Source organism: Pteropus medius, unplaced genomic scaffold (assembly GCF_902729225.1).
Source record: "Pteropus medius unplaced genomic scaffold, Ma_sr-lr_union100, whole genome shotgun sequence".
Classification (NCBI taxonomy): Eukaryota; Metazoa; Chordata; class Mammalia; order Chiroptera; family Pteropodidae; genus Pteropus; species Pteropus medius.
Genome location: NW_024351543.1, coordinates 13,282,156 through 13,426,334, shown reverse-complemented (window position 1 = coordinate 13,426,334; position 144,179 = coordinate 13,282,156). Strand labels below are relative to the sequence as shown.

The 144,179-nt window shown below is 39.5% G+C and overlaps 1 long non-coding RNA gene across 1 annotated transcript; it reads left to right on the top strand.

Annotated features, from left to right (window-relative positions):
* Positions 1-55,098: 55,098 nt before the first annotated feature.
* LOC120586777 (uncharacterized) lies at positions 55,099-134,218 on the top strand. The gene is made up of 5 exons (XR_005648797.1): positions 55,099-55,245; positions 58,651-58,754; positions 78,453-78,568; positions 132,649-132,871; positions 134,084-134,218. It is a non-coding gene; the product is annotated as an uncharacterized LOC120586777 (long non-coding RNA).
* Positions 134,219-144,179: the final 9,961 nt, after the last annotated feature.

Below are 144,179 nucleotides of genomic sequence, written 5' to 3'. Positions count from 1 at the left end.
TTATGAGAATGAAATCTGCTTTTTTTTTTTTCTTTTTAAGAGTGACCCCTTCTCTATTTAGCAGGTTGATAAGAAGAGGTCTTTCTTTCGTTTTTCAGTAGGTGGCACTGAAGCACAAGTTTTTAATTTTCTCTTGCACTGCTCTGGCTTCTTGAGTCCCTGCAGGGTGGTAGAAAATTCACTACCACCCTGCATTCTTTGGGTAGGTGGGCATCTCTTCTCCTCTATGACCAGGTCACTTCTGGTCTCAGGGCATGAATCCTATGAGGAAAAGTGGTAGGCGATAAGGTCTTGAGCCCATGAAATTCCAATGCTGCTCCCCGCAACCAGCTGCTGCTGGCAGTGCTATGCTGCCCAAGGTGTTCTAGGTTCTTTGGTTTCAGCCGTGATGGGCTAGGCTGGTAGAGGCTGGCTCTTGCATTTGTAACTTTGTTCTTCCAGTAATGGCAACTGCCAGACCTCAGCTGCCTCACCTCTATATCTCCATCCCTGTCAGGGATTAATTGCAGTGTGCATCTGCCCCTCAGGGAGGAATGCTTCTGTCTCTCCAGTTCTCAGAGTTGCAGACAGTGTGCTCTGTAACCCAGCACTCACTGCTATAGCTTCTTCTGGGGCCCATGGCTAGCTGTGGGAGGATGAGGGGAGGCAGCTGGGCTCCATAGCTATGTTTTCTGCTTGGCAATGGTGGCTGCTAGGCCATAGCTACCATACCTCTGTGTTCTGTCTCTGCCTCAGTCACCGGGTTCAGTTGTAGTATGTGCTGACCGCTCAGGTAGGAATGCTTATTCTATCTCTCTGCTCCTCTGGGATGCACAGAGTGTACACTACGACCTGATTCCTCTCCTCTTCTAAGACCTGCAGCGAGCTCCAGGCTGTGTCAGCGGCAGCCATCTCAGTTCTTTTCCTTCCCCTCCTCCCCCATTTGCTTCAATTCAGCCACCTTCAGATGTTTCAATGTGCAGTATTGAGAAGGGAATCATTTGTTGAATTATAGCTGTTCAACTTGCTGTTACTGCAAGGGGAGAGACCAGGGAGACCACTTACGCCACCATGCTTCTATTGGAATGTTTCAAATTATGTGTTTTCCTTTTGGACTCTTGTCCTTCCCTTGCATGACCCAACCATTTTCCAGGTTTCCACCTTTACTACTTGCATGAGTCCCCATGCTTGAGTAGCTTTGCACTACTTCTGGGTCTCAGTATTCCCCAAGCTTGTTTTTATTTTAGTTTTTTGCCTTCATGCTGTTGCTCACGATAAACTTTCTGCTTTGGATGCACTTCTCTCACTTCAATATTTGGCATCACCTCCTCTAGGAAGCCTTTCTTGATTAACTCCTTCCTTAGTCTAATTTAGATGTCCTTTATGCAGTATCTTTTACAGGTATGCTTCCCTCACTAGACCATGGGATCTGTGGCACATGCATCCCAACTGGTTCCTCTTTGAGTTCCTAGGGATGAATGGGCATATGGCCTGGTGCGGAGTAGGCACTTACTGAACATGTGATGGACTGAACTGTGCATCTGTGGTTCATTACTTAGTACATTGTTAAGACTCTATATTTGTGTCCTGCATTGACTTAGTTTTTGCCCCAACTTCCTTTCATTGGCAGAGGCAGCAAGGGAATAAAATGGAGTCCTCCCCTGCCCCAGAGGACAGAAGCACTTTGCCCTTCTACCCAAAAAGATTAGAGCTGAAAGTGGTGACCAAGGGGAGACATAGAAGCCATAAGAGACAAAAAGCTTCAGGGGAATGCACACACATGTGCACATACATACAAACATGCAGAGAAATGGACAGATCCACACACAGAGAAAAGAGAGAGGGAGCTCAACAGACAGAGTGAGAGGGACTGGACTCAGAAGAAAGAGGAAAATGAACTGACAAGCAGAGGAGTAAGTGGAGGAGAAGGGGAACAAAAGATAGAAAAAGGGAAGAATAGAAGGTGGGAGGAGGGAAAGGAGAAGTTAAGGTCAAATAATGTGCGAACTGGGAAAGTAGTGAATAAATTCTCCTGGAGAAGATTTGTCATCTCTCTGGACGGTAGAGATGGAGATTGGAGCTGCATTTATGAGCTGTTTTGTCTCTTTTTCCAATGCTGCCCAAAGGCAGAGGTGCACGTAGGGGTGTTGCTAGGTGAGGAGCAAGAGGGGCTGATGCTGGCTGTCCCGAGCCTCGTGAACAGGCATACTTTCATTACCACTGTAGTGAATTCACTACACATTGCACCTCCTTTGGGGGAGAGTGGTGTGTGGAATTTTCTGGGCCGTCCGTAAGCCCTCTTTTAGAGGCTCAACTCTGCAAGGAATGGAGCGGAGTGCTGCCGTAGCTCCTTTGTGCATGCCTTTGGCCTTGTGCTGTTAGATTTGTGGTGACTCATGAAAGAATTATGACCTACATCAAATGTTAAAGCTGTCTAATGCTCCTCTCAGCCCAGCTGTCTAAAAGTTTGCAAAGCAGATAACATGGCTCCCTGGGAGAAGGCCACAGGCCATGGCTGAGTGTCAGGTCTGCTGCTGCAACTGCTAGTGCCCTAGACTGTTCCTTGGTGGGTGTCATAATGCTAGGAGAGGGAAGAGAAATGGTTGGGCTATCATTTGGGTCAGAGGGCAAGAGCCGAGAGAACAGCACTTTGCAGGAACTCCCTTCTTCCTGAGTTCTTAAGTAGACTGGACTCAGGAACTTGGGAAGAATTTCAAAAAAGGCAAGTCCTTTGATTAAATCTTTTACGACAGGTATTGTCTTCCCTACTTATGTTTTGAAAGCCACTGTGCCAGTTATTAAGCTATTGTCTCCCAGCTCCAAACCTAGCTTTCTGCCCTTTGCTCAGTGATGCTGGGCTGGGACTCTGCAAACCATGTTTCTGCTTTGCCAGCTGGGTCCCCTTAAGTTTTGCAAGTAGGGGGCACAAGAGGGAGGAGGGATTTGCTCCTTCCTGTTTCTTGCTGTTCTTGTGAGCGGCACCCCAGCAATGCTTCCTCACCCCACCAGTGCCAACTCATTCCTAAACCAGCACCTGGATGCATTTGGCAGTTTTTCCAGCTCTCAGAGCCAGATTCACTGGACCGCCTTGGGGATACCAACACCAGTCAGGTGGCACCCCTCCTCAGAGGTCTGGGTCCCATCTCCGAGGGGCTCCTCCAAACTCCTAAGTTTTAACAATTTCAGTATCTTCCCAGTGTTCTCCCAACCTTCTCGTCCTGGTTTTGCTGGGTTTTGGGGTACTGAAAGTCCCATATCCCAGCAACCCACTCAGTCCTTGGCCACTCAGGAAGGTTGGTCACCTTAGGATGGTAGCTTCTTCCTGCACTTACTACCTTAGTTACCTCATTGACAATTTTATATCAAGATGACAATTTTTAATAATAAAATTTCTCCATTAAAATACTGGTGTGATTTCTGTCCTCTGACTGAAACATGATGCATCCTCATATCAAATTCTTAGGAAGCGATGTTAAATCAGAGAGCATCCATTACTTGTGGGGGAAATCCACAGTGTTCCACTAGGAGTATTACCTTGTTTTATTGCTGCTATTTTGATCACTACAGCTATAGCAGCAGCTGCCGCTCCCGGTGATAACGATACCTCACATATGTAGAGCATCTCACAGTTCACAAAACACGCCGGCCACCTTTTCTCACTTATTTGTCAGAAGAGCTCTGTGGAGTAAGTAGTCTTATTGCCACTGAATTCAGACAGGGAGAGTGACTTTCCCAGTCATAGCTAGTCACAGATTGCTGAATTTCAAACTAATTTAAAAAAATCTGGCTCTTTCTCTTTACCTTGCAGTCTTTCTTGAATCAAATTCAGTTGCAGGCAAGCAGTAGTTACCTTCCATTTTCTCTTTTGCTTCCCACTCTGCTTCCCCTGCTCTGCGTCCCTAAGCTGTTGCACTTTAGCGCTGCCTAGGAGAATTATGCTCTGGATCCTACGCATTCTGCTGGCCATCTCCTTAATGATGGCATGTCTCACACTTCCAGTGGGTTTGCATTTAAACTAAAAGCTTTCTAGAACCTCGGGCTCAGACCTGGTTCGCTTAAAAGGCATTTCCCAGAACACTCAATCTTATTAATACCATAAAACAATCTATGTTAAATAGCTGGATCATTTCATATTCAGAAAACATCCCCAATCTGAACTGCTTTATTTGGATAGTGACAGAAGTATTCCTGTAGACAATGTTGCTAGGTGGCATTGCAGACGTTTGCCTAGACGATGGAGATTGTGGGAGTAGTAGTAGGAAGACAGCTGCGGGCATCTGCCTCAGCACCGTGCTGGACCACCTGTGTGGTGTCGTGGAGAACAGAAGCATGTCTGATGTAGTCCCTCCTCTCAGACTGCTTACAGGGCAGATTCAAGGTCAGGGAGAATAGATTCCGCCTCTTGATTGGAGCGGCGTGTGTATATTGGGATGGGCAGATTGCCATCATGGCAGAGAATCTACCACAGCTGCATACTTACCCTTGTGCTTGATGTAAAAAGCAAGATTCAGTTTAACCATGCAGCAGCTAAAGTCATTCAAGCAAATGGAGGGGGTCCCCTAGAACTTTTGAAGGCTCTGCCAGCTCTCAGGGGCCTATATTCCCACTGAAATCTATGACCTTTTTTTGCCAGAGAATCTGCCAGTCTCAGCTCAAAGAAGAGGAAATCAAAGCTGCTTGCTTGGTTTTGGATAGAATATTTTATGTCTGAGAAATAAGCCAGAAATGAAATTTGGATTTGAAGACATTTCTTTAAATTTGATGCACTTAAAACCAAATGCAGGTAATATACTTTGCTTCATCCATAAAGCCTCAATCTCCTTGATGAGCATACGCAACAAAAATTGAAAACAAAAGGCATAAAATTACCATGGTGATGGCTAATTGTGGTGAATCTGCATATATTAGTTCACAGTAACACAAATAACACTTGGGTAGGCTAAAGTGCTAAGGTACAGAAAGTATTGTTCTGCTTAAAATGTGAAAATCACAGTCTGTTCTGATTAAACTAACGTTACGAATATTAGTAAATTAAATATTGTTTAATGATGATGGAAAAAAATTAATTTCCCCCAAAGCTCTTTGAGAGTCTGGTTTAGTCTTACGGTGCAAAGGCCCAGGATGTGGTTGGTCTGCTCTGCACTTGAGAAATTTGAAATAGAGAATCGATCTTTTGGGTCCTCCTGTCTCCCTCTCAGCAGCTTTTTTTACATTGATGTCCTCTCTCCCAGATGCCCAAATGTCTCCTGAGTAACTGGTCTTGTGGGAGAAACTACAGGGAAGACAAACAGACAGGGCTTGTTTTTAAGTAGAAATAATAGGCCCTGTTTTTAAGGAGAAATCATACCCAGGAGGCCTCAACACCTGCCAACTTTGGGCAGTTTCCCTTTATGTGACTTAAGTTTTTCAATGTAAAATGGGGGTAGTATGTACCTTGGATAAAATAATGGGTATAAAGCATCCAGAACATAACAGTTGTCACTGATATTAGTTGGTGAGAAAAGGCCAGTGCACATGAATAGTGGCACAGTCAAGGAGAACCATGGAGTTGTGTTAAACTGTGTTTTGGATTCTAAGTCCTGGAGAAATTCGGCAAAGGAGGTCAGGCTTCCTGAATAAGGGAAGGCTTGAGCTGGGCGTAGCCGGGGCAAGCAGAAGGTACCGCGAAGCTGCTCTTGGAAGGCATTTCATGAGGGAAGGTGTGGAGGCAGAAATAGGCATGTTGGTGGGCGATGGGAGACTTAAATGATTTACATGGCAACCAGTGTTGGGGTCACATCATGGAGGGCTATGTAGCCCAGGCACAGGAGTGTACATATCAAGGAGGCTTAAGCTCCGAACGCCCTTAGGAAAGTAAATACATTCACGATTATTTTAAGTTTGTGTCATGTACCTCTCCGCTTCTCCCCACTGAATCCATTTCCTTTTTTTTCTCTCTTTTTTCTAAATTACACTCTCATCTTCACTATAGTGTGCTGTTTACTTCCAAATGCAATTAAAGGACTGGGCCAAAAAGCAAATGGAGCACATCTTGCCAAGTCTACCTGCAAATGCATTACATTTGCTTAACTGTGACTCAGATTTGGAACGACCTGAAAAAGAAAGGGCAATAGTGTTTGGGTGGTGACAGCATCATCCATTACCTTGCTGAGCGCCAAGAAAGGGAGCCAGTGGAACTATCTGAGAAAGGATGAACCACGAAGCAGACAGTGACTCAAGATTAACAATAATTCCTCAAGCCCGTGTTGTGATTTATAAGTGTTTAAAACATTCTCACAGCCAGTAACTCATGTAATTTTCAGAACAACCCTTTGAGGCTGTTAAAGAAAATGTTGTTGTCCTTATTTCACAAGTGAGAGAGCCAAAACTGAAAGAGAAAGGACTTGCCCAAAGTTACAAAGCAAATGGTGAAGGTAAATGGAGACTTAGGTTGTCTGTTATGTCACTCATCAAACATCTGTTCTGTGTTTACTGCTCTTGGCTCTCTTGTTCCCCTCATCCCTGTCCTGGTGGTGGACTGGAAGATGCTGGATTAGGAATGAAGTAGTTGGAAAGACAGTTGGAGGCTGTTTTTTTTTTTTTTTTTTTTTTTTTGTGAACTAGGCATGAGATGAGGAGGGACTACAAGATTCACTTTCTCTCATGACCCCTCTGGGCTTTGGTTTTCAGTCTCCCATGTGGCTCCCTTTCTTGTGTCCACTCCTTAAGAATTGCCATTTCTCTGTGTTTGGCCATGGTCTCTATTCTTACTTTTCATGCTCACATGAGTGATGCCTGCCATTCTCCACCCTGGCTTTTATCATTCTGAATTCACATCTCCAGCCAGACTCATCTCCTCAGATCAAGATCCATTTAAGGACACTCTCTTAACTCACAAATCTCATCCTTTCTAGCATCTTTTGATGTTTTCTGTGCTTACCATATGAGCATTTTCAGCAGGAATTAATACAGGGAACCACTCCACTGTCTCGGAGCACTTTTACTTTGGCTTCTGCAACATAACACTCTTGATTTTCCTTCCACTTTTTTTGGAAGCTTTTTCTCTTTCCCTTTGCTCATTCCCCAAGGAAATATGAGTCAGTGGTTTCCCTTCATGCCTTCTCTCCTCACCCTATACATCATCACCTACATCCGAGTCTTTAGTGACCACCTATACAAAGGCAACTCTCACATTTACAAATCTAGCTTAACACGTTTCTTCTGATCCTCAGGTCCACACAGTTCATGTAATAACAAACTTTTCTCTTTGTATAGCTTCAAAGTTTCAAAGCATAACATGTCCAAAAGAGAACTCATAATTTTCTGTTTCAAATATGGCGCTCCTTTAATGTTCCTTATTCCAATGAATGACCTTCTATAAATTTAAATCAGAACCTCTACATGTCTTCCTTGACAGCTCTTGTCTCATGCACCGTAACCCATCTCAGTCACCACCATTACCTTCCAAGTAGCTCTTGAATCCACCCACTTTGTCTGATTTTTGCTGCAACCACCAAATCATAGTTGTGTCTTGCATGATTATGAAGAATCTCCTAATTAATTTTTTCTGCTTCACTTTTGTCTTCCTTTGCTCATTTTTACACCGAACTGAAGTGACCTTTTATCATCTCATTCTCTGCTAAAAACTCCCTTCAATATTTCCGTGTACTCTTCAAACAAGTCAAAGTCCTTCATGAGGCTCTACTCCATCATTCACCTCTTGCCTACCTCTTCAGCCTCATTTTGCTCTGTTCTCTTCCTTCTTTCTTCTCTAGCTCCCTCCCACCTCAAAGTTTTTTTGTAAAGAATTCTCACCCATTCCTCATTTATTCAACTATTCTGTATCTTTGCACACCCAGCTCAAAGGTTGCTTTCACAGAGGTGCTTCCCTAATCTACCCTATGTGGTCCCCTATTCTTGTCTTCACAGTTCTGGCTTTGTGCCTTACGTAGCCTTTTTTTAGTTTGCAATTCTATATTTATGTGATTGTTTGATTAATAATGGTCCTCCATATTTAACTGTATGCTCCATGAAAGTAAGGACTGGTGATAATTTTTACTTACATTCGATCCAAGGACCTAGCCGAGTGCCTGATGCATAATGGGCATTTGGTAAATATTTGTTGAGTATTAAATATGTACAACTGGATATTGGCCATCTTCACATAAATGAATATTTTGAAGGCGTGCCTCAAATTAAACCCATCCTCTCTCCCCTAACCTGTGCCCTTCCCCTCCTTATCCTAAAATTTTCCATTTAAGTAAATGGCCTAACCAGTCACTCCCCTGTATCATTCTTGATTCTTCCATTTCTGACCATATATAGCCACTAAGTCCTATAGATTCTATTTCTTAATATCTTTTGTATGTGTTTCCTTCACTTGAACCCCATCTTGCCCGTCTTAATGTAGTGAAAGAGATCCTTTTGCTTGAAACAATTACAACAGCTTCTAATTTGTGTTCTTGACTCCAACCTTGTCTCCTAATTTCCTTTCACTGTTGGAGTCATCTTTCTAAAATACTAATATGCATAATTGTTTCCTTCTCAAAGTTATAACGGTCTCCAATTTGGGTGAAAGATAAAATCTAAAATCTGTAGCATTCCTTTCATGCTGATTGTTGCTAACAAATCCAGAAGTCTCCCCTTCTTCTTTATCCCTCTTGTCTTTCCTTTCTGTATTCCTGACACATTGATGCCATTTCTGTCATCCTCAAATGTTGCCAGGCTTACTCGTGCCAATGTGTTTTTGTTCGTGCTCCTCATCCTTCTTGGGATGACTTCCCTGCCCATCTAGCCGATGTTTCCCTGTTTCTCTAGCTCAGCTGCCCAACATCACCTCTTTCTTCTGGGAAACCTTTCTTGCCCACCTTAGGCACATTACACACTGATTCTCTTAGGTTCTCAAGACACCTTTTATAACCTGTTCTAAAGTAAGTACTGATTTCTGAGTTTGGATTCCCAGTAGAAGAGTATTTGCAATGCTTAGCCCAGTCATGTCTGGCTGGCGGCACTCAATAAATGGTTTTTAAATATATGGATATATTTAAATCAAATGAACGAATTGGTTGTCAGGCATGGGACCCACCCACTTAGGCTAATTTATGTAACAGGATTTATGGTAAAGCTCCCGGGAAGTCTCACGAAACTTAGTTGTAGGCAGTACGGCTAAGGCTTTCAGGATATTAGAAAGTTGTCAGGGAGCTGCTCGCTATGTCTCTTTCTCTGGAGTGTCATTCTGTCTTGTCCGCTCCTATCTGTACTTCATCTCCATTTTCCTCTTGCCTACCAGCTTTCCCTGCAAGGCTGTTATCTCCGAATCACCATAATTTTGGCTTGCACCAGGCTTTGGGTCATATGCCATTTACATAGACTGCAGTGCCAACATCTGACTTTCAGCAGTCCCTATGTCTCAGTTCAAATTATCTAGGAAATTTATTGGTTTCTGGCCAGTCAGTGGAATGACTAGCTTTGAATTGGTCGTATTCCCTGTTCTTGGTTCCATTCTCTGTTGTTAGGGGGAAAAGTCACTTGGCCTGAAGCTATTGGTTAGAGTGGAGTCTCTGAGAACGGATGTGAGATGGGCAGGAAAATTGACTACTAAAGAAGAAACAGAATCATAGTTTGGTAATTTGCTTATCAGGACCACTGCAGCTGGGAGTGATGTGAATACCTAAAGCCATAAACAGTCAGTTCTCCAAGATTTCAGTGCCCCAGGGAGTCTGATGTCCAGCTTGGCCCTAAGCCAACTCCAGGCCTTTCATCACATCTCTAGCCTTAGTGTCATTTGGCTCAACAAAACAGCCTCACACATAAGACATCAAATAGAAACCAACTGGTAACTCAGCTTTTAGGTAGGGCTCAGCTTTTGAACCAGGCTTACCTGTAGAAGAGCGATTCTGGGCCAATAGTGTGCTTGGAACTGAAAAGGAATTTCTAGAGGGAGTAGCTCTAACTGCAGGTATACTCCGGCAAGGCCTTCTACTCTCCAGCTCTCCTCCAGGGAATTACTGTCATAGATTTGAAAGTATCAGGAAGTGGTATGCAGTATAAAGACCACAGTGTGGACTTGGACAGCTTTCTGTTTCATTTTTATCTACAATCTTTTCATACTTCTGTTTTTCCTTCTCTGATTATGCAAAGTAGTTTCCTAGGGAACACATTTATACAGGCTGAGCTTTCTAGGCCCTTTCTGGGCTTACGATGCAAACAAGTTCTGGGCTGCCCCATTCATTGCCTCCAACTGATAAACTAGGGTGTCTTTTAATTCAAGGCATCCTGTGTCTATGGGCCATCAGATAAGGGAAAATATGGCTTTCTGTTTGAGGTCCAGATGTGGTGGGACTGACATTGTCAAGTCCCATTTGGACATCTGGTTGTAGGGCTTTAAGTCCAGTTCAAGGAACGGCATTTAAAAAATATTGTTTTGGGCATCTAGGGACAGGAGAATCAGGCTCAGAAGAAGACTTCAAGGAAAATTATTAAACTTCCCAGACTCTTGATTTCTTTCTTTATGAACTCCGGACCACAAGGAATATAATGTAGGGGGTAGGGCTTGTCAAAGTCTTGAACATGGCAGTTTTAATTATCAGTTGAAGAAGATGAAGGCTGCTTTGGTTCCTCCCAGTGCCCTGGGCTGGCCAAGGGAGGCTCAGCGAAACAATCAGGAGATCATCAACCAGCCCCCAGTGTTCTAAATGCCAAATCCCATGAAAAAAAACAAGACTTCTGATTCCAGGTTTGCGGTAGGAATGCACAAAATGAACCTGGGACATTTCATGTCAAAAATCAAGTATACTATCAGATACCTCGATGGTCATGTTGAAAGGTGTGTAGAGCCAATATGAAGAGGCTCCCAGAGGCCAATGGTGGATGATGCAAGCATCAAAAAGAATAATGCCCATAACAGATTTAAGTATATTAAATGTACATAAATCCACAAGTTCATTATGATACAAAAGCATAATAAAAAGAAGACGCTACACCCACTGTCAGCTTTGGAGAATGCTAAGAAACCAACTTACTATTTTGAAAACTAGAGAGTAAAGGAAAAGAGTATTCTTTCTTATCTATTTAACTGTACCTCAGGTTTGTCATATTGTTGATGAAGGGGAAGATTCCCTTTGATGAAGGGAAGTTTTCTTTTATAAAGGTATTCCAAATAATAAATGAAGAAGAGATGATAGATTAAAACATTGCCCTAATGAAATAATAGATCTAGGCAGTGATTATCAATGACTACTATGAAGTGTCTTTGTGGAAAACATTTAACCTGAATCCAGTTAAGCCTTCAGATTTAACTACAGCTCATGAAATACAGAGTGGAGAGAGGAACATGTAAAATGACACCATGGAGATGTAATTAGAAAAATTCACACTATAGAAAACTTTATAGGACAAATGACCCAATTTTTTCAACAACAAAATACAAAAAAAGGAGGAATTTGTTGGTTACAAGAGTCTTAGTAAACACCAACAATCACAACGTATGAACCTCATTTGAATCCTTATTTAAACAAACAAAAAAAATTGTTAAAAAAAGACAGATGGGGAGCACGGCACAGGGAATGCGGTTAGCATTAATATGATGGCTAAGTAGAGGGCCAGGGAAGGGAGGGAGCAATTGGGGGAATCGTTTTATGAACAATATAGATGTCTAACCAATGTACTGTATACTTGAAACTAATTTAAATAAATTAAATTTGTCTTATTTAATTAAATAAATTAAATTAGTCTTATTAAAAAAAAAAGACAACCCCCCCCCAAAAAACTAAACAAACTCAATCAAAAAAAAAAAACCAACTCATAACACATTGGGGAAATGTGAACACTGATTGGATATTTGATGATATAAGAAATTATTATTTTGTTTAGGTGTTATAATGGTTTCATGGTTATGAATTTTTAAAAATTCCTAATTTTCAAAGATGAATATTGATGAATGATATATCTGGAATTGGTTTCAAAATAATTCACAGAAGGAAAGTAGAAGGGAATTTAGTGAAAACAAGATTAGCTATGACTTGATTATTATTAAAGATGGGTGATGGGTTCATGGGGGTTCATTATATTATACTTTATATTTCTATATTTGTATAAATTTTTCCATAATAAAAAATAAAAAGGAAAGAAAGAATTAAGACTTGGCTAGGACACTATCAGGTTCCCTGTGGCAGTGTTTCCAGTTTCTACGAAGTGATTTTCTTGATTTGGGGGAAGAAATCTCAGAAACTTTTCAGCTAAAAAGTGTTTTTCTGACCGCATTTATTCTGGAGTTATTTATCTCTTTTGCTAGTTCTCCTAACCAGGGACTGTGAGAGAGGTGGCCTAACGGGCTGATCAGATCTCTTACTCTGCCCTTCACTCACTCCTTCTGAGAAAAGCAGCCTTTGTCATGCAAGAAGTACGTTCTTACTACCCTGACCATGCCGGATTATGTCAGAGAGTAGTGGTCAGCAGGATTGTTCTAAAGTTATGTGACTAAACTATCCTATAACTTTGCCTATGACCTCATCCTAGCTATTCCTCTAGCATTTGTTTAGACCATATTTTTTTTTATGTCTAATTTACTTTTGTATTTTGTCTTCAGGAATATCTCCTGTTATCCATTGGAAATAGAAACTGCTTCACACTTTTTTTCTCATGTCGCTTCCATTTTTCCTTAGTATTTTGTAGCTACTTGTTTTTAGATGCCATTCTCTTTGCTTCTTTCATTCCTTTCCTTTTAACTCCATCCTCACCCTGCTTGGTGGATGCTGCGGTGTCTTGCCCAGATCCCATTTACTAGACTGGTCAAACCATCCCCCAGTTGCTGTGAGTATTGGCTGCTAATGCCTTACAACTTCCAGAGAATTGCCTTGGGGCAAGGGTAGCTGCCCTACCAGGAAAAGTACACAGCCAATGGCTGATTTACATGGAGGGACAAAAAGCCAGCACCTTGCCTCAAAGTGGGCAATTCTATGGTACAACTCATGCTCTAGCGCGCCCCATGGGATCCGGCTAAAGTAGGCTCCAGCTCAGACAACGTCTTGCTTCACTTAATACCCTGCCCCATCCTGTTTTCCTTTTCTTCTGAGAGGACTTCTTCAATAAATTATGTGAACTTGAACCCCTGTCTCAGGCTCTGCTTCAAGGGAACTTGACCTAAGACAGCCCATATGCTTTCTGAATTCAGCTTTCCACTGAAAGCATCTTTCATTTCTGCTCAGCCTTTGAGAATCATACATTTTCCTCTTTGTCCATTCCATTATTCACCTTGGTTTATTTCACTGCCACCTTTGCTTTCTATCTTTTTAGAGCTTCTTGCATGTCATAGCTTCTTGCATGTCAATGCTTCTTGCTACCCTGGAGTTACTTACATATGTGATGCATCATTGCTTTATAGCTGATTGGAAAAAACAGAAGAGGTTTTTGGTGCTCCTTTCTTAGCACCAAAACCCTTCAAAGATGCTTTATGGAGCTAGAATCTCATTCCAATGAACATCCCTATTAGAAAGTCTTGGGATTTTAAGCAGATTGAGACTCTGCCTTCCTTCTCTACTGTCTGTCTTGCTGTTGGAGACGGGAAGCCTGCAGGATTGAATGAGGAGATAGAGTGATCTTTCTCAAAAACTTGTTTTCAGTATAGCATCTTAGAGTGTCCCTTTCCCAGAGCTCACTAAATACTACCTCTGGTAGTAAATCTTGTGCAAGCTGTGCTAATTCTCCCAGGACACCAGAGGGCTAGTAAACAAGCTGATGAAGTCTATAATTTGGTGGTCTCCAAACTGTAAGCTAAACTAAGCCTATTTGGATGTTACATACTCACCTGTACTCATGATGTTCTGTAGCCAAATAGGCAGATTAAACTTTTCCTAAAAGAAAGTTAAATAGCCATTATTTGTAATTAAAAAACATCATGCTACCCTGAACAAGCCTGATCCTGTCTGATCTCGGAAGCTAAGCAGGGTCGAGCCTGGTTAGTACTTGGATAAGAGACCACCTAGGAAGACCAGGTGCTGTAGGAGTTAAAAAATAATTTAAAAAAATTAAGGCCCAATTTTAGCAGTTTAAGTAAAAAATGCAGTCTTTTGAATCATGTGACTTGGAAGACCAAGGTGTGTGCTGGTTTTAGGTGTAGCATGGTCAAGGGGTTCAAATGACATTATTGGATTTCTTTATTTCGTATCTCTTCTTGGTATCATCACGAGACAAGCTTTATTCCTGTGCCAACTGTCTTAGATTGAGTTCCCAGGAAGCAGACTTTGGAATGGAGAGTTGCGTGGAGATTTAATGGGGAGAGCTCTTAGAAATTATACCTGTGAGGAAATGAGAAAGACATGATTGGGCAGAGGAAGAAGCTGACCCCTGAAGCTTCTGCTAATCCTACAGGGAGCTTTGGAAGCTTTCAGTGTTGTCTCCAAGTTGAAGCAAAGAGTGTATGCCTTTGATGTCTCTATCAGCAGGTCACTGGCTACGGGTCACTCTCTGGGTCATCATAACTTTGATGAAGTGTTTCTTTGTGGCAGAGAGCAGTTTCTGGTGAAAGATACAGCTCTTGAGCCATCAGCAGCCGTCAGCAGACTTCTGTCCATGGAGAAAATTAGTGTGTCAGCCCTCAATAGGGTAGTTAGAGCACCACAATGTCCAGCAGTCAACCAGTGTGGTCCTGCCAGCTCAAGCCTGGATCTTCTTACTCACTATTTCAGAAAGAGAGAGACTTTCTGTTCAGGTGATGTTCATGAAAAGGGAATTTCATTATCTAGACTGGGTCCCTACTAACTCTGTGATGGAGGAGGTGGAGATCATATGGATAAGAGTTCTATAGTAGTTGGGAAGAGCAGTCCTCAAAAGGAGTACACACTGCACAGGCCAAAAAAGAAACCAATGTCAACTATAGCCTTCTGCATGTTATTGCACCAGAGGATGAGAAAGCACATCCATAAATGATGAGTAATGATACAAAAGAATTTATGGGAAATACTCCTATAAAATATGACCTGGGGCCATTTAGTCTTCTTATTTTACAGGTTTGAGACAGGAACCTTATTTCTAATTTACATTTGCACTTACTACTGAATCTATATTCTACAGCATTTTAATTCTGAAGCTAACTCTACATATACCATAGTGAGGGCTAGTCTGTTTTGATTAAGAAAAGAAGATAAAGAAATTATATAAGTTGAAATAATTTTTAATCTAATGGATATAGAAGTATTCTTCTGTGAATATTGTTCTGTAACTTTATTTATTGTTCATCTAAAGATTTATTTTGCTTAGTATTGTAGTCCTTCCTTATCTCAAAGGAATATGTTCCGAGATCCCCAGTGGATGCCTGGAACCGCTGAGAGTACCAAACCTTATATATACTGTTTTTTTCTTACACATACATACTTATGATAAAGTTTAATTTATAAATTAGGCCTAGTAAGAGATTAACAACAATAACAATAAAATAGAGCAATTCTGACAATATACTGTAATAAAAGTTATGTGAATGGCTTTGGGGCCATTATTAAGTAATATAAGGATTATTTGGACATAAGCACTGCAATACCATGACAGGCAATCTGATAACCCAGACTAACTGGCACAGACCATATACAGAGAGAATATGATGGGCAAAGGGATGACTGCTGTTCTGGGCTGAATGGAGCAGGATGAGGTGAGGTTTCATCACGATATTCAGAATGGCATGACATTTAAAACATGAATTATTTCTGGAATTTTCCATGTAATATTTTTGGACCACAGTAGACCCTGGGTAACACTGAAACTGAGCAAAGCAAAACCTTGGATAAGGGGAGACTCCTGTAATGATATACTTGCTCATAATTGTTAAATACTTATGATTTACCAGACACTAAAGTAAGCAGTTGGTAGTCATCATTTAATCTTTGTGACAACCCATACATAAATACCATTAGCGTTCCCACTTAACAGATAAGAGAACTGAGATTAAATGATAAAGTAATTTTTCCAATATTTTATATGTAATAAATGAGATTTGACTCTTTAAAACGTGGTGCTCTCCCTCCCTGCTATGTTGCCTTATTCCTAAAGTTGACATTTTTTGATTAGATCTTTTCAAAACAAATTCTTACTCAGTTGAAAACTTAATTCTTTCATGGTGAATCAAAGAATTTGAAATAGGAAGATTTAATGAGATTATATCCTTTAACTTTTTTCATGAAGTATCTTTATCTGTATAACAATCATATCTTTAATGTTTTAACATTAAAATTGATTTTATAAATAATATTATTATAGTGTAAAGAAAAACAGAATCTAAAAAGTTAATCCTTAATACTACTAACCCTTCAAGTGTTTTTCTCTTTGTGTTTCCTTGTAGGTCTGGTTCTTAGAAGATATATATTTTTTTACTTACTTGTATCCATGACAGAACTGTTAGGTTGAACCATATGGAATTTTCAATATTTTACATATTTTCTATGAAAAAGGTAACTGATATGGTTTAACCTAATACTATTCAGCTTTAATTTATTACTTTGTATTAACATTTTCCACGTTGCTATGTAGCCTTCATACTTGTCATTTCAATGAATGTCTACCAAGTAAAACCTCCCTTAACCATTTGTCTGTTGTCCTTAGGTTTTTACTATTGTAAATGAGCTTCTTCCTATGTAGACATTTCTCTCTCCTTTAGGTTAATTCCTTAGGACAAACCCTTAGTGATGAAATTGCTGGATCCAAGAAAATTAATATTTTATGCCTTTGATATATTTAGTTAAATTACTTTACAAACAGAATTTATTTAAATTGCAATCAGCAGTGTATAAATGTACTAACTTCATCAGAACCTGGTTAGCCTTGAGTATTATCATTATTTTTCATAATATAATAGGTGTAAAATGGTACTTAATGAATATTTTAATTTGTTTTTCTTTAATCACAGCAAGGTGGAGCATTTTTGCATGTTTGTTTACTAATTTCAATTCTTCCTACGTAGATGATCAGATCATATTCTCTGCTCATTCATCTATTGGGCATCTTATTTGTATATGATAAACGTGCATCTAATATAACATAGCTGTTAACTCTTTATTTTTTTTAAAAGCATTTTAATCCCTTGTTTTTCTCTTAATTTTCATTGTATTATTTTCAAAGTTATAAAATAAATTTTTATAGCATTAAATCTGAAATTTCCCCACCAATTAAAGTTTAGAAAATTTAAATTCATGCGCCTTATTTAAACACATTTTATTCTTTGCTACATTTTATAAGATTTAACAATATTTACTTTTTCAATGATGTAAACGTCATTTGATTTATGTTATAAACTGAGGATATAAACTCATTTTGTTTTAAATTTGCTAATCAGATATTCCAAAATTAATTTTTAAATAAGTTTTTCTTTCCCTGATGTTCAGAGATGTTTCCTCTAATGGTGTCAGTACATTTGATGTGATGGAGTCTATTTCTAGAGCATTTATTTGGTTCCACATTTTTTTATGGTGCCAGATGTATTATAATACCAAACAAGACGGCGTCCTCAAATTATTTTCAAATTGAAAACATTTTAAATATTTACCCTCTATTTTTGCCCCTGATTTTTCTTCATAGGTTAATTTATTAATATTTCACAATTTTATAATTTGGTCGGTTTTAAAAATAATGTATTCATTTCTTTTTGCTGCTGTAAAATAATACCACAAACTTAATGGCTTATGACAACACAGATTTATTACCTTCTAGACCTCTAGTCCCCACAGGATAGAGTCTGACACTGGTCTCACCTGGTTAAAATCAAGGTGTCAGCAGGCTACGTTCCTTTGTGGAGGTTCTTGGTGAAGAATTCATTTTCTTGTCTTTTACAGCTTTTAGTGGCTGCCCATATTCCTTGGCTCATGGTTCCCCTTTTCCATCTTCAAAGGCAATAGTGCTTCATCTCTCTGTTTTTCTCTTTGAGCGGAGCCAGAAAATATTTTCTAGTTTTAGGGACTTATGCGATTAGATCAAGCTCTAGATAATCCAGGATAATTTTCCCCAGTTACAAGGTTTTCACCCTTAATCATATCTGTGAAGTCTCTTTTGCCATGTAGGGTAACATATTCATAGGCACTGGGGTTTAGAGTGTGGACATATTTGGGTGGCTGTGGCATTAATTTGCCTACAACAAAAAGCATCAGAGTTTTGTTTGGGGTTCTGTTAAATCTGTGTAAAATAATTTTGGCAGAATTCGAATTTGTGTGATATTTCACTTTCCCATTCATCAGTAAGGTGTAATTCAGTCTTCATGGTTATCACCTGGTGGTGACATTTTGAGAACTGAGTAGTTTTAAAGACCCTATCTCCTTAATTGCACTCCTTAAACTTATATTTTGTATGTTGCTGTTGCGAGCAAGACTTTTCTTTGCCCATATTCCTCCCTAGTATATTTCTGTAAAAAATTACTACTCGATGTTCTTAATTCTTCATGAAAATTTATTCCCTAATGTAATCTTAATTTGGCAACCACTCTACAAGGCGAAACATATGCTGGCAATACGTGGTATGGTGCGAATGTAGCTCCCAGGAAATCAGTCCAGCTATGCCATATTGAGAAATCTCCATTTTCATTACTTATTTGAAAAGATGCAAAAATGCTGAGCATCACGATGACCTTCAGTGCTTAAGAAAGGTTGCTGAATACTATGTTTGACCTAGTTTGCTCAAAGTCTTGAGCAGAAGGACACCCAGCAGTCCAGGAACTGCCCTGGCAAAGGAAAGTGGCATATGGGCCTGGGGTGGAGAGGCAAAGCTTTGCCTGGGGACACTGCATGGCCCCTCTCTCCAAATGATTGATTAATTTCTACTTCAGCAGGTTGCAGTTTGCAATCTACTCCATTCTATGTTTGATATTCATGTTGAAAGCAGGGTCATGTTGCAAAGGAAAGATCTTGGGATTGGGAAACAGGAGGCCTGGTTCTAGTCTCAGCTGAGATCTTGGTTGACTCATGGTAATGAGGTGGTAATCTGATTCCTCTGGGGATCTTTTCTCTTATTTGTAGTAGGGGGAGTTGGACTAGATCTGTCAGTCTATAAACTGATGGAGATTTTTAAAGAAAACAAAATCCAGTCGAAGAAGGAATGAAGAACCAATTATTTCAGTTCCTACTTTTTTTCTCTTTATAATGATTCTGGGTTAACACGTAGGAAGTAGAAATTCTTTTTGACTGCTTTACCCTAGAAATATCTCTGACCTTGTAGACTAATTCTCATCTCAGCCTATCAGCCCTTGTGAAGTCTTAGAATTCTTTAAGTACTGACAGTGGACTAGCCATCCCTTATAAATTAGAAGCATATAGAGTTAAAAACACATTGGTCTCCTGACTCTGGAACCTATAGCCTGTGTTTCACAGGAAGCCTTTGCTACATCTGCCAAGAAGAGACAGCTTATTGGCTTGTCTTCAGGATCCAAATGAAGTCTGAATGGATTTGTTTTGCCTAGGAAATCATTCCTTATGGATCTTGTTGTGATTCTCCCCTCTCACTCCGTTTGTACATTGATAAGATAATTTGTCTCTTCATCAGTTACTGTTTCCTTCACCTGTAGATCAGAGGCTCTGATGTCTGAAGAGCAGGGAGTGGCCAGTGGGATCCAGAGAATGCCTTGGAGGAACCATGATCTCAGTCTCAAATTTATCAGATTACAGTGCTTTTCATTGAACTTAGCTTGTGTCTCATCTTCTGCTTAGTATCAGTGCTCCCTCACAGATCCTGGTGGGTGAGTCTGGTCCCACAAAGAGGGATAGCAAAGCACTGGCATGGGGTAGATTTTCTTCAAATGCAAGTTTTCCTTTCTCCCTCATACCTGAGATTATCTTTGTCTCCTATCATAGAAAGCATCCAGACTGCCGTTGGAGGTGAAAGCTGACTTTTCTGATCAAGGTTACAACTTGCTGTTGTCAGAGGCATCCAGGTTGTCCTTGACCCTTTCCTAGGTTCAGCAAGGAAATGGGCCATGAGCCTTCTAAGTCCCAGGAATCATGTCATAGCATTGCATTGCATAATTTGCAGTTATGGCAACAACATACCTGTGTTGAGAGCCTTTATAAACCAGTCCTGTGGATACAATTTTTCTTGAATAATGCAGAATCTTGTTCGGAATTCAGGCACAGAGACAGTTAATTCTAGTGTGGTGTGCCATAAATGGTAACAAAAGGTCACATATCTTACTGTAGACTTGTCAGGTTAAGATATTAATTTCTGGGAGACCAGTTAGCCTAGTGTTGAAGAGAGGCCTCAAGGATTAGAAAAACAAAACTCGTGTGATGTTCTTGTATTCTCTTTTGGGGGTTTAGTGGAGTGCAAGGAAAGTTTTTTTTTTTTTTTTTAACAGTGTAACTACATAACCTGTATTAAAAAATTTGGAGTCAGATGCATTTGATTTAGGATTTCAGCTCTCTCCCTGGCTTTGCAGTCTTGGAAAAGCTTCTTAATCTCTCAGCCTCATTTTCTCTGTGAAGGTTCACTGAGATAATGCACATGATGATCCTTGCTACTTGTCTGGCACTTAAATGTCAGCTCTCATTATAGCTATTATTAATGTTGTTATTGCCGTTTGGAAGATAGAGCCATGTAACGAAGGGAACTGATAATTTGGACCTCATTCTAATCAGTCACATTAGATTATTCAGTGGAGTAAAAATGGTGGGAACCATGGTGAAAAGCTATCCTAGTGTTTAAAGAAGTCAAAAAACCATAAGCTGATATGGTCACAGAGGAACCCTCAGCTTCAGAAGGAGAACTCAGAAACTCGGGCCACAGCTGTCAGGGCGTCCCAGCCTACAGCCTGAGTGCGGGCAAGGGAGAGGAACACCCTCAGAATGGCACTTCAAGGGAGGAAATCCCCTGAATGTCTCATGAAGAAAAAGGAAAAATTGATGCTGTTGTCCAACCTTGGCTTTTGAAAGGAGACTACATTATAACATGTTAGAGCAGCAAAGAGACCTTAGTCTGAGGACCAAAGGGTCAGTGAGAATGTCCCAGGCTGGGCTGAACCAGGTCCTCAGCTGCCAGGCCAGATGGGAATTCAGAGGTACCAGCTGTAGCAGATGGCTGTGCCAGCAGGCTGCTAGCCTTCCTCCCAAGCTATGAAGGTGGGTGGGATCAAGCTCTATGTGTCCTTATGCAGCTGCATGAAACTGATTGTAGGAATATGGGCATTAGTAAGGATTCCCTTAAAAAGCAGTTTTTAAAAAGAAGATGTTGGTGGTGGAAATGAGGATTGAAAGATCTGTGTGCAAAAACACAACTTATCTTAGGGACAGTTAGAGGAAGAGAATTACTCTGAGGATGGGAGTTGGGAGCAGGTATCTTTCATCATAAATTCATTTTAGAATTTTTTTTCAATTTCCTAACATTTTACAGATGACTTTATCTTTTCTTGGGAATTGTCTTTCTTGTTCTTCCTCTGTTTTGGGATAACTCTCTCAAGTGAGGAGGAGAATACCCACCTTTGTCCCAGAGTTTGTTTATAACCTGTCCTAAACCTTGCCTGTGACCAGGAATACAGCTTGTACTCTGTTCTGGAATCGTGGAGGGTCTTCAGGCAGACTTTTAAGTAGATTGCTGTTTTAGTCAGCTTGGGCTGCTGTGGCGAAATATACACTGGGTGGTTTAAACAACAGACATTTATTTCTCATGGTTCTGGAGGCTGGAAATCTGAGATCAGGGTGCCAGCATAGTTTGGTTTTGGTGAGAACTTGCTTCCTGGCTTGTAGATAGTTGCTTTCTCGCTGTATCCTCATGTGACCAAGAGAGTTTGAGCTCTAGTTTCTTTCTCTTCTTATGACACTAATCCCATCATGGGGACTCCATCCTCATGACTTCTGAACCTAATCACCTCCATAAGGCCCCATCTCTTAATACCATCCCATTGCAGCTCAGGGTTGAACATGAATTTTGGAGGGCTTCATACATGAAGTCCATAATAGCATCTAAGCCTTCGTTTGGAGGATAGGGACAGACTCAGACCAATAATTACTATATTCACAGCCTAGAATTGAGGAATTGGACTTGGTAGTCAACAGAATGCATGCACTGCCACCCACTGCCTGAGTATTAACTGGGCATATTATTTACCCTCTTGGAGTCTCAATTTCCTCATCTGTATTGGCTGGGATGAAATTTTCTATACTCTATAGGGTTAGTGGGAGGAATCGTTCAGATAAATTATGTAAAACATTTCATTTATATAGTAAAGATCAATAAATGTTAATTATTCTTATTATACATGTCCCAAATACATCATTATTCCTCCATATATTTATTCCTTTGCAAATAGACCAAGAAACTGTCAGAGAAGATGATTGACCTTCACAGATAGAAAGCATTTGAATAACCTCTCTTCCGTTGGGTAAAATTTTCTGCTCATGTTTATTTGCAAGGCTATCATCCAAGTTGCATGACTAGCCATGAGAGAGACATCCTGAAATAAAGGTTTTCAAGGGCAGATGGAGATAATGACACTTTGTAGAGCCGGGCTGATAAAAGCAGAATAGATAGAGGTGGAAGATTTGATAATAAGAGACCCCCAAGAGAGAACCACCTGTATTTTCTGTTCTTTCAAAGATGAATCCACATAGTCATGAGAGCCCCTGACCCGCTGTCCACATACATTAAATGAGCAAAGATAGGCCTCAGGGATCCTGAAAAGCAACCTAGGTGTGTCCAAGGTGAGTATGTGTGTGTGCGTGTGTAGCCTCTGTTATAAGCATATGTCGTCTGGGCTGTGAAATAAACCGTGAAGGAGCGGAGCTGACTTGCCATTCTCTTACTTCTCATCCTTTTCTGATGCATAGCTGGCATTGTTATGATCTGAGAGGAACTGAGGTTCATTTCTTCATTAAGCAGGACAGGCTCTGAGGATAATGGCGATGACAAGCAGCCACCATTTACTGACCAGGTGCTACTTGTCAGGGCTATACTAGATACTTTCTAACTCCAACCCTGACAACAGCCCTCTAAGTACCCCATCTGATGACATTTCTCTTTGTCTGGAAACTTATGATAAAACTGAGGCCCAGAGCTTGACTTATTCAAGTGCATAAAGCTTATAAGTGGCAGAGTTGCAGCTCAAACACTTGTAGTCTGAATCCAGTAGCCGTTTTCTGTTCCTCGTAACTGCTGCCCCTTGTAGCTGCTGCCCCACCCCCCAAAACCCCAAATAAGAAATAGACTGTAGATCCCTGCCTCTAGCATCCATGTGACTATAACCTGAATCCATTCTGACACTGGAGTGTAGTTGTCAGTAGCTGGATGAACCCTTCTGGGAAGGGCTGTGGTGTCTCCCTAGATTTGGACAGTGCCCAGAATTGGCCTGGGTGCCAGGTGAACTGGAGGCGTCCATGGGCTTAAGAGAGGCTACTACTGCCAGATAAAATAGCAGTAGGGTAAAGGGTAGATGGCACATGCCCCTGCCCATGATTTTTTAACACTATTTCTCTTTGCCTAGAGACTCAGAAGTGGGATTCAGAAGTCTGTATCCAGCTGTCTTCCAGATGTAACTCCTTAGTCCATTCTAAGTCTGCAAGGATTCATTCTCAAAGCTTTTGGTTTGAACCAACCAAACTCCTGTAAAAATTGTATTTTTATTTTTTATCTTTTTTAGTGTTTAGTATTATAATTAGCCCTATGTGATTAATTTGTATAGTTTTTTAAATATCCCCCCACATATATAGATATTTTTTAAATTTAAGTCATGGGTTGAAAGAAGTATATTAAAGTCTCCTATTAATGTGCTCTGTTTATTTTTCCTTGTTTTTGATGCTTCATCCTATGGCCTAAATAGCGCTTTTTTGCTCTGAATTCAGTCTGAATGTGACATTCAGAGCCTCTACTTTCTTTTTGGTTGTATTTGCCTGCATACCTTTGAGAAGCTTTTCATTTTCAACTTTTATGAGTTAAAATGTCTTAGGTAGGTCTCTTGTATATACATAATTGGTTTTTGCTTCATGGCCCAATATAAGAATATGATGTTTTAATAGATGTTTAGATACTTTATATTTATTGTTAAAGAAGATGGATTTTAGTTCTGTCATCATATTTGATGTTATATATTTTATTAGTTTGCTTTTTATAATTTTTATCATATGATCAGTTTCCTTTGCTTATGTGTGTTTGTGGTAGTGGGGTAGGTAGTATGCCTGTGCACTTTCTGGTGATTTGAAAAGTTTGTGGTCTGTTTTAATTTCTTCTAGTGTTTATGTTGATAATTTTGCTTTTCTCTTTCATTTAGACTCTACTAACTTTGCTATGATCACTTTTGCTTCCATCTCCTCTCTTTTTTCATCTTTCCCCCTCCTATACCCAGTTGGATCTCTGTTGTATCAAAGTTCTAGGGTTCACTTTTCTACCTTTTAATATATTTCTTACTCTTAGTTGTTTTATGAAATTTAAATGATATATTTTGATCTCAGCCTAGAAAAGATCAGCCTCCTTTTATCACCTTCTTCCTTTGTCTTCCCCATCTCTTCCAATTTTTGTTAGTCATATTATTTCTATATTATCATTGGTATGACACATGCATTCTATTCTCTAAATGTAATCATCATAGTTTTCAGTCTTACTCCTTCAATGAAATGGGTCAATGCCCATTCTTAGTCCTTTTACGATAGTTTCTCTTGTCATTTCTTGGATGGTTGAAGTTTGATCTCTAGTAATTTCTCTAAGAAAGGCTCATGGGAATTTATTCCTTGAGTTCTTGTACATTTGAAAAATATTTTCCTGTTGCCTCTATCCTTAAACAACAGTAAAACTAGATATAAAATTCTTGGGTCACACTTTCTCTGAGGACTTTATTAGCACTTTCCCATGGTCCTCTTTGATTTAGTGTTGTTAAGGTGATTTGAAGCATCATAATTTTTCTTCACTTTAAGGTGACTGGAATTTCAGCCTTACTGCTCAAAGTACAAAACTAAAAGTACTTTTTAGTTTTGAAGAGTAATGTCTTGGTGTTCACCATTTGGTATCAATTTTCTCTGTGGCTATACTAGGCATACTAGGCATTTTCAATCTATAGATTCATTTGTTTATTTTTTTTTTTATTGAGGAACATTTTTCTAAAATTAGATCTTTAATATTTTAGTTTCCAGTTACTTGGTTCTCTCCTTCAGAGTAGATATTGCAATTATGCATGTGTCGGTATACCATTATCTGTCTTCCACAACATTTTTCTTGAATCCTTTAATATTGTGTTCGTTTTGATCATTTTTGCCATCTTGTCTTGCCCCTTTCTGTGTTTCACTATCTTCTCTCCTTTGTGCCCCTTTCAATATGGACTTATATTTGTGATATTATATTATATTAATTATATTATATTACATTATATCATATTTATTATATATATTATATTATATTATATTATATTATATTATATTATATTATATTATATTATATTATATTATATTATATTAATTTTCCACATATTTTCTGAGCTCTGTCCCTGCATGTTTTGTCCCCTATTACCATCTTTTATATATCTTGGTGGAAACCTTATAACTCTGCTTCGAGCTATTTTACTTCTCTTTAAGATTCAAAAAAATTTAAAAATTAAATTATTTTTATTTGTGGTAAAATACATATAATACAAAATTTATCATTATGATCATTTTCAAGTATTAAGTGTATTAACATTGTTTTGCAACCAGTCTCATGAACTCTTTTTACCTTGCAAAACTGAATCTCTACAGTCGTTTAAACAATTTCCCATTTCTCCTCCCCCACTTCCAGCTTCTGGCAAACACCATTCTACTTTCTGTGTCTGAATTCGATTATTTGATTAGGTAACTTATATAAGTGGGATCATACAGAATTTGTCCTTTTGTGTGTGGTTTATTTACTTAGCATAATGTCCTCAAGGGTCATCCATGTTGTAGTGTGGGTCAGAGTTTCCTTCCTTTTTAAGGATGAATAATATTCCAGTACATGTATATACCACATTTTGTTTATCCATTCAGTCACTGATAGATACTTGGTTTGCTTCCACCTTTTGCCTAGTGTGAAAATGCTGCTACAAACGTGGGTATAGAAATATCTCTTTGAGACCCTGCTTTCATTTCTTTGGGTATGGAATGGAATTGTTGGATCATATGGTAATTCTATTTTTAATTTTTTGAGGAACCACCCTATTGTTTCCCATAGCTACTGCACCATTTTACATCTGTACCAACAGTATACAGGGTTCCATTTTTTGCACATCCTGCCAACATTTGTTATTTTCTGTTATTATTATTTTTAGTTGCAGTTGTCCTATGGGTACAAAATACTATCTCATTGTAGTTTTGAATTGCTTTTCCCTTATAATTAATAATGCTGAACATCTTTTATATGTTTCTTGGCCATTTGTATGTCTTCTTTGATGAAATGTCTCTTCAAGTTCTTTAACCATTCTTTTTACTTTTTTTTTGTTGTTGTTGAGTTGTAGGAGTTCTTTATGTATCCTGGATATTACCATATAATCAGGGATATGATTTGCAAATATTTTCTCCCATTCTATGGGTTGCCTTTTGACTGTTGATTGTGCTCTTTGATGCATAGAAGTTTTAAATTTTGAGGTAGCTTAGTTTATCTACTTTTCCTCTGTTGTTTATGCTTTTGATTTCATATTCAAGAAATCTTTGCCAATTCCAATGTACTGCCTCCAGTTCCCAACTCAGTACCCAAGTGTGCCCACATGCTGGCCTGGCTTCCCCGTGTTGAGTCCATACGTTGCCAGCTACTTAAGTCTTTTTAGTTGTCTGATATGGACTGTTTTTGCCTTGCAGTTAGTTCTTGTTGCTGGATTCTGTGCCCTCTTTAAAACAGGTTTGCCTAGCATGTTGACTTTGTCCTATCTCTGCCAGTTGATTTCTCCCATGGGTGCCTTGCCATAGCAGCAGGGCACCCTGTATCAGACTCTAACCCAAGTCACTCAAAAATCCTGTTCCAGAAGCAGAGCTGGGGGCAGTAGTCTTTTCTGCCATTGCCATCCACCTCTCTCCAAATCATCTCGATCTATTTTAATGAGAAAACTAAACAAGGTCGGGGGGACATTTCATCCCTAAAAAGTTCTCCAAGGAAAGTTTAAAGATAGGCTGTTGTTTAGAGATCAATGAAAAAAAACTAGATGGAATTTAAATATTAAGAAGAAAGCTCTTGCCTTCAGGTAAAGCTGACATTTGCATAATAATGAGAATGACTAGCCAGATGGAATTGAGAATCTGACTGGAATCTCAAATCCTGGTGAGGAAGATTCATTTACCTGAAATGGCAAGGAGAAATATGCTAATCAGAGATTCGCTGCTGTCCATCACATTTAACAGATTCTGAGACAAAGAAATAGAGAGTTCACAAATAAGAGGTGATATAACTTGACATTAAACTTAATTTGGTTTGTTTTCCCATCAGACCTTGACAGATGTGCAATTGTGGAAATCTACAAAGGGGAGAACGATTCCCTTCTGTCAGAACTGACTGACATTGTCATCACCAGGGCTGTCATTGTCATTATTGTTATTATGTTAGAAACAACAAGAGAGAGGGAAAAGAAATTTGATGTATGACCCAAATCATTATTGAGAAAGAATGGGACCATCTAAGAGAAAAAGTAAGAGAAGAAAATAAAGACTCCAAATATAGTTTTGTGTCTTGATGGTTAAGATAGGGAACAATTAGCATCTGGATGATAGAATCAATAATTTAGAAAAAACTTTAACCTGGAAATTAAATTCCCTAAGGGCGATAAGTTTCTTAGCCTGTCCCAGACTTGAGCCTGAATTCTTTTATTTTGAGGCAACAGAGCTATTCCAGGGGAGGATGGAGGGAAATTGTGACACACAAAATTCTAAGATGGCTCTTATGAACTTCTCCCCCTAGTGTATGTCCTATATAAGTTCTTTTTCAGTGTAAGCAGAACTTTTGGCTTGCTTCTAATAGAATCGCTCCCATGATTATGTTATATGGCAAAGGTGAAGGGATTTTGCAGAGGTAATTAAGGTCCCTCATCAATTGACTGAACTGACCAGAGGGGAGATTATAGTGGGTAGGTCTGACCTGATTGAGTGAATTTTTCTAAAGAGAACTTAGACTTTCTCTGAGGTCACGCATTCTAAGCCTCAGAGACTCTCTTTGTCCATTGTTGACTTTGAAGAAGCAGCTGCCATGAAAACCACAAGGAAATGACTTCTGAAAACAGCTCAAGGAGTGCGTAAGTAGGTTCTTCCTTTGTTGAGCTCCTAGATGAAGCCACAGCCCTGGCCAACGACTTGTTTTCAGCCTTGTGAGACCTCAATCAGAGAACCCAGATAAGCCATGCGTGGACTCTTGCTTGACCCACAGAAACTATAAGATAATAAAATGGCTGTTATTTAAAGCTACTGAATTTGTAGTAATTTGATACATAGCAATAGAAAACTAATACAGAAGTTTATTCTTAATTAAGTCAATTGGAACAATACTATGTGCATTAACCTTTGTGGTGGGAAGGCAGGGCAATGGGGATTAATAACAGTTGGGTCATATGTATATTTTACAGCCAGTTAAATGCCAGTCTAGGTTCTTCTTATCTGTTTGAGTATGTTTCCATAGGACTGATGATATGGCCTGGTCTCTGATCCCCAGATTACCATTTGTTCAGCCAATCTTCTTTATCTTTTCAATGGAACAACTAAAAGAAACAATGTGATCCACCCAAGGCCATACTTTCAAGGCAATGACTAAGCTTATGTTAGAGTTGTATCCATTTTTTTTTTTTTTATCCTTAAGCATCCTGCCTCTTGTTACTCAGCTAGTTCAGTTCAAACAAAAACATTTGTTGAGCATTTACTACATTACAGGCTTCCTTTGGAGTGGGGACAGGAAGAGGGGGATGTTGTTAATGATTAATAGAATGGAGGGCAGAATCAAAGTCAAGGACATACAATCGTACAGAATTTCAGTAGCCATCTACTCTAGTAGCTATTTCACATGGCAGATTATCAACTGTTATAACAACTAGCAAAAGGTTGTGGCTCCACTATTTTCTGATTTTATGACCTTAGGAAAATAACCTACCTGATCTTCATCTGAAAAATAAGGTTAATAATAATGACAACAACAATAATAAATAAGGATAATGATAATAATATCGATGATGTGGTTTTGAGAATTAAATAAGCAAAAATACATGTAATATTGGTAGTGCAGTAAACTCTCAATTTATGTTACTATTAGAATAGTATTGTTTTTGAGGGAAATAAAAAAGGGAAGACTTCCTCTGGGAAACAACCTTGTAATCTTTTAATTAAGCCTGAAGCTACTGTTAGGTAATTGAGGAGGGAAGACATGGGAAGATTCAAAGCAGAAAGACCATCAATGAAGAGAGACGCAGAGGTGGAAAGTAAACAATGAACTGGGTGGACAGTGGCTCCCTGTGGTCTTTTTATCATGTCTACCTTCTTTTCCTCTGAAGAACTTGATAGTTTATTTCTTTCAGACAACAGTTTAAATTTTTGATGCTGGCCTACAAGTCCCCATTAAGTTTATTTTTCTCTCTTGACTGTTACTGAGGTTTGAACTGTGCAACGTGTCCATACTTTCTAGAGAGGCACAGCCTTAGCTTAGAGCAGGGCCTGTTCTGATAGCAAACTAAAGTATGTGGACTCCAGCTACCCTAGCCTCTGGAGAATGGAGAGATGCACACTCTCAGGTGTGAAAAGGCCTATTAGCAATTAATTTCAGTTAGAAAAAAGTCTTCAGAAGCTCTGCAAAACAGTGTGGCAGGTTTCTTTTCCTGTCCTCCCCTTCTTTTATTTTTCTCCTCACTCTCAACAGAGACACATATTTATACATCTAAGTTATCCTAACGAAGGGTCGATGTTATCCTGAGAAAGAGCTTGCAGATGCTCTACTTTACTCCTCCTCTTACAAATGGCAGTAGACACTTCCCTGAGTCATTTTAAGGTAGATCCAAGACCCTAGAGGGCTGGAGGGTAGAAATGGACACAGGAAGGAGGAGAGAGATTAGAGAGAGGAGACATCTTGATTCATATAAGATGGCTTGTGTGTGAGATGAAGAACAAACTGGTGGCACTGTAGAGCAATGCTTTGTCCATCTCCTGAATCCTGGGGTTTAGGACGGTCCACTTACTCCTCATTCTGGACTCTACCTGTATGGCCTTCCTGCCCTGTCAACAAAGCTCTGAGGTTAATTTGGGGGGTGGGTAGGTATTGAAATTTCATGAGCCTATTGCATGTGGCATACTTTTTGGCCTCCTTATGAGCATAAGAAGATTCTTTGATGAACGAGAACTATCACAGCTCCCTATTTCCTCAAACCAGTTTTGCCCTGAGTCTTAGTGCTAGAGAGCACTGATGAACTGGCAAAGTCACCACGAAGTCCAAGACGTTGGGGTTAGCTTGGTGCTCACTGGGGCTGATAGTATTGCTAGTTTTGCTCGTTGAACAATAGCCGATATTTGCTTCAAAAATTATACTTATGATATTTGCAATTTGAAAACAATACACACAGGACTCAAGAGTCCTAAGGTCAAATGTTTATCAGTGATGTACAGTGGACCCGCATTAGTTAACTCCTAGCACTCAGCTTGCTTCTTGTTCTCCAAGATTGGGTCTCAATATCTTCCCTCAGGACACTTATTACAATTTGTAATTTGTTTATTTATTGCCTGTCTTCTCTAGACTGGGCTCTGTGTCTCATCTACTGCTTTATTCTCACAGTCTAGCGTAGTGCTTGGTACTGTCAATGCATATTTGTTGAATGAATGAATGAATTTCATGACAGTTCTCTGAGTCTATAAATATATATTGTTTAATGTGTACCTCCAGTTTTTTTAAAGTTGCTAGTTTGTGTTAAGTATGTTCCAGACCACAGGAATAAGGGCTCTTTTTATGTTTGTGTTGATGTTCGGCCTCTCGCTGGATATAGCAGCCCTTTTCTCTCTCCCTACTTTCTGTGCCTCTCTCCTTTCCCAGATGGTTTTACTATCCTTCCTGTAGCCTATTTTCTTTTCTTTTCTTTTTTTTTTTTTTTTTTTGGTGACTATATCGTTGGGGAGCTAGAGTCTGAAAATTATTTTAACGTTCACACCTGTTCTGCCTCTTTGGTGGGAGGCACAGGGGTGGATTGGCTGTTTAGCAAAGGGAGTAAGAAGGGCTCCCAGCAACAGAAGGGGGCAGCTGTGGAGTGGGGCAGGAATAGAGGGGATTCCCACATTTTGTAAGTGATGAGTGCTAGGGAGCTCTTTAGGTAGAGCACTGTGGCCTTAGTGTTGCTCAGATTGGACAATTTATGTAGCATCTGCCAGCAGAAGAAGCACCATTCTCCTCTCTCAGGTGACCTGTGAACTTATATTGTGGGGTTCAAGTATGACTCAGTGAATATACTTAAGCCTTAACTAGCATTTTCCTGGCCTTAATATATTTGGACACATCTCATCAACGTGTGGATTGGAACTTAGAGTATCTCTTTCATTGGGTGTCTAAGATACACTTGGTATATTGGTCAGAATTCTCTAGAGAAAACAGAACCAATTGCGTATGTGTACATATAGTTTTTATCAGCTATCTGGGCATCCTTTAGCCCAGTCAGATTGACACTTGACCATCAAAACTAAATACCATCAAACTGCATTTTGTCACAAGTCTGAATGAAAGTAGAATAGTGCCTTGGTTGTCCCAGGAACTAGGCCCATTGAGAGAGGAGGGACCTCAGAAATAGGCCTCCCTACTGCAGAGCTTCTTGATGGGTGAAACGTGGTGCCCACTCAGGGGTTGGGCTGGTGTTATGGCTGTGTATACATTTGCACATCAGTTGTGCTGGAGGAGAGGGAGGCACTGTCCCAGTGATGTGTTGGTGGCCTGAGCTACCTTTTTTACCTTCTGTAGTGTAATGCCACTTGCCACTTATCATTAAACTGTCACTTCACAATTCACAAAGTCTTTCTGACCGGCAAGAGACTATAGGAGGAGTACTCTTCCCCGAGAACACCCAACTGGCACGGAAGCTGTTTGTGATCACTGTTGTCATTGTCTTCCTGTGGTTTTGATTGTTATTAATAATGATCATGATCATGATCATTAGGCCTAGGAAGAAAATAATGATAAAATGGCTCTAATTAGGCATTATAAACACATCATGTTCTTATCATTATGTTGTCTAGTATTAATTGTAATCACTGTAATCACTATAACATTATGAACTTCTGCTTGTGCTTGTCTTCTATATGATCAAAGCACTGAAAGATGTGATTGTGTTAGCTTTCATGACATTCCAGCAAAGGGAACGCAGGTTTCCAACTGTGGCCCTGTGTGTTGGAGTAAGCATGAACTGAAAGGGATATAATAAAGAACTCTAGAAATCAAAAGCAGAATGCAGCAAAATAAACAGTGGGTAGACACGTTGTAGGAAGGTATGTCTGATGTTGTTCAAAGTCTAAAATGAAATAGATTTCAGAAAGTTCAATTCCACTTTCAATTTGAATTTTACCTCTGCCATTTCCCAGCTGTGTGACCTTGAGAAATTGTCTTTGCTTCTCTGAGCACATTGATTAATAGTGGTTTATTTTGTTGCAGTTAGAGGCAGCACATATTTTCCTGTTTCACTCCTCCTTTAGTTTAATGGAATAACATAGTACAGCCTCTTGTAGGGTCCCAGGTTGTGACCTCTTGGAAGAAACCAAGTGAACATTTACTCTAGCATTTGGCACAGGGCTTGGCACATGGTTGGTTTGTGCTTACTGAATGTTTGGTGAATAAGTAGAGATATTGAAAGAGATCGCCTTACATGATTTATACATAATTTATAGCTAGGAGAGATTTTATGTAGATTTATTAATTTTCGAGATGCCTGAACTCAGCTAATCTCTTGGCCCCAGGCAACTGCCAGCCTTGGGCTCTGGTTGCTCTACTTCCTCAGCTCCGTTCAATGCTGGATAGAGACCTCGTTGGGGAGAAGGAGGTCTCTGGGCTGTGGGCATTATAAAGATGGACACATGTGTGAAGATGCCCATTAATGCCTGCCATTACAGTGATTGATAATTACAGTGTTTGTAATTAACGCCTGATGGGTTGTGCCCCTGCTCACCCACTCACCTCCCTTCCACTGTGACTGCAGCTGTTCCTTCAGGGACTTATGGCCCATTCAAGGCCATCTGGGAGCCCGGGCCTACTATTTAAACTTTTCCCATGTACAAACATCATCTACTGTGACTTTGACCTGGGCTTAGAGGATCTCTTGTTTGAGGAATCCTGCGGCTGGCTAAAAATGGTGTCGTCTCTTAGACATTCCAATGTTCTCCTGTTCTGTATGATTTACACACTGATTTGCATCTAGGAGGATATGTGCTGATAAAAGTAAGCTCAGTTTTGTCCCGATTATTAAAAGTTCTTCATTTCAACAATGGGGACAAATTAATAAAGTCTTAGTTGTCTTTTCGAAGTACTCATTACACAGACCTAACACTCGGTGAGACCACACTTCTGCTGTCTCTCTTTAGTCCTTCATTATTCTCTTTCACGATAATCTGAAATATCTGCCTAGAAGTTAGCTTGCGTTGACTTCCTTACATGACTCCCACAGGTGAAAAGTGGAGGAGAATGATGTCCTAGGAGGGCCAGAGTTAGGCACAGCACACCTGTCACCAACTTTTCTGCTGTGCCTCCATCCCACCCATAAGCCTGCTTTTCAGCTTCTCCATAAGGAATGTCGCCTTTGATCGTGTACCTGATCTCTGCGTACGGGACTGGGTAGAGGGATGGAGGCACGGACCTGCCGAGCAGAAGTGCGAGATGGCCATAATTTCAGGCTAACGAACACTCCACAGGCTTTTTTTTTGCTGGTTGCCAGCTCCTGGTTTTGTGTGCTGGAAACATCTTGAACAAAATGTCACGGAGAGCATCTTGGCAGTGTCCTGCTGACCGAGGACACAGGGCTGCCGAATTTGCCATCTGCCTGCAGCCTCTCTGAGGCAATTATATCAGAGCTTCTCAAGTCCTGGAACAAGGGGGATGTCAAAAGCACTTTCCTTCCTCGAGGAAGGTAATTTTCATGTTCCCAGTTTTTTGGAGCTGCATATAGTTACTGTTTCCAGGTGTGAGAGGCGCGGGGAGAGAAGGTGGGGGCGTGTGTGGAGTGAAGGAAGGAAAGGGGCGCAGCGGGAGGTAGGATGGGGTAGGATGCGATGTGTGGGGAAGAGCGAGGGATGGGCTCAACTGCTCCTGAGCCCAGAGAGGGGCACATATGCTGGTTTTGGCAAATTTTAATTAAAGGATAGGCTGGAAAAATTCCATTATTATTACTGCTCAGCTTTCAGCCTGTAGTGGCTTAATGTCTTCTTTATTAGTATAAAGGTCTCAAAGCATTTTGTTTTTTTCTCTGATTGCTAATCTGCATTAGAAAAAGGAAAAGTGTCTGATAACCCTTGGAAGGAAAATGTTTTCAAAATTCGCTGAAAACAGAGCTTTATATTTTTTCCCTCTGCCCGTCCTCCTATTGCTTTTTGTTTGGAGTGGGAGGAAAGGGAGATTTAGTTCCGAAATGAAGGATGGTTAATGAGATGCTCGTTTGGCAAGAGAAAGACAAAGCAAGTCCTCTTTGGAAATGTTTGTTTAAATGTGGGGCTTCTCTTGGTCCCATTTCCGGAGATCTGAGTCTTATGTGAGCATTCAGGGCCCTTCTGGAACAGGAGGGGCAGCAGCGTCTTTCTCATACTTATGGAATTACTTATGGAATTTTTATAACAAAAGGCTAGTGACCAACACTACAGAGTCACTAGAGGATTGGGTCGCTGTCTAAGTGCCCTCAGGTCAGGTAATGAAAGGCTTGTAGACATGAAAAAGTCTGCTTTGTAACACTATGTCCATTGTTCTCACAGCAAGAGTACAAATTAGATTTAAAAAAAAAATAATTTTATGGTTGGAAAAATTTCCTTTTATACAGGAAAAATGATTTATCCAAGGTTGTCTAGTGGGTAGGCTGACGAACTGTCACTATGTTCTTGGGACTGAAAAAGTTCCTGGGACATGGGACTTTCAGTTTTAAAATGAAGATAGTCCTGGGCAAAATGGGATCAATTGGTGACCGTACATGCTAGGTCTTCAGATTCAAGGACAGGATTTTTTTCGTGTTTCTCACAGCTGCCCCTGGTATATGTACTGTTTTAATTGGCTTTACTTAGGCTTTTATTATTGTGCACATGAATACTTACTACCCCACCCGTGAAGTAATATGGTGGATTTAGAGCTATACAGGAGAATAAACACACCAAATGTCAACAATACTGGCTTGTACCTTTTGAATGATTGCCTTTGAGAGATTGCATACTTAGTCCATTGCTCATTTGGAAATCTCAAATCTTGTGATTTGTCGTTAGACTCATTTTTAAGGCCATACAAGAGACAGTCTCATTATTTTACAAGAGACAGTCTCATATTTTATGGCGAAATCACCTTTTAGTAATTTGTCTCTTGTTTCACCTCTCTTGTTATCTAGTTTTGGCCATAAAATATTTTCTCGCCTACCTCTCATATGTTGTTATATCCATATACCATCTTTCAGTGGTCATTTTCTATAACAGTAGAAAACCTGGCTGGTTATAAGTACATTTGGTATTTAATGAGTAACTAGAAGAGGTAACCCATTGAATACTGAGGATATTACATACTAGTATAGTGTAACATTTGATACAGTATTATTCAAATTTAATGTAAAATCGGCAAGGATCCAGAATTTGGTTAATTAAATTAAGAATTGTTATAGTACCACAAATGAAACACCAAGAAGGTTTTAGAAAAGATGCTTAGCAGAATGTATTAGAGTAGAACCACAATCACAGGACATATACTCTGGCAATAGACTAGACATTGATTGTTTAATTAAAAAGTAAGCCAGCAGGGAGTATCAATTTATCTTTAAATTTAGTAGAAATATGACAAAAGCCTATGCAAGAAAGCTCAAAGAAGAAGCATGAACCCCTCTGGCAAGAATATTTTATCTTTTATCACTTTTATTCTTACATTTCTATCAAGCATTAGATCAAGTATTAGTTGAACCAATCTCAATTTTGTTTAGGTTAGAAAAGGTGGAGTATTGGTAGTTCTATATGGTTCAACCTAACATAACTATTTCTATCTTACTGATGGAGAAATGAAATTTATAACTGAGACAGCGAGTTACTGGTGTAGCAGGGCAGGGGACTACCTAGCCTTTCTGATTCCCAATACAGTGCTCTTTCAGTTATTTCTTCTTTGTAGCTTCAGCTTCAGTGGCTGTCACAAAGTAGAAACTTTATAAATGTATGTGGTAATTTTCAAAAATGGCCACAAATTTGTTGATGTTACACATCAAGAAGTGGAGAAAGGAAAGCCTTTTTAATAAATGGTACTGAGAAAACTGGAAAGCCACCTGCAAAAGAATAAAACTAGACTGTTGTTTATCACCACACACTAAAATTATCTCAAAATGGATTAAGGACCTGAATATAAGACCTGAAACAATAAAATGCATAGAAAAAAATGTAGGAACTAAACTCAAGGACCTTGAACTTAAAGAGGATTTTATGAATTTGACCTCAAAGGTAAGGGAAGTAAAAGCTAAAATAAACAAATGGACTACATCAAACTAAAAAGCTTCTGCTCAGCAAGAGAAATCATCAACAAGATAATACAAGGGAAAATATATTTGCAAGAAACGGCTCCGATAAGGACCTAATATCTAAAATATACAAAGAATGTATACAACTCAATAACAACAAAATACAAACGATCCAATCAAAAAATGGGCGGAGGACCTGAACAGACACTTCTCCCTAGAGGACATACAAATGGCCGACAAATATTTGAAAAGATGCTCAACATCACTAGCTATTAGGGAAATGCAAATCAAAATCACAATGAGATACCACCTCGCACCTGTTAGAATAGCTATAAGCAACAGCACAAGTAATAACAAATGTTGGAGAGTATGCGGAGAAAAAGGAACCCTTATACACTGCTGGTGGGACTGCAAATTGGTATAGCCACTATGGAAAACAGTATGGAGGTTTGATCTACCATATGATCCAGCAATCCTTCTATTGGGTATTTACCTCAAAGACTTGAAAATCCATACCCCAAAAGATATTTGCACACCGATGTTCATAGCAGCATTATTCACACTGGCCAGGACATGGAGGCAACCAAAGTGTCCTATGATAGATGATTGGCTAAAGAAGCTGTGGTACATATATACAATGGAATATTACTCAGCCTTAAGAAGAGATGAAATACACCATTTGCGACACATGGATGGACCTTCAAATAATCATGCTGAGTGAAATAAACCATACAGAAAAAGGTGAAAATCACATGATATCACTTATATGTGTGATATAAACCTAAAATCAACAAATGAACGGGACAAACAGAGACTCATGGACATGGACAATGGACTGGTGGTTACCAGAGGGGAGAAGGGAGTGGGAAGGTAGATGGGGGAAGGAAAAAAATTGAGTTATTTCTTCAGTTAAAAAAAAAAAAAGTGGAGCCTCAGCTTTTGAATCTGGCAGTTTCGTGATTTTTCTGAGAAACAGATTATGGTGGAAGGGTAGAAGTGACATCATGTGAGCCCAAAGGCTGTGTCATCAAAAGCCATGCAGTTTTTGCCTGGTACTCTTGGAATGCTTATTTTTGTGACATTCCCCTGTATAATCCAGTTGCCATGCTGTGAGGAGCCCAAGTCACATGGAGGTGCTTCCATATGTGGGTGCACATGTGGAGCCCAGACTTCCAGTCATTCCAGCCCAGGCAGCAGATGTGTGAGTGAAGGAGCCTCCAGATGTGCCATCCCCTAGATGCTGAGTATTTCCAGCTGAGACTATGGAAACTGTGGAGCAGAAACAAATCATCCTTGCTATGTTCTGCTTAAATTCCTGACTAGCAGCATCCGTGAGCATAATACAATGAGATTTGTTTTAGACCACTAAATTTGCAGTGGTTTGTTATCAGCAATGTGGAAAGAATGTGTTCTTCTTGTCCAGGAAGTCGGGCTTCTCTCTCAGTTACAAAACAGATGGGCGTCCCAAGTCGTCTGAGTTCCAGCCTGCTGCTCTTCTTGCCCATTGAAGCTCCTGCTTGCTGTTGGCTGTGCAGGGGCATAAAACCTGAGTATAGAAGTGACAGTGCTCCTACTTGGCTTGACGACCTGAGAAACCTGGGGAGAGTTTCTGCCTACTGTGGGAATCTCAGGCTGCAGATGCTCAGGCTTGTCAGAAATACCCTTGGAAGAAGGTGCTCGCGATTGCGTTCTGGTTGCTGCTGCAATGTCAGAGGGTTCCTCACATGTGCAAATCGTTTAATTTAAAAATAACTTTAAACACATTTTTAAAGGGGCGATGCATATTTATTATAGCATGAACTAAAAATACAGACAAGCTTAAAGAAGAAAACAAAAGACATTTATGACCCTATCAAAGATAAGTGCTATTAACATCTCTCAAAATCTTTTTTTTGGGGCATAAATCATGTAACCAAGTTTATATAATATAATGTAATGCATGATTATTATAATAAAATTAATAAACATTATATACACATTTTAACAGATGGGATCATGCTATTTATTTTATTTTATTTTTTAACCCAAATTGTTTGTAACCAAAATACTGTTGACATTGTTCAATGGCTGCATATAAAGTTCTAATATATATTTATACTGATTATACAAGTTGTACTACATGATTGCAGTATAATTTGTTGCTTTCTCTATTGACGGATGTTTACACTTTTTTCATATTTCTATTGTACAAATCATACTGTTATCACCTAAAGATAATGCTTAAATGTTTCAGGCTGTCTGCTATTTCTTACCTTCTGCATATCCCAGGCATATTTCTAATAGGAAATGTTTTCTATTATCCCCTAGGTCTGTTCCTCCCTCCCTATACAGTCACACACACACATATACACTCACACACACACACAGTGATTCAGTGGGAGAACATGCATAAACCTACAGGGAAATGCCACAGGAGATGGCTACGGGATCTTGAGATTAGATGTTTTCAAAAGAGAGTAAGCATTTTCTTTCTCAGACTTTGTACAAAGTTGCAGCAAACATCTGCTCCTCCAAAGAAAGAAATATTTAAAGATACTGTGGGAAGTAGGTTAAGCCAAACATAAAGAGGTTTTTCCTTCCCTCACTCTTGTATTTGTAAATATGTCCCCTATGGTCTTTGCAATTGGGAACTATCAGCCTAAATATGAAATAAAAATTGGTTGGTCAATTAGTTGGTTTAGGTTTTCTAAAATGGAGGAAATAAAATGGAGCTTTAAAATGATTTCTTCAGAGATGAAGCTCTTATTTTTTTTTTTGTCTCCATGCAGAAGGTTCAAAGACTCCTATTTTATTTTTTTGTTAACTACAAATCAGTAGAGTATAGGTTTTTCTTGACATTCTTTGCTGCAATAACCTGTAAACTTTTTACAGGACAAAAGCATTGTTGCTCAGAGGAAGCACTTGGAATTTGGGAATTTGCTGTAATGAGATAAAAGAAAGCTGAGAGGCGCTCTCTTGATATGGTTTGGACTTCTTCTGTTACTTTTCCAGCTTTTTAGTATATTCCATGGTCTGAGGCATTAACTTTGAACTATTTGAGTGGCTAGTTTTTAGTAAGAGGGTGAGTGCGGAGGGTAAATTGGAGGCAGGTTCAGGATTTGCTGCCAATCTGAGTTGCGTTAACCCCCCCTTCCCATCATTTATTTGCTTTGAGACCTCGAGTGCTATTGAAACTCTTCGAACCCCAGTTTCCTATTTTGTATGATGCAGACTGAACAGATTTAGCTTTGTAAGGGATGTTAGAGGTAAACATAAAACAATTAGCACATAATAAACACAAATGTTGGTTTCTGTCCCTGTCTAAGACTACTATTTTGAATGTCATAGTGTAATGAGCTGGAGACAATGAAATTCACTGGAATTTTCCTGAGATAGTGAAAGGTATCTCTGAAGGAAAGCCTTTTTTATTTTTTATTAGTTTCAAGTGTACAGTACATTGGTTAGACATTTATATAGTTTATGAAATGATTCCCTTGATTACTGTATCTTCCTTCTGGCTCTACTCATAGCCATTATTACCTTACTGCTGTCTGCATTGAGGGAAAGCATTTTTGTAAGAGCTTAGGGTAGCTCTAGAACCCCTCACCTCCTCTGCCCCAAGGGGCCAGGGCATGTTCTAAATATATTTTGTGTGGTTAATGGACGAGGTTGTTTCATTGGTTGTTTCAGAGATGTTGAGAGAGAAACCAGGAGATTCTGGGAAGATATGAACTCTGTAGGGTAACCTATCTCCATGTGTTACCCTAAGTCTTCTGAAGTCTCCCCAGATCATGAAATACTTGATTTGAGTAGTGGCTTTATTTGGAAACTAGTAAAGAGACTGAGGGTGCTAAGGAATTAAAGAGAGCCGGGATTCAGAAGCAATTGAAGCAGGAGGAAATGAACTTGTGAACTTGCAGATATTATGGAGAGGGCTTTTGGCTGTTACAGGCAATGGAATTGGGAATCAGGACAAGTTTAACTGAGTCTCCCAGTGGCAGGCTGACTTTTGGGTTAGTTTTTCTCTTTAAGGTTGTGCACCATTTGTGATTAATGTTTCTGTTTGCATCTCTTTTGGATTCTGGGAGAAGACTGATTTAGCCAAATCGCTAGGAAATAAAACTTTTGAGTCTTATTCTTCTGTCTTTGAGATAGGTTAAAGAATCCTTTGGCCTGCTAACATTTTAATTACCTTGTAAAATATTTAGTGGCTTTCCCTATAAATTCTGGTGCCCTACTCAGAAATAATATAGCTGGCAGTAGGGATAGGTCAGGGCTGAATGAAATCTAAAATAGATGCAAGAAATGTTCCCATTCGTTTGCCCAGAATATAATTTCTTCCCCTTCTGACCCATTTCCCCCCCAGATCTTGGGATTGTGCTTATCTGCAAGTCTGTCTTACTATGCATTTTACACTTTACAGTCTTTTCTGCTCAAAGACACGGACTGTAGGTCAAGAGCTAGAGTTGGATTCCAAAGCTAGGCAATAGACCATCTAGGATCAGAGACAGAAAATGGATTTCAAGTGCAGCCAACCAGTAGGGGAAATATTCTAATAAATATGGATAGCTAGTCAAATCCTTTGTTTCTTCTTGGACTTAACTATAGATATATATTCAACAAATTGCAACCTTTCTTGATATTAACGACTTTATTATGGTAATTATTGGAAAGAAGGAGGGTTAGCTTTGTGCCAGATCCTGCATTAGATGTCTAAACATAGACTATGCGTGTAATAAACCCAAGTGCTCCTAAAAGGATTAGAGGAAAGAGTTTTCATTATAAATAACAATAAACCCCATGCATTTGGAGTTACAGCTGATAATAAGTATATAATACTGGACATAAAATGATAAACTTATGGCCTGTAATTTCAGAAAAAGCTACTAGAATAGTCATTAGAATGACTCCTTTTAGTAAGATATTACAAGTCTCCTGCAAATGCTACCGAATGCCAAAGCTATTAGCCAGAGAAGATTACTTGAGGAAAAGGAAACGAATACTTTTGAGTACCCATTAGGTGTCAGACACTTAATATATATTGTCTTCTTGGATACTTGTAGTGATATAAGTATTATTTTCTGAGATAAAGACATAAAGGTAAGACAGATTAAGGATTTGATTAATCTCATATGGCAAGCGAATGCAAATGGTAGGTCTGGAATTATTACCATGTCTAGTTAGTCCCTAAATGCATTCACTTTCCATCAGTCAGGTCTCTGTAGGGTCAATGCATTTGATTTAGAAGATATTTTGCTTCAAAGCCAAATTTTGGGGGTAGAACAGTTACCCACAAAGAAATGAGAAGCTTCAACCTCACATTTATTGGCAGTTGGCAAATGTCCATCCTTCATTACTTCTCTACATACTTTCACTACATTTGCAAGTGTAGTGAAACGAACGGGACTTGTCAAGGTGTTTTAGAATGTTGAGAATAAAGATAACGAGTTGAAGATATTGAAGAGTGGCCAGCTGCCTTCTTAGAGGGGGTTTGCAGTATCTGAACGGTAGTGGGCTAATCCCAGAAACTAAACTTGTCAGCGTCCCAGATTCCGTGAGGCACAGGGAACTGATTCATGTTTCAATTTGATTATTAATTTATAAAGTAAGATTTTATTTCCTGTGACCATATAATGGTACTCACTCCCAAGGAAAACATTTTTGGCACTAAAATAATAGATACATAGACTTTGTAACCTGAAGGTTTATTAGTGAGTAGATTCAGAAAGAATGAAATTGGATAACCACCTGGGTACTTTCTCCAGGCCACAGAAGAGAGTATGCTATGTTTAGTGACCAAAACATTCTCATCTGTTAGAGAATGACTATAACATTCTTGTTCTTTTGTGCTATTTCTCCTAGATTCCATATAGATCTTATGCCTTTTGTTAGATTAATTAATTCACTTGTTTAAATGTTATAAAAATATACATGCTAGTCACCTTAATTGGATCCCTACAAAGTATTGCATTTTACTGCTTTAAATATGGAAAACCCAAGGCCATGCTCTTTCCATAATATAAATCTCAGACATCATACTTATTCCAAGGTTTGATGTTAACTTTCTGTATCCGCCCTAATATACCAACTACAGGCACATAAAACCCTGAATAGAGCTAATTTAGTCTGACCTGACATTCAGCAATAAAAGGAAATTAGGAAAATCATTAACTAGAGATTAGAGTGTAGGGTAAGAAAATTAATATGAGATGAATTTAGAGAAAGATTTCTGTAAATAAGAATTAATTAAAGAAGAAATGTAGTATATAGGAAGAGATGGACATTGCACCTTATTTTAGTCAAGAGAAAGAATTGGGAGAAATATTTCCTAGGAGAGAAGCTATGGTCCTGATTTATCATTTTCATTAAGGATGGTAATAATTTGAAGGACTCATGTAAATTAAACATTACTATTTTTAAACAAGTTTAAAAAACACTTTTTTTCCCCAGATCATTCAAGGGTAATACGGCAAGGTTGGGATTCTGCTTATTCCAGTTATAGTTTGTTTCTCTTTATATAATTGACAGGTATCTAAATGAGCACTCGCTATGCACGAGGTGACTTCTAGGCATTGCGAATGAACAGAATAAGATGGTGTCTTATTTTAAGGAGCATTTGCTTTAAATCTCTTGATAAAATAGTCACCCAGGTAAGGGTTATTTACAGCCCAGGGCCACATAAGCACTGTACACAGAGCGGGGCACATCCTACCATAGAGAATTGTAACATCTTAGCGGTCAGGAGCTGTGCAAGGTAGCATTAACTCAGGGTAGAAAAGTTAATCAGTGCTATTTATCACTCAGAAGAGGAAGGGTGTTCCCTTCAGGCATGAGTCCTCCATAGGATACTCGTTTCCTGAGGTCATTGTTTTTATTTCCAATTTGACTACCAGTGCAGGCTCACAGCTCTGCACATAAATGGAAGCATAGATGTCTGTGTTCAAGTACTTTCCAGGAGCACACTCTGAGGTTTACAGCTGTTTAATAGTTATTGAAATCATAACTGAGGAAAAACAAAGTTAAGGATGCATTGCATAAAGAATGTGCAGTTAATTCCATCTTTTGAAATGCAAATGTTTCCTTCCAGACCCAAGAGAGCTGTGAACCTGGAATGAATAATAATGGCCCACAAAGATTTGTATTTTGGGATGAGACATGAGCCTATGTTGATGAACATTATTAGAAGCAGCCTTCGGAAACACCTTGTTGAGGCTGTGGAGAGAATGTGCCTGAGACTATCTTTTATCATATAGTGCAAGCGTGGAGAAATATTTAAGTGGGCAAGTTGCCTAGTCAGTAGTCTAAGCTTGCTCACTGATAACAGTCCATCCTTGGCTGTTTCAGGGCTGTTTGTCCCTAATGGTAGTATGAGCAGGAGCAGAGATAGTAATGGAAACTGAGATCTGCCACTTTGATGAGTTAGTCACTATCAGGAGAAGAGACATAATTACCATTAATGAGAAGATACTTGTTAAGATGGAGAAAATGAGTCTAAATGAAGTTATTTCTACTTATTAGATTATATGACTTAATTAGCCCAGATCTATGCATAAAAACATGGCAGCCACTGGCCACATGTGGCTATTTATATTTACATCTAAATTAATCAAAATTAAATAAAATTAAAAATCCAGTTCTTCAGTTATACTAGTAACATTTCTGATGCTCAGTAACCACATGTGGCTATTTGGCTACCATAATGGATAGCACAGATATAGAACATTTCTTTTATTGCAGAATGTTCTGTTGGATAGAACTGATTTAGAGCTTAACAAGGAGAGAATGACCCTGGCTATGAAGTCAATAGTCCATTTTCCCGAGCAATGTATCGGCATGTTTTCTCTTCCCTTCTTGCTTTACTCACTCCATTACATTGTTAGTATATCACATTATCTTTGATTAAGCTGGTACGAATGGACCATGTTTGCTCAATTTTAGAGTAAGGGAGATCTCCCCCATTAATCAAATGTATGGGCTTACATTTATTGATATATATATATATATATACACACCTTGTATATATGTACTTTGTGCTATGTATATTTTATATATACACACACACACATTCACACACACCCATTCACACACACTCCTGACCTTGTAGAATATCTTAATTTAGTACTTTAGCATAGATTGTGTTATAAACTGGAAAAATTCTGGCTGGGAAAGTTGATTGAAACTGATGGTTTAGGGAGTCTTTTGAATAATTTGTTGATTTCAAACCTTCCTCTTCACCTGCTTCCCATTATCATGGAGTTAGGTGTGGTTTTCATTAACAAGAAAAACCGAGAGTCTGACAGACAAATGGAGAGGGACAGACAATGGAGGGGACAAGTAGATGTGAACAGACGGATAACAGGAGGAACACTTATCCAGTGTGTCCTGTGAGCCTATTACTAGGCCAGGTTATTTTCTTTAATTCTTATAATAACCCAGTGAAGTAAATTTTATCTCAATTTAACAGATGAGGAAACAGGCTCAGAGAGGGATTTCACTTGCTCAGGGTCATAGAACTAGTAGATGGTAGTGCTGAGATTCAAACTCAAGCCATCTTATTTCAAGGATCATGAACTTTTCATTCTATCCAGTGGTAAGCTATTATCTTTTTCTTTCCTGAGAGCTGACAGCTAACTCTCCATCTCTTTCTGTTGTCTTAGATTTTCTTTTACCTCTTATCTCTCAAAAATTTTCAAAGAATTTTTGTTCTTTTTATTTGAAAATAAAGAGCAAGGGGCCTGAAAGGTTTTTTCTCCCTTGTTTTCTAGATTGATTCTCACCCCGCCCCCAGCCCCGAATTGTATTATACCTGCTTTTTGCTCTTATAGCTCTTCTAATTTTTATTAGATTATTAAGCAGTGGTCCATGCTGTCTCAGTTCACCTTTCAATGGAGATGATTTTGTTCGGGTCTTTGATTTGCTCACTTAAAATGTGGGGGATGGAGTGAGAGATGAACTAAGGCAGCAAGTTATTTCATTTGGGTTATATCGTCTCCAAACTTCTTCTCACTAAATCTGCTCCATTTTCTGTTCTCATGGGCACATCTCATTTCAAATTTTGGCATTCTTCTTTTCAAAGTAAGCAGAAGTTTAGTGTGAATCTCAGTGAAGCTACATATATCACCATTATCTAGTGACTTAATGTGAAAAGCATATCCATGTATGGTTAAATGAATAATGTCATAAAAATAAAATGCCCATTACCCAGTTTAAGTAACTCAGCTGTTCTAACAGCAATTCCATGGAGTGGGGAGAGCTGTACTATTGGTTAACTTTTCAGATGGTGTTTAGATGATGACAAAAGAATAAGCTGCAAGAGTAGTTGCAGCTATATTTGTTGATAGACTATTTAGGGACAGGAACTTTCTAGATATTTGCATGAAATATCTCATATACTTCTTGCTTCTGGGAGTAAACATTGCTATAGGCACTTTATGGTTGATGAAACATCGGTTCACAGAGATTAGATAACTTGTCCATGATCATTTAGCCAGTCAGTGGCAGAGCTGGAACCTGATTCCTCTTCTTCATCTGTCTTAGTGAGAGATTTGGGGAAAGATCTTCACTCATTAGAATCTCACTCTTATTACAATAGTTCATAAATCTGGGTCAGGAGTGCTGTGGAAATGTTTATGTTATATGTAAATATTACATAACAGGGTAGGAATAATTACTCAGAGCACAACAGAGAAAAACTATGGCTAAAACTGTTAAGAATTAGAGCAGAGTTGTATTTCCTAAATGAAAACTCTTCTTGAGGCAGAGGACCTACATACAGATAGGTTAGATGTTCTCATTATTAAAAGGAAAGGAGAGTACATAGTGAGCTGCAGGCTGCCACTCAGTAAGCCAATTGAGTGAATAAATACTGCAGATATCTCCATGGACTACTTTTATCCTAAACTTCTGTGAGAAATCTCTTACCGTCCATTAGACTTCCCATGAGATGCTCAGAGCTTTCCCGTTACCCACAGAGCATTCCTCTGTTTTTAAGGCAGTGGTTCTAAACCATCTGATAAGTTGTCTCCCATGGGACATTTGACACTATCTGGAGACATCTTCGATTGTCACAGCTGGAGAGGGTGCTACTGGCATCTAGCGAGTAGAAGTCAGGGATGCCGCTACACAGCCTACAATGCACAGAACAGTTCTGCACAGCGAAGGATTATCAGACTCAAAATGTCAGTAGTGACAAGGCTGAGAAATCTTGCTTTAAGGTAAATAAGTCAACAGACAGTAGGCCTCTTGTTTTCTAGGTCTCGAAGACAACAGTGTGTGTGAGAGGGAGAGGTATGTCTGGAGGAAGGAGTAATGCAGACTGTCAAGCTTCATTACCTGCGTTCTCTGTGTTAATTCTTAAAGAGAACTTAAGACACTTATTTTGAGCTTTGAAATTCCAGCCCACACTTTCTGATTCCAAATCCAGTGATTTCCTTAGTCCCATCATCTTAATTTAGCAAGCATTCTGTACAGTTTCATAAGAGATTTCTAAATCAGAGAATATTTTGCTAGAAAGTAATTCAAAGTGGAATTTAAAAATATAAACAAGTGTCTTAATGACAAACACTTTTAAAAACGAAGGTTTCAGTGAAGATGAATCAAGGTTAAGTACCAAATTTCAACTTTCTATAATTTTTGAAAAATAATTCACCTTTGAGAAAATGATACAAATGTGCGAATGTCTATATAACAGTCCCCAATACAATTTACATCAGTAAGTTGGTGGACAAATTGCTCTTTGTTTTAGAACAAATATGACGTGATGCTGTAAAGCATCCCTCCTCCTCCCTCCTCCTCCCTCCTCCTCCCTTCCTCCTCCCCTTCCTTCTCCTCTTCCTTCTCCCCTTCCTCTTTTTTTAGTGTGCTCTATTTCCTGTCTTTCCAAATTAAGTGAAGTCCTAGAGGGCATTTTTTTTCCTGCCTAGTTCACCCCAGTTCCTGCACTCTGTGCCACACAAGAGGTGTAGTTTACTTCACAAGTTCTTCATCTTCAGGAAGCATCTTTTTTACTGGCACTTTCTGAGACCTATCGCTGCTGGACCTCCCCATGCTTCTTGCTATTTCTTCTTATACAGCCTCTGCCTTATCTCAGCTGCTCTGGGAGCCCTTACATGAATTCTGGAGTCTGCAGAGTGACTGTGTCATGATTTTACTGAAAATGGAATTTGTGCGATTAATTCTTATTTTTGCTTTTATAAGATTTTCAGAAGGAAAATAAGTACTTACACTGGAATTCTGCTCCAATTTCAAAATATGGTGGGCACACTATTCTTTCAGAAGCATAGGTGGGGGCAAAGTGAAGAACATCTGTAATTTTTAAAATATACTTTTTCACCTACATACTTATGAGCAATTGTAAACATGGGGAGGAGATATGGAAAAATTTACGTAATCTTCACCTTTATTTAGTTTTTAATTCTGGCTTCTTTTGCTCACATCTAAGTCCGTGCATCTCTGCCAGTTAGCTAGGGATGTGTTTCTAATTTCTTTCAGACAGCTCCATTGCTCAAATTGTGCAATCACATTAGGGCCAAGGAGGCAGGTGCTTTGACAGTCTATGTGATGTGTGCATAGTTGGTCCCCCATAGTTTCACACCATCTTGATGCTCCTACCTGCCTTATACACTGACATAACTGTAGAATATTGGGGAATAATTCTGGGTAATAGACTATCTTTTTAAAACTGTAAGTCATGATTTGAGTCTGTGAGCATTGCAGAGAATGGCTAAGTCATCACATGGAGAGAAGTCTATGTTTGGGTAACCTGGATATTATAAGCATTGCGTGACATTTGATATTTTTACTCACATGACATTATATCATCACTACTACCATCTTTGAATGTCAAGGACAAGGTTATCTATGTATTCTTTTTATTATCTTTCAGAGTCACTTAGCTACTTAGCAACACTCTAGTACATTTTCTGGGTTATTGTCTGTCATACTGCATGCAGAAATGCTATGTTGGGGGGGTGGGTTGAGTAGTGATGGCAGTTAATATGAAAAGGATTTTTTTTAAATAAAGAGGATTTTATAATATATTAAGTTCTGCTCAGTTGGTGATACAAAAGTGAATAAATCATATGCTTCTCACTCCAATAGAAGGTGGTCATCTAGGATTTATTAACCACCTATTATGTGGCAAATATTGGGCTAGACATTTTATTTAGTCCTTTTAACAACTCTAATGCATAGGCATTATTAGCTCTGTCTTAAGGAGGCGACATCTGGAGCTCAGAGGGTAAGGGTAGAGCCCAGGCTTGGATTGATGACCTGAAAACTCACACTTCTTCTACTGCAACACATTGATCACACTTCGGTAGAAGGAAAAGGCATGACTATAGTTTCCTGACATGAGTGATGGGCTGGGAGTAGAAATTAAATCAGGTAGCCTCAGGGTTTCCAATTTATGTAGTTGTGTTAAGGTGCCATCTAAAGCCGGGTCCTAAGATTATGGATACTATCTGAAATTCTGTCTGTGTCTGGAGGCTGGAGAATGGGCTGGAAAGGAAGAAGGAGTTGAGAGATTAAGCACATTTGAGGTGCTTAATGCCAGGAAGATTAAAAACCAAACCGAATGTAAATACTACTGACAACGTATTGTTTCTACTTAGAAAAATATGCAAGCCTATGGGTCTCTTACATATTCTTTTATAAAAACATGTTCTGTGCTTCTTATTTTCCAATGGCTGGTCTCACGTTTTCTGGCTTGGCATAGGTGTGGGAAATCTGATGCTCTTCTGTTGGCTCTTTCCTACCACCTCCATTCTCATGGTCTCACCAAGTCAAAGCTATCTTACCTCTTGACCCTCATGGATTTTTGTGTTGAGGCCACTGAACTATCTTCCTCACATGCATTTGCTTTCAGTGCAGGCTGTTTGAAGTAAAACTTTGCAGCATGCCATTTTCTATGTCACATGAAGATAATATGGCTGTGTAATTAAAAAGTTTAGCAACACTGACATTTCTGTGTTTGCGCTAGAATTATCTTGATATCATCAGGGATTGAAGAATGCTGCCACCTGCCTGGAACATATGCATATATTTGAGTAAAGGTTAATGAGTCTATTCAGTAAAATGATTCAGGTGTGAGCTCAAGAGCTACTTTGTACATTCTAAAGTAACAGAGCTCTTTGTGCTGAAAACAAGGTCAGTTTTGGGTAGGACAATTTGAAGGTTCCCTTTTAGGGAGTTAGTGGATAGAATAGTGGATTGATTGATTATTCCAGTCTTAAATACCAGACATTTTCCATGACTTGACTAGATACTCCACCTTGCAGGTCTGTGTATAGATATTAATTCTGTGTCAAACTAGTTGTACATATTGTAGGGGAACAAATGTTTTTTTATCTTAATCTCTGTGTATTTGTCTCTGTATAGCACAATGATGTGAATAAAGATGGCAGCCATCATGGAGGTATATCCACAATGACTTGGATTATATTATTGAGTATAAGTACAGGCTGATAAATTTTATACCATTTTATCACATCTTCCTTCCTGCATATCCACTTTCCATTCTCTGAAGGCCTTAATTAAATATCATGGTCAAGCTTTTGAGAATATTCTAAATCCCAGGGCCTTTGGGAAAAAATGTTATTTTCGGATACCTTTTTATTGAGCCCTTTTTGTCTTTGATTTATAAAGAGCAGCAGCACAACATTGAAAATTTCTCTCTGGACGAATAAGACATCCTTCTCAAACCAAAATGGTGGCTTGACCTGAAGGAGCCCTTTGACCTCCCAGAGAAACAGAGTAGTGAAACTTGCCTCCTTTTTACTCAACTTGCCTTACTTTGAGAAAGGACCTGTTAGTTTAAAAATAGTCATCTTTTGTTCCCTGCCTGTCAGGGCCTCTCTGCCTTCTCTCAAAAGCCAGCGTTTATTGATATTCTTTGATTGACACCCTCTTCGGTACTAAAAAAGAACAGAGAATGGGGGAATATTCTATTTTATTGACAGGCACTGAGACCTTGGCAGGAACAATTGCTTAGCAGTCTCTATGGTGCCACTTTTGGGAAAGGGGGAAAAAAAGGATGGAATTACATATAAATGAAAGGAAAGCATATGTGACAAAGGCCAACTATCATAAAACACTGAGTATTTTGTTTATTTTTAATGAAGTCTTTAAGTTAGCAATGTAACTTGTAAAATCTTTTTACAAGTTTACAGATTATCTTTTCTTCTCTTGGTTTCTTAGATTACTGAAGGGTTGAGATAATGTACATTGATGTGGGGATGTGAAAGGTAACTGTGTTCAGGAAAAGAAGACCTGATTATTTGACTCTGTGTGGGCCACTTCACATTCTTTGGCTTCATTGATAAAATTGAGAAACCCACTCTTATAAAGATAAGACGAGAGATAAATAGGGAAAGTCATCAGTGGGTTTTGAACAGATTATTATTTCAGGAAAATCATTTAGTGGTGGAGAGGATGGATTAGAGGTAGGGGATGGTGAAACCAAGGTTAGGGAGGCCAACTATAAAGCTGGTGTGTGGGAAGGAATATAAACACTTGAAAGAGTGGTTATGGAATGGAGAAGGAAATGGATGCAAGAGAAATTTCAAATGTAAAATAGAACATAGCAACTGATGTGGGACATTGCTGGTAAGAGATTCAGGAAAAGAAATACATTTGAGAGGAATAAGAAGGAGTTTCAGTTATACTGCTTTTGAGGACCTGATATTGGTTTAGATGGTGACATCCTCAGACAGTCGGAGATGTGGGTATTAAAAAGATCAGGAGTATGCGTTTACCAAGCTGGTACCTTGGTGAGTGTCCCTCAGAAAGATACATTCAAGTCTTAACTCCTGGTACTTGTGAAGGTAACCTTATTTAGAAAAAGGGTCTTTGAAGATGGAATTAATTTAAGGATCTCCAGGTGAGATCATCCTAGATTTAGAGTGACTAAATTCTTGTAAGTATCCTTGAAGAGAAAGGAGAGGGAGATTTGACACACAGAGATACACAGAGAAGGCCATGTGAACATGGACAAAGACTGGGGTTATGCTGCCACAGGCCAAGGAATGCTAGGAATGACCAGAAGCTGGAAGAGGCCATAAAAGATTTCCCACTGGAGCCTTCAGTTGGAATCTAGCCCTGCTGATGACTTCATTTCAGACTTCTGTGCTTCCAAACTGTGAGAGAATTAAACTCTCCTGTTGTTTTAAGCCACTCGGTTTCTGGTAATTTGTTATGGCAGCTCCAGTAAACTAATGCAGTACTTCTCTTGAGAGCTCAGTGAATATTTTTCAAATGATGTTGCTCTTGTGTTGTGAAGCAGGGGGAAATGAAGCTATTTATTCATCTTTATTAGTATCTTGTTTCTGGGTGTTTTCAAAGGTGGCTTTTCCTGCGAATCAGCAGAGGTAGAAATGAAGTAGTTCAGAAGAATAAAGTTTAGGACACCTTAGCAAGTGCAAAAGTGATTGAGTTATGGATTATTCTCCCTTCCCTCATATAAGTCCTTTCTTCTTCCCTTCCTTCCTTTTCTCCTCCTCCTCTTTCTTCTCCCCACTCTCTCCCCTTTCTTTCTCCTCCTTCCCCTCTTCCTCCTTCTCAGAATCTCTTTAATGACAATGTCTTCTCATTAAAAAACACAATTAATTAGCTTTAAATTTATTTTTCCATTTCTAACTTTCTATCAAAACTTATCAGTTTAGAATAAATAGTTACCATATTCAAAAGTAACTAGAGCCATGTGTTTTGGTTAAATATTTTTTTTTTCTCTTGGGACTTTTGAATTATTGAAAAATAACTTGCAGACCCCTCTAACTTCATTGCTACTGTCAGTATTTGGTAAGATGTTACTGCCTGACAGCGGGCATTCTGTTTAGACCATTAACCAACACAGGCTATGGCACAAAGTAAGTTTCCACATATGTTTGTGACCTAATCTGCTGACTGAAGGACTGGATTTACTGGCCTAACTGCAGAGTTCTTGAAGTAAAATTTCCTCAAAAGATTGGAAACATTTAAGTGTCTCAAACTTTCATCAGTTTGGGAAACCACCATATATTCGCATGTCAATAAGCATACTCTCCATTGCAAGTATTAGAGAACCCACATCAACTTGGCTTAAACACAGGAAATATGTTGGCTTGTGAAACAGAAATTCCAGAAGTTCTGACTTTAGGTGAGAGTTGATCAGGCAGCTCAAAAATTCCAAGAGGGAACCAGTTCCTTTCTGTTTTTCTGTTTTTCCTTCCATGTATCAGCTTTATCCTAAGGTAGAATCCCCTTGCAGCTCTAGGAAGGCAGACAGTATGAAAGACAACTACCTGTTTGTTCATTAATATCTCTGAGAAAAAATATCTCTACCTAAGCTGTCAAACAAAAATTCTGAACATTCCTCTGTTTGGGCCAGTTAGGACACATGTCTATCGTCGAATCAATCATTGTAGCCATGAGTTATAATTACATTATAGAAAAGACTTCATAGCTGGTTTAATGACATCTCAGCCTAACTCCTAAGCATAGGGTAACTGAGCTCCACTTTGGTTTGTTAGTCCTTAGTTTATAGATTCAGCAGACCAGGATATGTTAGCCTGGGAAAGCTGAGAATAATAAATAGGGCTGTATTTGTGTCCAAGTATATCGCATTGGGCCATACTCTTTACTTATATATGATATAATTTCAAGAGTGATAGTTCGCAATTTGACTCAAATGTGGGAGTCCCAAGTCTTATTCAGATTAGCTAACCTGTGAAGCACTTCCAGCTTTATTTATGGAGGGAGACAGTTGCATATCTAGCAGTCTGTTGTGACCTTACTTTCTTAAATATATCATCTGTAACTGTGACTCTATTGTTTAGAATTTTTGTGACTCAGACACTTATAACTCCTTTGGAGAATGTTACTCACCTCTTTGCTGTATATACTTTTTACTACCCTGACTTCCTTTTGTATTCTTCAATTAGTAAACTTTGTTTTATTTGCCCACACCAAGGTCAATGTTCTCAGTGGATCTGAGTTTACTGTTGACCTTTGCCAATTCAGCTAATAGCTTCACTGAGCTGGGGCTGCGTTTAGTCCCACCTAAACCACATAGCATTCCACAGTGGACCAGGGTTAGAATTGATGCTGGGAGAGACTATCACAATGTCTACTCATTTTCTTTTTCTGATCAGCTTATAACTAATATTTCACTTGCAGTCACAGAGGCCATTAATGTCTTTCTTTTGCAAATGAGAAGACAGTGAGATCACGCTCCTCTAACTTAAATTATTTATCAATCTAATCTAGATTATTTGTTTATATAAAGAATATTTGGAGGTACAAGAAATGTTACTGGAACCAGCATGTTATAAGAAGGTGGTTTTGATTTGTTTCATGGAGACTCAGGGCTTCCTTGAGATGTCTGAGTTGAAACGGACAATTTGAGATAAGCTTTGGATTCCAATCCTGCTTTACTCACAGTGCTGCTTTCTTAGATGTTTCATGCATATTGTAGTTATATGTGCGGGATTCCATTTAAGATCAGATGCTGCTAACATGCAGGTTGAAAACCACTACTCCATCCTACATTGAAAAACAAATTCCCTCCTCCTCTTTGGTCTTCAGTTTTCTTTACTTGCAAGATTAAGTGGCTGGATAAGAAGTTATTGAAGTTCTCTTCTACCTTCACAGTCTATGGTTTTTTAACTTTTGCTTTTGGCTAAAGTGGTGCTTATTAGTTACATGAAAACTGACAAAGTTACTACCTTAGAAGTTATTAATGTGGCACAGCTTCCCCATCCCTGTGAGTTTTCAGCTGGCTAATGCCACATGACAGTCACAAAATGCCAGCATTGCTGGTGTGGGATGGAGTTAACAGTATGAGATTTGCTAAGTGTTTCTGTGTGATCAGTGTGAAAGCAATCACATCTCCAGAGTGAGAAAGGTCAGTGCCCTGTAGCTGCCAAACCTCACCACACTAAGGGGACATGAAGGGAGCAGCTACCCGCCGAACACAAATCAGGTTAAAAAATGAATATCCTCTGCATTTGCAGTCTAATAGCTCCGAATGTCAAATGATATTACTTTAGGAGACTGTTAAGCCCCCTTCTCAGTGCACAGCAGTGTATAAATCCCTTCATCTCATTTGATTAATCTAAGAGACTATAGAATATGTTATTAGGCACGGAAAACACGACTGCAGCATGATAGTGTGTAGTGTTACTGAGCACGGAAATGGAGTCCCATTTTTTTCCTGGTCCCAGGTTGCTTGAAAGGAGGGAATAAAATCTCGTTGATCTTAGTTAATTAGTGTCCTATGTGAATCAATGTTAGTGAATATATACATAAATAAAAAAATGGATTATACAGTGAATCCCAACAACCCTATAGGATCAGGACTCTTCGTGTCCTAAAGAAAGGACTCTTTCTTTCTCTGTCTTTCACTCCCACACTTTTAGCTCTGGAGCACACACCTGCACTTGGCAGGAAGAAGACCATAATATTAGCAGTGGTTATTGCTAGCTGGTAAAATTACAAATGATTTTTTTATTCTTATGTTTTTATATCTTATACATTTTATAATGGGCACATATTATAATGAGAAAATATATGTGTGTTATTTCAAAATACATTTTCCTTTGTTCATTTTAAGGTAATTCTTTTCCCCAGAAAGGCCCCTGAGGATGCTGTCTTTTTTTCCATCTTGCTAAAATGGAGGAAGAAGCTACCTGAAATGCCGTGTGAAGCAGATGAACTGAGCTTTGCCTAGGAAGCATCATCCTGCCTGTTCCTTTTCAAAACCCGGAGCCTCTGTAGCCTGACAAGGGGTAAGAAATGTGATAATAAAGACGATGAGCCACTCCAGGGCTGGATTTCATTTCCAGCTTAATTAAATCCTAGAAACACACCTGACCTCTAGCTTTGAAGAGCTGCTGCAAAAGCCAGGTGCCCTCATCAGCTTGGGCTCGCCCCACTGTGATTGTGGGAAGCCAGTCTGAAAGGAGAAAGTAAGGGAGGCAGAAGCTGCTGGAGATGAAGCCGCGGAGTCAGGAAGCAGTATTTCAGAGAAAGCCGTTATCTCCACTGGGCGATCTGTTTGCCCTTCTGCTGAAAAGGTGAACAGGGAAGCTAACCTACAAATGTACTGAATTGAAACTCTTCCAATGGCACCCCACTGCCCTGCCACCTGTCCCCCTCTACCGGGTCCTCGACCAGCTCCCTGCCCCTACCCGTTGTGGTAAATTGGGTACAAACTGCACTGGGTTGGCACAAGTCCAGACTGGCCGATCAACAAATGAGGTTGACTGGCTCCTCCAGCATTTACAAACTCATGGCTGCTTCCAATCCTTCAGTCACTGCTGCCACTGCTGCTGCTGTCCAGGGTCTCTGTTCTATATTCTAGAGATCAGAAATTATCTGGAAATGTATGTAAAGAGGATTTATTTGATTTATTGAGCCCTATCTTAGACCTAAGAAACAGAGCCTGAGACAGGGGTTTGGGTACCTGGGATTTATGGAGAGGGTGCTCTCAGGAGAAACCAGGAGTGAGGCAGGGGGCAGCTAAGAAAAGCAAAAGGATGAGCAAGGACATGGTCTCAGGAAACTCGGCCTTGGCCTGATCCACATGGGGCTCCAGAGCATAAACCGCACTGTGTATGGGGGTCCCCACCTTGCGGACTAGAGTTTGGTCTGACTGACCCCCTATCAGTTACTTGCTGTGGGCCATCCCCAGGGGTGAGGACATGATTCTTTAGATCAGGAGACTGTCATCCACCAAGGGCAGTTCTCTGAAGGAAAGAAGGGGCCAATTAGAGTTCATGGCAGCCAATATTCACAGTTTCTCAGGGATTTTTGTACCAACCTATAAAGGGGCTCTGGCAGTGTCCCACCATCACCCATTAATCCACAGTTGACCCATACTGCTTTCCTTTAGAACCTGAAGACTCGAGGGGGTTAGAGGGACCCAGGTAAGTCACTTCCATTCTTGTAGACTTGTGAAGATTTTTGCAAATATGCCTAAAAGTAATGCATAGGAGATTCTTAATAACCATTGAGAAGATAAAGAGTCCTTTGACGCCAAGCTGTGAATATTTCCTTCTCCGCCTTTGATTTTTGAGCTGCTGTTATATTCGGAAAATAAGACCACATCTATCTTTTCGACTCAAGTGTGAGCTTCCCAAGGGAGGTTATCCTGCCTTATTTCATGTGTAGCACAGCCACCTGTACACATGCCTTGTTCATAGTAGGCTACTAAGCAACTCATGTTGAGTGCTCCTTGAATCTGGGGCGACCCTTCCTGGCGTTATTATTTCAGTCAGTCACTCAATATTAATTCAATGCCTATTCATTGTTAATAGCTTGAGGGTCATCGAGTTGGCAACTGTCTTTTATTTCCTACCTATCTGTGCAAGAGTTTCAGAGTCCATGAAACAGCGACAGTAGGGTGAGCATTGATGCAATTCTATTCTAGTAGAGGACCAGAAAGAAAGGCAGTTACATAGGGGGTCATATAGAAGAAAGGATGGGTCTCCAGAGTGAGGAGATTTGGAACACCACTCATTAGTCAGTTTTTGTACCTGTAAAATGGGTCGAAGATGCTGTCTGGCTGCACTTACAGGCTATTGTAAAAAATCAAAGAAAACAGTACAAGTGAAGTCCACAGACTGTGCAGAGAAAATTAATACATGTTTGAGGAACAATGATACCTCAAAGGCAAGGATAGTAGGTAAAATGGTTTGGAATCCCCCCAGCCCCGAAGTTCAGGTAGTACATTCTACCTTCATCTCATGTATGCACAGAATTCAGTGCCTCAGGGGAATAAAAGTGAAAAAGGAAAATCAGCATTCTTTGCTCTTTACTAACAGACCTTAGGTATCTGTATATGCTATAATTAGGGCCTCAGCTTACACCTCCAGTTTCTGAAAGTTTCCCATTTAATTTTACAAAGGACATATGCACTTTACAATGTCTGACACCTGCTCAAGCAGGCAAATAATTGTTTTGACACTATGACAGTTGTAGAGAGTATATTTTAAAAATTTCTGAAACTTGCCAATGGGATAATTAGAGTCTAATTCTCATTTGCCAGGGCAATGAGCTCTCTAGTCCAAATGACTCCTTGATGGCATGCCAGCCACATTTTCTCAGTCTTTATTGGCTGGTGGAGATTTAGTTCCACATAATTGTTCCATTCCTCACCGATGACTGATTTTTGACCTTTAATGGTAATACCAATTATGTTGAGTATATCACTGGTGGATTTCTTGGGATGGGCATTTTCCTGCTAATCTCATTGCTTGAAAAATAGCTTTAATTTCATTGTTGGGCTATTCAGGACTTCACTTCTCTTGTGGAGTGACCCTGCAGGTGGCCCAAGGCTATGGGGTATGGGGCAAAGAAGAACTGGCACTCCCACTCTGGACAAAGGTGGCCATGAAATGAGGGATGGCCTGAGGACTAGAGTCCAAGGCAGCAGGTAGAGAGAAAATCTGGACTTGAGGATAAAATCAGTGAAGACTGGCCAGAAGTACTATCTTGTATTTTAGGGTCAGATTTAGGAAGGATCTGAGAAATACTGGGGATGGAGGAAGTGGTGTAGTTTGCTTCCTGGACCACTGGGGCTGTACCACTGGACTATGAATGTGGGAGCTGATAGGATGGTGAGCCAGGCCAGGCAGGCTTCCAGAATCCTAGCCTTGGTTGGGACCTCAAAGAACATCTATTTTACTTCTACCATGAAGACCCAGATTAGTGAAATGACCTTTTCTAGATCACATAGCTTGCAAATGTTCAGTTCAGGCAAAATTTATTCTTCTGGGCTCTCCAGGATACATAGGTAGCTCTAAGTTTTTATTTTTATTTTTATTTTTTTATACAATTCTACTCTGACTTGTGATCAGGTGAATAAGGAAAATGTCTTTAAGATATAGCGTTTCTTTTCCAAAGGGCATGTCTTGTTTCTGCTCTATTCATATACACCAAATTGATTAATGACTCACAGAATTTTGAACCTTAAATTTGTCCATTTTAAAGATGAGTAAACTAGGACCTCAAGAGGTGAAGTGACCTACTCAAGGTCACGTGGCTTATACAAAGTACAAGTAACTGGCTATTACAAAGAAGTATGAGTTGACCCATGCATTATAATTATGCTGGTCTTTCTATGTATATAGAAGATGTTAATAAAAGCACTTGTTATGAACATAAGTTGCTTGCTGTTCTCCTCTTATCAGTTCCCAGGGAAGGATGTGATGAAGGATGGAAGCACCTGATTCCTGAGTCCTGGGGTTCTGCTGTGTGGAACAGGTGGACACAAAGGAGAGACGATGCACTGAAGGTGAGAGAAGTATCAGGGTTAGGGTAGACAGTCATAAAAGGGGGCTGACTGAAGGCACAGAGGGAGAGCAGAAGCCAGGTGAAATGTTTATGTTCACGGAAAGTTAAATTCAAACAGTGCAGAAGGCCATACAATGAAAATCAACTCTTCGTTGTCCCCTCCCTACTACTCTCTGATTCATTTCCCACAGAGAAGCCCTTTCTGCCTTTGCTTCTTCTAATGATTATCTCCAGAATTCTAAATAGCACGTGAAACCTTTATTTCTCCAATTATTAATTTTAAACACTAGCTTTCAACTCTCTGCTATGCATGATAAAGAATTTTCTCACGTCTCCCACCCCCCATCTTATTTTTCCTAGTAATATTATTAGTTTGAGTTCTTCTATTGGTATCTTCATAATTTTTTAAAAGTATGTTTCAAATGTTACATCTTGATCATCAATTTCAGATAAGTTTGACTCGCAGCTGTGAAAGATGTAAGACAAACACAGAAGCTCTAAGCTTCCTTCCACTTTTCCTCCTTCCAGTTCTCATAATCTTCCAACTGCAGCATTAAACATTGTCAAGATTTATTACTTCACTTTGAAAATCAAGCACCTGTATGGGTCATTAACAATGTTATAATTATATATCATTCACCGTATGATCAAGTAGAGTGACTGGCCCTTCCGAGGATAGGAAAAAAAAATGAGTATACATTAAGGCCATTACCTTTCTAAAGTAAGTTTTCAAAATATTAAAGTAAGAACTTAATTTACTTCAGCGCCTTAAAATCATGGCATTTTAATTTGCTTCATATATGTAGTCTTTCAGTATAGATTTTGTTTTGTCTGTTTCTCATTTTCTTTCATTTTTTTTAAATTAAAAAAACAGAATTTCTTTACCATTATACAAAGATTTGTTTCCCCACTTTATCACATTACCTATCAAACGAGGATCTATGAGTCTTTTTATGAAGACTTTTGTCCTGAAACTCTCCTTAACGTTTCAGTTGGTATTTTATTTTTCATGGCCTGTTTTACAGTTCTATCTCTTTTTCCTCTTTAATGCATTTATGACTTTGGCCTGCTGTTTTCATGATTTCCATTTTTCTTGGATTTTTTTTTTTTTTTTGTCTACTCAAGTATATCCTGAAGTAATTTTCCTCCCAAAAAGAGTACATAAGGAAACAATTCTATGAGTCTTGCATGATTTGATATTTAACCTTCACACTTGACTAACAGTTTGGCTGGATGAAAAATTATAAATTTGAACTTATTTTCCTGCAGAGCTTTGAAGCCATTTGTTGCACGTTCGTTCTCTGGAAGCGGAGTTGAAGCTTAGGGAACAAGCTGTTTATTAAGGATCAACACCCATGAGGGTAGGATTGGGCCACCCGAGATGGAGAACTGAGACTCAGGCATGACAAAGCCTCAGCCAGCATGGCAGGTGCTCTGGAGAGGGTCTTACCCACAAATGTCCTGAGTTGGGCTGAAATGGCTGGTCCTTGATGCCTGCCTCTCAGTCACCAGATACAGGCTGCCCTGTAAAGGACATGACCTATGGAGAGGCGGCTCTCTGTAGCTGAGACCGACCCTAAAGGGACTGGCAGCTGGCAGCTTCATGCCGACTGCGCTTCCTGCATCTGAGCAGCAAGTCTTTCTCGAAGGGGGACTCTGGGCAGCAGATGGATCTTTGTTTCTATCACAGAGTCGATGCATGACATTCATGCAAAAACCTGTTGTTGTTCTCCTCCTATATACTTTAGGATACTTTCTTTTTCCTTGGTACTGTCTTTGCTCTTGAGGCATCTGTATGTGGACTACCAAAAGTGCCCTTCCTCTAGGCGGGTGCAGTGTGCACTAAAGAGTTTGACTTGATGAGATAAGCTTGGATTGGATTTAACCTCTACTCACCCCTTGGCTAGGCACCTTTGTGCAGAGCACAGCCTAGACACCCAGAGGCGTGGCCCTTCTTGGTGTGCTCATAGTTCATGAGGATGTGTCCTGCTCTTTTTTGCTCAGCATTTGGTGAGGACTTTTATCCTAGGAGCTTGCAATTTACTTTAGCCCTGAGAAATCCACGTTACTTCTTGCCGGCTATAAATTCTGTGGGGCATGGCAACTAACAGGCTTCATTAGAAGACATGGGACAGAGAGTATGTAGAGGGGTGAGGTTTCTCTCTCTCTGTATCTTTTTTCATCTTGTTTTACCTATCAATATGATTCCATATGTTTTCTCCATTCCAGAACTTCGTTAAATTTTCGTATCTGCTGATGCTTCTTCTGCCTCTTGTTTTCAGTAATAATATGAATTTATTCACTTTTCAACCTTTTTATTACAATCAGTGGGTCTTTGATGGGACTTTTTATGGGATATTGGGGGAGATAACTCCATGCACTCAATCCTCTATCTTAAACAGGATTCTCCTATGGCATTTTACAGCTGACTGGAAACAGTGGTGTCTTGAGATTTTTCTGTGAGTTGGTCTTTTACAGGTAGCATTCTAATTGGAAGGAGGTGACAGGAAATGTAGTTTGAAAGTGCTTGCTTATAGCAAGTACACTGATTTTACATAGAATATATGATTTGACATGACTTGAGGTTATTGGAGACTTTGGAGGGTCAAAAGTCAGTTATCCCAAGGTGCCACCATTGTTTAGTAGAAATTTTGCTAAGTCAGCTATTGTTAGATGGATGCTGTCCATCTTACAGTTGGCTCGTCTATCCTGAGGAAGGAGTTAGAGAAAAATGAGATTTAAATAACTGTTTTCAGAGATGTAGACAACAACACTGTACAACGATGCTGTACAGACAACAAAGTGTGTTTTATGCAGAAGTTCAAGAAAGTTGTTCTGGTAAGAATATACAAATTACTTCCAGCAACGCCCTCAATTAGACCCTAAAATGGCTCTTTCTCAATTCCTTTCACAAATGCACCTGTTACAGACTGAATTGTTTTCTCCCAAATTCAAATGTTGGAGCCTTAACATCATTGTGACTCATTTGCAAAGAGAGCCTTTTAAGGGATAATTAAGGTTAAATGAGGTCATAGGCATGGGGCAAGCCTCCCTCACAGTCGCCATGAGAGAGCATGACCTTATAGGACTAGTGCCCTTAGAGGAAAATGAAGAGATATCAGGGATGCCTGTGCACACAAAGAAATGGCCATGTGAAGACACAATGGGAAGGTAGCTACCTGCAAGTCAAGGAGAGAGACCTCATGAGAAATGAAACCTGCCAATACCTTGATCTTGAACTTCTAGCCTCCAGAACTGTAAGAAAATAAGTTTAAGTCACTCGTCTGTGATATTTTGTTATGATGCCCTAACAAACTAATATAGCACCTAAGTTTTTCTGGGAGAATTTTTTGTGACACCCTTATTTAGAGTCTGTTTCAACCAAATATGATCTCCTGATATCACTGGTCTTTATTAAGGTCCAAGGTTAAGTCATTTGGGAAAACGTGGTCTATTCATGTACCGGTTATGTACCGAGCTTTGTAGCATTCTCTCGACTTAACATTGTCTAGTTGCCTGTGCCATCTTCCAGTTCTCCACGGAGATGTACTCTTGTGTTTCCAACATGTTCTTTAACCTTCATAGCTTTGCATCAGTGTTGTGGTCTCTGTCCACCCCTAAATCATGACCCCTTAGTGCTAAGAAGTGCTGAATAAGTAGAAGTGAGAATAAAGAAAATCAACTTAATTAGTGGTTGGATTTAAATCCAACTACATTGAGAGGTTGAATTTCTTCTTTGCCACTAGGGCTCTTTTTTACAAAAGAGCAAATTGTCTAAAATCATAGCGTAGTTCTTCCACATCCCAATTCCAGGCATGAACTTAATGCTTGATTGTCTTGATTTGCTTAAACGATTTTTCACAGTGACTATTTCCTTAGAAGTCAGATATGGTGTTGAATTCTAACAGCAGAGTGTTGGCCAAAAAATTCATCGATTAATGAGCATGTATCAAGTGCTGTTATTTCTATCTCTGGATGTGGTGTTCAGGGTATACAGATCTGTAAAACATGGTCTCTTTTCTAAGGATTGTTTCCTGTAGGCTGACCTGCATCAGATGATATGGATATGTCTACTTCTGACTGTTGGAAGGTCTGAGAAAAACCATAGGGATGAGATATATTAGTTTAATTGAAACACAAACAGGTTGAATTGTTTTAAAAGGAATGAAATGTTTGCTGAATTTTTACTCCATATTTTCAAGAGACTGGGGCTCAAAAGGTGATCAGCATTGCTTCCCCATTGATCATATGCTTTCACGCTCTCCTCCTTTGTTGCCATTTGCTGCTTGGCCTGGACAATGCTCTTGGTCTCTTCTTTTATCTATGTCCACACTGAAGCCTTTTGTGGACTCTAGTGACTATCTAGTGTCACCCTGTAAAGATGTAACCTTAAAAGCGAGTTATATAGTTTCTCTAAATCTCTAAGTGAAGGTAATTATGGTTCCTTTCTGATACACTTAAAGCATTTAGCCTAGTTTAAGACATATGTAAATACTTTCTAAGTATCAGGTATGTCTGGAAGGTGCCTCCTCATCTTCAAGTGCAATTCAAGTGTCATCTTCTCCATGAAGACTTCTCACCCAATTCTCAGCTATATTTGTTTTGTTTTTCCTCTGGGCTCCTGTAGTATTTCACATTTCATATTATCTGATTTGTTTAGTTATCTCCTACACTAGTTTCTTAAATTGCAAAAATCCTATTTTATATTTTACTGTAATCTCAGCCTATTATGAAAGTGCCTGGCACCTAGTAGGCATTCAAACGCTGTTGCTGATTAAATAATTAGGACAAATTGGTCTTTGGGGACAAGGTGTATAGAAAAGTAAGAGAGGGAAAAAGATGGAGTTAAATTATAGAACATGAGTGAAGGAGACATTTAAGGATTTCATGGTATTCGATTGTTGTCTGGCTGAGAATTGATGATTATAAAATATCTGATGTGAACTGACCCAGTGAAAATTGGGTAGGTGAACAAAATTCTATTTGGGGAGAATGGCATTCTTGAGAATTGACAGAGGCTGTATCTACCATCAGCTTTAGCATTATTTTGGTTCTGCTCACAAGTGGCTATTAATGCCTGATCCTAACTACTGCAGAACCTAATATCCTCCCAAATGCCATTCTCTACAAATAGCAAAAGTATTTTTTAAGACTAAATCCCTGATTTTTTCTCAATCTGCTGGGATGAATTTGCAATTATTATTATTATTATTATTTTGCCCAGGGAACATCTTTTTAAGACACAATTTTGAAAAATTTCCAAGTACTATTATTATATGTATAGGATAAATCTTTACTTTGGAGCTTATTCACCTATGATCTGAATCTTTAAAATCTTGGTTTATGTGGGGTTTATGCTATGTACTGGGGATTTTTGTCCTACGTGAAGGAAATGGCTCAGCTATCAAAGTGAGTTTGACTTAAATATCATTATTAGGAAGCTGAATTGGTTCAGGAGACCCTGAGACTCAAAACAATTGTTTGCTCAGATCCCTAGGGACAAAGCAAGGGAACTGAATCTTTTCCAGGACCCTGGGAAGGTGTCAGTTTGGATGACAGACTGGAGATAGTGAAACATTTTGAAACAGTGTTTAAATAAGGATTATTTTTTAAAGAACTGTGAATCACACTAATTTCAATCACACCCAGTCTCATAGGTGAGCTGACAAATTTACATACATTATTAGTGAGATAGTTGGGTGGCTGCAATTTTTTTCCTGTTAACTGAAAAGTAGTGTTTGTTTCTATAAGGGTAAGACAGCTAAACCCAATCCTCTAGTGCTGACAGACCCTTAAGGTCAACGTTCCTTTAAACACATAGTGTTTCACTGGATCCTTACAAATGCCCAATCTCATTTCAGAGGTGTTGAAATTCAGACTCAAAGAAGCAATAACTGGCTCATGATCACAAAATAATATGTGACTGCGATGATTGGTTTTACGTGTCTGTCTAGGTTGTAGTCCCCAGTTATTCAATCAAATTTGGGTGTTGCTATGAAGATATTTTATGCATGTAATTAATGTCCACAATCTCTTGATTATACGTAAGGGAGATTGCTATAGATTACCTGGATGGGCCTGATTCAGCAGGTTGAATGGCCTTAAGAGTAGAAATGAGGCTTCCAAGAAGAAATTCCACCTGTGGACTGTTTCAGCTCATGCCTGAGGGTTCAGCCTGCCCTTCCTATGGTCTTGTTTGTGGATTTTGGACATGCAAAACCAGTTCCAACAATTTCATAATTTAATCCCTTGCTATAAATCTCTTAATATCTATTTCCTACTGGTTTTATTTCTTCGGTTGAATTCTGGCTGATATGGTGACAAAGTGACTTCCTGTCAAATTATAAAACCAATATCTTTGTATTAAGCTTTACAGTTCAAAAGATGACATCACATATATGATCTTTATTAAATACTGGGGCTGTGAATAGGTAAGTCAGTCAATCATTCTTGTCATCACCACCATCATCCTCAGACATCATCATCTTTGCTGTCCTTGTTGCATTTTACAGCTGAGAGAAAGGGTTATACAACCTATAAGAGGCAAATCTAGGGCCAAGAACCAGTTCTTCTAAGTCCAAATACATGCAACATCAGTATCTGCCTGCACAAATCTTCAAATACCTTATCCTCTGGGTTTCTGGATGTCTTCCAAAGATCATTTCCTCTCCTGTAGCTTATCACTACACAATTTCTAGCTACCACATCCATGGTCATCATTGGTAACTGCATGATTTCTAAAATCTCTATTTTAAACATCCATTTAAAAAACCTCCAGGCATGACTTCTTCCAGTGGGTTCTTCTTTTTTAAAGTTCTGTTCATTCTGAAGCCCAAATTTTAGAGTCTGCACATGGATACTACCAGCTGACCCATCCAGTATCCCAAGCTGAGCTGACTGGTGAAGGGCTGTCTTGCTGAAGAAAACACATAAAGAGTGGAAGAGGAGATCGATTACTCAAACACGCAGTTGCCAATGCAGGGAATCAAGGATCACGAAGAATCTGGTAAATATGACACCACCAAAGGAAATTAATAAAGCTCTAATAACTGACCCTAAAGAAATGAAGCTATGAACTATCTGACAAACAATTCAGAATAATCAGAATTCAGAACGTAAATTGGTACAGCCATTATGGAAAACAGTATGGAGGTTCCTCAAAAAATTAAAATAGAACTACCATACCACCCAGCAATTCCACTTTTGTATATATATCTGAAGGAAACAAAATCAGTATCTCAAAGAGATACTGTACTTGCATGTTTATTACTCACAATAGCCAAGACATGGAAACAACCTAAGTGTCTACCAATAATGTCCCCACATGTGTGTGGGACATATATATAAAATACAATATTATTTGGCCATAAAAAATGAAGGAAATGCTGCCATTTGTGACAACAGTGCATGAACCTTGAAAACATTTGCTAAGTGAAATAAGTCAGATGTGCAAATGCTGTATCATTTCACTTATATGTGGAATCTAAAAAAACCCTGAATTTATAGAAACAGCAGATTGGTGGTTGCCAGTGGCTAGAGAAAGGGCTGAGGGAAATGGGCAAAGGTGGTCAAAAGGGTACAAACTTTCAGTTGTAAGAAGGGTTAGGGTTAGGTTAGGGTTATCGAAGCCCAAATATAACTTCTAGAAGTTCTGAGGACATAATGGCCAACAAGGTAACTATAGTTAATTATACTGTATTGTATATTTGAAAGTCGCTAAGAGAGTAGGTCTTAAAAGTTCTCTATACACGCGCGCGCACACATCGTATGATGTAAGCTGAAGGATTTGTTAACCTTATTTTGGTAATCACTTCACAATATATACATACATCAATCATTACATTGTACACCTTAAACTTACATAATGTTATATATAATTATATCTCAATAAAGCTGAGAAAAATGAAGATAAAACTAAAAATAAAATTTAAAGTTTGCTGTATATATAGTCTCTGTTTTTAACATGTAGTTAGCCCCATTAAAAAAAAATACAAATCAGTAAGGAAAAGGCAAATATCCCAATAAAATGGGCAAAAGACTTGATTTAAAAAGATCTATAAATAGATAAAGAGCATGTGAAAAACTGCCTGTTATTAGTCATCTGAGAAATGCAAATTAAAACCATAAGATGATACTAGCTCACATCTACTAGAGTGGCTAGAATTAAAAAGACTTGCAATACCAAGTGTTGAAGACGTGGAAACACTGGAACTCATACATTGCTGGTGGGAGAAAAACTGGTACAACCACTTTGGAGAAGTTTTGGCAGTTCCCTGTAAGGGCAGAAATACACCTCTCCTATGACCAAGGAATTCTACTCTTAAGTATTTACCTTAGAAAAAGGAAAATGTGTTTACAAAAAGACTTGTATGAGAATGTTCATAGCAACTTGATTTCTAATAGCCCAGAGCTGGAAGTGACCCACACTTTTCCTTGATTTGCTTCTCAAGAGCGTGTCTTACTATGGAAGAGATTGAAGAAATTTCAGCATAGGGATGAGGTGGACCTTTCTAGCTTCCATGAAGAAATGACATCGCAAAAGGAGCAGATGACACACATTCTTACACTTCAAACTTGGACCAATCATTAGGTGTGGACTTGATTCCAAATCACCAGTCTCAGTGCTTTGGTCTCTCCCCTCAGTGGTCAGGGTATAGAAGCCCAGAGAAATGGGGCCCCACTTTTCCTGCTTCAGTTGCTGCCCAGTTCGCGACATGCTGGAGTGAAAGTTGATTGTGCGTCTCTCCGAACTCTGCTTCCAGTGATGTCACATTGGTAATGTGAAACCAGCATGGTGGGAGAATTTACACCACAGAAATCAGCCAATGCTACCTTAGTGCCTCTCACCTCCCACTCCATGTCTCTTTGGAAAGGCAGTTAAAACTTTGCTAGCACATTACTGTTTGTACCTACCCCTCCCTGCCTGGTTATTCTGCTCTGATAAAATTAGTCATTCTTTTTATATGACCACTGTCTAGTACACATGTTTGTATCCCCAGAAATGGACTTTTTTGTACTTTCATTGTTCCCCGATTCTGCTTTAGAGTCAGCAAGTGACAGCACTTTTCCTCTTTGCTGAAACCTAAAAGAAGGACTTCACTTCCCCACATGGTGAGTGAGAGTGTTTCATGAGATGATTTTCCTTGTTCATAGTTTTCTAAACATTTAGGCTGAACAAGTAGGAGCAACTTGTGAGGAGACATCACAAAAAATATAGGTGATTTAGGAGAAATGCATCTGATAGGAGGGTTGAGCAAGGGTCAGCAAACTATTTTCTTAAAGAGACAAATAGTAAATATTTAAGACTTTAAAGGCCAAGAGGCAACATTGAGGCTATTATGTGGATGCTTTTATAACCATTTAAAGTGTAACCATATATTTAAAAAAACTTAGCTTGTTAGCCATGAAGAAACTGGCTGGCTCGGTCTGTGGCTGTAGTTTTTCGACCTTTGCTTAGGAGAACTGACTGGGGGCATGAGGAGAAAGGCAAGGTGGTCAGGTAGGAGGCTGGAAGATGAGGGCGATGAGGGCTAAGGCTAGGATGGTGGCAGTGAAGAGGAAGGAAGAGGTTAGAGGGAATCTAAATATCTGATTAGATGTATATATAGTGGATAAAAAGACGAATCAAATGTGATCTAGGGGATGGCTGCAACTTGTAACTCTGTCTTTGGGATTTACAAACATAGTAGGATATTAAAAGCTCCGAGAAATCCTGCAGTAACTAAAACTGTCTGTGTTCAGTCCAGCATTTCTCAGAATTATTTACCCATTGAGCCCTTTATTCATGAATTACCTCCTAATGTCCCCAATGAAATAATGTATCAACTGTACTTTAGGTTTCACTGACTTGATCTATAAGTGCATTTTAACATAGGGAATTGAGTTTCTAAACAGGCATTTGGGGGAGTGTAACTGCAGAAAGATGTAGTAATTGCAGGAAACAGCTACCACCCTTAAGGCAGTGGGAACAAAGGGAAGAGGTTGTGGTTACTGGAACCTAGAAGGGTTGAATGAAGGGTACCATAGAGCTGATACAAAGCAGGAGGTGACACCTGGCTGTTACTGGTGTCCCAGCTATTAGGGTGGAAAACCGCTGCTGAAGTAATATTAACAGGAACAGGAAGCAAACAGCAAAAGGCAAATTCCTTCTCCTCACTCTAGACTTGCAGTCTTCCTTTATTGGCAGATCCTAACAGGAAGGCAAAAGGCAAAGGAGAAATTTTTTCTGTGGAATCCAGCCTCAGAATCATAAAACAGAGAACAGGAGGGCGGGTGATGCTAAGAGACAGTAGTTGAACAACCATCCTGGATCCCAACCTGCATGTATGGTCAATTTGCAAGCCTCCTGGGTCTGAATGACTCAGAAGGTCTGTCCCTCCTTCTAAGGAATGGAAGTCTTACTGAGACTTTCCTTTCTTCTCAAATAGCAAAAGTTGTTCATTTGGGTGGAGAAAATCATGGTTTTAATTACATTTCTCTTATAATTCAAAAGAGTTTAGATAAAGGAAAAGAGATTTTGGCAAAGAGCTAAACGACTTGGCAACTTGTTCTAAAGAGTTTTTCAGTGTCCCTAGATTCTAATCCTGTGATTATGTTCTTCAATTTTTCATGTTAAGTGCAGGGATTAAGAGGTACTTCCTTTTTTTTTTTGCTGGTGGTAGGTACTTAGTGCAGTGGTCCCCGACCTTTTTGGCATCAGGGACCAGTGCCCCTATGAGAATCTAATGCCTGATGATCTGACATGGATCTGAGTTGGTGATGCTAGCTGGGGAGCAGCTGCAAATACAGATGAAGCTCACTCGCCTGCTACTCACTTCCTGCCTTGCGGCCCAGTTCCTAACAGGCCACAGACCAGTACCAGTCGATGGCCCAGGGGTTAGGGACCCCTGGCTTAGTGGAGAGTGTGTGGATAACAGGGCTGTGTGCTGAAACGAGGTACACAAGAACAAAGGGAAAGAGGCACCTATTCCCCCCAAGAACCCCTTCTTCAGAGAGGCACCTTTCTGGAGGAACTGAGGCATCCTGGAGTCTTGTCTTTAAATGTTGCAGTGACTGCTGCAGAATGATTTCTTAAAGATGAAACTGTTCCAGTGTGGAAGGCTGACTTAGGGCAATGAGCATAGTTTAAGGAAAGAAGACAGCTGGCTTTGAACCCAACTCAACCATTTGCTACCTGGGTGGCCCTGAGATACTCAATTTACTTTATGATAAGTTGTACCTGTCCTGCCGTCTCTTTTGGCTCATTCTGAGGATCAAAAGGGATGGTGGCTAAATATGAAAACATATTGCAAAAAGTAAAACAAAATAAAAACACAAGAAATCAACAATGATTAGGCTTGGGCTATTTCAGTCACTTGGTTCTTGATTCTACAGGGGTCCCCAACCCCTGGGCTGCAGAACAGTACCAGTCTGTGGACTGTTAGGAACCAGGCCGCGCAGCAGGAGGTGAGCAGTGGGCCAGTGAAGCTTCATCTGTATTTGCAGCCACTCTCCAGTGCCAGCATCACCACCTCAGCTCTACCTCAGATCATCAGGCATTAGATTTTCATAGGAGCACTGGTCCCTGGTGCCAAAAAGGTTGGGGACCACTGCTTTAAGAGATACACATACTCTATAAGAGATACGTGCAAGGGGGATACATCCTCCCCAACAATTCCTTTCTTTTATAGAGAAGTTACAATGTGTACGTTTCTGGGCTGTTGCATATTTATTTCCATACAAATATTTGTCTCTAATGTTATCAACAAAGCTCCCAACATGCAAGTAAAAACAAACCCAGGAAAAATACACCTGTATTCCCAGACCAATTCAGTTTTCTGTATTTATTATTTTCAGTTTTTCTTTGGTATAAAAATGGACTAAATGTTTCTGAAAATTTAGTTTGAATCTAGGAGTCAACTACTTCTCTTCTTCCTCCTCCTTTTTCTGATTCTTCTCATTATTACACTTGTAGTATTTATACTGAGTGCTACTGTATGCTGCATGCTTTTTAAAGCACTTTAACTGTATTACATCCTTAAAAGAATTCTATGGAGTAGATATTATTTTTATTCTCACTTAATATTCAAAAACTGAGGTATAAAGAGGTAAAGAAACCTGCCTGAGGTTATTTATTTATTTATTTATTTATTTATTTATTTATAATCTATTTATTTTAATGAGTTGCAAGTATATAATACATTGGTTAGAAATCTATATAGTTCATAAAACGATGCCCCCCACCCCCCGCAATTGCTTCCTCCCTCCCTCCCCTGACCCTCTACCTAGCCAATATATTAATGCTAACTACATTTCTTATGGCATGCTCCCGATCCCCGTGACCATCCATCGGCTACTAATTTGTACTTCTTTAACCCTTCACCCCATTCTCCCCTCCCCTCTGTCTGTCACCAAAGTGTCTACTATATTTGTGAGTCTATTTTTGATTAGTTTGGTTTTTTTTATTCCTTAGATTCTGCATATAAGTGAAATCATATAGTGTTTATCTTTCTCTGTCTGACTTAAATACCTTCTAGGTCCATCAAAGCAATATCTTTTTCCATCTCCTTCCTTTTAGTCTGTGTGTGTCTTTTAATCTGAAGTGAGTCTCTTATAGGAAGCATGTAGAGGTCTTGTTTTCTAAACCATTCATCCACTCTACCTTTTAGTTGGAGCACTTAATTCTTTTCCATTTGAGATACTTATTGATAGGAATATAGTTGTTACCATTCTTTATTCCTATTTTTGGTATATGTTTTTTCTTCTTAAAGAAGTCCCTCCCACATTTCCTGTAATACCGGCTTGGTGGCAATAAATTCTTTCAGCTTATTTTTATCTGGGAAGCTCTTTATCTGTCCTTCAACTCTAAATGACAGCTTTGCTGGATAAAGTATTCTTGGTTGTAGATCCTGGGTCTTCATCACGTGGAATATTTTGTGCCAAGCCCTTCTGTCCTGCAGTTTCCTTTGAGAAATCAGCTGCTAGTCATATGGGTGTAACTTTGTAGGTAACTATCTGCTTTTCTCTTGCTGCTTTTAAGATTTTTTTTTTTTGTATTTAAACTTTGGCATTTTAATTATGATATGTCTTGGTGCGTGCCTCTTTGGATCCCTGATTTTTGGGGTTCTCTAAGCCTTCTGGGGTATATGTCCATTTCCTTCACCAGGTTAGGGAAGTTTTCCATCATCATTTCTTCAAATAGCTGTTCAACATCTGTTTGCCTTCAGGTACGCTGATCAGGTGGATATTTTGAACTTTAATAGTGTCCCATATGCTCCTTAGATTATTTTTATAGTCTTGGTATCTTTTTTCTTGCCATTCTGACTGAGTGTCCTTGGCTTTCCCATCCTCTAGATAAGTCATTTGATCCTCTCCTTTATTCACTTTGTTTATTCCTTTGTTTATTCCATGTAATATACTTCTCATCTCGGATAATGTGTTCTTCATTTCAGACTGGTTTCCTTTTATCATTTCCATTTCCATTTTTATGGTTTTTTTTTTTTTATCTCTTTGTTGGAGTTTTCACTGAATTTATCTACACTTCCCAAAAGTTCATTGAGCATCTCTATAACCAGTGTTTTGAACTCTGCATCTGTTAGATTATTTGACTCCATTATTTCTGGATCTCTGTTCTGGTCTCTCATATGGTTTCTGCTTCTTTGTCTTCCCATTTTGGCTGCCTTTCCATGTCTGTTTCTATGTACTAAGCAAAGCTCCTACGTCTCCCGGTCTTATTAGTGTGGATTTGTGAAGTAGGTGTCCGGGGGCACAGTCCTGAGAGGGGTCCAGCTGCAGGCCAAATTTAGCCCAAGCCTCTGCCCCTCTGGGGCCACCTGTTAAGATTCAGCAAACAATCCACAGATGGTGTGCTTATAGTTGCCTCAAAAGGCCACACCAGGAACTGAGGCCAGCTGCCTCCAGTGTGAGTCTAGGCACTGCTCAGCAAGGAGCACCTGACTCGCTGAGGATACACCTGGATGTGGCTTGGGTGGGGCTGCGAGTTGGGGGAGGCAGAGGTTCAGGGAATCTTCTGGGCGGAGCAACCTCTGTTATCCAGTTTGATGACGTCTCGGCGCACTGGGAAGGAGAGAAGGCTCAACAGGGAACAGTGGATAGCGCTGGCACTTCTGTACAGAGCAAGTCTCCCCTCGGCCCTCACTCAGACAATGTCTCCTTGTAAGTCCGTGGTGCTCCCTGCGTGCAGCCGAGTCGGCACTGGTGCTCAGAGCGAGCAAGTCTGTCATCCGAAAGTCTGCTGGCTTTAAGAGGTGTCTGCCACTGCCACTGCTGCAGCCTCCGTCTCACTCAGCCGCTCGGGACCAGGTAGCCCCATGTCCACGCTCCATCCTACCTTCTACCGTCGCAGGGTGATTTCTTGGGTTTTTCCCTAGTTGTATGGCTTGTTCATCTAGATCCCAGGTGATTTTCCTTGCTGCTGCTCCTTGTTTCTGTCACAACTTTGATTTGGTTGCCAGAGGGATGAACAGAGCCTCTATCATCTACTCCATGTTTTGCCTCCTCCCTGAGGTTATTGATAGTAAATTATGGAGCTAGGATTCAAACCCACGTAAGCTAGTTACAAAATCTCAATTTTTTTGCTGTTCTCTTGTATTCAAGAAACAATTTTTCATGCATTGTGTAAATTAAAATTGCCTCTCAATAGCTTTTATTTGTTCATATTGAGATATTTATTGAACACTTACAAAGTGCTAGATAGGGTTCTAAGTTTTCTCTATGCACTATCTTATTTAATCTGCACAATTATCATTATTATTATCCTTATTTATCAGATAAAGGAACTAAAGTTCAGAGAATTTAAGCAATTTGCTCAATCCAGCCTTCACTTTTAATAATAGTTGAAGTTAGTTTTTGAATTAGGGTCTACATGACTCAAAACCTCATATTTTAGTGTAGTAAGTCACATACCTCTTTGTTTACTAATCATAAATATCCTGTTTCTCATGGAGGCATTGCTCAAAATTCCCCAAACATTAGTGTAAAGCTTGTAACAGTGGGAAATACTGAAATAAAGCTAAAGATCAGAAATCATGTAATATCAGCAGAGACTGAATAATTATATCAAGAAACTGAGATGGGGGTAATGAAATAGAGTTTAATGCTCAGGCTTTGAACTTGTTAAAAGACAAAACAAACAAAAAAGAGAAATCCAATTTATCTAGTTGATCTAGTTCTCATTGTCAGATAAAAGACCAGTTATGCAGAAGACATATGCTTTCCCTATCATTCAAAGTCAAGAGAAATTTATTATAAATCTTGTACTTGGACAACAGTCACAGTTTGTAGGGAGCTTCCACAATACACAGCATGGTATGAATGAATACTTGGTGAAAGGTACAGATTAGAATTTATATCATATGTGAGACAGATGAAGTATTTCCAGAGTATTTTTACTTGGGCATGTATTGTAGGAGAGCATATTGTATTAATTTCTGACATATTTTTTAGATTTCACATTCTAGTGCAACATGTCAATGTCCTTAGATCTGTTATAATAACTATATGAGTAAATGTGTTTATCAGTTGCACAGAAGGAAACTACTTCATTTATGTACTAAGAGCCAATTGTTTACTTCTTGAAATATTGGAATTGACAACTAACTTAAAACTTGTTCAACTTCTAGCTAATGGTCTCTATTTTCTCCTTGCAAGATCTGGCCACACCTCAGACTCGCACATTCATTTATTCATTTGGCTTATAATTTGTTCCCATATCAGTTAAGGAGGGCCTTAGTCTTGGCCAGCACCCAGGCAAATGAATCAGAGGAAGAAACCTTGGCCAAGGACCTGTTGGATCCCAGTGGCCTGTGATGCATTCAAGGGCTCTGTGCACAACTACGTCAGCTGAGCCATACTTGTTAGTGTTATGTTAAATACACAGACTGTAGTTAAATACACAGACTGAAGCTGACTATAAATTATCCAGGAAAGTGAAAAAAAAAAAAAGACAAGGATAAAATCCAGAGACAGTTCAGAATCACTGAGGTGGAGTGGTAAACTTTCAAGGCCAAGGTGATAAAGATGTCTAGAACTGGGCTTATATTCAAGTGATGATAGCACAACATTTTTGAGCTTGGGATAGCAGTGCTTTAGTAAGCCACAATCTTACCCACTTAGGCTGGGGATTCACACTCCTTATGCTGCATCACTTGATGGATAAAATTACAAATAGACAGGTAAGGATAAACTGAGAAGCTCATTGGATCCTAGTCATGTGTACAGATGTGTATTATGGCCAGGTTTAAAGGTTCTGCTCAAAATCTGACATCTATATTTCTAAATCTGTTTGTCTATCTACTCATCTATCTGTCCATCCATCTATACACTCATTATCTAAATAAAATTGTATCTACTGATTCAGGAATTAATCCTTGTTCAATATTAATAGAAATGAAAGCCAAATCAAATGTCTTTACTTCAAAATAAATTAAAGAAATGCACTTGAAATGACACAAAACATAAGTAAACTTTGCATTCATTTATAACTACGACAAATATTTTCAAAACACTCTTATGTGCCAGGAGCTATGGCAAGGGCTAGGGAGGGTATAAAGATGAATAATACATAGCCTTCGTTTTTTAGAATTCACAGTTTAGTACAGAATATTTATATATGCATCTCTGACCTCATATCTTATCCTCTTTCTTCCACTCATTTCACTCTAGAGACACTGTACTCCTTACTTTTCCTTAAACATACCAAGCACCTCTTGCCTCAAGGCTTTTACACTTACAGCTCCCTCTTCCCAGAATGTTCTTTCCTCATATATGTACAGGGCTGACTTCTATAATTTCTTCAGATCTCTGATAAAATGTCACCATCTCAGTGAGGTGTTCCTTGAGTATCCTATATGGGAAAACAACTACCTCTCACCTAAGAACTTTGTATCTCCGTAATCTGAATTATTTTTCTCCTTTATTGTATATATTTACTTCTTTTTGTTTGTTTATTGTCTATCTCACCCTAAATGCCAACTAGCATATATTTTTCATGAAAATAGAGGACTTTCTTTAGCTTATTACTCTATCCCTTTGTCCAGAAAAGAGCTTGACAAATAGTAGGTGCTCAATAAATATTGTTAAATAAATAGGAAGGAAGAAAAAATAATGTTAAAATATGCAAATGAATTGTTTGACAGCAATGGGGAAGGAGTGATTATTTTGGATAGGAGCTATGGCTTATGAATCCTTGAATTGAAAGGTATTACTTTACTTCAAAAAAACAAAGATCACATATATGGGAAAGCTACATGGCTGACTTCCAAGACAGATATACCTAACATTTCAGGTATCAAGATGCTGGTTAGATGTAATGAATGACCGTATGATGCCTGACAATTATCTATTACTCTTTGCTCTTCCCCCCCCTTTTTTTTCTTTTTTATTCTTTTTTTTAGTCTGGGATCATTTGGAAACAAATGAGTTTGACCTCATTTCCAAAACTACTTATGAAGCCTGTTTCTGTTAACCAGGACCTAAATCTTCACTAGTGGGCTGTCTGTGCTTGATTTTGTGTTCCATGCTTTACAATTTTGACTACTGATGGGACTCCAGAGAACACTGAGCATTTTCCTTCTTGCAAAAGCCATCATTCACTGGAGACAGAGCAGGGAAGAACTCTAATATCCACTGGAATGGCTCAGTGCAACCCAGACTGCCAAAGAAAACAGGTGTTCAATGATTACTGGAACAAGTTTGAGGCAGAGAATCCCAGCTGTGCTGCATGGGCCATTGTGATCACTCTCCTTGTAGTGCTTGTGATGTCAGACAGGTAAATGAGGACTCTCAGGCAGCCAAAGAAGATCCTTTGTGGAGCTTTTCACTCTTACATTCATTTAGCCAACTATTATTTATTGAGCATCTGCCTTGTGCAAGGATCAGAGGATGACCCAGTCTTGATTCAACTAGAGTGTCTCTTCAGTAAATTCGTGGGATTAATCCCCCAAAGGTTTCAGAAAGTCTTCTCTTGGAGATTGTTTTAATCAAAGAGTATTATTTGCAGGAAGGAGAAACCCATTCGAACAAGCTTCCTTAAAACAGAGGAGAACAAGGCACATGCTCTGTGGTCAGTACTTCAGTCTTCTCTTTTTCCTTAGGCCTGGTTCCTCTAATGCTCAGTGCCTCTGGCCAAAAAAGACTAGTGCAGACCTGGCTGGATAGAGCTGTCCAGGAGAACTCAAAGGAGACTATCCCACAGCCTGTGTGTTTCATTTCAAACTCCTGGAAGAGAGTACCTGAGTGGCTCAGCTTGTACTGGGGTCCTCTTCCATCCAATCAGATATAACAAGGGGGCAAAGTTTTATGGCCCACTGTCCATTTATCAGGGCTAAGGGAGTTGATTCTCCCAGAAGGTAGAATGAGGATGTAGGGAGGGCATGACTGGCATCTCTAGTGTAGACTCAACGGGCTGTTTGGAGCTAGGAACCAGTGATTTTAAATGGGACCTGAGGGAATGGAGCTGTCATTGACAGGAGCTATTAGATATAGGGGAGGAGAAATTCAGATACCAAGAAGGAAGCCTGGATATCCAAGCCAAAATGATGGAAGAACTGAGGCACTGGTGGTTACTATCCAGGGACTTGTAAGGAGGCCAATGTCTACTCACACTTCAAGGCATTCAATCCTACTAGAGAGAGACATTCTTGAGAGGGAGAGCTATGGGCTTGTTCATCATTATATTTCAAGATCCAGCAGTGCTTGAGACATTATTGATGTTTGAAACATAGTTATTGATCAAATGAATAAATGAGTTAATGAAGATACTTGAAGGAGTATCACTTCCTCTATAACGCTTTTTTAATACTCCCTCCAATAAAGTCATTATTCTCTCTTTTGCCCTCCCAACATGCTAACCACATTTTATGGTCACTGTCATATGACAAATGAATCTCAATTATACTAAATGAATTCCATTAAATATAAAGTGGGTTCTATTAAACAAAATAAACTACATCAAACTAAAAATCTGCACAGTAAAGGAAACAATGAACAAAATGTACATTTTAAATATATACATATGATTTTATTTGTCAATTATACCTCAGTGAAGCTGGAAAAACAAAAAAGTGGGTTCTATTATCTTAGAATTTCCAACTTCGAGCACAGTGCCTGGCCATGTAAGAGCTTCTTAATAATTGGCCTTTGAATAAATAAATATTATATTTGCCTTTTGATGATTTAGACCCAAAGCCTTATTTTTTGATAAAAATTGAATTTTTCTAATTATGAAACACATATTTATTATAGTTATAAAAAATAAGGAAAATAAAAAAGAAATATACCAAAATCTTGCATTTTGGTATATTTATAAATTTATATCTTTTGGAGATAAAATTATAATTATTACATGTATGTACATATACATGTATTTAGTATATACAAAATGAACATTTTTCTATATCTAATTCTTCAAACCTTGGTTTAAATGTCTATAGTATATTTCATCATTTATATATAATAAAACTTTTTTTATCTGTCTCTTTATCATTGGACTTACAGGATATTTCCAGGTTTTGCATTCCTAAATAATTCCTTATGAGAATTTTCTTTGTGTCTTCTAGGTACATTTCCCAAAGTAGAATTATGAGATCAATGAGCATGCATATTAAGTGGGATTCTTGATAATTATTGTCAGCCACCTCTAGAGAGGATGAATCAGTTTTCATGATGCCAGTTGTGTATGACCATGTCTGTTTCCCCACAGTCTCATCACTGGATAGAATTATAATTTTAGAAGATATCAGTTTGATCTAAGACCCTACTTACTGCGAACAATGCAGAGACCCTGGATTGTCCTGGGAGCAATGTCTCTGGCTAAAGGTAAGCAGGCAGTGGCAGAGCAGAGGTGAAAACATGACAGTTTGTGCTCTTAAGCAACTTAGGGTCTTTGGGGTTAGAAACATTTGATAAACAGCTCATTTTAAAGCAAAGGCAGAATAAAAATATCAACATTAGAGAGTCATCAGGAAGACAGGCACAGACTGCTCATGTGCAGGAGGCTTGGATGCGGGTCATTTCTCAAGGTGCTCTTGCAAGAAACACAAGATAGGCCCATACAGATGCTCTAGTCTAGTGTGATATTGACAGCAGAGGACAGATGTCCTGTTCAGGGGCATCTTTGGAAGTTCATCAGGTGCCAAGAGTGACAGATAAGGACTAGGATCATTGGGAGGCCACTTGAGTCTGCAGGACCTTGGACTGTGGGTTTATGATGCTCCTTAGGAGAGAGGGGCAGCTTGGGCACCCTGGTTTGATAAGACGAAGCCCAGGGCCTGGGCTGCCTAACTAGTGACTGAAGGTGCTCAAATGGGAATGAATAGGACACCCGAGGCTATGGCTTCATGTGGAGCAGGGCTGGGGCAGAATTTCTTAGGAGGGCTTCATATTTATAGGCTTGGGGTAGAAATCATCCCAGTGAGAAGAGAGTGAATATTAAGAAACGAAAGAAATAAACATTAGCCCTAGAGAAGAGTTAACTCAGCATCGTGTCTTATTTCCTCTCTCCCTTCTTCAAATCCATCCCATCTCTACCCACTCCAGCCTCCAAATACTTAACTTGTTAGCTTGAATGGTCGAATGGTCTCTAAATTCCTTGTCTTCTTATAGACCAAGCTTGGGGTTCCAACTTCCCAAACCATTGCTGTTTATCAAAGTATTTTCCTAAGCTAAAATCACTTTCTCATAAAAAGATGTTCGGTTGTGGCTATTCAAATGAGTATTTTAAACCCAAGAAACAGAGATCCTGGCCCAAACCAGATTCTCAACAGACACCAGATTTCCTCAGGCCCCTTGGCTGAAGCCCTCGATTTGTAGTGACCCCTCTCTTCTCTCCTTGCCGAGGGCACAGGGCTCCTTGAAACCATGTGCTGGTGTAGGCCGGGGAAATCTTGAAGATATTCTTCATTTGGGCACCAACCCCTCCCAAGTTAGGAGAGGTCTGGTCTGGCTTTTGGGAGGCAGTCACCCCTGAGAGAAGTGGAGGGGGCCGGTCATTGGCCCTGCACAGAGTGGGAGACGAAGGGCACCCTTTGTTCTGCGAGCCCAGACACTGCAGTGCGCCGAACCAGACTCGGTGCCTCTCACTGGGGCGAGGAAACAGCGAGTGCCTGGGTGGTACCGGCACTGCCTGCCTCTCCCCTCAGCAGCTCCTTCCTGTTATGCAGGTAAAGGGGGGTGAAACAGACTCTCCTGGTCTAATAGGGAGCTGCCGGAGAAGGAACTGGGGGATGAATGGACACTAGTCCATGAGAGCGTGTCAGTGACTCACATTCCTTTTTCTTTCTTGGTCCTGGGAAAACTTCCCTGTATGCCTACGAGTCTCAGTTTATGGCCATAAAACATGATTCTGAACTGCAAGTAAGAGAAAGCTTAAGGACTTGTTTTGACTGCGATGTGTGAAAGGCAGAAACGTTTCTTCCCGTTCTAAGGAAACCCAGAAAGGGCCATTTATCGAGTAACTACTATGTGTCTGGAAGAATAGATTGAAGTAGATGCTGCTGGCACTGCATCCAGACACCCTTGAGTACCTTCTGCCATGTCTGTATGTCCTTTCTCTAGCTTCAGTGGGCATTTGCTTCCAAGCAGCTGGTTCCTGAGACGAGCCTTCAGTGGACTGTGCTCTGCTGTGGACGTTGCACTTACAGGTGTAGAGTTCAAAGTGCCTGCAAGTAAGTGTAGGTTTCCTTCCAGCCCCCATGGAGGCTCTTCCCTGGTAACTGGTAGATGTGGATGTATGAAGGTCCTGTTATTTTGCCTCTGGTGGGGACAAACTGAGGCATACCACATTCCAGAGCTCGCCTGGAGAGTCAGGCTGAGGCCACCCTGTAGTTCTTTTTCTGAGATGGCATCCTCACCTGGCTTCCTTTTTGTCCCTGCCTACTTCCTCCTCAGCGTCACCCCAGGAGCATTTCCTTATTAAACCACTTGTATGTGAGTCTTAGTCTTGAGTTCTATTTCTAATGAACCTGATCTAAATTATCCTGCTCTCATTTGCACTTGATGGACACCTTGTGAAGTAAATGTGATTATCCCCATTTTGTAGATGAGGAAACCGAGTCTCAAAAGGCGGTAATATGTCCAAAGCTAGTGATTCAAATTCAGTTCCATCTGATACCATGAACTCAATGCTTTGAAAAATAGTCAGCATTTTGGTAAAGCTAGCCAGTGGCCTCACAGACTTGTTTGCTTTCTCAAGGTCACATACTTAGTCCTCTGAGTTGAATCACAGGAATTAAGTATGAGGTCTCAGGCCTGGTGCAGAACTGGCCTATAACTCTATGACACTCTTGCTGACTGTCCTACTTCCTCCTTTAGCCTGTACCTCCCCACCTACTACATTTATCAGACTCTAATTCAAGAGTCTGCTTTCACATTCGGCTCCTACACAAGCCAGTAAGCTCGTTGAAGACCAGGGCCATGTGCTACTCATTGCAAAATCTCCAGAAACAGTCATGGCACTTGACACATAAGAGGTTCTTAAATGAATATGTCTTTAATTAAAAAACCCTGTCACAAGGCAGTTTCCTTCATGAAAAGTCCATTCTCGAGAAATCAATTAAGTCAAAATAAAGAGATTTTTTACATCTTTAAAAAGAAATGCTCTATCCTGAGTTAATTTCCTCCTATCTAGTACCTGCATCATGGCTCAAGACAAAGACTTCAAGCCAGTGCTCCCTCTACTGAGAATCTTTCCTCTGAGGTTTCCTCTCAAGCAGCATTAACTAATTGTGTCAAAAAGATTTTACCCTCGATACATTTTCAGATGATATACATATTTTAAAGGCTCAGTGACATCAATTCTAATTCTGGAGAATTATGAATTCCTCTTCTTAATATTCTATGCAGAAATCTTCCACCGAAATCAAACCTAATCAATATACTGGACATCAAATATTAGTAATGCATAGGATATGATTTAACCAATTCTGGGGTCAAATAATGGCATTATTATTTTTTTAATTGCACATCAATATTAGAGGCCCGTGTGTTTTTCTGCTGATACTGCTAACATATTTTCCTCACTGTGTTTTTACCAACCCTTCCAACCCAGATAATACTTCAGATGGATATTATGGCCAACTGTTTCAGGAATTTTTTTGAAAGATTTGTAGGTAGACTTCGTGATTATGTAAGCATAAAGCTAATAGGATTGGCGGGGGCGGGGGAGGGGCCCAGCTGAGAACAGGCAGGTGCCTGGACAATCTTCTCTCAGCCTGGCTCTGCTATTGCCTCCCTGGATGTGGGCTGGCGCTGTGCTGCTCTGTTATGCAACACAAGATCCCTACCTGCTGTGCCCTGTCGCTTCTTAGTTCCCAACTGTAACTGAGAAATATGGGGACTGACTCTTGGACCCCAGTAGCCTTTAAAGTCACAAATACAGAAGGAGCTTAGATCTAGAATCAGAGTTTGTAAATAGTGTTGGATTGGGGAACATTCATGGTCATAATTGGGTTGAACTAGGTGTCTGTGTTAATCCTTAAACTTTATGGCAAATAATGCTTAGGCATGTGTTAGTTATCCATTTCTGCATAAAAAACCATCTCAAAACTTAGTAGTAGAAAGTATCATTACTTTCTCATGATTATGAAAGTTTGCAATTTGGAAAGGGCACATCGAGATTGACTATCACCTGTGTTTTCTGGGGCTGGTACATCCAAGATGGCTTCTTCATTCACACGTCTGACACTTGATCAAGGATTGTTTGAATGGCTGAGTCCTGGCTGGAATGACTCTACTAGGATCATACATTTGGCCTTGGTTCTTGCTGCTGTTGGCTGCTTTACTTGGTTTTCCTTCATGTAGTTTCAAGGCCTCTCTCTCTCCATAACGCCTCTCCATGTAATCTTACCAGCAGGGTAGTGAGGATTCTTACGTGAGAGCTTAGAGCTTCCAAAAGTGCAAAAGCGGAGAATCCAGGGCTTCTGAAGGCTTACTTACGCTCAGAACAGGCACAGACTCACTTGCACTGTATTCTTGCTAATGTCAAAAGTTGGCCAAGATTTAAGAAAATGGATAATGACTATTGGAAACACAGTCCCCCCAGGTCCACTGATGTACTAGATGACCTGTTTACAGACATGGAACACAGAGAATAGACAGGGGCTGCTGGAGTTTGAGAGGTGTCCAGGACTGCCAGATAAAATACAGGATCTAGTTACATTTGAATCTCAGATAATCAATAAATAACTTTTTAATATAAATATGTCCCATGCAAGTCAGCATAGCATGCAATATTTGAGACGTACTTATATAAAAATTACATGTTTTTCAGAAATTCAAGCTTAATGGAGCATTCTGAATTTTATTTCCTAAATCTGGCAATCATGGATGAGAGTCCTGTGAACTAGACCAGGGTCCAGATCCGATAAACTGTTTATTGGTCTAGTTACAAGGTGGTTCAGGACCATTGGGCTGAGTAGGGGGCCTGAGCACTCAGGCATACCACTGTGGCTGAGACTGGGGCAATGGAGTCAGACAGACCAGAGACTGCTCTGGGAATCAATTTGTTTCATTTCTCTCTAGGTTTTCAAGAGAGGCAGATAATAGTGCTATTTCATAGGGTTGTGGCAAGGGGTGCTTGGCGCAGTGCCTGGGACTTAGTAAGCACAGGGAACAGGTTAGGTATAATCACCATCAGAGTAACAATTGCACTAATGATAATATGTGGTGGGTATTGAAGCTGGTGAAGAGAGAGTGGGGAAGAGGCGCAGAGGGAGCTTACATTCCCAGAACACGTGCCCGGCTCTGTGCCTGGTGCTTGCAGTTCTTCATCTCCCTTAATCATAATAGCCTTTGCAGGGATAATAAATCAATTTTAGAGATTAGCAAATTGACTTGGAAGAATTTATAAGTTTGAGTGTCAAAGTTAGGTCTGTCTGACTGCAGAATTTCTTTCCCATAAAGAAAGACAAGTTAATGTAGTTCATTCAGGTGAACCTCAACTCAGGGGCTTCCAGTTAGTGTCCTGTTGACAGCCTTTCCTGTTGGCTGCTGTGTTGCTTTAACTCTGAGCTTTCCCTACTCAGTCATAAGACAGGAAAGTTAACACCTGCATTGCTTCTCCCAGGGCTCTTGAAAGCATTCACTGTGGTAAAGGGTGTAAAGACATTCGTAAACTCTAAAGTACCCTTGCAGAATTTGAAATCGTTTTATAAGGCCTAGTACATTAAGTGTCAATAGAAATGAATATGTTAATCCTGTATTCTGCTAATTTGGGGCCTTGGCAGCATAGAAAATGCAGTTCTCCTGAAGGCAGTGAAGAAGGAGCTTGGTGAGGCAGGAAGCAGGAAAGAGATGAGTGTTTTGTGCTATGCTGACTTTTCCCCCCTGGAACACTCTGAAGCAAGATTCTGAGGGTATGACTAGCCCTAGGAGCCTTGCAATAGGATTTAAGGGTGAAATAGCAGAACAGGACAAGAGCATGCCTGGGTGGGGTTCTTAGCTCTCCCTCTGGCTCATCACTTTTAGGTAGTCTGGCAAACAGTCCCTTGCCTGAGGCATAGGGAGATCTAATCTAGCCATTGATGAAATGCAGATTTTGTGTTTCTTTTGTTGTCTGCTAAAGATTTGGAACTTATTTACAAGGCCACTATGGACTTTTAGACTCCCCCAGAGAGGAGCAGCTTGGATATTTGTGGAAATATTGTCATTATCTATTTTACGGGAGAGCATGATGTAAACAGTGACTGACAAAGCTTGAGAGAGCTGGATCGTGCCTCTGGCTTAGGTTTTCTCTTTTTCTAATTCACTCTAGGTCTGAATTTCTATCCTCCCAGCACACTGGACGTGCAGTGGCATTCATTATTCTTTCCAGCTCTGCCCAAATCTGCCATGTAAGGAACAAAACAGTCTGCGACCACAGACTCATTTCCTGGGCAGTAAATTATGATAACGTGACAAGAGAAGGTTCTAGTACTGACACATATTTTCCAAGTTTACCAGAGGTAGCAGCAAAGCTGGAGTGTGTGTGTGTGTGTGTGTGTGTGTGTGTGTGTGTGTGTTGTGTTTATGTGTGATGGGGGTGCAGTGAATGTGTGGGTTTCTGAAAGGCATCTTGTGAATACCACAGTAGAAGAGAGAGGCGAGAGCATTCACTGCTCAGTAATGAGATTCAGTGTGATGGGGCTGTTATTTTTAGCGTTTAAGCTATGAAAACCTCATTCTCTCCCTAGAGGCCCCCTCTCTGCCATTCTTTAGCACATCAGGTGAGAAATCAAGTGTCATCTTTAAAAAATGATAACAGATTCCAAGTTAGCATGTAAAAAATGCTGTTCTCCCCCAATTCTAAGTGTTTAGTGTGGTAAGAGTCATCTTATAAATTGGAATTTTGATTTGAGATGAGCAGGGGAGGGACAGAGAAAGAGAGGAAACTTGAGTCTTGAGTTAGATAAGGAGGACTAGCGATAAAGAATTTAGAAAAAGATGAAACTTTATCCTATTTTTTATGATTAAGCATAAATGCCCAGTGTGAGTATACATGTGTGTATGACTATATGTGTGTGTGTGTGTGTATAAATATAAATATAAAAAATATATATATACACACACTCTTGCATCTCCTATATATCTCTGTGTGTGTTTGTCTGCATGTTTCTGATGTTCTTTTGATTTAACCTATGAATATTTTTTTTTATGATCTTGGTCTAAATTCTTCTCTTTGGTCATGCTTGTATTTTATGCTCACATTTGTGCCCATCGAATTCTTTTTTAGCTGAGCTAGTAAACTGATTGCAATCTTATAGACCCACAGGCTTGTCTACTTTGACTATATAAGCTCCAGAGACAGAGATTTCTATTGTTCTATTTTTAGCCTGTTTACCACTGCATAAATTTATTCAATTAGTAAAATTCAGGAGACTTAAATGCGAAGTTGCTCATGGCTTCAAATACCAGCTATATGTGTGATCGCTTCCAAATGCCCATCTCCAGCATCAGCCTTCTCTATGAGTCCCAGATTGTAAGTCCAGTTGCCTACCTGGCAGATGCACCTGGATATGTGTACCCTCAAACTTAATACATCTCAAATTAAACTCTTAATTCAACGCATGATTACTCCTGATTTAATTCTGTTGCAGCTTTCTGCTTTTCAGTGAATTCTGTCAGTTTCTTGGGTCAAAAGTCATGAAGTAGCCTTGATTCCTGTTTTCTTCTCCTAGCCCAAGTACCCAAGCCACCAGCAAATTCTGTCAATTCTATTGTCTAAGTGTCTTCAGATTCTGACCATTTGCCATCTCCACTGCTCCCATCCTAATCATCCAAGCCACCATCTTTTGCTTTTAAATTATTGCAGTAACAATAACTGGTTCTGCCCCCTCTACAGCCTTTTCTTCAACAACAGTTCGTACGGTTCTTTACAACTCTGGCCAGATTGTGTCACTCTTAATTTCAAAACCCTCCAGTGACTTTTGAATGAAAGCCGTTGCGCACATGAAAAGCAAAGTAAAAGTTGGATTCTTACATTGGCTGCCAGGCCATGTGCACTGCCTTCTGCTCCCACCACTTCCTGCTCACCCATTAGTACTCTCCTCTTCATCCACAGTTATCTCCCTGCTCCCCAGGAATGTGCACTGTTAAAGTATAAACTGAGGCACATTAAACATTTTAAGAGTTTGAGTGAAATACCAAAGGTTGTGCAAATTGACTTTTCTCAAAATGTTGAATAATTTTGATCAAGGACTGAAATACATGTTTTTTGTTTTTATTTTTGTGTGTATTTTTAATGTCAATATCCTCTGGCCTTAAACTAGTCAATGAAGGTTCATATTAAGTAAATGCTACTGATGCACGTGTCCTAATCCTGAGATGAGTACTGAAGACACTACAGAAGATTTAACTATGAAACAGAGTTTTGCTCCTCTTCTATACATTTTCAGATATTCAATGTATCCGAGCTCAGGATGGCTGAGCAGGCAAGTGTGGGACCTGGCGATGGGTGCTGGAGACATTGTAAACATTGTAAAATGTTTGTGTTTGACCTCTTCTAGTCCTGTTCTCTCTGCCAGGTGTCTATCTGATTAAAAAAAAAAAATGAGTTTATTTGAGCAAAAATCAATTTAAATCGGACAGTATCCAATTTAGCAGATAAAAAGAAGCTCCAAGTCGCTGTACAAAATAAAAGACTTTTAGCCAGAAGGGAGCAGGAATAAGGAAGTTATACCATACAAAAGAAGTGGGTTGTTTATTGTAAGGTTGCTTTCCTTTTGGGGATGACAGGATCTGTCAGGCAGATGACCTCACTAGTGCTGATCAGGCGATTCCTAACTGACTAGTTTAAGATTTCATTTCTGGGAGAGCTGAAACTGTGTAAGCAACTCCGTTTTCGTCCTGTTGTTTGCTTTGTTTTGTTTTGCTTTTTAACAATTTCCCCATTTTGTTCAAACTGTCAGCCTGAGAGATGTGATCAAAATCTAAGGCATTGCCTCTGCTCCCAGCTACTACCCACTCAGGAATTCTCACAGGTGCTTTTTGATTTTTTTTTTGTTGTTGTTGAATCTCTGTGTGGTATTCACAGGTCACAATGTCAGGTTCTTTAAGTTAGTCATTCTCTTTGTTCCTTTTCCAACATTTCAGTCTTAGGGAGATCATTTGCTTGGTGGTTAATGGCTGCGAACAAGAATTTAAAACTTTTGAGGATAATTTGCAATGTCTGTAGTGCACTTTGGAGCCACAGTCCCCCAAACCCAAACCAATCAGAATCAAATAAGTCAAAGGAAAAACCCATTTGAAGAAATCACTTTCTTAAGCCAGTTGGCTTATTTAGTGATCTTATGTAGCTATGTAGTTTTCATACTGGAGATGAAGTTTTTGATCTGTGATCCTGGGACAGCTGTCCATCCTCAAGATGCCATCTGCTTCTGGGGAGGAACCTCCTAGTCAGTATTAATTTGAGATCTCCAGCTGGTGTGCATTTCTAAGAGTCTGGAGAAACCCTTTTAAATTGGGAGAAGTGGACTTAGGGTTCATGTCCCTGAAGTTCAACTGACACCTGGGGAGTAAAGAGGACCTAATATAGTCCCTTCTAGGGATATTCAAGGTCACTCTTTGTTCTCTGTGATTCCAACCCAGATGGGTGAGAGAAAATAAGAAACATTAGTTTGGAGAGTTGAAACCAGACATTTGAAGAAACTAGAAGAATTCAGAATCCTGTCCAGTCCGCAGGTTTATAGCAAAACCTCAGAGACAATGAGCAGGAATGGAATCTAATGTCCACAAAGTTGTGTTACAATTTTTACTGAAACGTAATTTTTTTCTCTCCAATCACCCTCACTTCTATCCAAGATAATCACAACAAGACTGATTTATTTGCAAAATAAGTCTAGTCTCATTAAACTTGGGTTGCTTATTTACATAAATGCAGCAAGAATAGTGATTGATCATATAGAGTATTTTAAATTTTACTTCCTTATTCACATGGTTAGGCTGCCAGGAACTCTGTAAGCAAGGTACCAGGCCAGGTTTTCCAAGGGGCTTTTATTTGATTCTATGCACATTCTCAAATATGACATTTCAGTCAAAGCCTTGGTAACATAACCAATGTTTCCAATTGTGTTCAAGGAGAACAGAGTCTTATTGAACTTATTGCAAATAACTATATTGCCAAGAAAATAAGAAAACTCAATAAATTTTCAAATTCTGGAGGGATCAGGTAGAGAGAAAGAATAAATGTTTAAATTCTGTTTTCAAAGGTATACTTTGCAAAATTACTGTAAGTCATACATAGCTTAAGAGAAAAGAGAAAAAAGTTTTCTTAAATTTGGATAAAATGAAACATTAAGGACCAGCAATTCAATCCTAGGTTATTAGTTCTTGTTCTTCTTAAATTCAGGTTTTCCATTCATTCTAGAAATTCTAACTCAGCTCGGTTCAATGATCTTAAAGTTATCAGAAACCTGTATGTTAGAGTTCTTGTCAGAATCCTTTTCATGAATCCTTCTGAAGATGAAGCACTTTTGCAAAAGCATCAAGGTAAAAGAGTAACTGTCTATAATGAGGAAATACTTAAAAAATGTCCATGGTTAAAGATCTGATGAGAGTTCGTTATAATGAAATTGACAAGGAAATTTGGTTATTTCTGTGACATACAACATTTTAAGACAATAACTGGAATTATGACTAATAACATTATACCTGGTTATATCAGATTTTTAGAAATTTCACACAATTTCTAGAACATATTAATAACATGCATCCAAATAATATAACCAAGGAAGGTTTATCATCACTTACTTAACAATGCTTCCCATGTAATTTAACATGCCAAATAAGCTTCATTGGGTTAACATCTCTCTTTTACAAGGTAAGAGACAAATCCTTTGAGATTTTCTAGGGACCCTCTGCGAAATATCAAAGTTAGTTTGAGGTCACACTCCATTTAAAATTTGATTTTGAGAAAATGTCAAAAAGTTTTTGAACATTTGATTTAATAGGATCACAGATAATTATGAAATAATACTTAATTATCTACTTAACCAAAGTGGCAGTAGAAGATGTTAAAGGGAAATACAGAAGGTTACATAGTTGTGGACAAAACTTAGCTCTCTTAATATTGAGAAGACTGGGTTTTCTTAAGTAATCAGTAACATTGTAAAGATGATGTGAAGCACAGTAAATTATTTTGGTAAGAAAATCTTTGCATTCCAGGTAGACTATTTAAAAAGTAAAATAAAACCTTTCACAATCTCTTGTCAAGAGCAGACCAATAGTCCAAGAAAACTTTGTCCTTATAGCAAATGAAAAAAAATTAAGATTTAGTTTTAGATTTACATAGGTACAGTATTACCATTATAGCTTTTAAAAAAACCCTTGTTATTTCTAGAAGTTTTAATTACAAATATTAATTAGAATTATTAGCCCTTAGAATCCTTAATTTCTGGTAAAAACTAAGAAGTAAGTAATTGTGGACTGTCAAATTTATAAATACATTTCATAATTTCCAGAAGTTTATTCTTTCTCATAGTAAATTTTCCACCGTAGCACGAAACATGTTAACTTATAGACCAAAATATTTTTAGTTCCTGTGGAAAAGGAAACCAAGGGTAGATAAAATTGTGTTCAGCAATTTATGTTTCAGTATTTTATCTTAATTAGAAATGATCTAGATAATCAATGAATATCCATCATTTAAGTTATCTCAGAATAACTTTAAGGTTTCAAGTTACTAAAAAGATTTTGGAACTATTTTTAAGTAGATAAGCATAATTATCACTGAATGATTCATTTATAAATGTTATCTTACTTATATCTAACTTGTTTTTATCAGTTTAGATTAGTCGTGAACATTTCATGAGATATTAAACAGCTAACCATCATGTTATCTCTCTTGTTGACAAATTCTATAACAGAGATAACATGAGCTTGTTTGACTTTTAGTAAACCTAGATAGAATAAAAGTATTATATTTAATACTAATAACTCTAAGGATATGCCTATTTTAATTAGACCAACAAACTTAAACTAGCTTTTATTTATAGAAGATTATCCCAGATCTCATGAACTTGAAAAACATTTGGGTTGGTTTCTATATTTCTGAGAGTATTCTCGATTTATATAAATGCTTGTTTGTCTTTAAGTCAATTAAGTAAAGCTCTTTACAAATTAATTTTGGCAGTATTATCCAGAAGTAGAAGTAGATCACACATCTATAACATGCATACATAGACATACATAAATATATAGACAGATATAAGTAGAGCTCTGATAGCTATAGTTTTAGTTTAGGGGAAAAGCCTTAGAAAAGTTCCTCTCAGGCTCTAAATATCATCTTTTAATTTGGCCAGCTTCTGACCCTAAAGTAACTTAAAAAAATCCTTTTAAATATCTTGTCAGGTTTCAGCTGAGACAAACAGTTCATATTCTCGACAGTATTGAGCAACCCCTTGGATGCATGAGATGAACACAAAAAGGATTCAAATGATACTGCCCTCCCAAGATGCAGAACCACTCCCAAAGATACCCAAGAGAAAGAAAGACTTAGACAATTCCCCCAAGAGCTGGCAACAGTTGGTAAGACCCTAGCTGCAAATGGAGTACAAACCACATTTCTGTCCAGCCAAAGTTTTGAAGCCTACAACCTAATGATGTCCCGGCCAAGTTCTCAAGACATAAAACAAGACAAACAAAAAGGCAATAGTTTCACCCGAGAGAAAAAGGATCGACAACCATTGGGTACCTGAAAGCAAATCCACAAGTCACAATCAAAGATTCAATTCCTACTTTTTTTTTTTTTTTTTGCCTGTCAATCTGAATTTAAAAAGGAAGAGACATAGTAAAATTTTACCTTCCTCTCTTGATCAGAGACTACGTAGAGAGACTGGAGAGCTGACTTTTGTGAGAATTCTCACACTTTCTGTTTCTGTCAGATTTCCGAGGATCTCATGCAGACTCTGGAGTGAGTAGGGTGTCCCAGTGGCCCTCATCCTAGTCACCAGAAATTGTAAGAGAGGAAAAATAATTCCCCCCCTATAGTTTATGGCAAATGCTTGGTTGAGACCCCTTTTTTTCTCTAAGACACCTTATAAATGGCTAAAAGTTAAAAGTTATCCACTCTGGTCACTGTAATTAAAGATTATCTTACCAACTTGTTCAAACTTTAGACAAATTTCATTCATTTGAGGCCTCACACGGCAACCAGTCCAGCTTAAATCAGATCCAGTCTGACACTATACCTGGTTCAGTTTCCAAGTCAGGCCCAGTCTGACCCCGGACCCAGTCCAGTTTTTAAGTGCGACCCAGTCTGACTCTGGCCAGTTTCTAGACCCAGTTTGGAAAAAGAAACACTCAGATAAAGTCTGAAAGCTCATAAGGCAGATACTGTGGAGCTAGGATCTGAGAGGAACTTACTTCCTACCTCCAGAGTCAGCGGGAATGCAGTGAGCTCATGGGTGCCTATGTCTGGTTGCTCATTGCTTGAGGGGGCCATTGAGGGTCTCCTTTCATTCCCACTTCTGACATTGAAACTGTTAAAAAAATAAACTTAGGCATATTAAAATTTTCTAAGAGCAAAAATTGATTCAAATTGGGCAGCATCCAAACTAGCGAATAGAAAGGAGCTCTAAGGAACTGTACAAAATGAAATTTCGTAGCCAGAGGGGAGCAGAAACATGGAAGTTATTCTAGGCAGTAAAGCAGGTTGCTTATTGCACAGTTACTTTTCTTTAGAGGATGGCAGGGGCCTTTTAGGCAGATTACTTAACTCTTGCTGATCAGGTGATTCTTGGATGAGTGGTTTAAGATTTCATTTCTGAGTGAGCTGAAACTGTAATTAAGTCTGGTTTGGTTTTGTGGGGCTTAGCATAAGCAACTCCATTTTGGGTCTGTTGCCTTGTTTTTAACAGCACGTTTCCATTCACCTATAGTTTGCTTTACCTGGATGCTTTTCTTTCACATATGTGTATACTGCTCTCCCTCTGTTTTGTCTCTACTCAAATGTCACCTCCTCAAAGAATTTATCATTGAGTATTTAAAATATAATAGTGCCTCTATTCCCTGTCTTACTGACTGTGTTTCCCTTAATCTATTCTATTTTTCTTTATGAAGCTCATCACTGTCTGACATTATATGCTTATTTACTTGTCTGTTTCCTCTCACCCCAATGAAAGCTTCCTGAAGAAGGGATTTATTTTTGAAAAAAAAAATTTTTTTTTTTACTGCTGTGTTACCAGTGTCTAGAACAATATCTGGCATGTGGAAGTTGCTCAAGCGTTATTTGTTAAATAAATGAATGGGTACTCTGCTAATGCTTTCTACAACATTCCTGGAAATTCTCTCTAGCATTAGTACACTATTTTATTTTGATGCTAAATGATGTAAAGGAAATGCACCCTAACCGACAGTCTGAAAGTAGAGTTTGTCCATCACTTCTCCTATCACCCATCAAAAGCTTCTTGTTCTGGAGAAGTAGCAGCTCAGAGCAGAGGGCTGGCAGATCTAGAAAAAGTGTGGCTTCTTTCTCTCTTTTTGTAAATATCCTGAGAAGACTTTGTAACTTTATTCTCTGGGAAGGGTAAAGTGCTTCTTGCAGGCAGCCGAGCCCCAACAGCTCCCTGGTGACCTCCTGGGCCAACTTGTGCCTTTTATAGCATCTCCTCATTATGATCCTACTTTGCAAAACTAGGAACGAAAAATTGAAACTGAATTGTTTTACAAGTTTACCCTCTTGACTCATAATTTAGGCTGGTTCTTCACTCTTTCCCCAGTCTACCTCTGCTGCTCGATTCAGCCAGAGTGTTTTGCTTTGATGTTGTAGAATATTTCTCTGCTTTCTCATCAGCTTAAAATAAGTTACTGTAAGTGGATGAATAGGTAAGAGGTGGACTTCTTAGAAATAAAATATTTGAAAAATACCCTGAAAAGTATGATGGTTGCAAAGCTATCGAGGATCTGTGTTTTAAACAAAGTCAGGAAGAGTATGCCATCATATGAAGTCTGACAGATCAAACCTTCTTACCTGGTTTTGTTCCCAGTGGCCAGAATATGGACTATCTGCATCTGCGTATTCCCAGGGGCTCTCTTGGCGCTGAGTACTATCTGCGTAAACTTGAACCAAACCTGACAGGCCCTGCCTGTATTTGAAAGCAAAGCAAATACTTTCAGAAAAATTGCTTCTTTTCCCCTCTTTTGGTATTCTTTTCTATTATCGCCTGTAAAACTAATCCAGCTAAATCCAGCTGGTAATGATATCCTCTTGTTTTAGTATACTTTTCTTTCCTGTACCTCCCAACTGCATGGTGTCTCTGGGTGGAGGGGGAAGTTTCAGGCCCAGTGGGGAAGGAATATATGTTCCCTGGCTTCTTATCATCAGGTGAAGCCTCTGATCGACCTCATTTGCTGGGCTCACCTGGTGTTGTAGAGGATTCCTGTTTAATTAGGAGGAGGACTAAACCTACCTGGGTTGCCTTGTCTTGCTAGGCTGGGTATCAGGAGATGCTGGGCCTGGGTTACCCCTTTTTGTAGGTTGGAGGGTCATATGATGCCCTGCCTCTGTGTTGTTCCTCCAGCCTTGGGGTCTCAAACTAGTTTACCTTCCTCTTCCACCTTTCAGAGGTCCCCTCTGGTTGTCTCTTGAGTTGTTTGCAGTGTTTATTATTGTACTTAGTGTGGAGGAAAGGACAGGGCGAGACTATGCCATCTTGTCCAGGCCAGAGGTGAACAAATTCTGTTTTAAAAATACTTTTTAGTCTAGTATCTTTGTGATCTGTAGGAGAAAGCAAAGACTGCTTTAGAATTAGGTGGACTTGAGTTTGAGTCATAGTTTTGCCTATTATTAGCCATGTGACTTTGGGCAAGTTCATTAACCATCATAAATCTCAGTTTCCACATGGTAAAAAATAACAATTTGTTTCAATCGGCTTTCTGAAGTTTTCATCAACAACAATAAATATATATATATATTTTTTAGAAAAACAGGAATGTACTGGAAGGTGGATCAGTCAGGAAAAAAGAAGTTATAATGGTTATTTTAACAAAGAGTTTAGTAAGGAGTTTGGATTAATTGAGTGTTAAAGAACTGAAAAGGCAAATATAGAACATTAGGGTTAATATAGAATTAGTAGCTGCAAAAAGCAGTCCGACTCCTAGGGCTCAGGAAACAAAAGGGAGAAACTGGGATAATCAGAAACTAGAGACTTGCAGGCAGGGCCCTGCTGAGCTGGGACCCAGACCACTGGGGAAGAGGCCCTGCCTGGCTGATGCTGGTCATTTGGGAGCATGGTTGGGGGCAGGGCAGAGGGTAATAAGGCTCCTTCAGAGAGCATAGAGATAAAAAATGAACAATAGAATCAGTACTACTGGAACCGACTGTTCACAGAACCCCTGTTTCTGAAATCAAGTACTCCTCCTGGGATGAGGAGATGCAGCCCAGATGTCACTGAAAAAAGTAGCATGCATGCAGGAGGAGCAAGCCCTTGTTCCCTCCTCCTGCCTTCCTGCCTCCCTCTCATTCCCCTTTTGGTAGAGTTGAATATGGATCCAAAAGACAAAGAAAAGATGTGATTTGCATAGGCCCAACTCTAGCAAAATGAAAAAGGGTGTGTTTTGATCTGAGAACAATCTCTTAATAAGTGGCAAAGAAGGATACTAGGTAGCTCACAGAATCAACAGAACAGATGAACAGTGAGGTCTTAGAAAGGGCAGGAACCAGGCCTGATCAAGGAAGCTTCCAATAATAACTCACTGAACTCTTCAGAGTGCTGACATTGCCTAGGTGTTGCTCAAACACTTTTGGCCCCTTCATGTCTTCATTCAAGAGTAAAACATCTAGGAGAGATAGACAGATTGGCCAAGCTCAAGTTATTTATCCACCCTAATGATCAGAAGGATCAAAAGGATAGGATCCCCTAAGTGGCAGCCCCTGGGATCATACGGAAAAAGGGCAGTCTCCAAAAGAAATAATGCTGGAAAGAAAAAAACAAGAAAAGATACATAATACATTCAACCGCCTGATTGCTTTTTGGCCCGATAGAAAGGGCCAGTCTTTAATGGTAAGCCTGGTGAATCCCATTGGTCATTACCCACCTTCTTTTACCCTGCTTAGTTCCTTTGTCAAGCCCAATGTTATTTGAGATACCCTGACTGGACATCATGGAGATACTAGAATAAGCATGGTGTCATTTAAGCTAGAACAATTTTTATTCCATCGAGGACTGGTTGCTGTCTTGTGCAGGATAACAAGAGTCACATACCATTAATTTGCCACAGGTATCTGGCTGGTCCCAGAGATATGGTATCATATCAGGAGCTCAAAGTGAGTGGTATGTTTCTGTTTTTACTCCAATGACTTAGATTTAGTTGTTTTCATATTGTTTCTTTTCATCTCTTACCAATATTTAAACTTTTAAAATATCTTATGTTTTCACAAGCATTATTTTTAATTGTTTATGAAGTGCTTTTGATGTAAGTGGCTTAGTCATTCCTTTATTGTTGCTTCCATGCTTTTTTTGCTATTGTAAACAATTCTGGGATGAATGTTTTTATATTAAGTCTTGTGCTGTGCTTTAACTTCCTTGATTAGAGAATCCATAAGAACTTTATATGGTCTTCCTGGGTTCCGATCCTGGTGCGAGGAGTTGGGCATGTTGTATGTCAGCTGATGAGAAAGTTTCCTCCTGTAGTGCTGGCACAATCTACACAGCCATACATGGCAGCGCTGAATCCCAGCTTTGCCACATACTTGCTGTGTGAACTCATGCAAGTCATTTATAGCTCTGTCAACTCAATTTCTGGATCTATAAATTAGGGAAAATAATACTTACCTCATAGGGTTATTGTGAAAATTATATGAGTTATATATATATGTATATATATATTAACTCATGTATGTGTATACACACATACATACATACATACATACATACATACATACATACATATAACCCTTAGAATAGGCCTGGCACATACCGATTGCTACATATGTTTGTTACCATTATTAATTATTATAACACTATTGTCAAGAGGTGTGAACATTTCAAGACTTTACTTGTAAAATGGCAAATTGAAGCTCATCTTTAAATGACTGAAGACCTGATAGAATCCTCTAAATCTAGGAGCCTGACAACTCTAGTTGATGTTGTGATTTGGATTCAAGACTCATTAAGAACCATAGGATAAAGTGTATCTGTTTACTCTTGGTGCCCTGTTGAGGTGAGGTTGGTAGAGAGGAGGCACAGAAATGGAAGATCAGATGGCTCTACAGGGGAATGGGAGCCCAGGAGGAAGCATGTCATTAAGAATCATGAAATCATGATTACAAAAAAAGAAAGGCAGTGGTGAGGAGTTTGGTGGAAGAGAAGCCTTTCCTCTGCTCGAAGGAGAGATGACTGCAGACTCTCCATGAGCAGGGGGAACAGAAGTCTGGTTCCCACCAGTCTGATGCTTAGGGGACGTCTGTCACAGTTAATTTTGAGTCTGGGTGTTTTGTTTACAGTCTAGATGAGAGTCACATGCTTTATGGTCCAGATAAGAGTCACATGCTTGCATCTGTTTTCCCCTCTCTGAAAATTTTCCCTTAGAATAACGGTCACCTCGTTAACGAACAACAACAATTTTCAAAGGAATGCTTTCAGAAAGATGCAAAGTGCAGCAGAATGCTTGACAAAATTCATCTAGTTTCAGAAGGTCTTCTTTCCTCAGACATGTCTACTCTCATTAAAACAAAGCATGAAGATTCCCATGCCTGGGAATACAGGGAGAAAAGCTCTATTGCAGGCAGTTTCAGGGGCATCTCCATGTAGAATAAGTGAACTGAAGGCTTGGGCTTATTTCGCCCTGCATTGACTTGGCCGTGGTGTGCTTTCTGCTCTCTCACCTCACACGTCTGCCTCTCCGTTTACCTTCTTTCCTGGGAGGAGAAGCTAATCAGACTGTTTGAGGGCTAGGGTATTCTTTGGGTCACATTTAACTAACAGGCAGGGCTACTGTGCTGTCTTAGCTTGGAGGAAGCAGACCCCAAGACAAGGTTTTAGGTATAAAGTAATTTATTTGGGAAGTACGAAAGGAACTCGAGGAGAGGTTGGAGAAGTGGGCCAGGGAAGGGAAGTCAGCCAGTAAAGGGTGTGTTAACAAGCTAGTTAGCACCATGGGCAACTGGAGCTTAATCCCATAGGGGCGCTCTGGGAAACAAAGAGAACATGAGTCTCAGAGGAGCCGCGTCCTGTGGTAAGGAGGATGGGGTGTTTATATAATCAGTCGTTAGTTGAGGGCTGCTCTGGGAAATGTTAAATCCTTAGCATTTTCAATACTCAAAGGACTACTGGGAGCTTTGGAAAAAAAACCCTCAGGCAAAGAAATGCAGATACTGGCAGTTGGAAATCTGCCTGCACACACCAAAAAGACAAAGTTTGAGGATTATAGATGAGGCACTCACAGGGACTGTTACATGTGGCTAAAGATCAACACCCAAACTTAGGTATTCCTCTGGTCCATTTTCCTGTGGCAAATTTTAGGTAATGCTGATTAGAAGAGTAATTAATCACATTCAAACAGGAAAAATTGTTAGAGTAACTAATATTTATGCGAAATGTACTTTCTGTGTGTAATCATGTATCTGATCTTTGTAATTATATTGTACAATACATTTTTTTGGTAAAAGCGGAACACAGTGGACAAGCGTATTGATTAGGAAGTAAAACGTCTTGAGAAACAAAACATTTGGAGTCATAGACATGTTTCAGAGGAAGAGACTTCAGAGTTTTGAATATTTTTGTAACTCTAAGATAGGTTTCAGCAGAGAAAACTTCTGAAATTCTATTGAGAAAAGTTGACTTGAGTGAAAAAGAATGCAATGATTTTGTGACCTTCAGAACGTCTTGGGAATGGTGCAGGCCTGACCGTCTTCCCAATGGTGTGGTCACAGCCAAGGTAGACCTGCCAAGTCGGTATGAAGCCCTGCTGCTTTTCATCTCCTTCCAGCCAGATCAACTGCGTGGAGGAAACTTTGGGCTGTAGGACGTGGAATTCACCTTCTGGTGGATTTTATGAGTTGGCTTGTTTTGCTGTTGTCACTGGGCTTAATGCAATATGAATAGGAATCATTCTTTCCCCACAAACATTTTCATACAACTTTTCTTCCCTACCTCTTGGATGATGTCCCAGGGAGGTTCGACTGTGTTTTCAGTCATTTCAAGGTATTAGAACAGTTTCATTTGCAAGACTAAAAAGTCCAATCTAATCTAACTTCAAAACTTCGAACTCTCTAATTCAAAACTTTTCGTCTCTTCCAAAGTCAGACTTAACTCACAGCTCGAGGACAGGCAGGAGACTGGGGAGGTTGTGGTCTGTTATTTCTGTCTTTTTGTCCCACCTCCTTCTCAAACTAACTCTGCTGAATCTGGCTTCTTCAGAGACAGAGGATACAGATACAGGGGATAGAGGCAATGTTTTAGTTTGTTGTTGTGTTTTAACTTGACATTGGTATATGTTTCTCTTGTGGCTATCCAAAGCCCTCTGTCAAGACAGGCATCCAATTGCAGGTTTTTTTGGTCTATTCTCAGAGATCACCAGTAAGGACCTCTGTGCCTCACTATTTTCCGGGGGTAATGGACACCCTCTTGGCTGACTTCTTACAACTCCTATCCACATTCAGTCTGCCTAGGCACATCAGTGGGAATGCTTTACTCCAGCAGGCGGTCTTCTTGGGTGAAGTCTTCTGAAGCTAGCTTAAGCATGAACTAAACTTCACAGGGTCCACATGAAAACTTGGCTTTCTTGATCCGCCAAATTCTCAAAGTACAGTTCATTTCTATTCTGCCCTCAAATATGCTCCAGCTAGTACCTCACCTTCATATCTCCCCAAGTTCTAGGAAACCCATGTCAGTTTCTTTCAAAAACTCTCTCATATTCCAATCTCATTACAAATTTTGAGGGCTCTACATACCCTCAGCTATGGAGGAAGTTTCTACTTATTCCTCTTATTGCACAATACCAATATCTAAAAATGAGTTTTTGGGACCCCCCCCTTTATTGTTTTGGGATAAAAGAAGAGGTGAGAATTCTCCCTAATGATTCCACTTTGAATTGACTCATCTTATATTATGTAGGCTACATGTCAAAGATGACCTGAATGATTTTCATCACTTAGTGCTCCAAACTGCATAGATGTGTCAAGTGTTGTATTAGCCACTTAGCAGCGCTATAACAACTCTGGAATCTCAGTGGCTTCAAACAATAGAGGTTTATTTTTTGATCATGTCATTGACCAAAGTGGATTGGTGGTTGTGGAGGGTGGTTCTGCTGGGTGCGTTTGTTCAATGTGTAAGCTTCTTTTACTGTCTTTGCTATCTTCTATGTGGAGAGTTTTATTTTGTGCCATGGCTTCCTTTGGTAGTCTGGTGAGGCCTATGGACCCTTTCTCAGAATAATGTTTATAAGCAAACAGCATACAATAAAATATTAATCAATATGTTGAAAGTAATATATGTGCTTCTTTCTTAACACATAAGACTGATGTGGCAGGTTTAGTGACTTTTATAATTTTGAAGTAGTCTTGAACACAACAATATTTGAGTTATCTCTAACAATTACAATATGCTATGAAAACATCTGTGACTTCTTTGGTGATAATGTCACAGGTACTGTTAATACTATGTAGTTTTTAATAAACTGAAGGAAATGTTAATATCAGTTATTGGTTAGTGAACATAATAGTGCAATTTTTTTCTCATCAAAGTTTATGGATTTCCTGAAATGTATCCCTTGATGATCTGTAGACTCTGTAAAGGACTTTATAGGTCCCTGAAGTCCTTTACAAGACCTGGCCAGTGTGACAAGAGAAGGCATGGAAAAGTGTGATAGATTGCAAAAATGGCCACAGTTCTCTGCTCCTTCCTGCATCTACATTCTTTGTAATTTGATTCCGTAGCTCTTCCCATCAAAAGGTAGAGTCTAGATTCCTGCCTCTTTAATATGGGCTGCTTTTGTGACTTTCTTTGGCAAATAGAGTACGGTGGAAATGACAGTGTCCAGTTCTGATCTTGGTCCTCAGGAAAATTTGCACTCTTCTTTTTTTTTTTTAAAATTAGAATCCTGCTATTCCCATATTACCAAGTCTGGACCTGTCTGCTGAATAATAAGAGATATATGGTCAGCAGCCCTGTTGCTTCATCAGACTGCCAGCCAAACTGCAGAAGCAGAGAGGCCAGCTGACCTGCAGACATGTAAGGGAGCCACAATGAGAGCAGAAGAACCACCTAATGGAGCCCAGCTAGGGATCTAAATAAATGGTTTTTGTTTTAAGCCACTATTTTGAGGAGATTTGTTTCATAGAAATAACTAACTGATGCAAGGAAGAGAGACCTGCTTTTAATTGACTTGGCTTGGTGGTGAGATAGTTCTTTTCACTTATATTCCACCGCTGAAATCTAGTTATAGGGCCCCACCTACATACAAGAAGAGACTATAAATGTAGTCTAGCAGTGCGTTCAGAAAAGAGGGACATAGACATTAGAGGAAGGGTCTCTGTCGTAAACACTTACTCATTTTTCTCTGCTTTGGGGTCTCAGACAAAACTCCTATAGAAAGACAGATGTACTATGTAAAATCCTGCTATACCTTGTGATGGAGAGACTGTGACTCCCTGATGCTCCAGTGATTCTCGTTTCTCCATCCACCTCCAAAGAGAATGAGATTCTGATTAAGCAGACTCAAGGCCTGGTCATCTTTATTTGGTTGAGAGGAAGGAGGAAGTATGCAGGCCTCAGCCATCGACTTCAACTGCATTTGTAAAGCACCTCTCGTTTCTTGTATATAGTTCCTTGGAAAGCCCATAGGGAGGAGCCGTCATGGTGGGATTCTTGCGTTGTTACACTGTGATTGATACTATCAGAGCCGTATCAATATTTTTGTTCATTGCTCTTAGGAGTCAGTATCCAGTCAAGTGACTGTGGTGCCTAGTAACTTGATCTATGATCCATGCATCTGAATGCTGTTTCAAGCACCCTAACAGCACGCGTAGAAACTGGAGTGTGTTGGAGGAATCACAATATGTCAGACCCAGGTCTCAATCCCTTCTTTCCAACTTACTAACTTTGTGACCTTAGAGAAATTCTTTAGATGCAGAAGCTGTTTCCTTTTTGCAAAATGTCATAGCAAACGTGCATGTTTCTTATGAGTATGACATGAAAAATGAATGTGAAAGTACTTGCCACTAGTAGATGTTCTGCAAATACTAACTGATTGAAAATTAAAGGATGAGCAGGCTAGTGTTTTAAATCATACTTTAAAAAGTGGACACAGGTCAAAAAGTTGAGTTAATCATAGCACATTTTAGACATAAATCCATGAAAGGCTGTCTCTTGTATGTGCCAATTTAATTTCTTTTTTTTGGTCCCACTTATTCACCTTTTTCTGTACATATCCATTTTAATGTACTTTACACATATTCTTAAACTCATTTATCTTTGGAAAATATAATGTCGTTTTGTGTGTATATGTGCGTATGTAAAGTTTATGCAAATGGCACCGTTCTATAAATTTTATTTTAAGACCTTTTTACTCAGCGTCATGTTTTAAATGATTGTCCATGATATTGAAAGTAATCTTATTCATTACTTTAAGGATACATTGTATTATGTTGTATTTTCTACTTTTAACTTACCCATTCCCCAATTTTCAGATACCCAGGTTGTTTCCAATACTGAAAACACACATTAAAAGCATCTTCTAAAATGCCCCTTTACTAACCTGTTGGGAAACTTCCCTGAGATGTATGTTATAGAAAAGACAGAACAAGCAGCCTGCTTCCTGACATCTCTCCATCTTCTCATTTGTGTATTTTAATGGATATATAGCAATATCTCATTGTCATTTTAATTTCTGTTGCTCTGCTTTCTTGTGAGTGTGAGAGTACCTTTATGAGCATGTTGGCTTTTCAGGAATTCTTTCCTTGCATCATCTCTTCATATCCTAGAGAATCAGTTTTCTCAATACTGTATACTAACCAGACCATCCTTTCCCTACTGCTTTGAAGAGTCACTTTTACTGTGAGTCAAATTCTTATACAAACTGGGGTTGTATTTGTTCTATTTCTGTTCCACATTTGTTCTGTTTACCTCTTTTTGTATCAGTCTGTATTGTTTGTATTACAATGGGCTTTTCTACAATTCAATATCATGGATAGTAACTCTCTCCCTGCCCCTGCCTTTCCTGTACTATTTCAAAACTGACTTAGCTCTTCATGACCTTTGTTCTTCCTTTTATCCTAGGTACCAATTTATAACCCTGTTGTCCCAACACAATTTATTGAAAGAGATAACTTTTAATAATTCATGTTAGCTTAATCATTAATCTGTATTTCTAAGATATGGTATGTTGTATTCTTATTTTTGTTCATTTTTTAGTGGTCATTTTCTTTTCTTCTTTGACTGAAGAGTTATTTTGGAGAGTGATTTTTAACAATTCCAAGTGGTTTTATTTTTGGGGTTAAAATGTTCTTGTTAATTTCTAGTTTTATTGCATTTTGATTAGAGAATATGGCCTGCAAAATACTTTTTAGAACTCTAGATTGTCTTTGTGGTTTAATATATGAGGGATTTATATGAATGGGTTATGGGCACTGGAAATCTATTCTTTATAGAGTTAAAGTTTGGTAATTGTAAAAATAGCCTTTATTAATTATTTAATTCAAGTCCTTTTATCTAGTATTGTTAACCCATAGAGGCCACTAAGTTTATGAATGGGCTTCAGGGTAGCCATAAATCCCCTGACATAACGGAATACACACATGCTTCTGAGCAAGAAGAGAGCTTTTGTGAATTCTCATCGGTATCCAGGAGTCTAAAATGATGAACAAGATCTTGATTTTTTGTTTTATGTTCATTTATTTGTATCTATTTGATCTGTCAACAGCACTGTAAATACGCTTTTACAATTTTGTCTTTTTCCTGCTACTTTTCATTTTTAATATTTGAACAATGTTAATTGATGTATAAAGATTCATGGAAAGTGATAAAATCATTGAATTTTATCCTTTATCATTATAAAATGATAATTATAATATCATTAAAATCCCTTTTAATATGTTTGCCTTGAATTCAGCTTTATCTGATTACATTATTCCAATTGTAACTTTCTGTTTATATTTGTCTGACTTTTTTTTCAAAATTTTTTGAGTTTCTTGCTTAATTTGATTTTTTTTATGTTAAGCATGTTTAATATGGAATTTTATCCCTTTCATGCTCATTGCTATAACTATATATTTGCTCCTACTTCTATCATTTTGTTTTTATTTGGTTATTGATGTTCATTTTGTTGTTGTTATTGTTATTTCAGTCTTTTGCTATATAGATTTGCATTCATTGCTTTTCTCTTTTTCAATGGTTTGCATATTTTGATTACTGTCTATTTTAAAACCATATTTTTGATCCTCTGAAAGCTTTTCCAAATACTTTCTAACACATATTTCTCTGTTTGATATAACAATTGGTATTTCTTAAGAACCCTCATATTTTAAGATAAGAATTTGAACACACTTTTACTTACCTCTATTCCTCTTCTATTTATACAAACTTACATTTTAATTCAGTTTTTTTTGCAATTCCATAATTATTTTTATATTATAGAACTTTATGAGTATACTGTTATTTTTTTTGCATTGTTTTTAGTCTTATTTATAAGAATTTAACCAAATTATATCGATTGCTATCAGTAGTTCCTGTGACATCTCCTTTCTTGGCTTCTCAATTTTGCTTTATCATTTCCATTGTTTCATGTTTATCTTCAAGTGATTTTTTAAAGAGAATATATTTTCAGGCCCTCTCATCCCTGCGATACTCTTTCTTTGCCTTCCCACATAAATGACAGCTACGGTGAATGTAAATTCATTAGTTAGCAATGTTTTACCTGAAAAAAAATAAAACAATCGTGACTTAAAATGATAATCATTTATTTAGCTCACGATTCTGCTGTTTGCCAATTTGAGCTGAGTTCTTCTGGGAAATTCTGGTCTGGAAGGGTCTCACTCATGCATCCATGTCAGCTGCTAAGTTGACTAGGGGTTGGCTTCAGTTGGAATGGCTCAGTCCTGTGCACTCTCATCCTACATTAGGATAGCTGAGGCCTGGTAGCTAGGCAGGGTTTCAAGAGAGCACAGAAGAATGCAAAGCCCCTTAAGGCCTTGGAACTGGCACAGCGTGATTCTAACATATTCTGTTGTCCAAAGCAATCACTAAGACCATCAGCTCATATTACAGGGGTGGGGAAATAGATGCCACCTCTTGCTAGGAGATGCTGCAAAGTCACCTTGCAAAGAAGGATTCATAAACAAAGGGGATATCTGTTGCCATTGTTTATATATTCAATAATTATTTATCTTTTTTCCTCTATGTCCCAGAATTGTGTCTTAGCTTCTCAGGTTTGCCCTTTATATCACAAATTCAATTTCTGTAGCACTCATTTTACTCCTGCAGTATTTATTATTGTTTTGTGAATTGCTTGCTCGTATCCTTTATCTTCTCCTTTTATTTAACCTTGGCTATCTTTTTCTTATTGGTTTTTAAGAACTCATTCATAAGCAACATAAAATGGTGGTTTGAAGCAAGGGCTCTTCTGTTAATCTTCATGGTTCTATATCCCAACTTCACTGTTTATGACCCTGTACAAGTTCTTCAGTCTTTCAGTATCTCAGTTCCACCATCTGTAAAATGTGGATAATAAGAATATCTTGTGAGAATTAAAATAGATACTTTATATAAAGTACTTACAATAGTACTTGATTTATAGTTAGTGCTAAATAGGTGTTAATAAAATGATATTTAAAATATGGACCTGTTTACTATATTCATTGCAAATTTACTTTTCCAGTTTTTTAAATTTGTTTTTTATTTTAAATGCATTTTTAGTTCAAGATTATTTTTTTAAAAATCATCAATGATTTTCCTAATAATTTTAGAGCTTTTTAACTTTTAAATCATCACTTTATCTGAAATATATTTCGGTATAAAGTTTGGAATGTTTCATCCAACTTCATTTTGTTTCCAAATGGTAAGTCAATTGTCCCAATGCATTTTCATTTTTTATAAAATATTCCAACTTTGTCATATTCTAAATTCCCACATAATTTTAAGGTAATTTAAGGTAAATGAAGAAATCTCTAGATTTCCCCATTGATTTCTCTGTCTATTCTTTCTTCTGAACCAGATTACTTTTTTTATATAACTTACAAAGTGAATCTAGTACCCATCTGACACCGTGCATTGTAATTACAATATTATTGACTATATTCCTTATGCTATACTTTACATCTCCATGACTATTTTGTAACTACCAATTTGTATTTCTTAATCCTTTCTCCTTTTTTTACCCATTCCTCAAACCCCCTCCCATCTGGCAAACATCAAAGTGTTCTCTGTATCTATAAGTTTGTTTCTGTTTTGTTTGTTCATTTTTTTTTAAATTTTGAGATAATATGATATATATCTTTTTCTCTGACTTATTTCACTTAGAATAATACCCTCTAGTTCCATCCATGTTTTTGCAGGTGACAAGATTTAATTTTTTTATGGCTGAGTAATTTTCCATTCTGTATATGTACCACTTATTTGTCCATTCACCTATTGATAGACACTTAGGTTGCTCCTATATCTTGGCTATTATAAATAATGCTGCAATGAACATATGGATGCATATGTCTTTTTGAGTTAGTGTTTTGGATTTCTTCAGATAAATACCCAGAAGTGAAATTGCTGTGTCCTTCTTTGTCTCTTGTTATAACATCTATTTTGTCTGGAATAATCTGCTATAGCAGATTTTTTATTCATTTCCTTTTTCATAATTATCTTTTTCCATTCCTTTACTTTCAATCTGTGTGGGTCTTTTGAAGTGAGTTCCTTGTGGGCAGGATATGTAAGAGTCTTGTTTTCTTATCCATTCAGCCATCCTATGTCATTTGATTGGAATATTTAATCCATTTATATTTATTTAAAGTAATTGTTGATAGATATACAGTCACTGCCTTTTTATTATTCATATTTTTTATTTTTTTTCTTCTTATAGATGTCTCTTTAATGTTTCTTGTAATACTGGTTTGATAGTGATAAACTCCTTTAGCTTTTTCTCGTCTCGGAAGCTATCTGTCCTTTGATTCTGGGTGATAGTTTTGCTGATTCTGAATGGTAGCTTTACTGGATAGAGTAATCTTGATTGTAGGTTCTTGCTTTTCATCACTTTGAATATATTTGTACCAATCCCGTCTGGCCTGCAAAGTTTCTGCTGGGAAGTTAACTGACAGTCTTATGGGAGACCCCTTGCAGGTAACTACCTTTTCTCTTGCTGCTTATAAGAATTTCTCTTCATCTTTCATCTTTAGCATTTTAATTATGATGTATCTTGATGTAAGCTTCTGTGGGTTCATCTTGTTTGGGACTTTGTGCTTCCTAGGCTTGTATGTCTATTTTCTTTGCCAGGTTAGGGAAGTTTTCTGTCATTATTTCTTCAAATAGGTTTTTAACTACTTACTCTCTCTCTTCTCCTTCTGGTACCCCTATGATGTGAATGTTGGTAATTTTGATGTTGTCCCTAGAGGCTCCTTAAACTATCTTCATTTTTAAAAATTCTTTTTCCTTGTTGCTGTTCTGATTAGGTGTTTTCTGCTCCCTGATTTGATTCTCTGGTTAATCTAACCTACTATTGATTCCTTCTAATTTCAGTTATTGTATTCTTCATTTCTGACCAATTCTTTTTTTTTATCTCTATTTTTATATTTCCTATCTTTTTGTCGAAATTCTCACCGAGATCTTTGAGCATCTTTATAACCCAGTGTTTTGAACTCTGCATCTGGTAGATTGCTCATCTCTATTTTCTTTAGTTCTTTTTCCAGATTTTTGTTCTATTCTTTCATTTAGGCATGTTTCTTTGTCTCTCCATTTTGGCTGCCTCCCTATGTTTGTTTCTATGTATTAGGTAGAGTTGCTATGTGTTCTATTCTTAGTAGAGTTGCCTTATGTAATGGGTGTCCCCTTGCTAAGCAGCCCAAAGCCTGGCACTAGCAGAAGCCAGTCTCAGCCTATTCCAGGCACCTCCAATCCAAAGAGCACTCTGTAGCTCACACCAAGTGGCTCGGGGCAGGACACAGGCAGTGGCTGACCCTAGCCTTCACCAGAATCACTTTCAAGAAGCCTCAGAAAAAAACACACCCAGTGGCTGCCCCAGACCACACCAGAGCACCACCCAATCAGCCAGCAGAACCCTGAACCCTGAGAAATTGAACTAAATTACTTATAATTTTTATAGCTTATCAATATTTTCACTAAATACAGTAGGTTTATCCTCTTTTATCACCCATACCTTTCATTATTTTCCAGGTCACAGATGCATATTTATTAGTGAATTTTAATAAATTTAAAATAATTTTAATTAAAAATTGAATAACATTCAATTTTTATAAGTAATAAGTAGTAATGCTAAATAAATACTTTTGTCCCTGGTAGCCTGAGAGATAGAGCATTTCTTAGAGGTAGCACTTAGAAGGCTTCTGTATCCTCCTTCCTAATCTAATCTCCAGATGTAAACACTATTTTGAACATGCATGTACATATTAACAGTTATTACAATGCATTTTTTAGCTTTATTTGTTTTTGAACTGTATCTAAATTAATTTATATTGAATGATCACTTCTTGTTTTTTTGTTGTTTTTATTCAATTTTAAGTTCATGGTATTCATCTATATTAATTTTTACTGCTTATATTAATATATAAATACAACACAATTTACTTAACTGTTTATATTAATATATAAATACAACACAATTTACTTAACATTTCCTTCGTGGACATTTGGATTGTTTCCAAGCCTTTTTTTTTAAAAAAAATGTTTTATTATGCACACTATTACTATGAACATTCTTGAATATTTCTTTCTGGTGCATTTATGTAAAATTTCTCAAGGAGCAGAATTGCTGGGCATCAGGCATGAACATCTTCAACCTTGGTAACTATTGCCAAATAGTTGAACTAATTTATAATCCCACCAGCAAAGTCATAAGGAAGCATTTTTGTTTAGGTTCCCTCTCCCTTCATTCCCCAAATGCCTATCTCTATAGCAACAACAACAACCACTATTGTTATTTTATTTAGAATCACATTAAATAAAAAATTAATTTAGGGAGAATTGGTATCTTTATCGGTTTGCATCTTTTTATCCTAGCAAGATAGATACCTTGACATTTATTTAAGACCTCATTTATATTCTAGAGTTTTAAAATTGTCTTTAATTTCTTATTAGACATTAATATTTTCCTCAAGTTTTTATTATGAACGTTATCAGCCATATATAAAGGGTTGTACGTGTTATATTTGCTGAGCCATTCGAAATTAGATTGTGTACATCATGACACTTTATCCCTAAATACTTAGGCATAATTTTCCTAAGAATTGGAACATTCTCTTATATAAGCTCAATATCATTATTTTACTTATAAGAATTAAAAATAATTCCCTACTATGAGCTAGCCTACATTCATATTTTCCTAGTTATCCCCAAAATGTCTTTTATAGTTGTTTTTTCAGGAGAGTATTGAGTAAAGGTTTATATTTCACATATTGCATTTTGTTATATATAATCTCTTTTGTAAGAATAATACACTCATATTTGATAATCTTTTATGACTTTTTATTACATTTTCACACATACATAAAAGTACATGGATTAATAAGTGAACCTACACGTACCCGCTAATTAGTTTTAACAATTATCAGTATCTTGCCAATCTTATTTGCTCTATTCATTCCTCTTTACACTCTAAACTCTTTTTTTTCTTGCTGACAGCGGTCAGAGCAATTCTCATATATCATATCTATTCATCCTTAAATAATTCATTATACATCTGTAACTGATAAGAACTTTCCTCATGTAGCCAACATGCCATTACCACATTAATGAAAAAGAACAAGTTCTTAGCATTATCTCATTACCATTTCATATTCAGATCTACCCGATTTCTTTAAAGTTTGGTTGCCAGAATCAGGATCTTAACAAAAGCCCACACATTGTATTTTGTTGTTGTATTATTCTTCAGAAGGTACAGTTTATTTTTTTCTATTTTTGATTTTAAAGTTTGTTTTTATCCTTTTGGATTTAACATTTTTTGACATGTACAAAATATTTCCATGGTTCTAGAGTCTAAAGTATAATAGAGTGAATATTCAGGAAATTTTTGTTTCTATCTTCCTCTCCATTCTGTTACTCTTCCCATTACCTCTGACTTCTATAGGTAACATTTTGTACTAGTTGTGTCTTATTTTTTCATTATTTCTTTTGACAAAAATAATTGTGTATGCATGCATGCACATGTGTGTGTTTGTATATTTCCTGTTTTTTTCTTACACTAAAGGTATCATACTCTATAAATTTTTTGAACTCTGCATTTGTCATTTAACAGTATATGTTGGAGATCACCCTATGTAGATACGTAGAGTTTTTCTTTATTCTTTCTGTATGGTGGCAGAGCACTCCACTGGGTAGAGATAACCTGGTTTGTTTAACCAGTCCTCTGAATAATCTTAAGCAAATATTGTCTCCTATTTGTAGAGGAGTATCTTTAGGGTACATTCTGAGATATAAAATTGGTGAGTGAAGAGGAAAATGCTTACGTAATTTTGTTAGGTATTGTTGTCATAACACAAGATCTATTTTTTACTGTTATATTTTCTATCAGGCCAGACGTCAACATTTTTCAACATCCAGATTTTTGGTTACATTCTCCATCCACTTGTGCTGTGGTGAATTTATCACAAAGGGCAAATCTGCACAGCTGATAGTTCAAGTTTTTATTTCTGGCAGGCTTCCACTTTCTTTATTGGGGCGATGTCTTTCTCTTTCACCCACACTATTGGGCCTTGAATTAATATGTAAAAAATCTGTGATTCCCAGAATGCACTTCTACCAGGGGTCTCCTTGCCTATGCTCCTGCCTATCACTTTTGTTGTGAAACTCCTGTTGCCCCATATATACAATTTACCTGAACACATATTGCCTTACCTGCTGTTCAGGTAATTTCTGGTACTGCAATCTTAATATGGATGTAAAAAAATGGCACTTGGTCATGGACCTTTTGGGGAGTGGGTACAGGAGGTGGGGTTACTGTTGTGCTTTTGTTACAGAATAGTTGGGAGTAGAGAGGGATGGCTCTTCAATTTTCAGTTCTGTTATTACTTTTTAGATGGAGTTTTCTCTGGGTTATGTCTGTTCTTTCCAGTTTCATGGATTGCCTTTCAGTCTAAGTTTTTGTGATAGTATGATTTTCAGCTTCTGCTATGTTTTCACTGGTATTTCAGTGAGAAGATATATAGAAAAGCATGAATTAAGACTGCTATTCAAATGTCATTTTAAGCCCGAAGACTCGCTTTTTTTCCCCCCAGTATTTTATCTGTCACCTATTGCTATATAACAAGTCACCTCTGAACTCAGTGGCTTACAATAATAATAATTTATTCTCACTTACTTGTGGTTTGATTGGGCATCAACTAGTCTAAGCTGCGTTTGGCTGGGAAACTCTCCTTGTCAGTCTTACTGGGCTTAGTTCTTCACTGCAGATTGGGCTCAGGTCTGCTCTGTTTATGTTCATTATAGAACATGGACTGAGGTATCTGGAAAAGCTCTTCTTATGGTGGTAAAAGGAGTGCAAGAGAGATAATAAAAATGTGTTTCCTTTAAATGCTTAGGTTTAAAACTGGTAAACTGTCACTGGGATTCAATTTCTTTGACCAAAGCAAGTCAGATGACGGAATCTAAATTCAGGGAACAAAGAATTCTATTCAGTGGGAAGAATTGAAAAGTCTCATATGATAAAGAGCATGGAATCAGGGAAGGGGCAAAAAGTTAGAGTTAAACTCAGTCTATCAAAAGTATTTATTTAATGCAGCTGCTATGCCATGTCCTTCCCACAGATTGTTCACATCCCCCATTTCTTGCAACACTTCTACAAAATAAAGTTTCTTCTATGTCATAATGAGGAAACTGAAGTTGATAGATTTTCAATGACTAGTTCTCACCATCAAACACCTTTTAAAAGATTTAATTGGGATTTCGAAGTAGGTCTTTCTATCCAGCAAGTCTATACTTTTCTGACTCGACTCCTCCAAATTAAATTTCTTCCCCAAACTCCATGATTGCTCAGCCCTCTGTCAACACACAGTGCTCATGGAGGAAAATCAGAGACAGACATGGCAAGCCATCTGACATTTGAAAAGCTACTATCAACTACTCCCTAATGTAGAAGGTGAAAGATGCACTCTTGGCAAGAGGAATTGCAAATTTGTTAATGAAAGTGGAATTTATGCCAGATATCTCTTAAAGCCTCTGGGTAACTCTGTAACTTGGTGTTGTTGGCTGGATGGCAGGGCTTGGAGGAGTGATGTAGAAAAGACCTCAAGAAAAACGACTTCAGTCACACCTGCCGTCCCATGGTTAACATTTCAACATTTGCTGTGGAGAGCAGGTTAGCAGAGGAGAGAACCTCAGCTTTGGAGGCATACATAATAATGAGTCACACAGTCATTAACGTGTGAACCCCAGGTAGGGAGCTCACATTTTGTGAGAGGGAAGAGTTTTTGTTCAGTCGTAAGCACTCCCCTACTGGGTCTGGAATTGCTCTCTGCACCAGAAAATGCCTGACTTCATTTCCTTTGAATTTAAAAGGACCTTCACAAACATTTTGCCTCAAATATAAAGGAAAACTTTTTATAAAGGAAAAGAATTGGAAGAAAAAAGATTAGTAGAATATGAGTGAAAACAGTTTTATGGAAAATGCCTTCAATGAAAATGGAGTTAAAAAATGTTAAGAATATGCTACGGCTCCAGCCCACTCCCTGTGCCTCTTTCTCAGGTGCAGCGTTGTTTCCTTAAGGGGAGCAAAGGAAAAGGAGCCCGGTAGATACAGATTGTATAAATTTCACAATAGAAACTAAAATGGAAGTTTATTTTAAAATGTCGTGACTAAAAAAACCCTTAAAAATTAATTTATGTGTTTCAATTGTGTAAAGTATTTTATTATGAGCATTTCTGCAAAAGGAGGGGTCAGAGTTTGGGCTTCAGATATTGACCCTGACAGGACATATAGGTTAATCTGTCTGCTTTGATCTTTTCTCAGTCTCACTCAAGCTTCACACTAGTTGTAACTGGGCTGTACAGATACTTAGAGTCAGTCACCTTGTCCTCATGAGAGATCAGTTTTGCCACTTTTCCCTACTGAAACAACCAGGGTCTACTTCGTACATATGGGCACTTAAGCGAGGCTTTCTTACTGTTCCAACCAGAAGATATTGCAAAAGGCTTAAAAGTTAGGAAGTCAACTCTGGGATTAACAACAAACCCTAACTTTCTTTCCTTGCTGGAGGATGGAACTCTAGACTTCCCATTGAGGAGGTAATGACCTGGGGGAAAATAAGTTTCTAAATAAAGTCACCTGGAAAGAAGATGAAACCTTCACGAGGGCTCTGTACATCTTTCCTCAGTTCACTTCAACTTGTGTTGTTCAATCCATTAACACTCAAGGAAACTCTCTCTAGTGGCTATTCATGTTTGTCATTTCTTTGGTAGCGTGATGGGGCGATGATGTCTTAGGAAAGGAAGACCCTCAATCTTACTATTACATGTTCCCTGCAAAACTTCAGAATACAGATCCATATATATTTTTTGTTGTGTACATATAAGCTTTTCTCTTGAAGGATCTTTTATAATGAGAAATGCTTCAGATAATAGTTACTTTCTGGGTAAGCCTAAGGAACTCATCTGAATAGGAATATCTGAAACTCCACTAAGTTCTTCTCAGAGCTGGTCATGGACAAAACTAAAATCTGTAAAATTCATTTTTACTAAGATTACACTGCCAGTTCTTTGTTCTGTCCCCCACCATGACACCTCTGAAGTTATCACCTGCCCCTAACCTCATATGATCCCTCTGGCCCCATCAAGATTTGCTCTCAGAATCCTAATATTCTCAGCAATCATAAACTGAATCACAGTAAGGTATTGGAAGCTGACAGGAGGAGGGGATGCCTTTTACAAGGATAAATGTGTACTACAAGGTAGTGGTGGCTTCCAGCCTAAGCTACCTGGACCCTAAGGTTCTGTGTAAATAGTTAAGCTATTTTCAATATTTAAAAGACACCCATAAGACAGTAATTTAGCAGATAAATCAAGTTTCCTTTTTTGAACTTTAATTTTATCAAATTCAATGTGGTAATTTAAGTTAATGTGCTGAAGAATAATTTATAAATACCAAATATTTGTTATTTAAAAATCTATCAGAGATGTGATTTACAAAAGAGATTAAGAATCAGTTTGAATGGTAAAAAGTTTAGACTTCTGATTTAAAGAAATAAAGATTTAATGGCAATGTTTCAAATATCAGCTTGGGACTGTGATAAAGAGGGAAGGAAGAACAGGAAAAGTTATCATAGGACGAGCACCTGCCGAGTGTCTGGCTAGACACTTTCACATGTAGACATTCACTAAGCTGTGGGTACCTTCATGTTGACCATGTTTTATTCCAGTCTATCTCTAGTGTCTAGTGCAGTAGTTAGTTTGTGGAAGGTACCTCATAAACATTTATGAAAAGGGATGGAAGATGAGAGAAGTCACCTTAGAACCCATGTATAGGATCCAGATCTGTCTCAGTAAGTTCCATTTTTCCCCCAGTCTCATCATGAATTTGTATCAGTGGGATGGAGAAGAATCATCCTAGATGTCCTGAAGTCATTCTTGCAGAAAATTACACACTGTATCTTATAGGTTAACCATCCATACATCTGCCCATCTTGGAGTTATTGTTCTTCTCGATGTGGTTATCTGTCCTGAATTGGAAAGCTTTCTGCTTTGCACAGTACCGACTCTCTCTCCGTATCACTCCAAACAGCAAAAAAATAAGTGTCAGAAACGAGTGGACGAGGCTTTTTCTGTGAACTCTATTGCCTCTTGGGCACAGAAGCCTGTGTGCAGGCTGTGCTGAGGTTCCCAGAGCCTGGCTTTGAGCTGTCCCACCTAGTTGGGTAGCTGGGGTTTCACTCTCCCTCAAGTCTTGTCTGTGCTTCCCTTCAGGTCCTGCATACCAAGCTGGGGCTGCCCCAGTATGACAGTCTCAAGGCTGGGCATAGCAAATGCAGATGAAAAAAGTAAAAATAAAGAAAAGCCCACTGACAGTGTGAACCTGGAGAAAAGACTTCTTTTACAGTCATTGTCTAGTTCTGTCAATCAGCCCCAGAATCCCTCTGCAGGGCTGGGATGCCACAGCTCAGGAAAAAAAGATGATGCTGGGGATGAACACACACACCACACACACCACACACACACACACACACACACACACACACACACACATACACATACACACATACACATATCCATGCACACAATTACACAACACAGGTATGCACGGTGGGAAGGAGGGAAAGAGACAAAAGTGAAGTGATTGACTCTGGTGTGTCAGGGATGAGAGATCTTACCTTTCACAGTTGTATTATTTTAATTTCGATAAACATTTACTGAGAGCCCACTCCTGTGGAGCACTGTAGCAGGCACTCTGCAGGCTCTGACTGGAATGAGGAGCCCAGTAAGACAAGTCTCTGCTCTCACAGTCTAGAGAGAGAAGCAAAAATCAAACCAAAAGAAACAAAAACAAACAAAGACAAAAAACAAAACTCACCAACCCAGGCACCAGGCCTGAGAATTTCCAAACACTTTCACAAACATCTCATTTAGCCCTGTTTGCAAGGTAGGTGAGGCAAGTGTTATCTGCGTTTTACAGGTGAGAACAAGGGCCTTGTTGAAGATCGCAAAGCTAGCAAGTGGCAGCCCCAGAATCTAGGTCATCTAACTCCCGATTCAAAGCTTTTCCCTTAATATGACACTGCCTCTTTGTAAACACTTGGTTATAACACAGCGCTGCATTAGGAGAGCACAAAGAAAAAAGAAAAAGATTAATTCTTTCCAGGCCAAGGGAGATAGAGGATCAGGCTTCTCCAAAGAAGTAATTTTCCGTAGGGAAAATACAGATTGTGTAGGCAGGAAGACACAATGGGGTGGGCAGGTAAGCAATGTTCCATGTAGAGCAGTAGTAAAGAGGCCCTTCTATTTAATCCAAACTCTGCTAAATGATCAGATCTAGGCCCAAGAGGAAACGGGCAGAGACATGAAAGCTTCTGTCTGCCTCCAACACATCTCCTGCGTTTCTGTTTCCTCTGTGAAGACCCGTCTGTTTCTCAGGAAATGGACACGGGAGTGATGACCCCTCTTAATTACCTTTAATCCTCCTCTAAGCCAGGGGCTTCGCTGGCCTCAGTGTGAAGATTCTGTCAATAAACTACAGCATATGTATGTATTGTTCATCTAAGGGACACGTGCGTAAGATTTGGGATGCCATTTTTTTTTTTTTTAACAAAAATGCTTCTAATTTCATGTATGACTTTGAATGCATCATTTGGCTCCTCAATTCTATATCTTCATTTGTAAAATGAGGATAATTGTATCAACCATGCAGGGTTGCTATAGGGATCAAGTGAACTGATGTTTGTGAAGCACATAGCACAGTGCCTGCCACATAGCTAACTTTATAAATAGGAACAATTACTATTACTAGTTAGCATAAGGAAGGGAAATAGGCGAAGGTCTATTTAGTGCCAATCCCACACCTCCTCCATTCCAGCCAGATGTGGCCCCTGCAAGGCCAATGAAACCAGAGGCTGAAGGGCCCCCATTGTCATAGTCAAGTTGGGTCTTTCAAAATGGCTGCTGAGACCTCTGTTTCATAGATTCATGGAGAAGAGGAAGAAGAGAAATCAGGGTTAGTATCTGACCTGGCTGAAGGAGTGGATCTAAGTGTGTTTTCAAAGCAATGGCTTTAGTTTGGGTGGTTCAGTTTGTCAGCGAGACATGGTAACAGGCTGATGATACTCAAGATGTGGCAAGGGACTAAAATGTGGCGCTGCTAACCAGTCAGTTATGAGCAGATCTCAGACAGCAGCTGAGCACTGGCAGGGACTGGGCTGTAGCTGAGTCAAAAGACCTGGGCTCTAGCAGGAATGGCCAAGTGCAATAAGACATCTATATCCATCCTCAGAGCAAAGATGACATAGTCAGGGAAAATATGGCTCTGTGACGAGTTGGATGTCTGTGGCTCATCAGCTCCTAGGTCTTTGGCAGCACAATTAAATCCAGGTCCCTACCAAATGGTATGGCTGAGACTGCTCATGCATCTTATAGCCTTATATTGAGGGACTCAGGATTTAAGCAAGATGGGGTAGAGAAGTCTGGGACTGAGCAAGGCTGGAGGAAAAAGGAGCTGAGGCCCACTATGAAGTCTCAGTAACTGGTTGCTCTTTGCCATAGCCAGACTCTTCACTTACTCTGGATTTTGCTGATTTCACAACTATCATTTGTCATCTGATACTCCATATTACACTTATATTTCACAGCTATATCAGTTAAGTCCTCCACATTTGCAGGAATTAATATCTTTTCCTTCAGCCATGAATGTTTTTACATTTAGGGGGACTCTTCAGTGTGGAGGAACTGTAAAAGGTACTGAAAAAAAAAAAGCATGTGTCAGGAAAGCATATCTCTGATTTACAAATGGGTGATATTTTTCCTAGAAGGAAGAATCAGGAAAAATGCTTGGGAATTTTAACTTTTCTCAGAGTTCACTCATGACCGTGGTTGATTTTGCTGAAGGTCATTTATATTTCCTGTGGAAGAAATGGGTTTAAACTTTATTTGACCTGATTACATACATGTAAAAGGAATAGAAAATCATGATTAAAGGTAGAGTCTAGTTAAAAAGATGTGACATGATCATTGTAGCTGATAATGTAGACTGGCTTACTCAGCACCCATTCCACCCCTCTTTTAGCTTGCTACAGAGACTGAAAAACTAGAAACTACATTTCCCAGACTCCCTTGTGGCTAAGATTTTTCATATGACCTAGATTCTGTCAGGCAGGAGTACCTGCAATAAGCTTGGAGGCAGATAAGAGCAATATGAGGCATTAGTCATACAGAGACATATGATATTTTGGAAAACATGGTGGCAGTGTGCCCTTTCTTTAGCATCTTATTCTTGTTCCATAAATGCAATTGCTTATTTCTCTGAGATGATTCACAATATGTATTTTATAGAAGTTTTTTCTTTCTTTAGAGATTTTACTTCCTCTGAGTTGCCTTCTCTCCCCACCTCCCCTCTTTTTTTTGGGGGGGGGGGGCCTTATATTTTATGTTGGAAGTGTTCCTAGCAGGCTGGTCATTCTTGGTTGTGTAGGGACTACACACTTGAGTGGAAGAATTTTAGATATACAGGTTTCATTGATTCCTTCCCAGGAAGATCAAATTGAAAACTCAGAATTTTACTATTCACTAGAGTTGGGTATTTATTTCGTTTTACTTGTTTCACTGTTATAATGAATATCTTTGTACATAAAACTTTTTCATGCATTAGAATGATTTCTTCAGGCTAGATTCCCAGGAGTGGAATTACTAGATCATGAGCTATAAACATTTTTAAGGCTCTAGATTCTCACTGTCAAATTTCTTTCCAAAAGTTATGGCATTGTTGCTTAACAGAGGGGAACAAAGGGTTGAAATATGTTTGTGTATGCCCTTGGGGAAGGGTGGGATGAGGCGGTCCTCACAGCTTATTTCAGTAGCTGAGCACACACATAGAAACACATAAATGCCCACAAAATCTTGACATTTCCTTCTTTGACCACTTATGATGCCAGCTCATGTGGTCATTATGAAAGTAACCAACCTTAGTAACCAACCTGCTACCTGGGGTCTTGCCAGTCTCTGCTGGAGGAGCACTTACCATGTGCTTAGATTGACCCCAAAACACATAGTTAGGGACAGTTCTGACTGACAGCTCCCAGTTTTAGCAAAACCTCGAAATGCTCCAAACAGGAAGCTGGTGGTGCTCCCTGAGATGGGACTCCATAGGCCTTGTCACCATCAGAGCTCCTCCCTCAAAATTTCCTGTCCTTCAAAATGTAGGACCAGAACCATGAAAATGGTGTATCAGGGTCAAGAAGAGGGGGGCAGTCAGTGGGATCTTGTTGGTTGCTGGAGCCCATCTCTCCTTAACCTTTGGAACATTTATGATGAATCTATGTCATTTTACTTAACAATGTATCTCCTGTCATACATGGTATTTTGCTTTAAGCAAACATATAAGGCAGAACAGGCTTGAACGATCTCAAAGGGGAAAAATAGCCCACCTGCTTTAGGACTGAGGAGTCAGATGAACTCTCTGCCTGTGTCTCCATATTACCAAACCAGGATCTCATCTTTTACCATTCTGCAGTAGTTGGGGAAAGAGTCACTGGAGTAGAAATTCCCCACAGTCCATAAACAGATAGACATGAAAGCTCTGTCACAACCACACTTAAGCCAAAACAATGGCTTTACGGAATGTGTGTGAGTGGTGGGGGAGGGGTTAGTGTTCCAGAAAAAAGAGCTCCTAGTTGTTACTTATCAGCATTCATGAATGGTGTGGGCATGATGCTGAAGGTGATGGTAAAGGTGAAGGTGATGGTGGTTGTGGTGCAGGATCCTGAGCTGAAGCTTGGTGGGCACCTCCATCCTTAGACTCTCAGGACCAAGTAAAGCAACACTTTGATAGTCCTCAGGACTCCAGAAGCCTCCTAAAAGACTAGTGCTTTGAACAAATCTTTGAGCAAAATACCTCCCAGAAAGGACCCTGATTACTGAACATTGCAACTGCCTTGGTAATTTCCCTTAGTATTTTATTGATACATATGTATGAAATGTCACAAAAGACAGCACCTGAAAGCTAACTATATTGTAGGAGAGAACTCGTCCTTTAGCGTTTAAAAGACTTGAATATTGATTCATCTGTCTTCCTCTCAGGGATTTTCATGTCTAAAATGGGAACATAATATTTAGCTCATAAGGTTATTATGAGATTAAGTAAAATGATTTGTGTGGAGACACCCGTAGCCTGTGCTCGTTCCCTTCTTTTCTCTCCGAGGAGAAATGCCTTTGGTGGAGGGGTCCAACAGAGAACTTGCCACACAGTCCATCGAGGACAGAGTTCCTGGAGTTTTCCTTCCACCTGTTTCTGTCTCCCTGTAAGAATTGCACACTGAGGGTCACTCTGGGAGTCTTCTCTTTCCTCGGCCACCTCCTCTCATTTCACTAAGCAGTGGTTCTCCAGGTGTGGTCCCTGGACCAAGAGCAGCAGCATCACCTGGGAAAGTAAAAATGTAACTTCTTACATCCCTAGACCTTACCCAGACCTACTGAATCAGAAATAGGCTGGTGCCCAGCAATCTGTATTTGAACAAGCCTTACAGGTGAAGCAGACTCAAGGTTGAAAGCATCAGTCTAAGGACTCCAGACTCTTCTTAATATTACCTATTCTGTCTGCTTTCCAAAGATGGATCACCTGCTTTGGGACTGAAATAAGTTGAAATCTCTACCCATGTCTCCAACAGATGCCCACCCTGTAGTGGAACCTTAGACTTGTCCCAGGAATAGAATTGTCTTCTCACCGTGCGTGCCCAGACACACCTGCGGTGCTTAGCACTTGCCAAGGCCTCAGCTTGCAGAGGAAGAAGCCTTGCTCTCAGCAGTCCTATAGCCCTGCATCTGGATTATGAGGCATAAACTTGACTGTAGTTTTCCTTTTACTTTATATTTCACACCCTGTCAGTCCTTGAAATGACTTTGTTTTGCCAAAATGAAGAAGAAAAAAACCTTTAAATGTTGCTGAAAACCTCAATAGTCTTAAGTTGTTTCCCAGATCAGAAGTTCAGAGCATATGCCAGCTTTTCCCTCATTTTCTAGTTCCAAAATCTGTCTCCTCTTTAATAAGCTCACATGTCAAACAGGGCACACAAAATTCTTATAATCATAATCTTTAAACTTAGGATCCTGAATATTATCATTAACATACTTATTTCTGTATTCCTTCTGTGTCCGGCACAGGCTTAGCACACTGAGGGTCACTCAATAAATCTCCATTGAATGGACATGCTCAATGCATATCAGTCCTCTGTAGAGCCTACAGGTCTGGTTTGATCAGCTGCTGGCATATTTTGAATGGTATTGAATTAAGACTTCCTTGAGTAGGCTTGTGTTTATCTTGCAAGGAGCTTTGCCAAGAGGAAATTAAATTTTATGAGGTCCTGCATGGTTGGGGGAGCCATAACAGGGCTTTAATATTTCAGAGAGTAATTATATTAGGCTTGATATCAAGATCATGTAAAATATGCAACACTTTTGTGTATTATTTTGTTGGAAGTTCTCAGGCATGATGATGAGAGGCCTCAGAATATCCTGTTTTAACAATTGTTTTGGATTTGGCCAGCATTAGGAATGACTCATTGGTCCCAGCAAATATTTCTATGGGCAGGAGGTCTGCTTTCCAAACCTTGGAACTTTGTGCTTTCTCTACCCTCTGCCCTGGAGTGCTCACCGACATTGTCCCGGGACACGTTTCTTTGCAGCGTTTGTTAAGGGACAGTATAATGCTACAGTTAAGAGCACAGTCTCTGGAGCTAGACTGGGTTAGCTGCTGCCTTATCCCCATTCCCCCTTCCTAGCCGTGTGACCCTAGGCATGTAACCAAGCCCTTATCTGTCTCAGTTTCTTCAACAGTGAAATGGAGGTAATAGTATCGATTTCCTGGAGTTGTTGAGAGCATTAAAACAATTCACAGATGCAAAGTACTTTGAATATTTCCTGGCATAAAGAAAATCCTATTATAGGTAACTATTACTATTATAATTCAGGTTCAGTTCCGAAGTCACCCATTCTGGAAGACATTTCCTGACCACTCAATCCAATTTAGTCTTTATCCCGTCACCGTTTTATGGTCCTCATGACATTTAGCACAATCTGGCGTTATCTGATTTGAGCATTTGTTCAACTGTTTATTTTATGTGTCTCGCCAACCCCAGAACAGAAGCTCCATGATATCATAGATGGCGTCTTGATCATTGCTGAATCCTCGGCACCTAGAATACTGCCAAGATCACAATAGATGTTCAGTAAAAATCTGTTGAATGAATGACAAGTTTCAGAGTTATTCTAGTTCTGGTTCAACGCAGAGCTGATGTTCTCCCACATAGTGGAGAAGTAGGGCAGGGTCTGGGGCTCCCAGAGACCTTGGAGACCCGCTTTTCTCTTACAGTTCTGGAGACTTTGAGCTGCTTTTTGGGGAAACTTTGGAGTCTGGTTCATTCTAGCATCTTCTAGGGCTTGAGAGAGAGATGCAAGTGGTCAGCAGAAGCACGGTGAAGGGGGATATTTCTAGCCCTTGTCAGCTTGAAATGGTTTGGTCTTTCTAGCCTTTCAAAGATTAAAGATAAAATAAGAAGTTTATACGTATATAGAGAAGGCTTGGCTGCTCTCAAGGAGATTGATGCAAATTGGCCACACTGCTCATCCTGCCTACTCCAATAGATGACGGGTCATGTCTGCTGTGAGGTTTTGCTAGTCCAGGTCCCAGGACAGATCACAATGATCCTTCATGTGAGAAAAATCCCTTTTCTTCCTTGCCAAACTTGGCCAAGTGTGCATAACAACTGGATACTCGAATCTGAAACTCTCAGTGTTGGGCTTCTCTTTTTATACACAGATACATTGCTAGGCCATGAGCCAGTCTGGGGACGTTAGATCAATATTCTGCTGGGGTTAAGTACTTTCTGACTCAAAGTTATGCTTGTCCACAGGTTGTGTGGTGGTTTCTTTTCCCATCCTCCTGTATTAGTCAGGATGAGATAGGCTATGCCACAGGAACAAACAAATCCCAAGTCTCAGTGATAACGCAAGAGAAGTTTATTTACCATTCATCATTCTTGCAAAGTCAAGGTGATCCTTCAGAGTAGCTGTCCTTAAGTGGTGACTCAGTGAGTCAGGATGCTCTCAATATGAGGCCTCCCCCAGGATCACCAGAAGAAAAGAGGAAGGAGACTGGAGAATTGTGCAGTCTGGTGTACTTCTCCTCTGCTTCCTTTTCATTAGTCAGAACTGGTCAAAGTTCAGCTGCTACTACAAGGACCTGTGATGCACGATCCTTCATGTGCTCAGGATGGGGAGAAAAGGGTATTAGTGAACACTGATGATGTTTCCACACACCCCAAAAGAAAGCGACTCTGCTACACAGAAAAAGCAAATGATTCACTTTGTATGTATAATCAAAGGAACGTGACCGCAACAATTAAAAAGATATTTGCTTTCTGTACCAAGACTGTAGCATAACTTGAAATTTATCTGTCCTAATAAGAAAAATAAACTCACACATTTAATATTTACATGCATACTCCTGGTAAGACAACTGCTAGACTATGACCCAATAATGCATAAAATTTGGATAGAGGGGAAAAGTAATATTTCAAGGCCTTGGGACATGTAGCAGTGACTTAGAGATAGGAATGATTATGAATAGTACCATTAGCATGAAATTAGAAAACTACTCAGATATGAAAGTTTTTGAGAGAGATGCTAACTACCCAGAAGACTAATTCCCTAACTTCTCAGGATTAGTGATGAGATGTTGAGATGAAATATTCAAATCTTTGGATAAAATTGTTCAAGCACTTATCCATTTCTTTAAGGAAGATCTGTGGATGCCCACTGCATGCTAGGGATTGAACTAGAAGGGCTATGTATATAAGTCAGACATGGTTCAAACCTTTAGAAAACTCATGATATAGTGAGGGATACTCATTAATAAAATGCCAACATCTATTCAACACGGGAATTGTAATATAGAGGCTTGCCCAAGATGAAACGATGGCCTGTGAGGTCAGGAAAAGCTTCAGGCAGGAGGAAGCATCTAAACTCAATCTGGGAGAATTGACAAGGGACAAACCAGGTAGATAATGGGATGAGAGCATTCCAGGCCCTGGGAACACTATTTAAAGGCCCAGAGGTACAAAACAGTGGGTGTGTTTGGATCGGAGAATAAATATGTAAAGGAATAAAGTACGATTGAAGAATAAAAGGAGAGGTCCGGGCATGAGATGTGGCTGGAGTGTGGCAAGGTCATAGGTTGTCTTGTTTGCCATGTCAAAAAGTTTGGGCTTTAGACTGAAAACAGCAGGATGCTTCTGAAGAGTTGTAAGCAGGGAGCGACAGGCACTAATGACATGGTTTTCTTTGGTAGACCAGCATTGTTGCAGCAGACAGAAAGGAATCTCACATTTCACTTCTGATGCTGCTTGGTTTAAGATACAGGAGAGGGTAGTATGAAGGTAGGAGCCATCAGGAACAATATGAAAGTTCTAACTCTAGGCTTGCCAAATGTAGCAGGTACAGTTGGTGCCTTGTCCAGATCCCATCATGCTGGGACACCCGCCCCCTAGCTGCTGAGAGTATAGGCTGATGAAAACTCATGGATGTATCCCTTCCTCAGAGAACTGTTTTCGTTTGGTGAGAGCTGCCTGACCCCTGTAGTTTGTTACACATGCCCCATCCTGGGGAAGCCCATGTCCAATGACAGGCTCATATGGGAACCTAAAGGTGAGGACGACTTTGCATTGTAGCTTATCTCCAGAGGCCCCTGTGGTCAAGTCAAGGCTAGACTTTCCCTGAGACCACGTCCTTGCTTTGGCTCTTTCTCCTGCCTTGTCCTTCTTCCCTTCTGTTTCTCCCGAGAGTGCTCCCTTAACATAGCACGCGCAGCAGAATCTTTGTCTCGGGCTTCGTGTCAAGGGAAACCAACCTGAGGAAATGGTGCAGATGGAAGTTAATGAAAGATTGGGGGAGGAGAACCCCAAATAGCAACCCCTCTGAGGAATGAAAATTAGAAAACATAGTCTGAGAATACAATATGTGGTGATACAAGTTCCGGTGGCACTGAGGGAGAGACACTGTTACCCTCTCGCCAAGCTTATGAAAGAGAATCTGGAATCTTCAAAGTGTGTGTGGGGACTCTGCCCTTAGGGGTATGGTCACAGCTGCCCCCTGAGGCCCCCAACATCTATGAAGCTGATTTTCTAAGCCCTGACCTTTGGATGAAAATCCCAAGGGTTAGGAGGCACTGTTCACTTGTTTGCAAAGCAGATGTGGGAGGTGGTGGAAAGCAGAGTGAGGGGCTGAAGTGAGCTACTCTCATCCTGTTCAGTAGGGGCAACCTAGGCAATGAGGCTGCAGTTACTGGAGCCTCATCTGAAAAAAGAAGGTTGGGATTAAGTAATCTTAGCTTTTCTCAGACTTCGCTTTAGTCCTATCTTCTGAAATGGAACTGCAAACGCTAATAACATCTATCTCCTTTCTGTTGTCTGGGTGGCTTCTAAGGCTGAGGGCTGCAGAAAGAGATAAAATGTGTCCTTGGCATACTCCTCCCCTTTTCTAAGCCACCTTTACAAAGCCTTGGCTCCCTCCTGTCCCCTTTATGCTAAAAAACACAACTCATATGGGTAGAAGTCATTTTTAGCCTCTGTGTCTGGGTTGAAGGCTCCAAGCCCAGTTTTCCCATTGTTCTACTGTTTCCCGTTCAGAGTGGTCCTCAACAGGCCGAGGAGTGCGCCGGCCAGGAGGAGGCCTGGGCCAGTGCTGAGGGTGGCATTTGCGTCGCTCTCCTCCCACACTGAAAAGCATCAAGTTTCTGGCATGCAGAACAATACTAAAAGGGGCTGGCTGGGATTTTGATTTTTTTACTTCCCCTTCCAAAAAGCTTTGCTTCATTTTGGCACAGAGACAAAATGCAACCACCCCCTTCAGCAAACACTATAAAACCATCCCTAGACCGAACCTCCCTTGGTGCTTTAATCAGGCAGCTGTAAGGTACCAGGTCCAGATTGATGCTGAGGGATGATGTGCACGGATGAGGCACTCCGGGTCATCTTAGACGTTGTGGGTTGTTTGGACTTGTCATTTTAGCTATCGGTCTTGTAGATAAACCGGGGGAAGGAGTAAGGGAGAGGAATTGTGGGGAGACAGCGATAAAAGAGAGAGAAAAAGAGAAGCAGGGGAAGGAGTGATCGTGGGAGGAGATGATGGAGATGGAAGAGAGAAAGATAATGAAAGCGAGACAGAGAAAGAGAGAAAAGGGGAGAGAGAATTAGAGGTGCGGATGAATTCAGAAATAGTGGGAGAAATCTTGCTCATTGCAAAGAATTTTGGAAGAGGAAGGCTGTTAGCTGTAGCACAGTTGTATTGAGGAAGGATGGTCATGGGTGAGCAAAAGTGGTGAAGAAAATGTAAAAAGCCTGACATTTTGACAGAACCAGGATTGAAAGAAATGAGGGATGTAAGTGATCATGCTGAGTTTTAGGCCCAGGGCACACTGGCTCCTTAACACACGGTCTTCCCTGCACATCCTCACCTTCCCAGGCGCTGTCTAGTATTCCTGGGGGCTGTCTTCTTTTCAAAGGAGCAGGGCGTATGATTACGACCTTCTTCCTGACTCTGCTGAGTGCAACAGAAAAGGGGATGCTTTAGGTGGATCTACAAAAACTAAAGGTACAGGGTTCTGCCTCTGTCACTTGCCAGCATATAGACTTTGTTATTTGAGTCTGCATAGCCTCGGTTCTCTCATGTATAAAATGGGGATACCAGCAGCATCGATTGGACAGTGTTGTTCAGTATAGGAGGTTCCCAGCACATTCTTTCCTCCCCTCCGCCTTTCCCCATGAAATTTCTCAGTAGAGTTCCCTAAGTTACTGTGATGTCTTTGGTTTCTTCCCTACACAGCCTGATCCCCTGGGCTCCCAGGAATATGGTCTCGCTCCAGCACTGGGTTGTAGCCTCCAGCCAGGCCCAGAGGCACCACTCCCTGGTGACTGTGAAGCCTTAATCCATCTTGGTTTAGCCATCGTGAGGGCATGGTGGGTTGTAACAAGGTTTCATGCCAGGAAGATTATGCCATAACTCCTCCAACTCATTTTTGGCTCCTGGAAGCTTTGTACATTTAGATGTTTGTGGACTGGATCTGCTCATGAGCCTTGGTGGTTAGAATGAAGCTGGGCATCCACTTCTACCAGTGCAAGAGGAAGTGTAGGCCTTGTGCTCCTGTCCACTGGCAGTGAAATGAAATCAATGAAACGAGTGCCCTCCCCATGCCGCAATCGGAGCTGGTTTCTTTTTCAGCTCTTTTTCATTGCACTTTGGCTTGTCATTCCCCAGTTCCATTCTGCCATCACTTGCGTCTTCTTGGGGTCACGAGGCAGCCTGTTCTCATACAAAGAGCAGAGACTTGGCACTGCCAGACAGAGAGCACAACGCCATGGTCCCAGTTAATCTGTCCAAATTGGTCAAAAGAGAGGCTCCAGACCAACATCCTCATTGTGAATTGCTTTCTTAATACCATCATTTATCAAACCCACGGGGGCCAAGCCGCACACTATAGACTTCTCATTGTATCCCCACCACATCCCCCTTGAGCTGGCACGAATGGACTGCTCCAGTGTTCAGTGCAAATACACAGAAGCTCAGGGAGGTGAAGGACCTTGCTCATAAATGATGGAACCAGGATGGGACAGGGTCCAGTCCTCCAGACTCACAGACCCTGAGCTCCCAGGAGGAGTCCCATGGAATGCTGGGTGGAAGACATTTACAGGTGAGGGAAGGGGAGCCTGAATCAATGTGGAGGGGCAGAAAAAAAGCTCCCCTTGCTTTCAGCAGAGGTCAGAATTTTGGTGGGTGGCCCAAGTTCAAGGGGTTTTGGCTTTGTCATTACTACCATGGTAATGTTGATGACTATTTTTACTAAGAAATAAGCCCAAAGTGGAGGTGGCAAAACCTCAGATTGAGATGACATTGGTCATGGAACTCTAGAAATTTAGTTTTAATTACTGCATCTTGGTCATTAAGGGTATGAAAGAAAAAGAGTCTTTTCCTTTCATTGCAAATGTACCCACCATCTCTCTCTCTCTTTCTTCTCTTCTCTTTCTATCTCTTCTCTCTCTCACACACACACACACACACACACACACACACACACACACGCACACATACACTCTTTACCCAATTCCCACTTCCACCTCAATCAATTTCACCTGAGCTTCAGAAGGAGCCAGATTGCACTGCTGGGACAGTTGGAGAGGCCTCTTTGCCTCCTTTTCCTGACTACTTCCGGGAGGCCAGGAAGGCAGACCCCACCTGGGCATTGTAGCTGATATCTCCCAAGGAAGGCACAGGGACAGTATCATGTGGGAAGATACTTTATTTCCATTGCCTTTTCCCTACCTGGGCTGCTGGGTCTCTGCTGGGGCTAGAGAGGTGAAGGGAAAATTGTGTCCTTGTGTTCCCTAGGGCTCCATTATATGCCCAGGAGCTTGGCTCAGCCTTCTCTACAGCACTAATCAGTTTGCATTACAAGCATCCGTTTCCAAGGCTGTCTTCACCACTGCACTGTCAGCTCCCACCGAGCCACAGGCTGTTATTTGTTCTCTCAGCACAAAACCTGCTGGTGGAGAAGCAGAAAGAGGCACTGTGGATAGAGGTAGAAGATGGCTTTACCCTGACACCCTCAGCACAACTCCAGACCTGGCCCTTCATCTGCAGATGCAGAAATCCAGACCTACCCATGAACCGGAATTCCAGGAATTCCTAACAGACCAGGGACCGAGCTAGCAAGGAATGTATGTGTTCGTTTTGCAGGAGGAAACCTTTCAGAACCAGAGTGCTGGAGTAGGCCAGATCAGGACTTATCTCCCTGTGGACAAAGCTGCGTTGGGCACCTTAGGCCCTGCCTCTCAAACTTGAGAGACAAGCATCAAAATTGCCTGGAGGGCTTGTTGAAATAGAGATGGTTGGGCCCCCACACCTGAGCTTCTTATGAGTCGGTAAGCCAGGGTTGGGCCTCAGACTTTGCATTTACCAGGTGATGCTAATGCTATGCCTGCAGGGACCTCCACTTTGAAAACCACTGCCCTGGGTCAACCTGAGGGATACACGGGAGGAGGGTCTCCCCAGGCTAGGCATCTGCAGGGGTATGTGGGCATTTCATTAGGGTCATTGCATACCAACTGCTTCCACTCTTCTTTCATTTGTCTCCTCCTTGTAAAAATAACCAAACCGAAAGAAAAATAAATCCACAACAAAAATGGTCCTAAACAATAATAGCTACCACCGCAAAAACATCAGACAAAAAAATATGGATCCAGGGTGCTGTTAGTTGGTTTCGGACGTTGTCCTGAGTCAGAAGCAGCCCCCGCTCAGGACAGCGAGGAGCTCCGACGTGGTCTGGATGGGCTAGAGTTTGCCAGTAGGACCCCCAGCCCAAGGGCAGGAGGCTGATCAGGTCGCAGCGCCGCTCGGAGGAAACTGTGCCAGAATGCCGAGGGGAAGACGAACCACAGTCCCCACCTGTTCTCTCCACAGCACAGCTGTCTCCTCAGGCGTGGACGCCTCACCATCTGTGCCTTTCACGTGTGAAACACATTTTAAAATATACTATTTAATTAAAAATGATATTTGTCTGCTCACTGCTGTGCCAACTTTCTTTCCACGGTCGTGTCGCTGCAGGAGCCATAGCAAGCGTGGGGAGCGGGCCCTGGGAGGGATCAGCCTCCGGGGAGCCGCGGTGGGACAGCAGTATGGGAATCCCAGGAGAAGCCGAAAAGCTTTTCACGGCGAGCAGTTATATACACTCACATTGTTCTCCGAGATCTGGGACCCTCCAGTAGGCCAGGGTTATACAGTTTAAGGTACTGATATTTCTGGAAGGAATGGGAACCTCTGAAACCCTCCATAAACTTTTCTACCTTTTCTCGTACCTGTAGTACAGTCCTCGTGAGTAAATACTAATCAATCAATATGTCAACCTAAAAACGCCCTAATAATTTACCAGCTACGCATCCCTGACTGGAAGCTCTCTGTATATTCCGGGTTTAAGAGCTAGAATGTACCTTTTTCTTCTTTCAAAGTCCAAATTATGCCTCTGTTCAGCAGTTTGCTCCTCTCCAGCGTGGAGATTCGGAAGATTTTTCACAGCCTGAATATATGACAGATTCGTTCCTGCTGTGCTATGAATTCATGTCTGTTCAGCCGGCACCACCTTCCTGTGAGGAAGTGTCTAGGGGTGTCGTCTAGGCTTTTAGCCCTGTTATCAGCTTTGAAATAAATTGTAACCACATTTTGTGGCAAAAGGGAGGAGGCAAGGGAGGGAAGAAAAGAGAAAGGGATGGGGGAGGAGAGAGATGGAAAGAGAGATGGAGAGAGAGAGAGAGAGAAAAAAGGAAAGAGAATGAGAGCCTAATTCTAGACAGAGGTGTTTTCTGATTTCAGTCTCTAGAAAAATGTACGCAGTTAATTGTGTGCCCCAAATCTAGGTCTGGAAATGGATTTTCTGCACATTTTTGTAGCTTTCAGTTTAACTTGTGGTTTGAAAGCAGAAAGACCACCAGGTGGGGCTAAAGAGAGGCTTGTTTTGGGTGAGGCAGTAGCCAAATGGCTTACTTGGAAAACAATTAGTCTTGGAAAAGAGGAGTTTGCTTTTTATATCTTAAAATGAAAGTTAAGACCTAGTAAGTCCCGCAGTTCATGTTCCTTCTACAGAAAAGGTCCGTGCTTTTAGCAGTGCCAAGGATTGTCCCTACAGCCTCAAACCAACTTCATGCAACTTCCTTTCCTCCTTTCTTCCCTCTTCTACCCTCCCTCCCTCTGTCCTTCCTCCCCATTCCCCATTCTCATTTAATGATTCATTTGTCTGTGGGGACAATTCAATTTGCCTCTTCTCCATAAAGTACTATTTGGGGGAGGGGGTAGCTATGAATGAAGCTCTACAGACTCTGAAAGAAAGGGCAGAAGCAGCTCAGTTTCACCTCGGAGCTCACTGCTCTGGACTGATTAGCATTATTACTGTGAAGAAATTCCTTCAGCAAACTTCCAACTGAGTATGTGTGTAGCATTTCCCAGAGAGATACTCACAGTTTTCAGAATAATCTGACAGTCTCATCTCACTGATATGTGATCTGTCCTTCTCTGTAAATTATTTGAATGCCGCCCTCCCCCCCACCCCACCCCCTGCCCACTGCCTGCGTTAAAGCATCATGGAACAGTTTTACCAGTCATACTTTTAAACACAAATGTTTTCAAGTTCAGAGTGCAAGGTAATAAATACTTAATGCTCTCAATTTTTAGATTAATTGGTAATTAGTTTGTGAAGAGCGTTGGAGATAAAAGTGTCACATGCCATCATGTCAAATTAGCATTGATTACAGGGATTTTTAAGCTTAACACCATGTGAATGTTGGCTTTTCCAGACCTCTTTTTTTTCTTTGTAGCCATCATTTTTTTTAAATTTAGTTTCAAGTATACAGTACATTGGTTAGACATCTATATAGTTCATAAAACGATCCATCCCCCCATTTGCTTCCTCCCTCCCCTGACCTTCCACCTAGTTAATTGCATTAATGCTAACTGCATTCCCTATGCTGTGCTTTCTATCCCCATGACAATCCATCAGCTACTGATTTGTACTTCTTTAGCCTTTCACCCCATTCTCCCAGCCCCCAAATCCCCACCCTCTGTTTGACACTCAGACCTTTTATATTGCATTTCCAAAACAAAAGGGCATTTTTTGGAATCTTATATCAATTGTTGGATGAATAAGAGAATCAATGACCTCCACGAACATAGCAATCAGTCTGACAGCAAACACACACACACACACACACACACACACACACACATACACACGTGCATGCTTGATGAGATCTTTGACTGCAGTGGGGAACACATTCTTCATTCCATTGTGGGCAGACTGGAGTGGGGGAAATGACAATGAAAAAAATGGTTCAGTGTGACAGCCCACAAATGTACATTTTCTAAATTTCAAATTGAAAGACATAATGAAGTCAATTGGGTGTATATCTTGCTTCAGTTCTCACAGGTCAAGAAAAACCAAGCAGGAGATATGGGAAGGCAGATGCATCCTCAGGAAAGGACTTCCACAAACTAGTGGCACAGAACATTAGACCAGGATATTTTGCGGGGACAGCACAGTCTGGGGGGATCACTATTCACCTAGATGCTTGCTGGTTATAAAACCTGGGGATACTAAGACTCCTTGAATCTCAATTTCCTCTCCGAAAGGTAGGATAATAATACCTTCCTCAGGGGTTGTTTTAGGTGGTAAATGAGCTAAACAAACAAAGCAGTTAGCATAGTGTCTGGCAGATAATGTTTTCCCTAAGTGTTATCCTCTGTAGCAGAACTCCTAGGAACACCCAGAGAAGGTGTCCTCAAAGTGTCACAGGGGATAAGGACCCTATAGGGTAAGAGTATTTGAGCCATGGCCAGCAATACAAATAACTGACATCTGCATCCAACTTTGGAGTTTGCAATGCCCCATCACACTTGCTTTTTCACGGTGTCCACAGAATCTCCTTGTGAGGAGGTCAAGGCAAGCAGTATTTTTCCAAAACCAAAAGTAAGAAAGTGGAGTGATTTGTCTACACAGATCTTTTGATTCCAAGTCCAACGCTATTCTAATGCATCCCTGAAGGTACCAACAGGCGCTGTAGGGTATAAAAGGAAGGAAACCCATGCAGACCTTAGTTGTGGAGCAGAGAAATTATTCCTCAGTGGAAAGAGTGAGGCCACCGCTTCTCTCATTCCTGTAGGTCAAAGAACTTGCAACACACACACAGACACACACAGACACACACACACCTGAAAATAACCTGACAGCTAGTGAAAATCATTTGCCAAATGCCTGGCTGTAATCTGTTAAAAAAAAAAAAGGAAGATGCCATTTTCAAAGGTTAATCCCCACTTTTTTTTTTTTTTTTTTGAAGAAACAAAAGGGGAAACTCTAATTTAGAGACTGGTGGTATGAGAGAAAGACTTTCTGGGTTAATTCTGGAAGTGTGAAAGTGACACGCTAGTTTGAGTATAGAGGTATTGCAAATTTTATTCTTTCCCTCACAGCTTTACACTAATATCTTTCTTACATATTTCTTCCTTCTTTTCTTATGAAATGATGCTCGTGAATGCAGAGGAGAAGACTTTTATTTTGTTAAAAGGAGCTTTATTTGAGATAAGTTTCCATAACGACAGACTTTTTATATATAGAAACAACACTATCTACTTTAAAAAAAGATTCTTCTGGAATCAAAGTCTGAGTCATTTTATATCTGGTAAATTCCTAAACAACTCTCGGGATAGACAGAAAGGGTCCACAGACATCTTCAAATCATTGAGCTCATGGACAATTGGGCTGCAAATTGCTTTGCAGCTATCTTTATGGATTCTCTGCCTGACAGAGGCCTGGGAGGTCTGGGAGGCCTGGGCAGCAATCCGTACCAGGACTGTTAAGTGACACAAAGAGCATTGTTTATATGTAAATGAATTAGATCCTTGCAATCACCCTGGTAGACTAATGCAGAAGCTGAGGCTCAGGGAGCTTAAGTAATTTGTTCAAAGTTAACTATTCATTCATTCATTCATTCATTCATTCATTCATTCATTCATTCATTGAATCATTGAGTGATTTCTTCTCTCGTGTGTTTTGTTTAGGGCCTGCACCTGGTAGTAGCACAGGAAATACGCAGAAGAATAAAGTCTGGTACCTCCCCTCAAGTGGCTCTAATGTGGATTGCTGCTGGAACCCGGCTCAAACCTCATAGACTGCAGATCTTATGCTTTTTCAAAAATATTTATTTTGAAATAATTATAGGCTCACAAGAAGTTGCAAAAGTCATACATATGATATGTACCCATCACCCAGCTTCTCCTAAAGGTAACAACTTAATGAAACTGTAGTGCATTATCAATACCAGGAAATTGGCACTGGCACAATACAACTAATTAGACTAAGATCTTACTCAGATTTCACCATTTTTTTGTCTTGGACTCTTTATTACGGCACAAAGGCACCAGCGGACCTACAGACCTTGCTTAGCCTTGATACTGTTTACAACCCCAGTGGTTTCTGACCTCTAGAATAATAGCTGCTGATCAAAAAATGCAGAAGATACAAAATGTATTCTGGGTGAGTTAGCTTTTTACAAAATAAAAACCTATGTAATATCTAATGGACACTTGGTGCTATGACCAGATTTCCTTTACTGGGCCAGCCTCTGTCTCCCAGTTGTTATTAGTATCTGCTGCTACTGGCCTATAGCTGCCCCTCCTCTGGACAGTTGGCTCTCAGTCAGGCAAGAACTGCCTGGCCCAGGATGTTATATCCCCCTTGACTCTTCCGGCAGCTCAGAGTCTGCAGCTAATGATGGTCTGAATTAGGGGCAAGTAAACCTGGTCCTTGGGCCTCAAGATGGGACCAACTCTATGACACAATTCATGCCCCGGAGCCCCCAGGAGGATCAGGCTAAAACTCTTCTCCAGCTGAGGGCATTTTCTTGCTTAGCTCCCTTCCCTGCCCGGTCCTGGTCCCCTACCCCCTTTCCTCTGAGGGTACCTGCTCTATAAATAATGTACATCTGAACCTCTGTGTCAGACTCTGTGCAAAGCTACATGTTTATTTTGTTTTCTCACTTTCTCATTTTAGAAAAAGGCAGTTCTATGTTCAACGTAGTTTTCCTTGTAATACATTGAAGTACCCCATATGCCCCACAGACGTACACAGACACCCAAACACACACATTCGTACACCCTCATTACCACCCAGCTTTCCTTCACACACATCATAAACGAAGTCATGGCAGCTGGTGATGGGGCAATCCTGAGTAGCCCTTTGGGACCCTCCATGGTGTGTATAAACAAACAACAAATTGAAGCCCAGATCAATGGTTATGAATTTCATGTCAGATTGGGTCTCGTTAGTTTGTGGATATTACTTTGAGATGATCAATACAGTGTGATTAGAATGCAATTTTAAATGTCGCATAACATCTTAGCTGAAAACCCAGATTACTGTCTCCCTGCCTCCCCATTTACACAAAGTCAACTTTAAATTAGGCTGATTGAACTGAACTGATTGTTTTTCTTTCAGCAGAGAAGAACATCCATATGGCTCCTTTGAGGCCAGTACAAAATCATGAAGAAGGACTGGTCTTTCAAGACATACCACTGAGCTCACAACTGGAGTTCAGAAGTCTTGGGGGCTTCCCTGACCTGCTAGCTGTGAAACCTCAGGTATGTGTCCTTAAAAATTTAGGCTTATTTTCCCATAAAATGGAGCCAATATACCCTACTGCTTGTCCCGGGAAACAAAGATAAAGTTATTAAAGATGCTTTGTAAGCTCATAAAATGCTGAAGAGAGAGGTAGGTACCACTTTCACTTTTTATCACTTGAGCATTTCTTTCTTCATTTGTTAAATGTTCTCCCTCCTCACCTTTTCTCCCTTCCCTCCTGCCCCGCCCTCAACCAGCAAAACCTCAAAAAAGTCTTTTCTATGATTTCTCTGGGGGACTCCAAGTCTCTTAGAATTATTTTTCTTATGAATCTGACCAAGAAGAAGTTATGAATATAATCTAATCATGCTCTGATGTTGCTGGAATTTTATGGGCCCTTTAATTACCCTAGATGCCCCCAATCTGGATTAAAACACAGAAAACAAAATGAGTCCAGTTTTTTAACTTTGGCTTATTCTTCAATAGCATTTTGTGTTAATGCTACCAAGATATTGAACAAGCCCTGGTATTTTTCTACAAATACCCTCAGAGCGCTCCACATTTCTTTTATGAAATGTATGGAACTAAAGAATCATTCTTCTTCAAATCATCCTTTAGTCTGCTGTGATCACAGAGCAGCTAAGGCATGCAAGGAAGAGCATAGGGGAGCATGTGGTGATGGGGTCAAGACGTCTAGTTTTGAAGACTACTTCTTTTGAGTTCAGTGTTCACTTTTTCTTCCTTCTGAAAATATAGTCTTAATTTCCTCCTTCCCACTTGAAATCAGATATTAGCAACCTCCCCAAAGACTGCCTCCATATGGAGTGCAAACAACATCAAAATATAACAGTCCAGATTTTGTATGCTATAAAAATATAGCATTTATTGACATCAAGTTAATTATATTGGCATTCACCAGAGGAAATAAAAAGATTAAACTTCTACCCAAGATGCTCTATTTCTCAAAATTCATGCAGAACTTATACAGTAGACACTGTCTTAGCAGTTTAATAGCCCAAGGAACAATTCAGGGGTTAATCTTTCTGGAAGTTGTCGATGCCTCTTTCCTGAGCTTGCCTGGTGAAGTCTCCAGGGAATCCCGGTTGCATCTTATCAGCAAGGTTCACTCTGGAAATGCACAGACTGTTCAACTGGGTTCAACCTGGACATTTTGACCTTTCCAGCTTATGGAATGTTTAAGCTACATTCAGGACTGTTTTGATTCACTAAAATGTTATCTCTTCATAATTACAAAACAGTATAGCAACAGCAAATACTATGTTCCCTGTTAAGTGCCAACTCAGTAAACAGCCCCTCTGTCCACTGGTGACACCAGCCCGTAGAAGCTTTACTCTTAATCCCCATGTCTAATCCCTCACCGAGCTTTGTAGATTCCACGTCCATAATTCTTAATACATTTTTTAATTCTCTACATTGCTACTGACCCCATTTAAACCTATCATATCACACCTGGATTATTACAGTCATATCTTCTTGAAGCCATTCTTGCCTCTCTCCAACCGAGTCTCCTCACTTCCACTGGAGTGACCTATAAAAGTGCACGTCTGGCTTCAGGTTTAAGATTGCAAACTAATATGTGTAGCCTTCCTTTCTCCCCAAAGTCTGAAAGGACAAAGAGAGATTTTTAAGAGCAGTCACTTGAATATAACAGTGCTAGAAGACAAAGGAAGATGCCAACAGCAAAAGAGAAAGTTTGAGGAAGTCCTGGATGATAAGAGACAGCTGTGATCAGTTTGATAGCAACAACTGAACTGGAGAAACACCAGCCTGAAACACCTAAGATAGGAACAGTCCTCTTCAAGGTGGAACAGAAAAAGCTTCGAGGTCAAGGTCAACAATACAAAATCCTGCCCATAGGGTGATCCCCAGGGTTAGTAATTAAAAAAGCTGAAGTAATCACAGCTGAGTCCCCTGGGGTGTCCCTTTTTCTCCCACTTCCTCTCATACATAGAGCATATGACAATGGCACAGTCCAAGAACTGGTTTCTAAAGAAAATATGTGATCTTTCTAGAAAGATGTCCTCCTGGGGTTTTGGGGGATCTGCAGAAAAGCTGAAGAGCTTACAAATTAATTCAGAAATTAACTCAGCAGAAATTAACATTACAAAGAGAGAACTGAAACCATAAAAAACCAAAGCATCTTGACCCAAGAAATCATTTGAAGATAAAAACCAAGTCCTCTTTACATGACAATTGTGGGGGATACCACCTACAGACAGCTCCCTAGCTCTGCACTCCACAGGGACACCTGCATGTCACTAGCCACTGCCTCCTACATGGAGCCATATATATAAACAGCAAAAAGCAATCCCTGAAAACTAAAAATATATTTAATAAAATTGAAAAAAGAAATCAAAGGACTGACAGAATAAAAATTGAAAAGCCAGGATTAAAGACCAAAGCTAGAAGGTAAGTCAAGGTTATCTCCCACAGTGAAAAATGTGTCTAAGAGGTCATCCTATCAACAGCAGAATGGACATAAATTGGATTATATCGTATGTGGAAAAGGTATACAGCAATGAGAATGAGCACACTGCAGCTACACAGACAGTGTGGATGAATGTAATGAACATAACATTGAGCAAAAGAAGCCAGACACAAAGAGGAGATATACTGCATTAATCCATCTCTATCCCTATGTCTACCTAGCTATCATCTATCTATCTATATCATCTGTATCTATATCTATCTATCTATCTATCTATCTATCTATCTATCTATCTATCTATCTATCTATCATCTATCCCTCTATCTATCTATATAGTTCAAAAACAGGCAGCACTATTCTGTGGCATTAAAAGACAGGAGGGTGGTCACCTTTAGGGAGGTGGTGACAGAAGGGGGCACCAGGGGGTTTCTGGGTATTGGTAACATTCTCTTTCTTGATTCTGACTGTTCAGTTTGTGAAAGTTCCTCAATCTTACATTTGTGTGCACTTTTCTGTATGTATATTATACTTTGATAAATTTTATCAGAGACAAAACAATTATAAAACAAATATAAAACCATGAATTCAAATTTATAAACTAATCATTAATGTTTCTGGGTTTTGTATCATATTCAGAAAATCCTCCCTAGTCTCAGATTACAACTTTCTTTCTCCTGATACTTTCTTCTAGTACATTATACTTTAATTTTTTTGTAGTTATTGATTAAATTGCATTCTCAACTAGGTTTCCTTTCACAAAGCATCATTTAAAAAACTTCACTTCTCACCAACAAATGCATAAGGATTTATTTAATCCATCTCTTACTGTTAGAAATATAGGATATATCCAGTTTTCACTATTTAGAAAATAATAAAATCAGACAATTGAGCAATAAGAAGCTAAAAATTCATCAATTAAGACTTCTAGAAAGAGGACAGAGATAAATCGAGTGGAAGAAACCAATGGAAAATAGAGGACAGTTTCTCAGAGGTGAAGAAAGAAAAGTCTTCGGAGTATACTGGCTTAACCCACACGGATCAAGATGCTGAGAAAAAAGATCCACAGTCAGAAGCAACTAAATTAAAGTAGAAAAGTCCAAGGATAAAAGGAAAACTCTAAAAGTTTCTATAAATAAGAAGCAGGTTACTTGAGATGCAATGAGAAACAGGTTGATGTCAGACTTCTCACGGTCAAAAGAAGAAATACCGTGGTGTGTGTGTGTGTGTGGTGTGTGTGTGGTGTGTGGCAAAATGAACTGGATGATCTGGCTGATTCTTGAGCCACTGGGAGGGGTGTACTGGATGACAGCTGCTCTGATCTGGCCTTCCAGGGTACATGCTAGCACCTGAACCTGAAGTCTTATTGCAAAGTTCTGATTCTTCACGACCTCTTTGTTTGGACCCCAGATTTAAGTGACTCACTGATGTTCATGGCACCTCCATGATCCCTCATTAGGACATACAAAGTCTTCTGAGTGTCCTGCTTACCACATACCAATCATAAGGAATCAAGGCTGCCATCTCAGGCCTTATATTTAGATAACTCCCTTCACCCTATTGCATCATCAATCTATTTTCATTTTGGACTTTGTAACAAGCTGAGTGGAGGGTTTCTCCTAAAGCATCGCAGCCTCCCTCAAGCTATGATCTACAAAGTGGTTTGCTGTCCCTGAGTGGTCTCCTGATTCTGTGTGCTAACTGGAAGGTTACCACCATGCACGAGTTCTCTGGGATTTCAGCCTGGAGAGAAGCCAGGGCGCATGTTTCTCTTTGCTTCTTCACCTCTTTCTCCACTCCATATTCATCATTAAAACAGAAGGGTTGGACTTCCCCATGTGGCAATGATGTATTATGTCCCGAATTATCTCTTTTCCTTTGGCTTGTGGTTCAACTCCCAGCCTTTGAGAAATAGGGAAACATTTTTTCCTCTCAATATGACAGTTTCTTGATAGGAACCTGAAAGTCCTTTATCGAATAGTTGGAAACTGAATATTGACTCATGTGTTATCTCTGATGTCCGTGCTCTTCTTCCATGTATGATATCTTAAGTTTCATCAAATCTAAGGGCAGTTAACATTTCCTCAATTCCTCTCAACCTAAAGCAGGACTGCCAGGTTTCTGCTCACCCAGGGCATAGCAGTCATCAGAATTTCTTTGTGTGCCTATCTGCTTATTACATGGTTCTTCCTAGATCATGCACTCCATGAGAGGAAATGCCTCTAAACCAGTCTATGAAATATTCTGAGACTCAGAGATTCCAAACCCATGGAGGACTGCCTCTACTGCATAACTGCTATTCCTCTGTACAAAATGACAGTTAATCTGGGGATGTGCCTCGTAATGAGACATGGGCTGAAGGAGGACATAGATCCACTCTATCCTCCTGTTATAGGTGTTTGTTTCCAAAATGGTATCTCACTGGACAGGGCGGTGAATGAGCATATATATCCTGGCCCTGCCATATTGTTACCATGAGAATATATCATCAAATATCCTTGGGTCTCTCTTATTGCATCACTCTATATTTCCTTTCATTTACACTGTTCTTTTAAATTTTACAAAAAGGCGTGTGGAGTGGCAGGGCAGTGCTCCTGTGAACCATTTTGATGTTGAAGCAACAAAGAACAACACTGGAACTAAAACCATGTTCTCTTGATTCCTATTTGCATCTCCTTCCATCACTGAATGCCAAGTCTCTGGCAGTATTTATTCATTTGTAAAGTGAGTACTTTAGCTGAATCTGTCGTCAGCTCAGTTTGTTCACTTGCGTAGTGGGGATAGTAATAATTACCTAACTGGATTTGTTGTGAGGATTACATTAGCTGAGTTATGTAGAGGGTTCCACACAGGATGGAGAGTAGACCCATGATATCTGAAAACTTTTATCATGAATGTTAACTTCTTCAACTCATCAATTATAGTTATAATAATAAGAAAATTGTCTTTCCTAGCCCAATATTATGACATTTTGCAATAATAGCAAATGCAGATTCCAAGTATCAATTTTAAGGAACTGGTCAGCCACTTAGAATATGAGTCATTTGGTTTGTTGTCTACTTGCCCAGTGAAGGATGGTTTCTGAGCAGGAGGAGAGGGCACTTGAGTCGATTATGGTTACCCTGTTGCAATGTGGTAGATAGCAGAAACCTCAACTCAAAATTGCGATGGATTGATTAGCAGTGGCTGCTTAGAGCACTGTTTCAGGAATGATTCTCAGGCAGCATCCAAGAGTCAGTATGAGAGGGAACTGTAATTGATTAGTGATGTCTGTAGTGAGAATTGTAGATTGAAGCAATAGCAGTAATACAGCATGTTTTCCTCTCATGACTTTTGAAAACAAGGTAAACCTTTTATGGAATCACAAAAGACCCCAAATAGCCAAGTTAATCTTGAGAAAAAAGAGCAAAGCTGGAGGTTATCACACTTCCTGACTTCAAACTATATTATAAAGTTATAATAATCAAAAAACTACAATGCTGGCATAAAAGCAGGCACATAGGCCAATGAAACAGAATAAAGAGCCTATAAATAAAGCGATGGATATGCGGTCAACTAATCTTTGACAAGGGCTCCAAGAACACACTATCTTGAAAGGACAGCCTCTTCAATAAATGGTGTTTGGAAAACTGGATATCCATAAGAAAAAGAATGAAACTGGACCCCTACTTTACACCATTCCCAAATATTAGCTAAAAATGGATTAAAAACTTAAATATAAGGCCTGAAACAGTAAAACTCCTAGAAAAAAAAAACATGAGGAAAAAGCTCTGTGAAATTAGTCTTGGCAATGATGTTTTTGGCAATGAAGTGTCTGTCAACAGATGAATGAATAAAGAAAATGATACACACACACATACACACACACACACACACACACACACACACACTGAAATATTATTCAGCCATAAAAAAGAGAAGAAAATTCTGCCATATGCAACAATATTGATGAACCTGGAAAACATTATGCTAACTGAAATAAGCGAGACAGAGAAAGACAAAAACTGTATATTATTACTTATATGTGGGATTCCTCTCTGCCGAAAAGCTGATCTCATCAAATCAGAGGATAGAATGGTGGTTGCCAAGGGCTGTGGGCAGGGGAAATAGGGAGATGTAGGTCAAAGGGTATACATTTTAAGTTATAAGATGAATAAGTTCTGAGGATTTAATGTACAGCATGGTGACTATAATATAGTATTATATTAACAATACAGTGTTAGTAATACTGTATTGTATACTTAAAATGTGCTGAGAGTAGATATTAAGCATTGTCATCACATACAAGTAAAGAGTTAGCTCTGTGAGGTGAGAGATGTGTTCATTACCATGTCACATCATCACATTGCATACTTCAAATATATATTATTTTATTTGTCAATTATTCCTTAATAAAGCTGGAAAAATACATGCAAACAATATGAAAAAAAAAAACAAGGTAAACTATTATTTGAGACATGTGGTAAAATGTACTCCTTCTTTAGTCTAAATTACTTTACTCAGTTACTTTCTTCTTCAAAATAGCTGGGGTCTTCCACCTTAATGGAAAAGTGAGTTTTAATATGGAGAAAGTAGGAATAAGTAATTTGGGAACTGAAGAATTTGGAAGAAGGAAAAAATGAGCCTGGGGGGAACGATGATGAGGCAGAGGCCTGAACAGATTATTCCTTCCATGGTGCTCTCCCACATCTCCATCCCTTCTCTGTACTGCTTTGTGCTCCGGAAGGATGCTCCACATGGACCATCTCAGTGGGCTCCCTGTGCTTCGGCTTCCAGGTGGACTCAGACAGTTGTAAGCCTTGTCTTGGAGAACATGAGGAGAGAAAGGAGAGAATGTTTCTCTCCACCTCCCTCCTTGTTTGGCTCTCATGCCTCCATCTGTAGCTATGCCTTCTGCGACTACATCTCCCATTGCCTGGCCCTTGCATAATCCTGCTCTCACTGAGCTCCAGGATCCCTATTTCCTCACCTTGCACTATCAGCCATAGGAATTGGAAATGGTATTATGCTCTCCTGGTCTCCGAATGCTGCAACATTCCTTGTTTATTTCCTTAACCCTTTTTATACTTCTGCAAGTGGTCTCTTAAAAAAGAAAAAATCTCTTCATCTGAACCATCCATTTGGGATGAATTCTGAACCCTGGTGGGGCCCTGGCTGATTCAGTGTCCTTGGTTGCAATCCCAGGTGGTGAATGAATGAATCATGGTGAGTGAGGAAGAGACTAGAAGGACCCTGGAAAAGGCAGAATTTATCTAGTTCAATCCTTTGCCAAGGATTTCTTTTCCCCTTTCCAAAAATTGAGTGACATTTTCCTTTAAAAACATAGAACCCAAGAGTTAAAAGGGGCTTGGGAGTATTATTTTCTCAATATTTCCCCCCAGAGCTCTGGATGAAAGGATGAGTAGGTTATATCTAAGCAATATTATCTGGAGCTGGGTAAGAGCTTCCAAATACTGAAGGATTTGACTCTGTAGATTTGGCCAATTAAAGTGGGCTCATTTCCACTCTCAGGTCTGATTCACAATCAGGAATTTTTTTAAATTGAGATATGATTGACATATCACTGTATTCATTTTAGGTATACAACATGATTATATATATATATATATATATATATATATATATATATATATTTATATATATACATAAATATATATATATATATTTACCACAAAAAGTTTAGTTATTCATCACTGCACATAATTATAATTTTTTTTCTTGTGATGAGAACTTTGAAACTTACTCTCTTAGCAACTTTCAAGCATGCAATACAGGGTAGTTAACTACAGTCGCCATGCTGCACATTGCAATCCCAGGACTTATCTATCTTATAACTGGAAGTTCATTTTTAGGTTGGATTTACTTCAAGCAAATTCTCCTGGATTAAAACAAACTACCAGGGCTGATCCTTGAGGAGGGACCCAAGGATGGAAAGAGGTGAATCTCTCAATCGTGAGTAGCCAGAACCCAAAACTCTTATACAATACCTCTCTCTGAATCTCCACCCCAACCTGCCAACTCACTCGTCACTCTAGGAGTATTCTGCAGAGTCTGCTCCTGGAGTGTCCCTTCTGGTTCAAGGTGCTGTTAATGTCAATATGGGGACAGACAAATCCATACATGAAAGCTGGCCCAGGTCTCATGCTCTAGATTCATCTTAAAATCCACACGAGAAGGGTCACCCTGTGGTGTATCTCCCAAAGACCAGGAAAGCTGACACAGGGGCCAGGTCTTCACAGGATCAGTTGTGCTAGGAATCAGAGAGATATTGCTCTTTCTTCCTTCTTTCCTTCCTCCTCTCTCCCTTTCTTTCTTCTTTTCTTCTTTTTATTCTTTCAAGGATGTCTGAACCATGCTCTTTGCAGAGATACCTGACCCTTTCCAGACCATCACTGATATTTTGGTGTATTCTTCACTTGCCTTTTAAAATACATTAAGCATTATTTTCTTATCATTCTTTTAGTTTTTGAAATACATAGTTTCCGCATTTTTCTTGGGAAGCAGGAGGCCTGGTCTTAGACATTGCTGTATGACTATCGGAAAATTAACTCCTTTCTTTGGGCCTCTGATTTAACTCCTGTCCAAAACGACTGAGTAGCACCAGATAATTTCCGGCACCTCTGTTGTTGAAGGCATTCTATGATACTTTGCTTTGAAGCAAAGGCAGGGTTGACATGTAGAGGCATCTGCCCATGATTGGTGGCTATCGACATTCAACTTGGAGAGGTTTCATGGGGTATATAGGCTCACTCTTGGAGCAAAACTGCCCAGTAGAAGCATAGACAAATGTGCAGGCAGGAGTGATCTTCCACACTGAGCCTAGTTACAGAGCCAGGTGTTGATTAATGAAGGCAAGAGAGCACAGAAAACTGAAATCCACAGCTGATTTTCAAACCTTGTCTTCAGCAACAATTTTGACCTCCTCTCTGATCCCATTGACTTTTTATGTTTTTTCTTTCTCTTAAGACCAGAGCTGCCAACAAGGAAAAAATTGACTGATTTAAATTTCATGTTCTTTAATTTTCTTAGTGCAGGCTGAGGTAGAGGTGCTAATGAGCCATAGGAAGACAATAAGATTTCTTCCTATGGGCTGAGAAAAAACGGCTAGAGAGGCCCAAGCCCCACCAAAGCAGTGAAATTACAGAGTGAAGGTCTGAGTTAGGATGTGGTAGGGGCTGTAACACACAACTCCAAATCTCCTTAGCTTAACATAATAGAGGTTTATTCTCACTCATGCCATTGCCTAGTGCAGGTAGTGGCAGTGATGCTCTGCTCCATTCAGTCATTCAGGAACCCAGGGTTCTTCCATCCCTTGAGGCTTGCAAATGAAGAAAGAGAGAGAATGTGGAAGACTGTGAGGGAGGGCTTATGGGTCAAGCCTGAAGATAGCATATAGAACTTCCGCCCACACAGAACTCAATCACATGGCCCTATTTCACTGTAGAGGAAGCTGGGAAATGTAAGCTAGCTGCATTCCCAAGAAGAAGAGAAATAGGGTGGTGAACACATAGCATTGCCTCGGCCACC